This window comes from Schistocerca nitens, chromosome 1 (genome assembly GCF_023898315.1).
Source record: "Schistocerca nitens isolate TAMUIC-IGC-003100 chromosome 1, iqSchNite1.1, whole genome shotgun sequence".
Classification (NCBI taxonomy): domain Eukaryota; kingdom Metazoa; phylum Arthropoda; class Insecta; order Orthoptera; family Acrididae; genus Schistocerca; species Schistocerca nitens.
Window position 1 is genome coordinate 870,085,647 of NC_064614.1, and position 144,179 is coordinate 870,229,825.

Genomic DNA, 144,179 nt, shown 5'->3' on the forward strand with positions numbered 1-144,179 from the left:
AAAGATGTAAACAACCACGCATGAGTAGCACCTATTAGACGGAGAGGGTCCGACAGCTGATGAGTTCCAGTGATTCCACCAGGAAGGAGGTACACGGCCCGTGAGGTCTGTAGTTCAGACGGTCAATACCGCGGTTCGATGGCGTCCGCAATTTTTTTTTAATTTTTTATCCAGGAAAGGCTTTCAAAATGAAGTGTCCAGGCGTCTCGGAGTGAAACAAAGCGATGTTGTTCGGACATGGAGGAGGTACAGAGACAAAGGAACTGTCATTGACATGCCTCGCTCCGGCCGCTGAAGGGCTACTTCTGAAGGGGATGACCGCTACCTACGGTTTATGTCTCGGACGAACCCTGACAGCAACGCCACGATGTTGAACAAAGCGTTTTATGCAGGCACAGGACGTCGTGTTACGACTCAAACTGTGCGCAATAGGCTGCATGATGCGCAACTTCACTCCCGACGTCCATGGCAAGATCCATCTTTGCAACCACGACACCATGAAGCGCGGTACAGATGGGTACAACAACATGCCGAATGGACCGCTCAGGATTCGCATCATGTTCTCTTCACTGATGAGTGTCGCATATGCCTTCAACCAAACAATCGTCGGAGACGATAGGCAACCCGGTCAGGCTGAACGACTTACACACACTTTCCAGCGAGCACAGCGCGGTGGAGGTAGCCTGCTGTTTTGGGGTGGCATTACGTGGGGCCGACGTACGCCACTGGTGGTCGTGGAAGGCGATACGTGAATGCTATCCTACGACCGAGAGTGCAACCATATCGGTAGAATATTGTTCCCCCATCGTGTTCATCTTGTGAATGACTTCCTTCAGGATAACTACGTCGCTTGACTAGAGAGCACAGCATATTCTCCAGACATGAAACCCATCGAACATGCCTAGGATAGAGTGAAAATGGCTGTTTATGGACGACCTGACCCAACAACCACTCCGAAGGATCTACGCCGAATCGCTGTTGAGTAGTGGGACAATCTGATCAACAGTGCCTTGATGAACTTGTGGATAGTATTCCACGACGAATACAGGCATGCGTCAATGGAAGAAGACATGCAGTTGCCGGTGTGTACAGCAATCAGGACAACCACCTCTGAAGGTCTCGCTGTATGGTGGTACAACATGCAATGTGTGGTTTTCACGAGGAATAAAAAGGGATGAAATGATGTATATATTGTTCTCTATTCCAGTTTTCTGTACAGGTTCCGAAACTTTCTGAACCGAGGTGATGCAAAACTTTTTTTGATGTGTGTAGAAGCGAGTATGAAATTGGCATCCAGAGCGTCGTGTTCACTGAACAAATTGCCATCAAATCAACATCTTTCAAGAGGAACCAAAATATGGATATACTAAACTGTAATCAGTGTTACTGTGTGGGGCGGAAATATGGAGAACAGATAAGAATATCGAGAGAAAGTTTTAGTTAGTAAGATTCTGTGCAAGATGTTTAGATCAGCTTGTGAGAGTGGAGAATGGCGAAGAAGAAAGAACAGGGAGGTCAGAAGAAGGTACGCGTATAACGAGCAAGATGTTCTTGCAGAAATCTAGCGGATAGATGAGGTGTCCCATGAGGAATGATCAGTATTCAAGGATAAGAAAGGATCGTTCATACGAAGAAAGAATTTCATGTGTACGTATTTTCTATTTTTAATGGTTTCCTGAATAATACACGCTTTGGGCTAGTGGCGCATCCGTATGTGTCTTACCAACCCAACAAGCTTGACGCGTTATTCGAACCCAACCCACATTGTTGCTTTCAGCCTGTTTGCACAAGATGTCTTTCTGGCATTAAACTGGCCGATGGCCGTGCAGTTCTGGGAACCGAGGCGATGCAAAACCTGTTTTGATGTGTGTTTTTTGTTTCTCGTCACATCTGTTGTTTACTACAACTCTTAGATATCCAAATTCATCTACTACCTCAGACATGTGTTTATCAGTCTTCAGGTTAACCAGCCTATTTGTCTTTTAATTTCTTCCTATCTTCCTCAATTATGTTTTGTTGCCATTGACCTGTAGTCCAATATCCATTGCTTTTTAAATAGCGTCCTTGCCAGTATTTTCAGGTCATCCACATTTTCAGCGATTAATGGTGCATCATCTGCAAAAGGCAAGTGTATTAATTTTTATTTCTGGCCTAATTTCCTCTCCTGCATTGCTTGCTGCATCCAGTGCTTCCTATATTATTACGTTGAACAAGAATGCTTTTATGCCATGTCGTTGCCTGACTCGTGTTTCTACGTCAAAAGCCATAGAATATTCCTTCCGTTTTCACTATCTTTATTGGGCGTCACAGTGTAGCTTTGCTAATAGAACCTTTTTCACTATCTCCCACAACTTTCCTTTTCTATAGCACAGTGGGTTTTCATAGAATCAACGAACAATATTAGGATTACGTTGTTGTATTTCCTGTATTTTGATACGGTTTCTTTCAGTACAAATATCTGATCGGTGATCGGTCGATTCTTCATAAATCTTGTAATATCTTATCTATTACCTCTTTTCGGTATGTTTCTAATGTCTCTGGAGAACCTTTAACGTGTCGTTGTAGGCTGTGCTAGTTAATGGAATACCCCCATAATTTCTGCGCTCTGGTTTGTTGCCCTTTTGGTGGACTGTATCATACTCGCTTCTTTCAACTCTTTCTCCGTTCTAAATGTAATTCAAAATTTTGCGAATTTATTTCATAGCTGCGTCTCTTCCCTTTTTAAATAGTTTAACTGCTATTCCATAAGTCCCTGGAACTTGGTTGTTGCTTAGTATTTTGTTAGAGTCAAAGCCTCTTTCCCTGTCGGTGGTGCAACTGACAGGTCTACGTTCTGATATATTCATTGTTCCTCCATTTATGTACTTCCATCTTCTTGATTTAAATGAACCTCAATATATTATTTAGAAAGATCCATACTTTTATATCGTGACCAGGTGTCTTACCAGTTATCTCCAAGTATTTAATAGAATCCTCTTTTTATACTCCGATACCACAATTGAGGCATTAACGTAACCATTGTTACATTAGTCATGCTACCTCTTCGTCTAAGCGCAGTTCCTTTTTCACCAATAGGTTGAAAACAAATTACTTTTACTGCTATTCTTTTACTGACCATGAAACCTATTTGATTTTGGAAATTTCTGTTTCCCGGTCTACTATAGTATGAAATTTGTATATCTACTTAGTGTCTTCAGAATGAGATTTTCACTCTGCAGCGGAGTGTGCTCTGATATGAAACTTCCTGGCAGATTAAAACCGTGTGCTCGACCGAGACTCGAACTCGGGACCTTTGCCTTTCGCGGGCAAGTGCTCTACCAACTGAGCTACCGAAGCACGACTCACGCCCGGTACTCACAGCTTTTCTTCTGCCAGTACCTCGTCTCCTACCTTCCAAACTTTACAGAAGCTCTCCTGCGAAACATGCAGAACTAGCACTCCTGAAAGAAAGGATATTGCGGAGACATGGCTTAGCCACAGCCTGGGGGATGTTTCCAGAATGAGATTTTCACTTTGCAGCGGAGTGTGCACTGATATGAAACTTCCTGGCAGATTAAAACTGTGTGCCCGACCGAGACTCGAACTCGGAGAGCTTCTGTAAAGTTTGGAAGGTAGGAGACGAGGTACTGGCAGAAGTAAAGCTGTGAGTACCGGGCGTGAGTCGTGCTTCGGTAGCTAAGTTGGTAGAGCACTTGCCCGCGAAAGGCAAAGGTCCCGAGTTCGAGTCTCCGTCGGGCACACAGTTTTAATCTGCCAGGAAGTTACTTAGTGTCTTCATATTCCACGGTGTCTTGTTGCTCGTAGTGCTACTACATCAATTTCATATGAGTTCGTTTCTCCTGCACATTAAGCTCTGTAAAGATGCCTCTCCGACGACTCCCTGACTGAAATCTATACAATCACGAGTCATTCCGCCAAGTCAGGAATGTCTGCTTGAACGGCAGCTAGTTTGGCGACAGATCCGTACCCCCACCCCGGATTGGTCGGCGAAAAATGCGCCAATTTCCACCCCCACAAGGCGCGGCTCCGCTGGAGCAACGGCCGGTGGGCGGTTAGAAGTCGTGAGGAGTCGGTGGCGAGATCCAGACGAAGACGGTTGCAAGCTGGTAAGCATGCGTGCTCTTGCTAGGTTCAAAGCGGATTGAGTCACGAATACATATTAAAGTGTTAGGTGACCTTTATTTTTTGGAGGATTTGCGCCTCATTGCTTTTATTACGTTCTCATTTTGCTGTTTCGTTTGTGGACTTGGCGTCAGAGCCTGGTCGGTTGCAGTATGCAAAACATACGTGCGATTCTCAGTCACCACGTTCGGTATAATTCAACCACCTTCATAGCTACTTCGCCTGCACCAAATGTCTTTCCTTCTCCAATACTCCTTGATACTAGTGATTAGTTCATAACGGCCTTTGCGTGTTAGGTTTTCCCTTCTTTGGCGCCTACGTGTGAACACGTGGCGAATAGTTCTGCACACGATACGTAAATTGACCCAGAAGTAGCATGGCCCGCGTTTCTTGTTATTCATATACGTAAATCAAGGTGTTGTACAATGAGTTTTACGAATTTTATTAGTTTACGGACGGGAGGCCGCTTTAATAATGTGTATCGCCAAGTAGTTCATAGTTTACCTTTTCAGTGTATTTACGTATTAGCTATTTGATCCCGTCTCTTACCTTTCACTAAATTTTTGAGTAAATTCTTTTCTAAATGGTGAGCACCCACCATTCCTTGTCCATTTCGAACGCTAGTATCGTGAGTGACTGCTGAATTTAGGCCATATTGCCGTACGCCCCTCAGTCTTGCATTAACGTCCATAGGTAACTAGGTATGTATACTCAATAACTACTTTTGTGCAAGTGTAATTTCAATTTATAATAAATTGTGGTGCTTTTAATTCGACTTTCAATGAAAAGTGTTAACCCCATTTATAGAGATGTCAAGGAAATGCTAGCATTATAAGGCTCCCTACTGAAAATGCTCCTCTTAAGATGATAAAATTGATTGTAAACCGAATGAGTAGTTTTTGTTTGATCGTGGTGGGTATTTTTTATGCAGTGAGATAGACGATCCTTGAGCCAGGCCCTGATCCTTTCTGATGTGCCGGCACTTCTATATTAAATTCGACCCCAGTCCTCCGTTCTAGACATGGGAAAGTTACACTAATAGGGCAATTGTGAGCAAAATCCACGTTATGTGGTGGAAGGGCAGGCCCTGCCATTCCCAATCCCTTGTAATGGGCCAGGCACCTCTTTTAAAGTTAGGAGGTACTTGAATGAGAAGTAGCTGCTCCGGTCTTGTAAAGTGACATACGGCCGGGAAAGCGGCGTGCTGACCACGTGCCTCTCCATATACGCATCCAGTCACGCCTCTGAGCTGAAGATGACATATCGGCCGGTCGGTACCGCTGGAGCTTCATGGCTTCTTCGGACGGTGTTTGGTTTAGTTTTTAGGGATTACACTCCTAGTGATTCTCCTGCCATCTTTATGTCGGCCTTAGGTACTACACACGTGCCACTGTAACGATGATTCAACGGGCGGACCGTGAATGACGGAAAAAAATAAAGTGTAAATCGATATGGAACACCTCTCGTGGAAATGAAATCCGACTCTGACCTAGTTTTTACAGGGTACTGCATGTTGGAAAACTGTTTACAATCGCACCTGTCTTGTAGTTCGACCTCTGCTTCTAGCAGTATTGGACCAGTACCTTGTGACGGTTCTGGTTTGCCGCAGCGCTGAGGTCGCGGCCGCAGACATGAGTGCCGGCGGGGACTGCGGCGTGGCAGCAGGAGGCCGCTGGCTGATGACGCTGGCGCTGGTGTCTGCGGGCCTGGCGGCCGTCTCGCCGACTCCGCCCCCGCCACCCCCGCGCTGCCGACTGTCCGAGTTCCCGTGTGGAGGCGGCGGCGGCGGCGGCGGCGGCCCCTGCGTCGCGCTCGACAGGTTCTGCGACGGCGCAGACGACTGCGGCGACAAGTCGGACGAGCCGCGCTACTGCTCCCGTGAGTGCCGCCTGGCTGCCCGCCTAACTGTCCCGCCTGCCTCCTACTCTAATGGAGGCCGATTTCAATAACATCTTCCGGCTACAGCAGCCATAAGGGGGAATCCTGACTCTTTCTGTATCTGTAATTACTGACCGGAAACAATGCTTGCAAGGTAGCCACGTCTTAGGTAACGAACAAGAATGAAATAATATTTCATGGGTGAAAAATGTGTGTACACTGAGATGATGATGATGTGTGTGAAATCTTATGGCACCTAACTGCTAAGATCATAAGTCCCTAAGCTTACATACTACTTAACCTGAATTATCCTAAGGACAAACACACACACCCATGCCCGAAGGAGCACTCGAACCTCCACCGGGATCAGCCGCACAATCCACGACTGCAGCGCCCCAGACTGCTCGGCTAGTCCCACTCGGCACACTGAGATGCTTGGAGAATCTTAATGAGATTCATCACGCAGAATCCGAAACATTAAGATGAAACAGATCTTTGTACTGCCGCCAATGGGACACAGTGAATGTACACTGGTACGTAAAACTGCGAAGTTAGAAAATGCGACTCAACTCGGGCCATACAAGGGAAGAACGGCTACAGCACAGAACTGAAAACAACAGAGAAATATGTACTGAGAAAAACACAAAAGACACTTTAATTCAAAGACAAGAATTACAATTATGGAACAGCGATTCATGATGGATATAAGAGAGATATAAGAAAGATTAATGCACCCAGAAAAATTGTTGTATACGACCGTTTTGATGGCCCACTTGTTATAGGGAGGGAAGCGTAGCGTTACGTGCAAATACTGGCTTCCAAACCACTGAGCACGGTACACTCACCCAACCAAGCTATTATGACACTGTACTCCTCCCCTATGTGCGTCTTTCCAGGCATGCATTCGGCCCGAACTTACTTTTCATCCATCCGCATGGAACTGCACATGTACAGGAGGTCTTGGAACAAGAAGATATTCGGCCGTACTTTAAATGCCATCAGGTACGTCTGGGAAGCGTTGCGGAGACTTACTTGAGCACTCCTACATGCACCGTATACGACGCAACCGCTCTCAAAAAATTGTTCAAATGGCTCTGAGCACTATGGGACTTAACATCTGAGGTCATTAGTCCCCTAGACTAAGAACTACTTAAACATAACTAACCTTAGGACATCCCACATATCCATGCCCGAGGCAGGATTCGAAACTGCGACTGCAGCAGCAGCGTGGTTCCGGACTGAAGCGCCTAGAACCGCTCGGCCACAACGGCCGGCAGCCGTTTTCAATCGCGCTTGTGGAGCCATGGAACTCCCTGCTACAAGTACTCTTCACCAACCCAATGGCCAGTATGGGAGCACGCTGCTTATTTCGTCACACATGCTACACTGCCGACCTTAGAAAATGCAACACCAAAAACAACTGGAGATGTCACAACCAAATTGATTTGGGAGGTAACACGTCATGCAAAGATCACATGATTGTAAGTACAGCCTCATGTGGAATGCGGAAGATGATGAAATTACTAATTAGTGTTTCCGCCATTGCTGGCTGTAACCACTAACCACTGCTACACGCCCCGACAATGAATGAAAGAGGCTCTGGATTTGTTGTTGGGGTATAACAGCCATGCTGCTTCCACGTACTGCCAAAGGAGATCTGGTGTAGCAGTGGGTGGTGAATCCCGGGCCAGTCATTCCGTATCATCGAGCAGACGTTTCCGACAGGTGAGAGATCACGAGAATAGGGGTTCCAAGGCACATGTGCAGTTCGACGGGCAACGAAGAAGTTTTGAACACTGCGCTCCCTATATGGTAGAGCATTATCGTGTTGCAGTGTGTCCGTCGGCAAGTTCCGAAGTTATGGGAGGACGACAGGCTCCAACACTTCGGGATGTAACGCTGACAGGTTAGGGTCCCGGCAGTGCTTACTAGGGATATGCGAGAGTGGAATCCAATACCAAACCAAACCATAGTAATGGATGCAGCACGTGTACGGCGATGCATAAGGCAAGACGTCAAGAGTCTCTCACCACGGTATCTCCAGACTCTAATTCGAACATCGCGGTGGTGCAGGCAGAAGCGAGATTTATCGTTAAAAGCAATGTCGCGCTATTCGGTAGTCTCTGTCTGCCGTTCATCGCACTAATAGACACCTTGCGGAATGTCTACTCTGCTGCAAACGACTTCGAGTGGCCCGCGAGGACACTGCTTCGTGCGGAAAAGACTGAATTTGTTGCGATTTGGTTCGTAATGTTGCAGAGCGATCCGTCACTGACACGCACACGGTATGCCTGTCCCCACGTGTAGCGGTCCGTCGTTCTCTCCTGCATCCAGCGATTACAGACGCGCATCACTGTTGCTTGGTTCCGACCGACACGACCACCAATTTCTCTGAGTCATAATGGGAAATCACTATAGTCATAAATGAACTAAAAATATTGGCATCTTAACTAAAACGGCCAAAATTATAAATACATAAAATATAAAATAATAAGAACGAAAATCAACCAATAAAGGGAAACACGAAGTGTTAGAAAAATCATAATCCTTAAATTAAACCAACTACAAAGGCAATCTAGCAACTAAAGTATTTCTTGTTCGGTCGAACCCCGAGGCATTCTCGAAAGACGCTCGCTCGCTTCTACGAGGCATACTAAAGCTGATTACGCAAAATAACCTAAGTTTGCCCAAACGGCCGTCTCTTGCCCTTTACATAGCGCTCGGACTTGGCACTATTGGCGCCCGTGCTCTACGTCTGCGCTGAAATTCTAACAGTGTGCATCTCTCGTCTCCACAAACGCGTGCAGAAAATTTCACCTGAGTTAGATGATTACTTTGTTGCGATTTTGGATGAGCAGCAGTGTCTTAAGAACCATATCCCGCGGTTCGTTATGGGCAGGAGACCATTATCAATCGCGGTAACTTGAGTGACATTGTTATCTTTGAATAAAACTGTCATTTCCATTCGTCTCATTAGGTGTTTCTATCATTTACATTCTGTATCATACTGTACTGTAGTAGTTGTTTCTGTGTATGTTCCACGTTTTATTGCGCTAAGTTATTTGGCAGTGGCACATCATGTAAAAAGTACTTCCGGCCTCAAGTTTTCCACATCGGTGTTCCAGTCCTAGCGTACTGGGTCAATTCGGTCGTCAAGTTCCATCGCACAGCATTAGAAAAATGATGCTGGCTCGGAAAATATTTACAAATCTGACTCGAAAATGGCGCTTGTTCAGTAAAGGAGGACAGCCAGTCACAGAAAATAGTAAATTGATGCATCAGTGTCCTACTGTCATGTGCCTACATACGCGCCTCTCCAGAGTGCTCTGTTCCAAGGCTTCGCTGTCAATACGTTTGAACAAGTGAGAGCAACTGATGTATTTAGTGAATGAAACAGAAAATGGTGCTCAAGAGAAAATAGCAACTGTTCATTCTCTATGCTGTCCGCCCCGATAGCTGAGTGGTCAGAGTGACGGATTGCCGTCCTACGGAACCGGGTTCGATTCCCGGCTAGGTCGGAGATTTTCTCCTTTCAGGGACTGGGTGTTGTCTTCATCATCATTTCATCCGTATCCGGAGCACAGGTCACCCAATGTGGCGTCGAATGTAATGAGACCTGCACCAAGGTGGCCGGACCTGCCCCGCAAGGGGCCTCCCAGCCAATGACGCCAAACGCTCATTTCCATTCCCTATGCTGAGCACAATTCGTAGAAAACATTTGTAGGCAAAGAAAAACGCAGTGCCATAAAGGTGAGAAAGGGGTTGTGTAGCGAATAAAAATTATGATGTTCATCAGCAAGGCTTGATCTCGCTTCAGTCTCGTTGTAAATACTTTTCCGGGCCACTTTTATCTTGCCCTCCGCATATATTAGGAAAAATCATGTCGGAGACACGATGAGATCGCACTGTCATACGCGAACAGTTGGTCAGTCGACGTCATTAATTTAGCTGTACGTATGTAATTCCTATCTTATAGCTTGTCAACTAACTGGAAATGCGTAAGGGTAACGCGTTCCTACGAGTATGTAAAAGATGACGGCTAAGCAGTAAAGGAAATTTGGTAGCTTAATCTTTCCAGCCAAAATCTATGCAAAGTCACTGGTTCTGCACTGAACAAAGGTCCTTCATTATATACACTCTCGCGATGAATACTGATTTTATTGTTGACAGAACAGCACCGTGCATTCATTACTCATCTCACGCACGACGCAGCGGAGAACGTCAAGCTGACTACTACACGAATCCCAGCGAAGGCTAAGCTACCGAAATACAGTGTCAGACAGCAAGACCGACGGGTGTGACACTTATTAGTTGGTAACGAGAGTCTGATTGTATTTCCGACCGATAAAGAAAATGCTACGTTTATTATTACGACTGACAACTATCGTCAGAAAATGTCACATTTATTGGAGCGTAATACATACAGGAAGCTCAGTGGCGATCCAAAAGTCCTTAGAAAACCAGGGAAGCCCTTACAAGATACTAGTATACCTGATGAAGACGTGAAGACATTAATACCCACCCACTGAAACCTTATGGTTTCCCGAAGGCAGATCTGTTCGCTGTAGGTGCTAAAAGGTAATCTAATAACATCTGGCAGGGTTTCTGATTGAGACGAAATGACGTTGCCAGCACCACTTTGTTAATTTGCAGGCGTTTATTTAACTACTCAAGAAGATTATGACAGCCAAGACAACGTTAAGGTTATATTTATACAAAGCTACTGTAGAACACATGCCAGATCTCTTTCGTCAAATGTTTGAGCGTAGCATGAACAAATCTTCCTATAACTTTCACAATGGACATTTGTTTGAATTTTCATAGACAAAAGAACATTGTAAACTAGACGAATGGTGTGTTAAATTGACCAGCCTGAACTTAGTTTTGCAAAACATGATTTATTTACTTGAAAGTTATCAGGGTAATCAATAAAAATTAGTTAGCGGTTTGATGAAAAATTTTTGCCCGAATTCTCGTAGGCAAACGAAGAGTGGGAAATGTACAAATGGACTATCAAAATGACGATTGTGGCGTGTAGCATTGGAAAAATTTATTTAATTACCTGAAAATAATCAGAGCAATTGAGAATAACTTAGTGATTTCAATGGAAACTAAAGTAGTTCACGAACAGCTGAAAGTTGCTAACTAGATAGAGTGTCAAAAAGTTCTTCTCTTCGAGGTACTCTTCACATGAAAAATTATGTAGGTGTGATACTTAATTGTCGAAAAGGCCTCCATCGAATCAAGCACTATGTTTCGAGAACAAAAGGCACTAAGAGGCAAACATGGCAAAAAGTTTAGCTTTTCAAGATGCAGCTAATTCCCGTAAAAAAGTAATACATAGTGAGATATTTGTTTTTTAAAACGGCTTTCTTCGGATTAAGTGCTACATTTAGGACATTTCTAGAAAGCAAACGTTTGGAAGAGAAATGAAGTTTCAAAAAGGTTATCGTTTCACACCTAGCTATTTTGCGCGTAAAACTTTCATTGGTGTAATATGTAACTGTTAAAAGGTTTCATCCGAATCAGTTATTAAATTTAGGATATTTAGCAGCCAGGAGAATGTTGGAAAGCAAATAAGGTGTCAATAAAATCACGTTTTCTGAACAGAACTAGAAAATTTGGAAAGAAGACCAAAGAAGTTGGTCAAATGTAAGTGACCATCATTAAGAAGGTAAATAGATTATATATACACTCCTGGAAATTGAAATAAGAACACCGTGAATTCATTGTCCCAGGAAGGGGAAACTTTATTGACACATTCCTGGGGTCAGATACATCACATGATCACACTGACAGAACCACAGGCACATAGACACAGGCAACAGAGCATGCACAATGTCGGCACTAGTACAGTGTATATCCACCTTTCGCAGCAATGCAGGCTGCTATTCTCCCATGGAGACGATCGTAGAGATGCTGGATGTAGTCCTGTGGAACGGCTTGCCATGCCATTTCCACCTGGCGCCTCAGTTGGACCAGCGTTCGTGCTGGACGTGCAGACCGCGTGAGACGACGCTTCATCCAGTCCCAAACATGCTCAATGGGGGACAGATCCGGAGATCTTGCTGGCCAGGGTAGTTGACTTACACCTTCTAGAGCACGTTGGGTGGCACGGGATACATGCGGACGTGCATTGTCCTGTTGGAACAGCAAGTTCCCTTGCCGGTCTAGGAATGGTAGAACGATGGGTTCGATGACGGTTTGGATGTACCGTGCACTATTCAGTGTCCCCTCGACGATCACCAGTGGTGTACGGCCAGTGTAGGAGATCGCTCCCCACACCATGATGCCGGGTGTTGGCCCTGTGTGCCTCGGTCGTATGCAGTCCTGATTGTGGCGCTCACCTGCACGGCGCCAAACACGCATACGACCATCATTGGCACCAAGGCAGAAGCGACTCTCATCGCTGAAGACGACACGTCTCCATTCGTCCCTCCATTCACGTCTGTCGCGACACCACTGGAGGCGGGCTGCACGATGTTGGGGCGGGAGCGGAAGACGGCCTAACGGTGTGCGGGACTGTAGCCCAGCTTCATGGAGACGGTTGCGAATGGTCCTCGCCTATACCCCAGGAGCAACAGTGTCCCTAATTTGCTGGGAAGTGGCGGTGCGGTCCCCTACGGCACTGCGTAGGATCCTACGGTCTTGGCGTGCATCCGTGCGTCGCTGCGGTCCGGTCCCAGGTCGACGGGCACGTGCACCTTCCGCCGACCACTGGTGACAACATCGATGTACTGTGGAGACCTCACGCCCCACGTGTTGAGCAATTCGGCGGTACGTCCACCCGGCCTCCCGCATGCCCACTATACGCCCTCGCTCAAAGTCCGTCAACTGCACATACGGTTCACGTCCACGCTGTCGCGGCATGCTACCAGTGTTAAAGACTGCGATGGAGCTCCGTATGCCACGGCAAACTGGCTGACACTGACGGCGGCGGTGCACAAATGCTGCGCAGCTAGCGCCATTCGACGGCCAACACCGCGGTTCCTGGTGTGTCCGCTGTGCCGTGCGTGTGATCATTGCTTGTACAGCCCTCTCGCAGTGTCCGGAGCAAGTATGGTGGGTCTGACACACCGGTGTCAATGTGTTCTTTTTTCCATTTCCAGGAGTATATATATATATATATATATATATATATATATATATATATATATATACCATTTTACACAACTTTAACTCATGATCGAAGTTAAGCACATCAAATGAGGTACGTAAAATGTTTGTCTAATTGATTTTATTTCATACGTTCAGATAAATCATTTAACAAAGCAAATGACCGAATTTTTTCGCAGTGTACTTTTATTGGACAAATAGTTCCGTTATAATGTTCTATCACACCTTACCGACAACGTCTTTTACGTCCAACGATGTGTATTATAGAATGGACGACAAAGTGATGATATCTCCACAGTCACCGGCAATAGCAAATTTCTTCAGGGAATAGTTTGAGGTTCGAGCTCTGAACACGATACCGGATTTTTCCTCCATTACATACCAGAAGAATGTTCATAATCAGGTGGACCTGTAAGATAAGGAGTGAGGAGATTCTCCGCTCCGCAGAAACCGCGAAGAAAGGAACATACACAAACCACTGGCAAGACGAAATTGAGGATGACGGCGCATGTGTTAAGACATCAGAGAATAGCTAGAGGGAACTGTACAGGGGAAATCTGCCCGATTCGTCATTCAGTGTCTAGGAAACCATCGCACAACTACTAGTACAAAGAATTTATTAACTTTCCTGTAGAAAACAATTCTAGAGCACAATGGCACACAGAGATATAATTTTTGACGAATACCATCTGCAGTATGAATGTAAATATTTGCGACTGTTCTTCAGGAAAAAGCGTTCCAGCGAGACAGGAAATGTAGTTCATATCTGGTGCCACCACGATAGTTGTGTCAAGATAGAAGGGTCTTAGATAGTATACTAATGCAAGGTCTAACAGAAGTAAATGAAACAATAAGTATTTCAAACCTAGTGACATTGTTTCTGGGGATAGGCCGTGTGCCGTTTTGTAGAATATGTATTGATGGCAGATACTGAAGAGTGGATGTTCACTTCGAAGGAATTTGTACCACACCTCTTGAGGCGATATGTAACTGGCTCTTTTACAGTGTGGTCTTGCGCTTACGAGAGTTGTTAAGATTTTCACAACATGAGAATAAGTTAGTCGAAAAGTGGCTAGGTCTTTAGATTATTGTATTCGGTGTATATTTTCACTTCTGGATCTATATTTGCAGACATGTAGCTGATACCCGGGTGCAAAAACGCTTGGTTAGTAGATAGACCTCCTACAATCTGTGTTCAAGGGTAATGTATACCTTCACATCAGATTTGCACCAATTTAGTAAGCATCTCCTTAAGATAAAGAAGATTAGGACGTGTTAAACTCCAGAGCGACCCTACCGTATGATGGTAACATATCAATTCGGTGAATGCCTATAATAATATGAAGGAAAGAATTATTTCAGAAAAATTTTCCTGTCAACTTCTGAGGTCATGGGAAAGCGTGATCTTGGTTTGTGTAACGCTGCAGTCAAGGTGAGAAGTGGTGTTCTTACACTAGACACCCTCCTCAACGCACGATACCATTAATTGTAGAGCACATGCACAGAGTACATGCGAAGGTAAGTTATTCCCAGAAAGAGACTGGAGCTTTGCAATAGAAACGTAATTTCATCTCATTTGCTTAGACAGCCACGTAAGGCTCATCTAAGTGTACCTTATTAAATGAATTTATTGCTTTGATTATCGCCCAATAGGTGAACCAGAATCGATGGAAACTAGGGACTAGTTACTATCAGGTATTTTTGCTCCATGTTTCGTATGATCTCCTTGAAAGCTTATTTGATTCTTCTGAGACTGATTTACTGCTCCCCTTCGATGACTTCAGTATCTTTCAATTTATTCGTAAGAAAATCAGCAGAACAAGGAAAATGTGGATTTCACTAAAATGGTTCAAATGGCTTTGAGCACTATGGGACTTAACATCTCTGGTCACCAGTCCCCTAGAACTTAGAACTACATAAACCTAACTAACCTAAGGACGTCACACACATCCATGCCCGAGGCAGGATTCGAACCTGCGACCGTAGCAGTCGCACGGTTCCGGACGGAGCGCCTAGAACCGCTAGACCACCGCGGCCGGCGGATTTCACTAATTTAAGGTTTTTGGTAAGGACATTTCGATAATTTAATTTGTTTAAATACGTGAGTTATTCCTCACATTAGAGCACCAGACGCACAATCAACACTCGTCATTCCACGGGAATGCGAGCCAAGCTATCTTGCAAAACATCGTCACGTCAGGATTAATACTCGGACAGCGCATGCCTGTTGCTGAGTCTCTGTAGCAAGCAGACGTCGTGATATCTCAAGAATTTCCATTTATTCCAGCTGTTGCCGTACCCCGTAGATGCGCACATTATTCTTGCTGCCTCAGGTAGGGAGTCTCCGCTTTATCAGGGGAAATATGTATGTCTTTAATACGCAGTTGAAGAGTAAGGGAGAGAGAGAGAGACAGGACAGAGACAGAGAGAGAGATACCGGCAGAATTCGCTGCCGGGACACATATTTACGACTGCGATACAGGACGAGGGAGATAGCAGCGGAAACAAGAAGGCGGTTACGTCTTATCGCGACGTCGGAAGTAATCCTGCGACGGGAGGAACACGTGCCGAGGCGAGCGAGCCCGGACCTGGCAGGTGCATCGATGTATCGACCGCTGCCCTCGAGTCCGCTCTCGATTCAATGCAAATACAAGGGCTCGTGCTGGTCGATCTGCAGACGCAACCGCGCGGCGATCGCAATTATTGAGAGTACGGGGAGGGTAGGTGGAGGGAGGGAGGTGTCGCAGATGGCTGCACCAGCGGCCGTAGAACCGGGCCACTATAAATGTGAACGCGGAGGAAAAAATATGGAAGGGAATAAAATGTAATTCAAATGCCGGTGGAATGTTTCATTTGTAAGCGTATACCGTACTGGAGCTCTCCTTCCCCGAGTCGTACATATCCAGCAGCAGCTGCCAGTATCAGAATATATATTCGCCGGTGACGTGTGTCCTGTATGAAAGCGTCGCCGTTGGAATTCTTTTGGGAAGTAATTCAAATATGTCCGTCACGTTGCGCGAGGTAACATATCATTGAGTTGTTGTCTTAAATTTGGATCTTTATCAAAAAATGGGTGATTATTTACAACGTCTGCCGTCTTCAGTTGCTGAGTCTAACAATATTATTCCGTTACCACTTGTAATCGACCTCAAAGGAGATGAAGCACGTTACATCTGTACTTGATATTTCAGTGTAATAATTACTAGAGGCCGGCCGAAGTGGCCGCGCGGTTCTGGCGCTGCAGTCTGGAGCCGCGAGACCGCTACGGTCGCAGGTTCGAATCCTGCCTCGGGCATGGATGTGTGTGATGTCCTTAGGTTAGTTAGGTTTAACTAGTTCTAAGTTCTAGGGGACTAATGACCTCAGCAGTTGAGTCCCATAGTGCTCAGAGCCATTTTTTTTAATTATTAGATTATGCTACAGACATCACGGTAGTTTGATAGAGTACACCCATTAGAAAAGTCCTCTCCAAAATTTAGCTTTAGATAAATAAAGTAAGTTAAACCGACGTTCACAGATAACACATCTGCTGTTTGATTTTCCTGCGTTTAGTGGCAGAAAATGCGCTATGAATAACAGTTAATGTAAAATGAAGCGAATACGTTTACAGAATATTGGTAACAAACATTGCTGCTACGACCAGACGAATACTTGCGGTACGGAATGAGTGTGTCATGTCTACTCAATAAATATCGCTTCAAGTCTTTTCTGAACGTTGCATAAATGTATTTGTTTTATTTTGAGAACTTTTCAGATTGTAACTTGCGATTCATACTGTATCATATTTAGTGCAACAAGTTACCAAGGGAAGTATAAGGTTTTCAATGTCTAGGCGTGGAATGGCAGAAGTTTGAACGTGGTAGGGAAGACAGAAAGTATGAAAAGGGAGTGAAGTGAAAGAAAAGTAGACAAGGATTTGTAGTTGGATGACTAAAGCGTATCGTCAACAACAGCGGAAAATGGTATAACTGGAGTATAATTGATTATGTATGGAAAGGTGGGGCAGAGGGGGAAGAGTTCAGTGGTTGTTCTCATCAGAATAGACAGCAAACCAACCCTGACAACGATAGTCCAGTTATGCCGACGTCGCAAGCTGAAGATGAAGAGCTAGAGAAGTATGTGAGGAATTTGAACGGATAATTCAATACGTAAAGGGAAATGAAAATTTAGTAGTCATGGCGGACTGGAATGTGGTTACAAGGGAGGGAGTAAAAGAAAGAGTGATATTAGGAAATGGGCTTCGTGCTAGTAATGGGAGACGAGAAGGAATAATTGAGTTCCGCAATAAATGTCAGCTAGTAATAGCGAATACCCTCTTTGAGAATCACAAGAGGAGGAGGTATCGTGGAAAAGGTCGGAGGCTACAGGAAAATTTCTGTTTCATTACATCGTGGTCAAGCAGAGATTCCGAAATTAGATACTGGATTGTAAGGCATACTGAGAAGCAGATATAGATTGAGATCACAGTTTAGTAGTGATGAAGAGTAGGATAAAGTTTAAGATATTAGTCGGGAAGAATCAGTACTCCAAGAAGTGGGATAGGGCGGTACTATGGAATGACGAGACACACTTGAAGTTCTCTGAGGCTACAGTACTGCAATAAGGAACAGCTCAGTAGGCAGTTCAGTTGTCAGGGACTGGAAATCTCTGAAAAGGACAATCACTGCAGTTGGAAAGAAAAACATGGAGTCGTATATTGACGACATAATGACTTGTACGTTGTTACGCGTAAGCCTATTTGGAGCCATCAGCAGCACTCCAAGGTAGGAAATAAAGAGACACAATGCAGAGAGCAGGCAAAAGTGGTAGCGTTACCAGAGATAAACAGTAATACTAGAGTCGTGCAAACTGCGGATGCTCCGCACAGCTGTTCCAGGGGAGACGTTTCACCTCAGAGAATTAGCTGGTAATTCCTTCCACCCCCCGGACGCTCTCGTAAGGCGTCACTGTATAAGGTGGGCACGAAAGGGCACGTGTTAGCGGAAACAGCAAGCCTCTGAGAACTGCAACGTTGGGGGATTTACAAAGGTTAGAGTGCTACTACAGCAGTTTCCACCCATAGAAGGGTGGAGGGCTGGGCCAAGCAATGTAGGTAGCCATAATAGGACTGCCAATGACGCATAGCTTTCAGTGGAACGCTGTTGATACTGAGTAGGAATAGGCGAGGAATCTAAGTGTGGCTGACCAGAGGCACCCTTAGGTACAGAAAGACTCGCCAGATTGGACAAAGCTTGGTAAGTTCCAGTTAATCGGTGGGTCGACTAAAGCAAGGGAGAAACGGTGTGCTGCCTCGGTTCATTAAAAGCCCATGTTTTTCTATTCCGAGGGAGGCTCCAGTCAGATCGCTGGGGCACAGACAACGTATCGCTGTGGCCGGCCTCAGTAAGCTCCGACATGTCTCTCTCATTTGGAGTGCCGCTCTCAAGTTAGTACTTAACGTCCAGATAGTGTCCATTACTTCTGTCAGCATCCCCCCCGTGGCTTCAAACACAGGCTTCTGTTGTGCAGCATTCCTTTTGCTTTTTCTAATGTTCAGCATTAGCCTTCATTGTAGTAGTTAGTCTGATCCAAATGAAAGTGCTAATCATATCCCTCAACTCCTTGAGTCTCCTGCCGTAAGCATCCAGTCGCGTCCTAAAACCCGCGTCATCGTAGATGCCCTGTGACAGTTTTTGCCGCTGATCCAAGTCATCAACCTGCCATCACTGGTAATCTGTCTTTTTGCTTATGCTTCTCACCGCTCAGAAATTGTAGACTGACGTTAAACCCCTGTTTTCACTCTATCCTTTCTCAGGACACGAACAGGTCCAAAGAAAATAACTGCGAAGAAACCGTGGGTGATAAGTGAAATACTTCAGTTGATTGAAGAAAAAAGGAAGTACAAACATGTTCAGGGAATTTAGGAAAATAGAAATATAAATCACTTAGTAACGAAAAAGAAACGGAAGAGCATGTAACCTCGGGCGACATGGAAACATCAAAAATGAAATGCAAAAAGAACTGATTACCATATGAACTGAGACAGCATATACTCTTAGATGAAATTAAAAGCAAAAATGGTTACGAGTTCAATGGATATTTCACTGTAAAGTGCAGAGGAGAGAGCAAATAGATGGAAATAGTACTTCAAATGTCTCTATGAAGATAAACTTATCTGATGACGAGACAAAAGGACACACTTGAGTCGATATAGAAGAGATAGGGGATCCGATATTAGAATTTAAAAGAGCTTTGGAAGACTTAAGATCAAATACTTCAGACGGAATAGATAACATTCTATCAGAATTCATTGGGGGAATTGTCAACAAAGCGACCACTGAATTTGATGTGTAGAATGCATGAATCTGACGATATACCGTCTGACTGTCGGAGAAACATCATCCACACAATTACCAAAGATTACAGTACTTGACAAATGCGAAAATTATACCATATTCTCCTTAATACATTAGGCATCCAACTTTCTGACAAGAATAATATGCAGGATAAAGGAAAAGAAATTTAAGACGTGTTAAATGACGATCAGTTTGGCTAAGGGAAGTTTGAGGCAGCAGAGAGGCAGTTCTGTCGGTGTTGTTGATAATGGAAGCAAGACTAAAGGCCAATCAAAACACATATACAGGAATTGGATTTGTAAGCTATAGCGAAACATGGATAATATTCAATTTGGGCAGGAGCCAGAGGGATCAATAAGCGTGGAAGTCCAGGAACGATGTTCTCGGATTAAAAAGGGTGTAAGACAGGAATGTAGTCTTCTGTCCCTACTGTTCAATCTATATACCGAGAAAGCAATGATGGAAATGAAAGAAACTTTTGAGAGTAGAATTAAAATTAAAATTCAGGGAGAAAGAGTATGAATGCTAAGATTCACTGATGGGACTGCTATCATCAGTGTTGAATGGAATGAAGAGTCTAAAGAATACAGAATATGGGTTGAGGGGAAATCGAAGAAAGACCTCAGAATCAGAAGTAGCACAAATGAGAACAGCTAGAAACTTAATAGCGGGGTTTGATATCACGAAGGAGATGAAGTTGCGGAATTGTGCTACGTATGTAGCAATATAAACCATGATAGACAGAGCAAGGAGGGCATAGAAAGCAGACTAGAACTGGCAAAGAAAGACACTCCTGGCCCAAATAAGTTTACTAATATTTAACATAGGCCTTAATTTGAGAAAAAATTCTGAAAATATGCGTTTGTAGCACAGCATTATATGGTAGTAAAACATGGACTGTGGGAAAACTAGAACAGAAGAGAATTCAAGAGTTGGAGATGAGGTGCTGCAGAAGAATGTTAAAAATTAGGTGGGCGTGTAAAGTATGAATTGAGGAGCTTCTTCGGAGAGCTTGCGAGGGAATGAATGTATGGAAAACTTTGTCAATAACCAGGGATAGGATGATAGGACATCTGTTAAGACATCAGGGAGGATGGTACTACAGGGAGCTGCAGAGGGCAAAAACTGCAAAGGAAGAAAGAGACTGGAATACTTCCAGCGAATAATTGGGGACGTAGGTTGCAAGTGCTACTCTGAGATGAAGAGGTTGGCACAATAACAGAATTCGTGGCCGTCAGCATCAACCCAGTCAGAATACTGATGACAAAAATAAATAAATAAAAAACTAGATCAAACTTAATGAACAGTCTTTGGTTGCTTGTGGATCACAAGTGGTTAAGGTATGAAATGATAATTCCGTTTCCAGGTGCACATTTCACAGAATACTTCCACGTGAATTTTTTGTCTGGTGTGGCCAGACCGATGGATTAGTTCCCCGCTGTACTGGTTATTCTGACAGTCTGACGCATATCGCACTCACGTTTCTACAGGGTGGGGTAAATAAAAGTGGCCCAACAGAGTTCCAGGGTAAAAAGAAACACAGCAGAAGAAAGGAAATACATTAATAACCTGGCTATAACAGATGTTGAAAGTGGAAACCATTCACCTCGGGGTACTTTTATTCCTGGCCAGCAAGTTACTGAAGGGGGATCGAAGCTGGACTGCCGGAATTACATAGTCTGAAATTCTTGAAAACTTGAGACCTCCACACACAAAGGAGTCGTACGATGAGAGGTCAGGTGACCTGGGTGGCCAGCTAGGGCAGCGACATGAGTGACCTCTGTTAACAACTTTATCAGGCGTGATGCCTGTGTAAACGTGCTCTAAGATTCGGCCGGCTGTATGGGCAGTTGCTCCATCGTTTTGGAAGTACTTGTCGGTCTTCTTCTCCTCCGGTAAAGTTGCCACAATAGTTCAGTTGTACCCACTCCTCCGTGAAACTTTTATTTGCCTCATCCTGTATATGAAACGCTCCACAGCATATCACATGCGCGGTTAGGGAAAATCAGGTGCTGTGGAGCCGCAGGTTTTTGGTCGCTGGGAATGTAAGATGCAACAGATCCTCCACTTTTATATAATGGCGTCGCAATTCATACAACAAGGATGAAACACCTCATAGAAGAATGTACTGTAAACATAAAATATTAAATTTAATATCTTTTTTCTACTGCACGTAGATCGCTGCTCTTTGCCTTCCCCTTTACAGTCAAAAACAAACATATACGTCACACGGAAAAATGCCATATACGATATTCATGAGTAGTAGGAATATACGAGGGACGTTCAATAAGCATTGCAACTTATCTTTTTTCTCAGCCTGATTCGGCTGAAAAACTTCAGAATTTGTTGTCAGGCATCGTGGAATATTTTCGTGAAGTTCGGACAGGTGGCGGCGCTGTACGAAGCCTTCAAAATGGCGTCTGTAACGAGGATGTGTTCCAAACAGAGAGCTGTCATTACGTTTCTTTGGGCGGAAAAACCAGAACATCGCTGATATACAAAGGCGCTTGTAGAATGTCTGCAGAGACCTGGCAGTGAACAAAAGCACAGTGAGTCGTTGTTCCAGGCGTCTGTCATCATCGCAACAAGGTCACTAAGAACTGTCCGGTCTCCCGCGTGCCGGCCGGTTGCATACAGCTGTGACTCGTGCAGTATTGGAACGTGCGAACACACTCATTGGAGGTGATCGACGAATCACAGTAAAACACCTCCATGACAAAGTTAGCCCCCAAACAAGTTTATGCGCCCGAGAAGAGCTCATAAAATCATTGGAGGGTTGTTCCTCATCAACCCTTCAGCACGGATCTCGCACCTTCCGATTTGGCTGAATGAGGGATTCACTCCACGGGATGCAGTACGTGGATAATGAGGACGTTATGGATGCAGCAAGACGTTTGCTCCGACGTCGACCAGTTCAGTGACACCATGTGAGCATACAGGTCCTCTCAGGAAGATGGTGTGAGGCTGTCGCACTGAACGGAGACGATGTTGAAAAGTAGGGTTTTTTAGCTGAAAGAGTGGGGAATAATATTGTCTGTCGGAATTCCAAATAGAATCAACCTGCTTTCAGAAAACTATGTGTTGCATTTCTTTTTGAACGCCCCTCCTATACTGAAAAAGGACAATTTAGTAGACAGATTATGGGACGAAAATATAACTAGAATTTATTTATTTTTTGTAGCTACTCTGTAAAATATCTTAACTACTTTTCTGACGCTGACAGCCCAATTACATTACTGCATGCCGCAGATGGGACGACATCATGTTATAATCCACTCTATGTGACAGAAGTTAGTGTAGGCTACACCTACATCTGCATACATACTCTACAAACATGGCGGAAGGTACCTTTTACCATTGCTAGTCATGAACATTCCTGTTCTACTAGCGAATCGAGCGAGGAAAAATACCTTTCAAAGTGGCAGGATTCGAACCTGCGACCGTAGCAGGCGCGCGGTTCCGGACAGAAGCGCCTAGAACCGCTCGGTCACAATGGCCGGCAAAAATTACTGCCGCAAAATCCTCTCATCTTCTATTCACGGCACTGTCATTTAAGACGTACGTAGCTGGTTAACAATACCGTTCTGCAGTTTTCCAGAAATGTCGCTTCTCTAAACTGTCTCAATAGTTTCGCGAAAAGGATGTCTTCTTCTCTGCAGAAATTCCTATTTGAATGCATGGAGCCGGCCGGTGTGGCCGGTCGGTCGCAGGTTCGAATCCTGCCTCGGACATGGATGTGTGTGATGTCCTTAGGTTAGTTAGGTTTAAGTATTTCTAAGTTCTAGGGGACTGATGACCTCAGATGCTAAGTCCCATAGTGCTCAGAGCCGTTTGAACCATCGTTTTTGAATGCATGGTAAATTTCCGTAGTGCTCGCATGTTCATCGAACCTAGCGGTAACCAACCCAGCAGCATGTCTCCTAATTGCTTCGTTGGCTTCATCATTTCTCCTTTTACACACCAGTCAAAATGAGTAAATATACCTTTCTTTCCCTCTACTTTCGTAGTTAAAAGTTCACTGGTAATATCTTTACTGTGAAGCAGGTAAGTTTTGTTTCAGAGTTTGCCAGTGGTCACTGTAAAAACTACGGTTTGCTTTGTAGCTTGGATCACAGTGCGAGGTGCAGGTTGTGGTCGGAGCATACCCCTAGACCCCATAAAACCATATTCTGGTACCCAACAAGCTGAGGTAACACCCGCAAATGAACATGCAAATTAATTTTAAACAAGGATACTGTCATCCTACGGGAAACGTCTTATTTAAACGAATATTAATAGGGGTAGGCCAATTAAGCACGAAAAATGTGAGTACCACACCATTTTCGTAGGTATATTAATTGGAGGAGGATTCTTGTAACTGTAAATGGTAACAAATGGAAACTATAACAAACAGATATATTGACTGTGAACGTCAAAGTTACCCACTAACATCTTAAAAAAAAAACATTAATAATCGAACAAGGGAACACAACTCAGGTGTATAGAGGGGATAAAAAGTTAGTACTTCCCGGGCATGGCCAATGACTGTGTGAGTTCTTAATGAGTTGTAGAGAGTTACGGAAAGATAAGAGTAAACACTATCAAACTGCTAAAACTGTGCACTGAAAGCAACATGCTGGATGCGTGACTTTAAAGTCGCGAACTCAGCACCTGAATAGAGCGAATGAGATTCGTTCCTATATTGCTTCGGCGGCTCCGACCATGTGGCATCTTACCAAATGGGCAGCGCGGAAGAAATCGAGGCTGTCGCGAGTAGCGGCTGCAAGATATGATTTCAGCCTTCATTTTGTTCTTAGTGCTTAAGCACAAACATCTTTCCAACGGCAGAAACGTTCGTTTCATCCATTATCTCTCCTTTCCTAGTCTGAAGTGTTTGTACTCTACAAGAGCCTGAGCAGAAATGTACTTTGTAAAAGCCTGAGACATAGTGTCACCACTGAACTTAAAACAGACAGCTTACAACAACCTGACAAGAAGTGGCTTCTTCAAGAGCCGTCTTAAATTCGGCTGTTTTACTGCCAGATCTGGAACTTTGGGTTAGTGAACACGGAGATTCCGAGTTCTGACACATGAAAAATGCGTAACAGCCTTAAACAATCTCCTACTCCTTTCTGTCTCATTATGTTTCAGCAGATCGCTCAGAGGCGACAGCTACAGCCAGGAGACTGCTCCCACTCCTTGATACGGTTCTGAAATTGACCAATGAAAAACTCTGCACGTGGGCATAATGCAAAAGCACGGGCTCTGCCGAAAAATATAGAATGATCCAACGAGAAGTTGGAGCACCGTAATGAATAGTCACACGACTTCAGAGAAGCTTCACCTGCCTAGAGATCTTTACTTGGCTAAAAGGACTTCTGTGTGAAATTTCATGTTTCCTTCGAGAAAGGGATGCCTATCCCGCAACCCTCCTACGGAATGGGCAGGGGGAATGACAAGCCCATCCTAGCTGCCTGCGGAAGAGGGCTTGCCCAGAGTACAGTAATTTTATATAGGCAAATTTATTTTACTCATCCAACTTGTGAGCCTTCAAACCAAATGAACCTCCACCAAATCAGAAAGTGAAGCGAAAAGAGCCATTGCCTATCCTGCTCCAGCTCTGCAATTGCAGAACAGTGTAGTGAATGACTAGTTGACAAAGAAATTTGCAAGTCATCATCTAAAATACGTTACTCTTTTGAGAGGAAAATGGACACTTTACAAAAGCTATCAAAATAGGCGGTATGCTTAAATTTCTACTTGTGTTGCTAATACTTTGTCTCCTTTGTAATGTGTTTACGCAATGAGAGGCTCTGAAGACAGAAGCACTTCGGAGCTTAACCACGTAATAAGATGGTACACGCCTTTCTAACACAGTTCGGCGTATTTAACAATAGCCACATAAGATTAACAGGTGTATAGAATGTCTAGCAGTCGTCAGACATTATAGCCTCTATGATGGAAACCCCTAGAGAATGTGCTGCACATTCTGTCACTTCGAAGCTGATTTTCGCGAAATGGAATATCACAGTAAGATTCTTGTAAAGGACTATGTATGGAAATACTTTGCTTTTTTACGAATGGAGAGTGGTTGTGTCTCACAAATACTTCTCCCAACAGCACTGGTCAGTTGAGCGCCTGGTGTACCACATGACTTATGCTGGAGGGTTTTATTTTTATTGATCTTTTGCTGTAAAAATAAAGTCCTTCGCAAGTGCAAACAAATACTTTTTTTATATAAATAAACAGCATTCATTTGGGATGCTCTACGGTAATACCGTAGAACATCAACAAATTATTAGTTTTAATTTACAATTAAGAATTTCTTCTTCAAGAATCGACAGAAGAATTAGTTCACATGAAAAATACTTACATCGGAGGATAAACATTCGTTCATAGTTAAATGTACCACATTCAACTTATTTAGATTTATCATTCCTTCTTATGCTAACTGTTTAAGAGAACATTTTCCAACAATTCTTCCGGATCGCAGACCATGTCGTATTAGAGCCACTATTACCCGTGACCTTCATCGGCGCACGTAATATGTGAAACTAGAGAAAAGTGACAAATCGTTAAAATGTAGGACAGCAACGTGCGTTTGATAGCACAAACATGCTATCTCATATCAACAACAGTGCTTCTTTTTGAGACGCTACCTGAAAGAGACAAGCAAAAGCACACCCTCATTTATCCGAAAATACAATTACGACGTGAGAAAACATATTCACCTACTTCCACTAGATTACTTGTAGTAATGGGCCGTGGACGACAAGCAAAGGACTACCGAAGAGGTTAGTGTGCCACACATATTCTCCAATACAGTTACTTACGACGTATACTACACTCTGTTACAAAGTATGTTTTGCAGTACCCCGATGACCTATCTAAATATTCAACTCGCACGATTCTATCTGTTGTCCTGCAGAAGACAAATCAAGCAGTTCCACCGAGAAGAAAACTCTTCCGTTCAGCTCCTTTCAATACACAGGATCTCTCTCGAGGCAAAATTGATTGTTGGGCTCTACGAAGGACGGAAGTGAAATATCAGAGATTTCAAGGTGATCGTAAATATCGATGAAAGTCTAAATTTCACAGATGCTGCCGAGAACTGTGAAATACAGATCAATATATATCTCTGCATAGCGAGTATTAGTTGTAGAGTTGATGTCGATACAGGATTCTGGTTATACCATTACCTGACAAGGTCAAGTATTGATTGCGTATGTATTTGTCTTGGGAAAGCTGCGGGTAAAAGCCGAGAAGACACGTATCGTTATAAAACACTTGGTGCTTGTCTGGAGGGAAATAAAGTCTATTCAATGCTTAGTCGAAACACTGGAAGCGAAAGTTATATTGAAATGTTACTGTTTCATACAACATTAGATACTGTAAGACAGCTGTGATTGGCCTGCACTCTACATAGTGATATCGTCTTAACAAAAGCCTGCTTTCTCTCTTCTTAAAGAATATAGAGAAGATAGAACCTTAACCCTTTTATCAAAAGAATTAACTTGTTCAAAGACCACCACGATTAAGATATCAGATCAGAATGACGTGTCGCCGTATGGGACTAAGTCTTTTACTATCAATACTTAAATGGTTGTGTTTTTTCGAGTGAATATCTCTCCAACCGAAGAAACGCAAGTGTCGCCTACACCAACGTTTCAATGAACGAAGGTGGCTGTAGTTTTGCTCTCTGGAATAACGGCAGTCACGGTGATAAATATTTGGTGCGTAAGGAAGATCTTATCGGTACAGAACGTTCGCTTGTGTTCGCCAAGAAGCTTTTGGAAGACCATATTCTTACCCTCTTAGATTCAAGATCAGCTTAGGCATCCTTTTAGTTTCATATCATTTCTTCATTAGTGGCTTTTCAGAAACTGTATTTTCAGTGTAATCAACCACATGATGCAGAGGTAAGGTATCGAACTCGCGTTAGGGAGAAGCCCAGTAAAGAATCTCAGTGCTGCCCTCCTTATTTGGGTTCAATGTGGTCTGCTTCTAAGCCACAAAAGTTGAAATCCGCGATGGCTCGCCTATACTAAATTATAACCGTAATACATCGTAGATCCCTAGGACAGAATACCGTTACAAAAAATTGGAAGAAAGCGCAGGTCATGACTGTCTACAAAACTACTGTTTAATATCCTTAACATTCATTTGCTGTAGAATCTTGCAACATACAGCGTATATTTTTATTGTAATTGAGGAACTGTAATGAATAACATTACATCAGCATTTACTTCATTTGCAGATTAATAATTATAGCTGTTACGAGCAGCATGTTTTTAGGTTGATTAGTACCTTCAAGTACGAACAGCGTAAGCAAGCCATTAATATTTATTTTCCCCTCGGCAGATCAGGTACTGAAATGGCGAAACATGGTTGCAACACGGACAGTCAATACCGATAGGTGTATTCCACTTCATGGTGAAGTTACGATTGTGCAGGAAACACCAGGCGGTAAAATATGTGAGGTGTTTTATGGGGAACCTGTTAGACACAGAGGAAAAACATCTAACGCACTGAAGTTGGCATACAATACGGTAACAATTATCACCATATCAGTACCTATACTCCTGCTACCTTGTGTAGTGTTGACACCTCTTTCATGAGGTATCTTGAACTCTATGACTCCTGCATTCCAGCCACAAGGATTCTGAAAACATCAGTAATGTGAAACCCCACTTTCACACTACATCCTAAATCAATGGAGCAAGGCAGCCCGATAAACATTAGATTGATTGTCTGCACCATATCTACCCTTCTTATCAAAAGTTCTGTGATATGGGTATCACGTGATATTTGTGACTGGATTGCTGATGTGTTCATAGGTAGGACGTAGGGTGTCACCTTCGATGGCGAGTAATTGACAGATGAAGAAAAAACTTGAAGTGTGCCCTATGGACGTTTGGTAAGACTCTCGACGTTCATGTTGTATATTAATGATCTTACAAATGATATTGATAAAAACTACAGATCTTTTTCGCGTGATGGAGCTTCCTTTAACGAAATACCGTCAAAAAAAAATTCACTAGTATCTTGACAAAAGTGTTGCGAAGACTGATAACTTACTTTAAACGTTCAGAAATGGAAAAGTGTTCACTTCTCAAATCTAAAAGTTGTAGTATCCTATGACTAAAATATCAGTGATATCGTCAACTCACACAAATACGTTGGTGTAGCAGTGTATAGGGATATGAAACTGAACGATCACATATTCTCAATTGTAGCTGAAACATGTGGCAGATCTTGGTTCATAGCTAAAATACAAGCCTGCAAAGAAGATTGCTTAGAAAACACTTCAGAAACTCTTCTTAAAATATTGCTCATGGGGGAATGGTCACAGGTTTATCTGAACCACTACTGGGAGTGTCACGAAGTTGCAGAAGAAAACGAACTGGCGAACGCTTGAAGAGAGACGCAGCATATTCCCAGAAAGCCTTCTACAAAGCTTCAGAAACCAACGATGAACCTAGAAACATACTATAACATCTTACTTATTGTTCCCGTAGGGATCGTGAAAAAAGATTACATTACAGTGCGCACAGAGGTGGTCAAGCAGTCATTCTTCCCTTGCTCCACGAGTGATAAGATGTAACGGGAAGAATTCCTAAACAGGTACAATGGGAACACGAGCACGTCACATTGCTTTGTGAAGTACGTGTGTAGTAGATATACCTTGTTTCACTACGAATAGAGTCATAGAGCTATAAATAGGTCGGTCTAAATGCAAACGAAGGCTTTCCGTTCCCATTCTGACAAAGTAAATACATCCATAAATAAATAAAAAATAATAATTTTAATTCAATGACAAAAAAAGAATAGTGCTGTTGCTGAAAGGCAATACCGTAACAAAGCATGATGTATTTATTCATAATAAACACTTCGTAAAAGCTCTTTAAATCGTCTAAGCACCTGGGAGAACATTCTGCCCAGTTATTGTAATGTTATAAGATTAAATTGTATAAAACAGAAGCGCCTTTTTTATTAACAAAAGCTGGTCACTTTTTAAACGAGACGTCAGAGAACAAAAGCTGCAGTTGACATTGAGAGTACTTTACCAAACAGAAAGGTATTGTTATCTGAAAATCGAGTGAAACACTGGATATAAAGGGAGATCAATGGTCTGCACGTGACATGCAGAACAGATGTTTTCGGAACACAAGTGAAGCAAACAGCGCATCAGGCGGCTTTTGTTAGCATTGAGCTGCTGTCGGTCCTCCAAGCAGAAAGCTGACAATATGACTGAAAGCTGTGAGCATTTTATGGCTTTTTTTTTACACTTCATTGCAAAATAAATACGGAGACCATTACTTGTATAGGCAGCAAGGCGAGTGACGGCGATGGTTAACCATTGTCGGACCTTCTTATTAACAGCTTTTTAGACGATATCACCATAGTGTGAGTAATTGCTAGAAATCCTAGCCGGCGAGGAGCACTATACTTCTCCTATTTCATCGTTCAGTTTACGATTATGGCCAGCTATTTGGAAGTTATAGCAATTTCTAAATACCAAAAATTAAAGTAGCTTGTGATTGTATGACACAAAACACCATCACATCACTTGACGTCTGTAAGTAAGCGGTCGTCCATTGCGGAGCTAATGCGCCTCATAGGACACAATTACCATCTGTATGACATCAAAGTATAAAATCAATACACTGCGGTTAATCTTAAAGTGCACAGTGCCTGTGTGAATATCGTATTCATGATTTTTGCTTCAGCTTAACCGACTTAAATAGTGTACACCCACCAGGGTAGCCGAGCGCGCTAACGCGCTGCTTCCTGGACTCGGGTAGGCTCGCCGGCCCCGGATCGAATTCGCCCGGCGGATTAACGACGAGGGCCTGTGTGCCGGCCAGCCTGGATGTGGTTTTTAGGCGGTTTTCCACATCCCTACAATCACAAAAGGGAAACTTACTGTAATTCATCAAAGAATTTAGAAATGCGAATAGTGATACGAATTACGATTAATGGGCAAACACTGCACACACTCGCGTGTGTATACGAAAGAAAAAGAGATAAATATAGAATGAGAGACACGGACAGAGCCAACAAGATTAAGAGAGAGAGGAAGAGACGAATAAGAGAGAGAGGAGTGGCTGGATGAGGTTGAAAGAAAGAGCGAGGGAGAAAGAAAGAGAGAGAGAATTCGGATTCTTAGTGCAAGTAGACACGGCGTGAGTACATAGCCCCACCGCCTTCAGCGTCTTCTTTTGTCACAGGTAGTAATTAGTATTTCTTTGTAGAACAAAAGAGAGGAATTACACTTTGATTTTAAAGTATTTTTCAGCGACGGCCCGTGAGAGTAAAGTAGTATTTCAACAACACAACACACGTGACAAAGCGGAAGAATCACAAGGAGCATTAGAAGGCTCAATTTACAAGCTAAGTTTAATGACAGGTACTAGCAGTGTAACATAGGTCGTCACTCAAATAATAATTTTTTTATGACATTAGAGGATCAAAACCATTTCGACGAATACAGCGACTGCAATATTGTACTTTTAATTCAGTTTTATATTTTAAAAGATCCAACACCTGTCTGAAGACACCTGATACATTGTATGAACTGGTCAACCAATAATGTAAAATTACTTTATCTGAGGCTGCCCTCGTTTTAAAATTATCTGTTCTCTGGAATTTTCTGCGCACGGGCGCTTTACAGATAGAATCATATACATGGATCCAGCACACTTTCCAATGTCATGAACCTATTTTCCATGAGGTCATCGCCTCACACAATTCGTATTTCATAGACACAGACAAAGAAGTCCTAACACCCATCTACCATTAACTGTCTTCGTGACCTGATCCACACGCCTCCACTGTCATGATTATATCTTCCACTTCACATTCTTCTTTGATTCGTCTGACTGTCCTTCGTTCAGTATTAGTAATTTCCGTCTTACATCTGTACGTTTCTCAATGAGAAAAATACAGTTTAGAACACTAATCGCCTTAAAAGCCCATATTCTCTGATTCATCTGATGTCGATGAACTGACATTTGAGGAGAGTTTCGATGATGATGAAACAGGGTGTACTATGGTGCAGGATAATCCAGGGACAGTAGAAGTCAACGTGCTGGAGGACGACGACGTTCCATGCTGTTATACAGCAATTTTACCTTGCGCCAGGAAACTCAATATCAGTCACACCTGAAGAATCGTTCTTCCAAAAAGGAAAAGAGTGAACCATCGGCAGTATTGTGTAAGACATATCCTAATTGTCGTTTCGGGAATGTACGTAGTCTGACAGAAACTAACCGTGAAAATGCTGTGAACGCTGTATAATGTTATACGTCAATGGGAATTTTTGAGGAACTGCTTACTTTTAAGTTGCTAAATAGCGTTGTGGAAGAAAATGAAAAGTGTGCAGAACAGTGGAACAAAAAGCCGCCGCGTTCTACTTCTGTAGATGAACTGAAATTACTTATTGGTTTCGTAATTTTACTCGGACACCATACATTACCCAACGAGAGACATTATTGATCTGAAGATGACGATCGATGGCGCTCCTTGTAAAAAGTGCGACACCACGTAATCAATACCCTGAATTAAAATCAGTGCCTCATTTTGTAGAAAATAATGAGGAAGTGATCGGCTGTTCAAGGTCAGAAATTTGAAAATCATTTCAAGAACAGGTTAATTTCTGATGAAATTCTCTCGAGCGGCGATTTGATGGTCAGGTACTACGGTCGTCATTCCCCGAAGCAGTTTCTAAAAGGGAAACTCATAAGGTTTGGGGATAAATTTTGGGCTTTGTGTGGTTGCTGATTTTATACTTTTGATCTGTCCTGTGGGAAAGATGTCTCTGGAGATTCTCATCCTTTGGGAAATCGAGTCTTGACAAAAATGGTAGAGTGTTTCGCTGACCCGAAAAGCAGTATCATGTGTTTTTATACCTTTTTTTTAGTTCATATTATATGTCTGTACAACTAAAACACATGAGTTTCCATGCCACAAGTAGAATAAGACAAATCCGGACTCCTGAATGCACTTGCGAAGAAGATAAAATCTTAGCAAAGAAATATCGAGGAAATTATGATACCCATTTTGATACAAAGAAGCATATCACCATGAACATCTTGTTTAGGCTTTGGTCAACAACATGTATGAATTTTACAAAATTCATTACACTGTGCTGTCTGTGAAAATGATATTTATTCCGCTACCGGTCTTAAATCATCTTGCTACGATATTCCATTTATGTTGGCAATTATGGTTTTCAGTAGTAGCGTATGCCAAAGCATGTATGACACGTTGAAGATGGTTTAAGACCGAAACCGGTAACAGAATAAATTTTACTGTCACAGACAGCACAGAGTAGTGCATTTTGTCAAGCCACCGTGATAAAGTGGAATTACAAGACATGTGTTTCATTGGCAACACATTTTCATCTAAGTGAGCCTCTGGTTTCAGTTTCCAGATGGCAAAAGAGCCAAAATGAATAGAAGCTCGTCGAACACCCTTATCTTGTGACTCAGTACAGCAAATATATGGACTTCGTAGACCATCATGATTGGCTTCTGGAGAACAGACGATCGCAGTTCGTGAGAAAAAATGATACTGACAAATTTTCATTAGAATTGTTGACGTGGCTGAGGTACATATATACAACAACGTATTTCAGGAGACGAAAAAATTAAGCATATTCGAAGATGCATTCCCACCTCTTATCTGAAAATCGGGCAGAATGCAAGACGAATTAACAGACCAGCACCAGCCGGCCGCGGTGGTCTAGCGGTTCTAGGCGCTCCGTCCGGAACCGCGCGACTGCTACGGTCGCAGGTTCGAATCCTGCCTCGGTCATGGATGTGTGTGATGTCCTTAGGTTAGTTAGGTTTAAGTAGTTCTAAGTTCTAGGGGACTGATGACCACAGATGTTAAGTCCCATAGTGCTCAGAGCCATTTTTAGACCAGCACCATCGCAGACCTTCAGGAAGAAAGCTCTGGATACCGTTCGGATAGATGGGAGAGGTCTCGTTATTGGAAAACATTTGGTAGTAAGAGTGATGTAACTTCATGTACTCTTAGTTTTCCTAAATTTCATTATCAACCAGACTTCCCAACTAAATGGTTTGATTGTAATTGTGCCACCCAATTAGCTACTAATTTATATGAATATGTTTTCCATCGATCGATAGTTATTAGATTCAATATTTTTAGTAAATGTAATTCATTGACCTTTTAGGTTGTAATCACTAACTTTAGCACATAATCATAATTACAATTGTTCATCAAGTGTGTAAATTATGTGACTCAATTTAGAGGCTAACTAAAGACTGTCATCAATAATTTCTCAAAATTTGAGCACATAGATAAATGTTTCTCAATTTGAAATTTAATGTTTCCTTTTTTAATTATTTTGCTTAAGAATAAAGTGGAACAAAAATGATAAAAGAGGAAATAAAGTTGAAGAAAGATTGTTTTCTTTATAGGACGCCACAGGCAATCAGCATCCTATTTATAGGACACTGATTATTTTTATTTCTGTCAGAGAGAACACATTTAAATTTCAGCTATATATTATTTAGACCTTTTAACCATTTTCTTAAAATTTTTTAAAGAAATTCACACTAAAAAATTTCGGACGCTATGGGTTAAGGCATCACTTATTAACCTCCATGGTACTCGAGGAAACTCTAGAGGGTAAATACGGTAGGGGAAGACAGAAACTGGAACACAAACAAGTGAGGACGTAGGTTGCAAGTAACTCGTTTGAAATGAAGAGGTGGGAGCAGGAGAGGAATTTGCGACGGCCCATATCAACCCAGTCAGGAGAATGATGACTCAAAATAATACATACCGTAGTACAGAGAAGGGGGTCGAGCTTAGAGTGCTACGTTTGGTTGTTTCAGCGTGCAACAGGACGTACTACGGTGACGTGGGCCGCACGTACGAGTTGGAGGTGCGACGTCCGCGGGAAGACCGCCTGCCCTTCCTCTGTCACCTCAACTTCACGGCCGCCGGCGGTGACTATGGGGACATTGTGCAGGTGAGTACAGTGGAATAGCGTCACAGATATACCAGATATACCAGTTGAAAATCAAATACGGCGTTCAGAGAGAATAATATATATATATATATTATTCTCTCTGAACGCCGTATTTGATTTATATATATATATATATATATATATATATATATATATATATATATATATATATATATATATTATTTAAGTGGGCTTATCGAGATAGTCAAAATACTAAGAAATGATGATACAAAATTCCTATATTCCATCCTATATGCAGAAAAATGCAATTCAAACAGAAAGTCTATTCAAAACATAATAATGTGATTAATAAATATGAAAGAAGTCATCTAAAAATAATGAACCCATTCACAGCGAGAGAGAAAGCCCAATTTAAAATGCATAAAGAAAATGTGCCAATAAGACTGATACTTAATGCAGTTAACAACATCGACTATTTCATTTTAGAAAAATTAATTACGCTGCTGCAAACATTAAATTTTTTGCAAAAATGACTCAATCACGAACTGCTACCAGATAGATGAGTCAGTCAGACACATTACTATTGCTTCATTTGAAATTAACGATTTTTAGTCCAACATCCCTGTAGATGAAACCATTGATATGATTCAAAATATTCTCCTCACCCACAAAACATTATCATGCGCTGCAATAGTGGAACTCATTTACTTCTTAATATGAGTATGTATGTGTTTTGAACCGGGGACGGAGAAACGACGGAGAGGCTTCGTCCAGCCATAGCCCTCAGTGGTTCACAACACCACAACAGGCCACAGCTCCTGTGCGGCTCGGCCCCCAGTGGACCCTCCGGGAACGTCTCATACCAGATGAGTCTAACCCCAAATGTTTGCTTGGTAGAATAACTATGGTGTACGAGACCGTGGAAACGGTGTTTGTGTGGCAATCACCGACGCAGTATAACAGAGGCGGAATAAGGGGAGTCAGCCCGCATTCCCCGAGGTAGATGGAATAACGCCTTAAAAACCATCCACAGGCTGGCCGGCATACCGGACCTCGACACTAATACGCCGGGCAGATTCGTACCGGGAACTGGCGCGCCTTTCCACTCAGGAAGCAGTGCGTAAGACTGTGCGGCTAGCCGGGTCTTCGTTATAACAACCCCTAGGGTCAGGTAGCAGGAAATTGAATTTACAGTCTTTTCCACTATACTAAGAACTGTGGTGTCACCGCCAGACGCCACACTTGCTAGGTGGTAGCCTTTAAATCGGCCGCGGTCCGGTAGTATACGTCGGACCCGCGTGTCGCCACTGTCAGTGATTGCAGACCGAGCGCCGCCACACGGCAGGTCTAGAGAGACGTCTTAGCACTCGCCCCAGTTGTACAGCAGACTTTGCCAGAGATGGATCACTGACAAATTACGCTCTCATTTGCCGAGACGATAGTTAGCATAGCCTTCAGCTACGTCATTTGCTACGACCTAGCAAGGCGCCATTACCAGTTTATATTGAGTTTGTAATTATGTATCATGAAGAGCGATGTTCTCCAATTATGGATTAAAGTTAAGTATTCCAAGAGCTTCGTACTTTATTTATGAGACTCAACTCCTTTAATTATTCCAGACCTCACGCCAGTCTGCGTGAGCTTGAACGCGTGCATATCGGCCTCCTCTAGCAACACGGTGTTGGCTCTTCTGCCAACACATCAAGAACGATATTCTTAACTGAAAAAAAAGCATAAAAACATTGTTCTGATGGGTACCGTCCAGCTTATGTTTCATGTATCGCAATGTTATTAATTTCAGCGATATTACATTTCAGTTCATACTATGGCAGGCCTATTTATGCAAATAAACCACGTTCAGTTTCCCATGCCTGCATATCGTTGTAACGTCGTGTTTTTGGGCAGATATGCTATTCGATACTTCCATTTATTTGTGAAATTGGTCTCGTCCATCGTAGGGTGTCTGAGCGTTATTCAAATAAAATTTTGATCTGTATTTTGTTTTACCTCTGAAGCTCATGACTCGCCTCTGCCGACTTACCTACTTGTCCCCTGCAGGCCCTCTCTGTAACTTCCTTCTTCCCTTCGTATATGTCACTTCCAGGAAGGTATCAGCTGTCCTTCTGCCTTCTCCCAGGACGTCCTAAGCGTAAGTTCATGGGATATATGTCGATTTCCTAGACTGTATACGTTTCGCACAATACTTAACTTACTATGGTGTTTTTAAGATGTTTGATGACAGTAATAACAGAAGCTCGAGGAATGAATTAAAAGTTGTGCCGCCGCTGGGACTTGAACCTAGGTGTCTTTGCTTGGAGGTTGTTTTTTAACATTAATTAGCTTGCAAAACACGAATCCATTTTAATACTGGAGAAGTTCACAGTATATTATTTATTGTATTGTGTGAACGAGTTGTTTTGAATTATGTTTGTCGTTTATGATGGCTATTGCTACATCTTCAACATTTGAAAATTCTGTTGTACATTATGCAGATACGACTGAATAATGGCCCTGAGGACCAAAAACGGTTATGATTTTTAAAATAAAGAGATAAGTGCAATTGATGCAGGCATTTTATTCGAAACCGTAATGAATGTTTCATGTGCCACGTGGTAGCTAAGCCTCGGTAAGACAAAGACTTTGTTTACCAAGTACTTCTGAAATCAATGAAAGAGCAAAGAAATTTAGGCGAATGAAGAAAGTATGTACTGAGACCAATTGAAAATCAAATACGACGTTCAGAGAGAATAAGATCAGTCCCAAATTAGTAGAAACTGCAAGTCCTACATTTTTTACTCATACGACTCAATACAGCACAAGAGGCTGTCGCCTCAATTAGGCTCGCCAAGAAAGCATTTGCAGCAAATATTACCTTTCTTTCCGGAGCTCCTCCTCACGCATACAAACCTTGGCAGCAATCTAGGTCTTTGTCAATACAATTCAACGCGCAACTATCGAAGCACGCACAAGAACCGAACTGTCAGGAGCAAGAACAGAATAGGATTCTCTGTTCCTGTTAAAAAGCACAATCCACGCTGCCTACGTAGCCATCTATATTTCTCAATGTTGAGCCACCGCTAGCCCCAGAGACGGCAGTTGAAACAAACCAGCATAGATGAACCAGGAGAGACTATGCATATACTGACTAGTGGGCACAGATATACCAGCAAAGACTGATCGTGAGAAACACATGCGTAAATATTTATAACGAGGAAGTTGTAAAAGGCAACCTTCAATACTTGGTAACTTTTTTTTTGTTAGTTTGTCAGTCTGTCGGCATCAATCTATCTGTTAGTAATGTCTCTTCACCTACACGCATGTAAAAGTAGCTTACACAACACATTTTATACATGTAAGATAAATGATTCTCTCAATGTGTTGTATTGTCAATTGAGCGGCTAGTCATTTGGACCTCTGGAGACGAAACTATGTAGCTCTGAAATATAAACAGCAAAAATGAAGACAGATGACTAGAATATGTGGAACTATTATAATGGAATTATTATTCGCTTATAGCGTGCAACGTATCTCCCTCTGATGACTTCATTACTAATGAAATCTTAATACGTAAACGTAATATTATGCTTCCAAAGACAGAAAGAAGCACAATGTCAACAGAAAAGGGGGAAGTGTTAAGGCATCTAATTTTGACAAAAACTTCAATAACGTAAAAGCAACTTTAGTTTTTAATGTGTTTCTACCCATAGCAATAAAATCTCGCATCTCTAGGTCTACAATAAATTCAATCGTCATATTTCACCTTTTTAATTTTATGCATAATCACAAAGAGTGATAACCATAACTGATTTTGGTCGAATGTGGGCCATCTTCACACTGTATACGTCGTAAGTTCCAACGTTTGAATTATTTTTTCCTATTTATTTATTATTCGCTAATTACTATTCCTTCTTCTATGATATTGTGAGCAGTGGAGTAAAATTAACGGATAAAGAAACACAAAGGTAACTTCGTTGTACTTACATCTCTTTGAAGAACTGCATATCACATCTCAAAACAATATCTTACGTTTCGCTAGTGGAAAATTTCATTAAGTGTATATATTTCACTAATATTGAATTCTATGTGAGGTGTCATTACTTTCGAAGAAGCAGTTCGGTAAATACATCCCAGGTGGGATCAACATTCTCCAGCTACGACCGATATTTGTGTGACGAAAGCAGTATGAAGGAAGTACAGCCCGCATCTCGTGGTCGTGCGGTAGCGTTTTCGCTTCCCACGCTCGGGTTCCCGGGTTCGATTCCCGGCGGGATCAGGGATTTTCTCTGCCTCGTGATGGCTGGGTGTTGTGTGATGTCCTTAGGTTAGTTAGGTTTAAGTAGTTCTAAGTTCTAGGGGACTGATGACCATAGCTGTTAAGTCCCATAGTGCTCAGAGCCATTTTGAAGGAAGTACATTGATAGCCGAATGATTTGAATCACACACAGCAAGCAAAAATAGTGAAACCCTCTACACTAAATAAAAATTTCATGTTTAAATATCACATAGGGGTTATAACGTATCAGCTCTACCACTTTTATGCCGAATAAGGACATAAGCAGGAAATTTTGAACTTGCCAAAGATTGACAAAGAACGGTTACAAAGTCAAAGGTTTGCAAGCTGAAATTCCTGTCAGTAAACCATATACACCAAGAAAACGCATCTTAGATGTAACTATTAGGGCTTTTTGCGTTGATTGTTGTTAGTAAAAAAAATTAAACGGTCGAGGACAGAATGAATAACTAGGAAAATCAAAACCTTGTGTCACACAGAAAATGCGAAGAGGACGACTTTTAAGAAATCAAAATACAGGATGACTGCCAGTGGGATGGACGTTCCTTTAAAAAGTCAACGCAGATTCAATTAATAATACTCCTAGTTAGGGTGTATGCTATCGAACGAACACATCGATAGGTCGTGTGAAGAACGAAAGTGTTTAGGACCTTTGGTAGTGTTTGCCGCGTGGAGCGCGGGCAGAGAGGAGTCTGGCTGGGCTAGTGCAGTGGAGCAGGTGTGTTGTGTGACGCTCCCGCGAGTTGCCGCGCTTTCGGGGTTTGGCAGCATGTAATTGCGCTCCACTTGCTATGATAGTTTCTGACACGGTGTCGCGGACGGGAAGCGTTAGCTGGCGCACATCAAGAGCCCGTTTCGCCTGGTGACCGTGTCGAGAAGGAGGCGCGCCAACATCCAGCTTCTGCAACAGCGACGGCCGACAATGGGTGACTGTCGCCACCTCCTCGATCGACGGCTTCAAACTTTCAATCAACCAACAAGGAAGACTGGAAGCACGTAAAGTTTTAGAACTGTATGGCAGACCTCAGCTTTTAAAACTGTTCAAATCACAAAATTACAGCAACGTAGCATGAACCTTTGTTGCTCATTGTCCCAATTGTATTACCAAGCAGGGTCCCTTCCTTTTCCGGAATGAACCCGAGTGTCGTTGAAATTCAAACGCCAGCATTAAAGCAATATTATTCTATTTCACTGCTTTAATGTCAAAGTTCATTTAAAGTATTCATAGCTGGCTACAGTATTTAGATTACACAAGCACAAATTATGAGTGCGAGTTTTGTTACCATATTTTAGCTTACCTGTGACTACAGATCAGTTTGGTACGTACTAAATTTTACTATTGTTAATTGTTCAGATTCATTTAATCCAAGATCAAAGTTAAATCTCTTATTTCGAAAATGGGGAGATTCAAGTAGCTTTTGAAATGATTGTTGAGGTAGCCCAAGACTAACATTATTTTACTGAATTTCGTAGTGCTTCGGAAACAAAGCTCACTATTAATTTCAGTCACTAAATTAACTTTCAATTTTCCGGTTTTATTAATTCTTTTGCTAAATTAAGTCAGAGTGTAGCGAAATTTATTATTTCTGACAAACTTTCAGTTTTCACACTACACGTGTCAACCTTCAGTTGCCATGCTTCTAGTGCTAATTATATGTGTAACAACCTTTCTAATTATATGTGTAACAACCTTCCTTTTTCAGTTACTATAGTAATTGTCCATAGGACTGGCGACCGTAATTTCCCCCAAATCTCAAATATCTAATTACCGCTAGTTAATTGTTAACGTAAGGGCCGCACATTTCCTTTCTTTATTAACTTTACCCCTTTTCAAAATTAATTTCCACCAGTTTCATTTGCATTTTTCCTTTCATTTAGATGTAACCCTTTCCTCCCTCTTTACCGACAAATTGACTTCGGTGACGATTGCTTTTTCCCAAATTTCCATTAGGTACACGCGGTTTAATTTTTCACTGTTATTAAGGTCGATAAGAGAGGGGGAGGTTACAAGGGGAAGAATGACAATTACGTTGTGCATTACCGAGCTAAAGGCGAGGAGCATAAGTGATTAAGAACATTCAAAAATTATTCTTTATGTGATGTCACATTAGTTTACAGAAGGTTCTGTGGGATGATCAAGAATTAAATGAAAATGTACTAAACGGAGGATGTGAGGAAAGAAGACTGTTGGAAACGTTTACCACAATCTGAAAGTTAAATGACGTGTTGCTGAGTTGCAACTGCTGTGGCTTGGGAACCACCAGTTTTAAGAGTTAAGAAAGACTTTGAGAGGGAAGACAAAGAATGTAGTGTGTACTTCGACATATCGCAATAGCTACGTAACAGCACACAAAGAACAGATATAGTTTAAAAAATCAATGTCAAATTTGCTGAAAGACATAGCTAAACAGGCAGAAAAAAATCTGTGAACGATTCTTCATGAATACTTTGACTTCTTTTCATTACAAAAACTTTGGACCTCTTTGTTCTTTTCTTGAGTTAATATTTCATCTCCACTACACCACACCTAATCAATAATTTGTATTCAAATTCTACTCGCTCTTCTATTTAATTTCCAACGCAATATGAACTATTCTTGGATGCTGCAGACCTTAAGCACTAACCTACGTCTGTAATTTGTAATAATAAATCTTACAGATCTCTTTCGTCACCTGTTCCTGCTAGAAAAGCTCCCTTTCATATTCTGATTTCTATTTCTATTTCAGTCACACCCGGATGACGTCACCTCGTTGTGTAACATCACGTCATTAGCTATAGCTTCTTTATCTGCTGTGCTTCTAAGCAATATTTGATGTTCGAGTTATTCTATACTTCAGATATTTTTAAGATTTTCTTTTTCTAATTTTTGTGTCAATTTGTTATACCACCTCCACATTAGCAATATTTTAGAATATCAAACCACCGTTTGAATATCCAGCTACTCAGGGAAGAGAACTCAGACCTTTTTGCTGGTTAATAATATGTGATTTTACTCACTTAAGGAAGATACTTCTTAAAATCTGTTAGAAGACTGACTAAACATGTTTCTATTTGGGTGATAGTGTGAAAGGTGAAGTATAAAGATCCAAACGTTGTCTGGTATGAAACAGACTTATGTGCTCGAGACGAAAGTGACAGTATCGAAAACATTTTCATATTTGAGTACTGATGAAGTAGAGTTGAAGGAAAATTGGCGTCAGTAGGGTTCGTTTTCCTAATTTTCGCTCTCAGACAGCTTTGTTCTCCCATTTATTGACAATTTTTGCTAAAGGCTGTAACATGTTTTCTTGGGAGCACAAACATTTAACCATCTACAGTTAGTTTTTTCTCAATCCTAGGTCACAAAAGAAACTTGGAGGTCTTAAGTGGAGAGATTCCATCTCCGAATGATATTCCATCCAAGAAATAATCGTGTCTCTGTCAATGGTCGAACGGCATAAAAGCCCTTCAGCTCATAAAAGAGCTCGACTGCCTCCAACGGCGATTTAATCGATTCTCTCAATCTTCCAGCTCAATAAAGAGAATTCCCCTTCGTTAGTCGTCTTTCTAGAAATAGTCTGCGCAGCCTTCCATTTTCTATTCAGCCCTGTCCTATTCATACCGAAATGAGTTTTCTCAGGCACCTGGCGTTCCTCATGATGCTCCCATTTTTCTTTACAGGAGCGAATGGCACCTGCCACTGAAGTATGGCTTACGTTGTTATACTCATCATACTGGCTGTCACCAGGACCATTAGTGCAGCTCAATTAATTTCCGTTACTAAGACATTTTTGAGAGAAACTTTTACAGAATAAAGGAATTAAATTACTAGTCTTTTGGTTTTAGACAGTTACTTGATCAAGAATGACTCTTTTTAACCTGGTAGGAAGCGGGCACTCTTATTTGTAACTTTACTTTAATGATGATCTCGGTTCTGATCTATCAAAACACAAGAAATTTTTGTTGACTGAAGTACCCTGTTCAAAAGGTTTTGTACGAGTAATGTAGAAACATATGTTGCTTCACCCAGTCTCCCCAAAAACATTCTCACAACTGCGTTTTCGTGAAGATACTAATCTAATTACCGTGCAACTAACATATCATACTAGAAGAAACAATTTACCCGTCCGGCATGTGGTTTAAGTGGATAGTCTTTCTTCATATAAGAATGCATTTCTACTGTACACTTATGGTAATTTCTTCTCTTGTGGTAAACGTTTCCAATGTCTGTTGCATGTGATACCTGGGAACTAGAAAACACATTTCGTTTTTCATTGACTGTCAAATATTTTTAGCCCTGAATAGATTTACGAAACTGTCATCAATTTTAGTCCTAATTAATTATGAATACTTGTAAATTTCAAATGTAGGAGCACAAGATAAAATTAAATCTAAACCTAAATTTATTTGAATAAATCGTGACTAACAGAAACACGTCAATTGGTCACAGATGAGAGTGTGATGAAAAGTAATCCCTCCTATTTTTCTATCTGAAAACTCTTAAAACTTTTTCAATAAAACAAATTTTATTAACATTAATAGCTTTTATTCTTCATGACTAAATATTCCCTGTCCTCTGCCACTAGAGAGCTTCAAGTTGTAGGGTTTCACATGGCGCTGTTTAACGTAACTACGCAGGTGCGTGAGAAACACCGTGTCCTGATCGAGTTTCAAGCTCGAAGATTTCATCCACACACAGAGAACCTCTCCTTCAGCACGACAATGCCACCACAAGCAATCGCTGCAATATCTACAGCCATCTGACGCCTTGGAGACACAGTAATTGATGGTAAAATGACTTGGACCAATCTTATTTTTATCTTTTCCCATAAGTTAAAGAACACCTTCGATGACATCGTTTTGAGAGTGATCAAGCGGTACAAGTATAGGTAAGCTAATGGCGCCATTAACGAAATCAAATCTTCAACAATGACGGTATCAACGAACTGGTCTCTCGGTAGGAGAAACGCGTTCGTTGAGAGATAAGTATAAAGATGTAGAATATTAATAATGCCTGTTTTTTAAGAGTTTTCACACAAAAAATGCGGAGGCATTACTTTTCAGTGCAACCCTTGTAGATTTATGATATGACATCTAATTCGATTCATTAATTGTTCTAAGGCAGGAGAAGTACAATAAATAGAAATATGATCTATGGACAGCGTAAGGAAAAGGCTTTGAAACACAGCTACTGAGATCAGCTGAGGATAGCGCGTGACAGAAGTACGTGAGTTTATCTGTACAGCCCAGTAACACGGCCAGCTGCAGCAGACTATTAGAGGCCTCCGTGCATTCGCACTCCGCCAAAAGAAAGTGATGTTTTCCTTTGTTATTAACTCTCTATATATCCCACTAGTACTAAGGAAGTATGGAAGTTTCTTCCTCATGCCTTAACAGATTTCCTAACATCCTGCTACTTCTTCTTGTCAGTGTTTTCCACACATTTCTTTCCTCGCCGATTGGCCGGAGAACCTCCCCATTTCCTACCTTACAGGGACACCTAATTTTCAAAATTCTTCTGTAGTGCCATGTCTCAAATGCTTCGATTCTCTTCTTTTCCGGTTTTCCCACAGTCAATATTTCGTTACCATATTCTCAGAAATTTTTTCCTCAAATTAAGACCTACGTTTGATACTAGTAGACTTCTCTTGCCCAGGAATGCCCTTTTGGCATTGCTAGTCTGCTGCTGATGTCCTCGTTGCTCCATGCGTTGACAGTTATTTTGCTGCCTAGGTATCAGAATTCATTAACTTCACGCCTTTCGTGACCACAAATCCTGACCTTATGTTTCTCGTCACTCTCATTTGTGCTAGTTATCATTACCTCCGACTTTCCTTATTTTACTCTCAAACGATATTCTGTACTCATTAGACTGTTCATTCCATTTAGCAGGTACTGTAAGTCTTCCTCACTTTCACTGCGGATAACAGTATTACTAGTGAATCTGATCACTGATATCCTTTCACCAGAATTTCAAATCCACTGTTGAAGTTTCCTTTTATTTCCTTCGCTGCTCCTTCGATGTTTGCGTTGAACAGTAGGGTCGAAAGACGACATCCCTGTCTTACTCCTTTTTAATCCGAGCACTTCGTTCTTGACCGACACCTCGACGTACCTCTTGGCTCCTTTACATATTGTATATTTTCCTATAAGTTACCCTTGTTTTTCTCAGAATTTCGAACATCTTAAATCATTTGACGCTGACGAATACTTTTTCAGGTCGAAAAACCCTATGAAAATGTTTTGATTTTTCTTCAGTCTCTCTTCCATTATCAATCGCAATCTCAAAATTGTCCCTCTGGTTCCCTTATCTTTCCTAAAGAAAAACTAATCGTCATCTTACACATCATCAATTTTCTTTTCCGTTCTTCTGTATATTATTCTTGTCAGCGATTACTGTGCATGTGCTGTCAACCTTGTCGGCTCTTGTTATCTTCGGAATTGTGTTGATGTTTTTCCTAAAGTCAGATGGTATATCGCTAGACACATCAACGTGAATAATCGTTTGTTGCCATTTACTCCAGTGATTTAAGAAATTCTGATGGAATATTATCTATCCCTTCTACGTAATTCATCTTAAGTCTTCCAAAGCTCTTTTAAATTCCAGTCTCTCCCCCCCCCCCCCATCTGGTCTATTTCGATTCCTGTTTCTTCTACTCTTACGTCATCAGGCAAATCTTCCCTCTCATAGAGGCCTTCGATGTGTTCTTTCTGCCTCTCCGCTGTCTGTCTTCTGCGTTTAACATGAGACTTACTATTGCATTTTTAAGGTACCACCCTTACTTTTAATTTCAACGAAGATTCTTTTGACTTTTCGGTCTTTCCGACAGTCATTTCCTTTTCGATTTCTTCATATTTTCGAGCACACGTTTCGCCTTAGCTTCCCTGCACTTCCTATATACTTTATTCTTAAGTCATTTACTTCTATGTTCCTGGATTTCCTAGAACATTTCTGTGTTTCCTTCTTTGATCGATCAACAGAAGCATTTCTTCTGTAACCCATGGTTTCTCAGCAGTTACCTTCTTTGTACCAGTTTTTCTTTGCAGTTTCTGTGATTGCGCTTTTTAGAGACGTCTCAAGTGGACCGCCTACTAAGCTATTCCTTATCGCAGTAGCTACAACCTCAGAGAACTTTAAGCATATCTTTTGATTGTTTAGTACTTCCGTATCCCACTTCATTGCGCACTGGCTTTTCCTGGCTAGTCTCTTAACCTTCAGCCTACTCTACATCAATACTAAATTGTGATCTAAGTCTATATCTTCCCCTGGATACGCCTTACATTCCAGTATCTGATTTCGGAAACGCTGTCTGACCATGATTTAATGTAACTGATATCTTCCCGTACCTCCTGGACTTTCCCAGGTATAGCACCTCCTCTTGTGACTCTTGAGCAGAGTATTTGCTGTTAGTAGCTGAAATCTACTGAAAAATACACTCAGTCTTTCTACTTTCTCGTTTCTGCTACGAAGACCGTATTCTCCAGTAACCCTTTCTTCTTCTCTTACACCTACAACCGCATTCCTATCCCCCATTACTATTAGAGTTCGCTTAATACGTGACTAAGCTTCTTCACATAATTTCAGCAGATAATTTATGTAATCGCTTCCTCCCTCTAACTTGCCCAACTAATGTAGCCTTTGATGACAAAAATACTAACGAGACTCTGACTACAACCCTTCTTATTTCTTGTTTGTATTAGGTGAAGTAAATGTGATGCCTGAAACGGTATTAAAATGCAAGAAATAGATCTGGCAGCAAAACTAATTTTTGACAACACGGCATTAAGTGACTTCTTCCGATGGTCATGAATTTTGTTAACCATCTTCCAACGACATACAAAAATTTGCGACTGAATTCAGTCGTGTACACGAGCACTGAAGCAATTACTATCTCGCGTACACACAATTTAGGTATGACTAGTACATGTAAGTTGCTCAAAGAGACTACCAAGTCAAGCGCTCATTTTTTTTTTTTTTATACTTACGCTATAAAGACTTCTATTTCTGTAATAAAATAAGAACAGAACTTTTCTATTGCTTTACTGCATTCTAAGGAAATTCAGAGTACAGTGTTTACGTGTATACCCAAAACAGCATTTGCTTAGAAAGGTGAATATTGACAAACGTTTTTGTAGAACTGTAACTTTGTTTTCAGAAATTTCCACATGGCGTAAAATCTAAAGTTACTTTAAAAGTTATTGAATACAAACAGCAGTTGTTAACCTTTCAGTCTGTTTTGTAAGGTAGAAGAGCATAGTGTTTTACCCATTCTTCCCTGTGTTTTTGGGAAAGTTCTGAATTAACTACTATGCATCTACGAATTTTAGAAGAAACAAAATTATCCAACCAGTGTGTAATATAATTAGAGTTGTTGTTGTTTTTGTGGTCTTCAGTCCTGAGACTGGTTTGATGCAGCTCTCCACGCACCTGTGCAAGCTCCTTCATCTCCCAGTACCTACTGCAACCTACATCCTTCTGAATCTGCTTAGTGTATTCATCTCTTGGTCTCCCTCTGCGATTTTTATCCTCCACACTGCCCTCCAATGCTAAATTTGTGATCCCTTGATGCCTCAGAACATGTCCTACCAACCGATCCCTTCTTCTAGTCAAGTTGTGCCACAAACTTCTCTTCTCCCCAATCCTATTCAATACCTCCTCATTAGTTACGTGATCTACCCACCTTATCTTCAGCATTCTTCTGTAATACCACATTTCGAAAGCTTCTATACTCTTCTTGTCCCAACTATTTATTGTCCATGTTTCACTTCCATACATGGCTACACTCCATACAAACACTTTCAGAACGACTTCCTGACACTTATACTCGATGATAACAAATTTCTCTTCTTTGGAAACGCTTTCCTTGGCTTTGCCAGTCTACATTTTATATCATCTCTACTTCGACCATCATCAGTTATTTTCTTCCCCAAATAGCAAAACTCCTTTACTACTTTAAGTGTCTCATTTCCTAGACTAATTCCCTCAGCATCACCCGACATAATTCGACTACATTCCATTTTCCTCGTTTTGCTTTTGTTGATGTTCATCTTACATCCTCCCTTCAAGACACTGTCAATTCCGTTCAACTGCTCTTCCAAGTCCTTTGCTGTCTCTGACAGAATTACAATGTCATCGGCGAACCTCAAAGTTTTTATTTATTCTCCCTGGATTTTAATACCTACTCCAAATTTCTCTTTTGTTTCCTTCACTGCTTGCTCAATATAAAGATTGAATAATATCGGGGAGAGGCTACAACCCTGTCTCACTGCCTTCCCAACCACTGCTTCCCTTTCATGAGCCTCGACTCTTATAACTGCCATCTGGTTTCTGTACAAATTGTAAATAGCCTTTCGCTCCCTGTATTTTACCCCTGCCACCTTCAGAATTTGAAAGAGAGTATTCCAGTCAACATTGTCAAAAGCTTTCTCTAAGTCTACAAATGCTAGAAACGTAGATTCGCCTTTCCTTAATCTTCCTTCTAAGATAAGTCGTAAGGTCATTATTGCCTCACGTGTTCCAACATTTCTACGGAATCCAAACTGATCTTCCCAGAGGTCGGCTTCTATCAGTTTTTCCATTCGTCTGTAAATAATTCGCGTTAATATTTTGCAGCTGTGACTTATTAAACTGATAGTTTGGTAATTTTCACATCTGTCAACACCTGCTTTCCTTGGGATTGGAAGTATTGGATTCTTCTTGAAGTCTGAGGGTATTTCGCCTGTCTCGTACATTTTGCTCACCAGATGGTAGAGTTTTGTCAGGACTGACTCGCCCAAGGCCGTCAGTAGTTGTAATGGAATGTTGTCTACTCCCGGGGCCTTGTTTCGACTCAGGTCTTTCAGTGCTCTGTCAAACTCTTCACGCAGTATCGTATCTCCCATTTCATCTTCATCTACATTCTCTTCCATTTCCATAATATTGTCCTCAAGTACATTGCTCTTGTATAGACCCTCTATATACTCCTTCCACCTTTCTGCTTTCCCCTCTTTGCTTAGAACTTGGTTTCCATCTGAGCTCTTGATATTCATACAAGTGGCTCTCTTTTCTCCAAAGGTCTCTTTAATTTTCCTGTAGGCTGTATCTATCTTACCCCTAGTGAGATAAGCCTCTACATCCTTACATTTGTCCTCTAGCCATGCCTGCTTAGCCATTTTGCACTTCCTGTCGATATCATTTTTGAGACGTTTGTATTTCTTTTTGCCTGCTTCATTTACTGCATTTTTATATTTTCTCCTTTCATCAATTAAATTCAATATTTCTTCTGTTACCCAAGGATTTCTACTAGCCCCCGTCTTTTTACCTACTTGATCCTCTTCTGCCTTCACTACTTCATCCCTCAGAGCTACCCATTCGTCTTCTACTGTATTTATTTCCCCCATTCCTGTCAGTTGTTCCCTTACGCTCTTCCTGAAACTCTGTACAACCTCTGGTTTAGTCAGTTTATCCAGGTCCCATCTCCTTAAATTCCCACCTTTTTGTGATTTCTTCAGTTTTAATCTACAGTTCATAACCGATAGATTGTGGTCAGAGTCCACATCTGCCCCTGGAAATATCCTACAATTTAAAACCTGGTTCCTAAATCTCTGTCTTACCATTATATAATCTATCTGATACCTTTTAGTATCTCCAGAGTTCTTCCATGTATACAGCCTTCTTTCATGATTCTTGAACCAAGTGTTAGCTATGATTAAGTTATGCTCTGTGCAAAATTCTACCAGACTGCTTCCTCATTCATTTCTTAGCCCCAATCCATATTCACCTACTATGTTTCCTTCTCTCCCTTTTCCTACTGTCGAATTCCAGTCACTATGGACGATAAATAGTTTGGACAAGAAGACAATAGAAGCTTTCGAAATGTGGTGCTACAGAAGAATGCTGAAGATTAGATGGGTAGATCACATAACTAATGATGAAGTATTGAATAGAATTGGGGAGAAGAGAAATTTGTGGCACAACTTGACAAGAAGAAGGGACCGGTTGGTAGGACAAGCTCTGAGGCATCAAGGGATCACAAATTCAGCATTGGAGGACAGCGTGGAGAGTAAAAATCGTAGAGGGAGACCAAGAGATGAATACACTAAGCAGATTCAGATGGATGTAGGTTGCAGTAAGTACTGGGAGATGAAGAAGCATGCACAGGATAGGGTAGTATGGAGTGCTGCATCAAACCAGTCTCAGGACTGAAGACCACAACAACAACAACAATCACTATTAAATTTTCGTCTCCCTTCACTACATGAATAATTTCTTTTATCTCATCATACATTTCTTCAATTTCTTCGTCATCTGCAGAGCTAGTTGGCATATAAACTTGCACTACTGTAGTAGACATGGGCTTCGTGTCTATCTTGACCACTATAATACGTTCACTATGCTGTTTGTAGTAGCTTACCCGTACTTCTATCTTTTTATTCATTATTAAACCTACTCCTGCATTACCCCTATTTGATTTTGTATTTATAACCCTGTATTCACCTGACCAGAAGTCTTGTTCCTCCTGCCACCGAACTTCACTAATTCCGACTATATCTAACTTTAACCTATCCATTTCCCTTTTTAAATTTTCTAACCTACCTGTCCGATTAAGGGATCTGACATTCCACGCTCCAATCCGTAGAATGCCAGTTTTCTTTCTCCTGATAACGACGTTCTCCTGAGTAGTCCCCGCCCGGAGATCCGAATGGGGGACTATTTTACCTCCGGAATATTTTACCCAAGAGGACGCCATCATCATTTAACCATACAGTAAAGCTGCATGCCCTCGGGAAAAATTACGGCTGTAGTTTCCCCTTGCTTTCAGCCATTCGCAGTACCACAACAGCAAGGCCGTTTTGGTTAGTGTTACAAGGCCAGATCAGTCAATCATCCAGACTGTTGCCCCTGCAACTACTGAAAAGGCTGCTGCCCCTCTTCAGGAACCACAAGTTTGTCTGGCCTCTCAACAGATACCCCTCCGTTGTGGTTGCCCCTACGGTACGGCTATCTGTATCGTTGAGGCACGCAAGCCTCCCCACCAACGGCAAGGTCCATGGTTCATGGGTGGGGGGTGGGGGGGGGAAACAGGGAGTATTCCTTCATATAAAAATGCATTCTATTGTATATCTCTAGTGATTTCATTTCTGTTGGTAATGGTTTCTGATGTTTATAGCTTGTGATACTTAGAAACTAGAACAAACATTTGATTTCCCGTTCACTGGCGAATATCCCCCCTCCCCTCACCTGTCTGGGTTTGCGAAAGCGTCATCAATTCTAGGCCAGTCAGCTATGAGATTTTGTAACCTGCAAACGTAAGGGCGGAAGATAACGCTAAATTTCTTTTAATTAATCCATACTTCCTGAAACATGTTACTTGCCCGAATATGAGGGCGAGCTGAAAAGTAATTCCTCCTCATTTTTAAATTTGAAATATCCTAAAGCTTTTCAAATGAAACTTCAATATTCTACATGTTTATTCTTCATGCCCACAAAATTGCAGCCACTAGAGGGCTCGGAATTGTAGCGCATAACAAGTCAGAATGTAACCTAGTTATGTCAGTGCGGCAGAAAGAGTGTGCTCTAACCGAGTTTCGAAGCGGAAGAGTTCAGCCCCACGGAACTCCCTCTACTTCAGCATGACAATGCCAGACCTCAAGCGAGCACCGCAACATCTGCGGCGATCCGATGCCTAGGGTTGAATGTCATCGATCATCCTCCATCCTCCATCCGACTTGGCCCTATCTGGTTTCCACCTATTTCCAAAACTTAATGAACACCTTTAGAGGACTTCAGTTTGATAGTGATGAAGAGGAGCAAGCGTAGATGTGGCTCCGTCAACAGTGACAAATGTTCAACAGTGGAGGTACTGACGGGCTGGTCTCTCAGTGAGAGAAATTTGTTAGTCACCAGGGTGACTATGTTGACAAATAGATATGTAGGCATGAAGAATAAAGATGTAGAATGATAATAACGTCTGTTTCATTAAAAAAAACTTTAAGAGTTTTCAAATAAAAAATGGCATTACTTTACAGCACGCCCTCGTACGTGTGAGAACTAACACATTAACTGACAAGAAACTGAACAGGTTGAACATTTTAGTTAGCCGGAACTGCTGTGTTCATATAATTTTCTTAATTAATAGTTCTAAGCGAAATTATGTGCCATAAATAGAAATATAAGTTATATAGTACGTGAAGATAAAGCAGAAACTGTGTATAACCTTTTAGTTTCAACCTAAAGATACGAATATGAGGCATGGGTGACTGCATGACTAGAGGAACAAACATTGGATAATCCTCGAGAATAGTGAGTAGACGTCGTTTAATTGATTTTAATTCATCCATGCATAATAGTTATTCAAAACTAGACGTAATCGTCTCAATGGGAATTCCGCGATCCTTCATTAATAAAATATGGCGTTTCAGTCTTCGATCGCTATACTTTATTTTCAATTACCGGTTTCGGGCTAGCTGCCCATCTTCAGATCATACATTGTAGTTACAGAGTAACTTGTCCGTACAGAACACTCGGTTCGCTGTCATAAGTCAATGACAGCGAACCGAGTGTTCTGTACGGACAAGTTACTCTGTAACTACAATATATGATCTGAAGATGGGCAGCTAGCCCGAAACGGGTAATTGAAAATAAAGTATAGCGATCGAAGACTGAAACGCCATATTTTACAATAGTTATTGTAGTTTCAGAAATCAGAATACGTATTGTTGCGTAAGTTTCCTTTAACTCCGTTTACTGACATTTTAGATGCTTTAAGAGAGAAGTAAATTATTTTTTTTGCACGAAAATTGCATATTAATATATTTTTAATTCCGAATATCTGTTTAATTTAAATTACGATGAAATTGTATTGTAAAATGTATTGTTAATTGTGCAGATACAGCTAGTTTTGTTTTTTGTTTTTTCTCAAGTGCTGTTTGTGCATATTCCTTTCAGACCACGCAGTTCTTCTCGAAATTTTTCAGTATCCTAAGAAATGGTAACTCATTTGTAGTATTTTCGTGTTTACTTCGATTACAAATATAGTATAAAATCAAGTGTATTTTAAAACAGACGATCGTCTCAAAGTACTTATATAATAAGGTGCTTTGGGATGAGGGTGACAACCTTTGAAAGACTATAGGCCGTATACAGAGGAGCAATGTTAAGGGATGTGTTCTTTTAAGGTGCGTGAAATGTGGGCAAGCGAGGAGCAGGAATTGGAAAGGTGTCACTGCATAAAAATTTGACAAGCCATCCAGAAAAGACATCATTTAATAACTCTAAGAAATTATTTTTCTTTTGCATTTAAACACATGGAACTTAACATTTTCAAAGGAATGTAAGGAAACGGGGAAAAGATTTATTCGAGAAACTTTCAGCGAGGTTTCACAGCGTTATATTACGTAAAGCTTCTTTCTCAAAAAAATCGAATAACAGCCAAAGAGATTTCACTTAACACGTATTTCAAAGAAGAATTCATCAAAAAACACTACACATTTATCAACACGTCAACTTACAGCTGCATCCCCAGAAAATTACATCAAGCAATGGACACTTATAAAGTAATACGAAATATATTATTCAGAGAGATATTAGCTGAAATCTTTAAATTGGATCCGAATAACTCAAGCTAGTTCTATAAGAGAATGTAGAAAATATAAACAATTACGCCTAAAATGCTTCAAATAAAACAAGAAGTGGTAAATTATTACAAAAATAAATCACACAAGGTGATCAGAAGAAATGTTTCATGAATTGCAGACCTGGCTCACATCCAACAGACAGGAATTACTATGACAAAAACAGACAGCAACATTTAGAAGTGCAAGTCAGCCAAACAGAAATCGGTGAACCATTTGATTAAAATCGGGTTTAGCTCAAACGGAACACAAATAATATAAAGGACTTTCTGGCACAGTGGATATGTCCGAATTACAATTAACGCTACCTACACACGCCAATCAAGTCCAACCATCGCCGGTGCCGACTGCTCTGTGACCACACTTTCCACATGAATCCTATAGCATGAAACATCAGATCGATATCCACGGCCGTCTTCCACCAAATCAGAGCGACTTTCTTCTTGGACATTTCATTTGGTATAGTGGACAATAAAATACATACACTCTAAATGATATTGAATAACACCCACGAGGTTTCTTCTGAAACAACAAGCTGTAAAATTAGTACACAGAAAATGCTTGTAGTGTCCGTGTCCACACAACAGGCAGCAGTTGTCCTTGGACGGTATACCTGCAGTTATTGGCGCAAAACGAGTGAGAGCGACCTAACTCGCATCACCGTTAGCTAGACAGGGTAGAGAGCAACACGGCCGCTGGCTGGATGCAAAGGAGGCGGTTCCTTCATTACACAGGCAAAGAGATTACCAGTTTCACCTAAAAAAACAGCCAAAGTTGCAAGACTCAGTTTTGTTGTTCAACTGATGTCTAGTTTTGGGTTACCTGAACCCACTTTCAAATAACTGAAAATGGGTTCAGGTGCCCCGAAACTTCTTAACACAACCTGCTGTCTCGTTATTAATCCAGCATTCTGGCAATCCACAAAGAGATTACATCACGCTTTCGGTTTCATGTCGAAGCCTGGCACGGATTGACAAGCTTAAAGCATCCTTATTAATCACTCAACTTCAAGCACAGTAGCAGGCTGTTCACAAGTTGCCAGGTAGTTAGTATCCCTTTAGCAATTTCACATGTGAGAATCCAGATAAAGTAAAAAATAAGAATTATTTAAACTTGGTAACATGATCACGTTTTACACTGCAGTGGTAGGCAATGGAAGACATGTTCGTCGTGTTTTTGAGCATCAGCTTCCTGACACTAGATGCATCCTTCGTTGGGCCAAACACATGGAGGGTGCGAGATACAGGCTGTAGGGCGAGGAAGAACAGTCCAATGATGATTTGTGAGCTCCTCTCGGATATGAAGATTTGTGTGAGGCCTTGCGTTGTCAGTTTCCACTATTTACTGAGGGTATATTAATAGACTTCAGGGTCGATCGTTGCAACATGCAGGAGGACATCAAACAGAATAACCCCTTCAGAGTCCCAGAGGACAGTCGGCATGACTCTGCCCGCTGAGAATGCAGCTTCGAACGTTTTCTTCGAAGGTGTGGTGGTGTGGTTCGCCACTGCATCGGTTGCCCCTATAATTCCGGTTTGAAGTGATGAACCCAAACTGATGGACTAGTGTGTCAGCACTACCAACGGAGACATAAAACTGAGCGGTGACCGAGTGAGATGGCGCAGTGGCTAACACACTGGACTCACATTCGGGAGGATGAAGTTTCAAACCCGCGTCCAGCCATCCAGATTTAGGTTCTTCTGCCATTCCCCTAGATTGCTCGAAGCAAATGCCGGGATGGTTTCCTTGAAATGGCATGACCGACTTCTTCCCATCCTAGACACAAATAATGCTTACGCCCCGCCTCCAATGACCTCCATGTCGGCGAGACGTTAATCCCAATCACCCTTTCTTCCTTCTTTGAGCAATGAGGAATCCGATTGTGATCCTTCGGTTACCTCAAATGGGAGTGCCCCCATGTTCCAACACCGCAGCAGTCACAGCTGTATGTGGCCGTCGGGCAAGCGGAAAATGGGACAGGTTTGCGGGATCATGTTGCGATGATGACAAACGACTCACCCAACGACTCACCGTGCTTTTCTTCACTACCAGGTCTCCCTAGACATTATGCAAGCGTCTATGAATATCCACGGTGTTTCGGTATTCCGCCAAAAGAAACTCAAAGACTGTCTCTACTTAGAAAGCAGCTCTGTTGTGTCCGCTCCCGGTAGCTGAGTGGTCAGCTCAATAGAATATCAATTCTAAGGACCCGGGTTCGATTCCAAGCTGGGTCGGAGATTTTCTCCGCTCAGGCACTGGGTTTTGTGTTGTCCTAATCATCATATCATCCCCATCGACGCGCAAGTAGCCGAAGTGGCAAAAAATCGAAAGACTTGCACCCGGCGGACGATCTACCCGACGGGACACCCTAGTCACACGACGTTTACATTTATTTACCTCAGTTGTGCTTCCCATTTTCAATCGTACGTGTAGCGCCGCCACTATCGGAACTTCACGAAACTGCGGGGTGCTGAAGCGGAAGTATTCCACGACGTACCACAACAAATTTAGTATTTTTTAAACCTAAACTGACCGAGAAAAAATGTGTTGCATTACTTATTGAATGCCTCTGTTACTTCCTCAATCACTTTATATATGTGTAGTTCCTACGTAATATATTCATCGTTTTCATTATGCTGCAATGTATAACCCTCTTCCATTCTCAGTTATCCTACTTTTGTGCTCTCCTTTCTCTTGAGGTGTAAATTTCTTATTGTGTATCACCAAGTTTTTATGATTAATGTTGATACTATCAAAGGTTTTTTGGTGTTTTAAGCTTTATGTTCTTAAAGGTTCTTACAAAAGTAAAGTTCAATGAGTTACACTACAGGGGGGAGGGGGGGGGGGGGCGGACCAATAGAGATAGGTGGAAGCCAGCTTCAGTGATGGAAAAAATCCCAGTAAAATGACCGGCTCTCCTTTACGCCAGAAGGTGGCGTATTCATTAATAAGGCCTGACTCTGCAGCAGTCGTACTGCACCAGGCAGATATCTTCCTCTTCTGTAAATCCTCGTGTGCGAGAGTTGAAGAAATTATAGTTTTCTGCATACACTCTATGTGTGAAGTAGCCAGTATTGGTATTGTATCGGAGTTGCGTGCGTTTCAGCTGACGTTCGACACGTTCACGGTGGGCAAGTTCGTGTCGTTCACGAGCGACGGCTGCCCGGACGGCCACATGAGCATCCGGGAGGCGGGCCGGCCCTCCACGGGAGGACAGTGGTGCGGCAGCGCTTGGGGCTACACCGTATACTACAGCGAGACGCCCTCCATCAACCTCACTCTGCTGCTCTACAAGCTGTCCGAGCAGGTCAGTGTCTGCAATAACCTTCAGTCTTAAGCTAAGGAAATATCGATACACAAACCCTCCAGCCAAAATTTTAAACGAAATTAACTGTTAAGAGCTTATATTAAACGAGGAAGGTCAAGTAATTCATTTTTAATTCGCGTAGTGCTCTTAAAGCTAAGTGACGTTTAAAGTCTGCAATGCAAGAACCCATAGTGATGTGGCCGAATATCAGAGCACCACCGGCAGGACAAAGCATACAAGGCAGGCTACAAATATCCTGGGAAGAACAGTACTTTGCACAATTGCCGTCTTTCAGAGACTCTCTGCTACGAAATATGAAAGTGATTTTGAACCTTCAAGGCGACTCCTCCATCTGACAACTATAGCAGCGTGCAACTGTTGCTGTCATGGTCTTCAGTCTATTCTGACAGAGCTCTCCAGGCTAGTACATCGTTTGCAAGCCTCTTCATCTCCGAATAACTACCTGCAACCCACATCCTTCTTATCCTGCTTTCTGTATCTGTACCTTCGTTTACAGTTTCTACCCGTACACTTCCCTCCATTTTCAGATAGATCATTCCTTTGCCCCCAGTTGGATGTAAGTGTCCTACCAAGTTCCTTTGGTCAAATCGTCCCATAAACTTCTTCTTTTCCCGGTTTGATCCATTGCCTCCTCATTCGTTATTCGATCTACTAATATTGATCATTCTTCTGTAGCAGCACATTTCAAAAGCTTCTATTTTCATCTAGTATGTTCTTTTTATGGTCCATTTTCCACTTTCGTATAAGACTTCCTTCTCAAAAGACTTCCCGGCATTTCAACTTATACTAATTTTTAACCAATTCATCTTTCTCAGATATGCTTTTGCTGCTGTAGCCATTCTGCATTTTGTAACCTCTCTGCTTCAGCCATCATTAGTTAATTGGTCGTCCAAACATAAAAACTCATCTATGTCTTGTAGTGTAGCATTTTCTAATTCCCTCAGCATCGGGTGCTTCAATCTGACCGCATTCAATTACCTTTGTCTTAGTTATGTCGGTGTTCATCTTTAATTATTGTTGGATCTATTGGATTACTTACATTACTGTTTCTATTCACTGCATTAATGGAAAGGTTGGTTCAGTTGCAACGCCACTTGATAGCAGAGCTGCTCTAGAGTTGATTCTACCCTACCAGCGTCCAGCTTTGTGGTGTTTCCGAATTTCGCTTTTATTGTGCTTCTCTATAATCACTGAAAATTCGTCTCGTCATGGAATAACATTCTAATAACCGTCGTACATAAGGTGACACCGCATTTTTCGGCAGCTGTCCGTCGACCTCACCCTCGAGCACTAGTGACCATCTGATGGAGGGTGATACAAAACGGTCATGGTATTTTCGGAAACACATTTAATAGGAACGAAAGTCATGAACCACTCATTACACCCACGAACTTCATCGTAAGGGTAGCAAGTAAAGAGTATTTTCACCAACTCCTGTGACACACTTGTAGTCGATGTGAGGAGGCTTAACTGATGAACTGTTGCATAGCAACGTATGTCTGGAGAAGGTGCGATTCCCTTTTAGAAGCAAAACAAAATCGAACCGGTATTGTTCGTTTGCCTCATTATAGAAATTTCTTATGTAGTCAATTGCTACTTGTGCCGATCATCCTTGTCCTCCCAAAAACTGTAAATTCAGAGTAAGTTCTGAATGATTTGATCAAAAACATCTGTTGTCGGTTGTACGACTTACAGCAAACCTTTAACCACGTGTTACTGTGAGTGTACGGGAAACTCATAAGAATATTACACGACTACAGAAGGAAGATGACAACGGCCTTGCCGCAGTGGTTACATTGGTTCCCGTGAGAACACCGAAGTTAAGCGCTGTCGGGCGTGGTCGGCACTTGGATGGGTGACCATCCAGGCCGCGATGCGCTGTTACCATATTTCGGGGTGCACTCAGCCTCGTGATGCCAATTGAGGAGCTATTCAACCGAACAGTAGCGGCTTCGGTCAAGAATACCATCATATCGGGGAGAGCGGTGTGCTGACCCCACGCCCCTCCTATCGGCATCCTCCATGGAGGATGACACGACGGTCGGATGGTCCCGGCAGGCCACTCGTGGCCTGAAGACGGAGTGCTTTTTTTCACAGAAGGAAGTTTCCAATACCTTCATCAGTACTTTTTCCAGAAAAGTCGTGTACCTCTCACAGTAGACGACTTATAATGACGTATGGTCCAATAAAATGTGGTCTTCGGTTCTACAGCTACACTCTCAGGTACAGCAAAGTTATATCCATAACGCCCCATCAAACGTCAGAGGATGTAGAGGAAAGACCGTGATATAATGATATTACTATTTAGGACTCAGACTTAGTCTAGTTAATATATCCGCATGGAGTGTGTGCTCGAATGCATGACCAGAGAGTTATTACGTTGGTCTGACTGTAAATACTACTGGATTTATGAGGCCCCATTTGTGGGTAAAGTAACCAAAATACATTAGTTTACAAACAATGCAGAGGGGGAAAGTATTAATTTCTGATTTGGTATTTGATTCATATACTGTGAAGCGGGGAAAATGTACGCGGTGTTGTTTCAGAATTGGGATACAACAGCTTCAAATTGTAGTTTTTCCTGGATTCAGCAATGAGAGGCTTTGTTGTCTTTTGTGGTTGGCTGCACATTCAGACTGAATTTTTAACATTGTATTCGTCTTTTGACGCCATTCCGACGATAATAAAATGTGAAAGCTATAAGTACATTTGTCTTCAAGGACCCATTGAGAGACAAAGTGAAGGTAAGTGAAGATATTTTTCACACTGTGTTTGAATGTTCTGTGATAGATAAGTAAAGAGGAAGCACCACCTGCCAGATCGTTGTTCCGAATGAGTGCCAGAAGCACAGAACACATAATTCAGTTTAACCATTCTGTTCTCTAAGTCTCTCATTGCGTATACTTTTCCTCCACGATGAATCAAAAACTAAATTTGTATGACATCATTTCGTTTGAAGACGCCAAACCTGACAGGTCTTCGAGAACCTGGGATTTGTTTGGGAATGCCAAGACAATATCTTCGTTGCTCGGTTTCTAATGAAAACAGCAGAACTGACAGGTCTTCGACAACAGGTGATTTGTTTTGGATTCCTAAGACATAATCTTTATGGCTGCATTTCTATTAACAACGTCAGACCTGACCTGTGTTTGAGAAAAGAAGACTTGTTTCGGAGTCCAGGACGGGAAAATAGTCACGTCGCAAAAATCTGTAACGTTTCATTCTGTACTTATTTCTAGTACATCGAGAACTGTTCTTGATGACCAGGTTGGGTAGCCGTGCGGTGTAGGGCGCCTTGCCACGGCTTGCGCGGTTCCCCCCGTCTGAGGTTCGAGTCCTCCCTTGCGCACGGGTGTGTGTGTTGTCCTTAGCGTAAGTTAGTTTAAGTTCGATTAAGTTGTGTGTAAGCCTAGGGACCGATGACGTCAGAAGTTTGGACCCATAGCTCTCACCACAAATTTCCAATTGTTCTTGATATTAAATCATTAAATCTGAGGTCGTGGAAGACGTTCAACACTAGAGCTATAAAACTACAGTGGCTTACAGCGCAATATCGTAACTAAGCACAGACTACGGTAGTTTTCCAAGTAGCTTTGGTGACTTAAAGTCATAAGTGCATTACCTGTAGGTTAAGTGTGTTGCATACCTGTCGGGCATTACCTCATACCGAACGCTTTCTTCACGTATGCAGTCAGCGCCTTACTAGATTCCCCTAAAAACCGAAAGTGTGAACCACTCTAGCAACTGAGTGGTGTTGTATGAAGAACCGGTTAACATGCGGAATATTTTGTCCCGCGATGTTACCGTTCTACTTACATTTAAGCAGTATTTATAAAATAATTTAAACTGTCAATATTTAATCAAAGTTTCATTCGGAAACTGTTGATTTGTAACGCGAAACAGAGGAACTGTGCTGTGAAAATGAAGAATTGAATACAGGTTTATAATACAGCAGTAGAAAACGTAAAATGAAAGAAAACGCGAAACAAAAATATATCAAACATCGCTCCAGTACATCGTCGAATTTAAGTGAAATATATTTCTATTATTAATAAACAACTTCCGTATTTATAAATAATAATAGGAAATTCTTTACCTATGACCATAATGAAAATCATTCTATCGGGTACTAATCTCTATATCTCAGCATGAAAATTAAACTTTCATCAAAATTTGTCTGCTGACACAAAAGCTCAGAAGTTACGCGATCAACTAATTTTTACTACTTATAAAATGCGATTTTTATTCTCTATGGGTATAAAATACACAATGGACTGACGCTGAGTGATGTATTGATCTAATTATGTGCAAAATAACCAACCAAACAAACAAAAAACCGAAGACAAGTCGTCGGCTTCCAGTTTCTCTGTTACACATTCATGTATCTTTCTTTTCCTAACTATGCTATCAATACTACCGGTAATGCTACCACTTAAAAAAATAAACTCTTCCCGCAGAGGCCACGAAGGCCCAAAGGTACCCACCGGCCGCCGTGCCATCATCAGCCCACAGGCGTCACTGGATGCGGATATGTAGGGACATGTTATCAGCACACCGCTCTCCCGGCCGTATGTCAAGTTTCCGAGACCGGAGCCGCTACTTCTCAGTCAAGTAGCTCCTCAGTTTGCCTCACAAGGGCTGAGTGCACCCCGCTTGCCAACAGCGCTTGGCAGACCGGATAGTCACCCATCCAAGTGCTAGCCCAGCTTGACAGCGCTTGACGGGAACCGGTGTTGCCACTGCGGCAAGGCCGTTGGCTATCCTACTACTTACTACGTCATTTACGTAGTGCATCAAAATACTGAACCACAGGTTTTGCAGAGCGCAGATCCATTAAATACTCGTAGAAACAGGACTTTATGAACTCGCCCAAAAAGTTATTTTAACTTAGTTGGTCTTGAGTCATAAAACAGCAAAAGCCTTATTGCCCTGAGTGAGACGCGTTCTTTATTTTTCGCAGGGAATCGGCTACAACTTCAACTTTAAGTTGTCGTACAAGGTGCTGCGCGAAGAGGAAGCGCGGGTGCGTTACGGCAACCTGTCGGCAGCTTCCAACAGCAGCAGCAGCAGTAGCGGCGGCAGCAGTGGCAGCGGTAACGCGGGCGTGCCGGCGTGGCGCGGCGACCTGGTGCCCGGCTCGTACTGCGACCGCGTGCTGGAGCGCTGCGACGCGCGCGCCTGCCGCGTGCAGTCGCCCAACTACCCGGGCGTGTACCCGCGCAACGCCACGTGCTACTACCGCGTGGAGCAGCGGCCCGTGCCCAGCGGCCGGCACGCGCTCATCGCCGTGAGCCAGCGCCACTCGCACAAGGTGCACATCAAGGACCAGGTCGCCGAGTACGACCGCACGCAGCGCGTGCTCAGGTACGCTCGCTGCCGTTTCAGAAACCGCACTACCGTTTGTGCAGAATTGTCATCTATAGTTTTACATCGCCACCCACCGTACGATGGTGCCGTAGCTTACCAGACTCACCCTCACTCCTCCTGCAACACAGCTCTCCTTTTCCGTTCACGGATGGTCCAATGGAAGAGTTGCTATCATCGTCATTCCACATACACTCCAGCTCAACAAATTTTGTGACTGTGGATACACGACACAAATAAGTTGCAGTTACTAGCATTACTTCGAATGTTGGCTGTCGGTATTTTTAGACTAGTCTTTCCTCCATACACAGTGCTTTTCTTGCAGCATCTCCCACTGCAGTTCGTTGATTTACAAACAGTGTGGCGTGCTACATTAAAAATAGTTTTTGAGATGATTCATCGTATCTTATGCTACAGGCTTCATATACACGTTTAAGAAAAAATTCCACAGTAGGCGATCGGCATGGGTCCCTCATCCCAGTTCAAGAGAAAAGTGTGTCTACCAAAATCTAGTCTTGCCAATAGATTTAATACAAATCCGATTTAAAATACGGGGCTCTAGTATGCAGGGTGACCGACAACAGAAGCATGAACTCCACGGTGTGCCAGAGCTGACCCATTAGCTCAGTGAGACGAGGCAATCCCGTGAAGGACGGAAACGAAGACTTGATGGTGGAGTCGCTTTTGTGCGAATTTTTTTTTTTTTCAATAGAAGCATTCGACTGTTTCCAATTTACGCCTACACAATGCGGTATCTTTTGTATTTCTTTCTGTTACTGCTGCCTTTATTTAGCCATTAAGACATTACACTAACTTCTTACGGACGTGAACGACAACTTTGTTTCGTCAATGATACAAAAAAAAGGCAACAGAAAATAACAGTGTATACAGTAACATTGTCTGTATCCCATGGGGTACAAAAAACACAATAGGTAGGCTACATTAGATTGCACTTAATGCTATGCATAATAATGCCATTCTGTACATTTAACTTCCACGTTTACCTTTACAGAGCCTGAACGTAAACGCACGAGGAATATTCACTTCATAGAATATGTTCAAAGCGACCATCGTGCGTCTGTAAGCGCGTCGCCACTCGCTGCACCTTACTTTGCTCGACCGTACGCAACACTCCTACATCCACCATTGCTCAAGCAGCATGCACGCGAGCTATTATATCATGTGCGTCTATGGGTAGAATTCTATAAACTTCTCACTTTAAGTGTCCACGCAAATTAAAGTCTACCAGATTAAATTCCGTGGAAAGTGGAGGCAAGATCATTCGACCTCCATGACCGCTCCATTTCCATGGAAACGCTTCATCTAAATAGTTACGCACATTGATTCCGATGCGTGGCGGTGCACTATCACGCTGAAACCATAGCTGCCACCGAGCAACAAGTGCAATGTTTCCTAATGCGGCAGGCAAAATATTGCAAAAACACATAAGACGCAAGCGCTCATTCAACTTGCACGCAATAGGTTGTGTTCCGATCAATAACGGCTCTTGTGCACGTAAAAACACCTTCACATTGAAGGTACATTCGTCAGTTCATATCACATTATTTATAATCTCTTAGTTATCTTCCACCTGGTACAAAAGCCTGCGCTCTTCAGGGTCATACCTTCGGGAGTAAACGACGGTTTATACGCTCCACAGTGTTGTCGTGTAAGTCGGTACGTTTCCAGCCTCGTCTAACGTAACGAATAATTTCAGGCCCATTACCAGAACCGATCCACCGTTCCACAATTTCACTTATGCTGCAGAGACGGCGACCTTGAGCCAGACGTTTGTTCCTATTACTTCGGCGGTCGATATTTCTGTTGGATAACATTTTTGGACATGGATTTCTTTCGCAAATTTAGTTCTACAAGGAATCCTCCACAGCAGCTCCGAGTTTTTTTGATAATGTATTATTGGGCCCTATACCTCAGTTGTAGACGAGCACGAAATCCCTGAAAATATCAAATTCAGCTGTAAACAGTACGTCCGAGGTTTCAGACAACATGGTCGACCTACAGGGTCTCTTCATATCGGCCCAGGAGAAATGAAAAGGTGGCTGACAGCCGCTGTGAAGCATTCGCCACATCTTGTGAACGAGTGTTTCAGTCTTAGCGAAGTGGTCAGCGGCAAGGAATGACACTCCCGATACACACTTTCTTCTATAACTATCCTGAGTCGTTAACGTCTACCACGGTGTACATTACAGGGTGTGGGAGCAGTGCAACGTGGTGCAGGACTACCTGACGATTTACGACGGCTCCTCGACGACGGACCCGGTGCTGGTGCGGCTGTGCGGCGGCGACGCGGTGCCCGACATCGTCAGCAGCGGGCCCAACATGCTGCTGGAGTTCCACACCTCGCCCTACGACAACCCCTTCCACCCCGTGCCGCTCAGCTACCTGCCTGGCTTCGAACTGCAAGTTGAGGCAAGTCCTGCCAGGTTTCATTGCTATTAGCTGTGGCTGTCGGTACACAACTAATGAGGAAAAAGTTGTTGTTGCTGTGGTCTTCAGTCCTGAGACTGGTTTGATGCAGCTCTCCATGCTACTCTATCCTGTGCAAGCTTCTTCATCTCTCAGCACCTGCTGCAACCTACATCCTTCTGAATCTGCTTAGTGTATTCATCTCTTGGTCTCCCCATACGATTTTTACCCTCCACGCTGCCCTCCAATACTAAATTGGTGATCCCTTGATGCCTCAGAATATGTCCTACCAACCGATCCCTTCTTCTGGTCAAGTTGTGCCACAAACTCCTCTTCTCCCCAGTTCTATTCAATACTTCATAATTAGTTATGTGATCTATCCAACTAATCTTCAGCATTCTTCTGTAGCACCACATTTCGGAATCTTCTATTCTCTTCTTGTCCATACTAGTTATCGTCCATGTTTCACTTCCATACATGGCTACACTCCATACAAATACTTTCACAAACGACTTCCTGACACTTAAATCTATACTCGATGTTAACAAATTTCTCTTCTTCAGAAACGCTTTCCTTGCCATTGCCAGTCTACATTTTATATCCTCTCTACTTCGACCATCATCAGTTATTTTGCTCCCCAAATAGCAAAACTCCTTTACTACTTTAAGTGTCTCATTTCCTAATCTGATACCCTCAACATCACCCGACTTAATTTGACTACATTCCATTACCCTCGTTTTGCTTTTGTTGATGTTCATCTTATATCTTAGTATGTCTTTTATAATTTGAGAAAACTCATGGATAACGCCCTAGAAAATAGCCGACATTTTGACAGTTGAGCACCCCCTCATTTTCTAGGCACAACAAATCCATCCTTGTTTTTGAGACGGCCTAAGTTGTCTGCGGTGGTTCGTTCTTATCATTCTTAATACACCCTTTTTTTCTTTCCTGAGTTGTCTTACCCGCGCACCAAAGGTTTAAATTACAATGCATAGCGAACTCTATTTTCTTTAGTGCCTATAAGAATACGGAGCATTCAGTATCCCGAGGAACCTCAAGCTTCACATCACTTTTATTGCTCAACTACCTGAAGAAGGTTATTTGTCTCTGATGAGAAAAAGCACCAAGCGAATGCAGTAACAGTTGCCATACTTGGTACCATGGCTACTCAGCCCTTGTCACAGTGTGCCATTGAAGGGTGCTTTGGGCAATATTGGCGGCAGTATTTATTGCCATTCGTGCTGCCGTTTGATAACTTCGGGGTAAGTTTTTGTGTCATTGTCGATCCAGTTGCTGCTGACTGGCCCAGTTCCAATCACCAAAACCTAACAGCGAGATACTAATAGGGGCTATCAGACTTCCCAGCTCTCTGCGACTGGCCACATCTCACTGCCTGCTGTCTGCTGTGATAACTTTAGAAATTCGCCCCGTCGTAAGTGAAGCTATTACCAACGGAATCAGCTGGAAGACGATAGTCATTTTTTCGAACGGCAACGTGTTAACAGGACCATTCTCCTGTCATGATTTACAAGATCAATGAAAGGAAGATTATCAACAGGAGAACTGTTTCAACTCATCTTTCTGAACTCGTAAGTCTTGCTGGTGCTTTTACTGGTTGATAAAAGTCCGATACAGTTTTCTAATTTAGGGAACATGCGAAAATTCGTATACGTATATGTTCATACTCTGTTACGTTACACAAACTGAAAACATGGTTTATTGTAATTGACGTTCATGTAACAAACTGTTCACAAATATCAAGAAAGTTCGAAGTAATTCGTATTTCAACTACAAGCTGCTTTCAGGGAATAATGTTTTATTTGGGACTAGTTTTGTAGGAAGTCCCATTTTCAAGCCGAATAAAAATTACGTTGTAACGAAAACACCGTGGTAGGAGAGCTTAACAACTCAAATTTCAGATCCAAGTTAACAGCTGTTTCATGATTATGGGTTGGAGTGACCTAAAGAAGGGTTCGTTTCCCACGCATTTTTGCTGAATTACATAAACATATCGACTCCCGAACAGTGTTCACATATACGTAGTACCATGATGTTTTAATTTCAATGTGTTTTTTATGTCTGTTTGAAATCGAACTTCCAACCAAAACTAATGGTCAATAAAGCATTGTTCACTAAGAGCAGTACGAACTCATTCAAGTTTATTAGAGCTGAGGATCACGTTTTACAAGAAAGAGGAGAGTGTTCTTTTCTAAGTAACGTTGGCAGCATTTGAAAACGCCTTGGTGGCTTGTGGTTTCTTATAAGCAGGCAACGCACCTAGTGTTGATCAAAGAACAAAACCTCTACGAAAAATTAGAATGGGAAAACATTCCAATCTTTTCCCTGCAAATAGTTGGAAAGAGATGATTGCTAAGTCTGTATTCCCATCCACCACTGTAATACCACTGACGATTAGCCACATGGAAAGCGCGTTCTCATAACTTGGCAACTGCTAGTTAGTAGCTAAGTTCAAAAATGAATGGTTAGAGGTTGACGTGCTTTCGGTGCCGTGGATACTAGATGTGGAACACTAACTTTACAGATAAGGGCGAAGCGTGAGTAGGGTCAACATTTGCACAATGAGGAAAACACATTTTGCATGGCAATTGTCTGGTTTTTACTTCTTCTTTTTTCATGTCACGACGAAGATCTGAGCTAAAAGTTTAAAAGGACTTAGCCTGAAATGCTACTGATTCATTTGATTTCAATTTGATGTAAACCTCCACATACATTAGCTCTAATGCACCCAGCGTATCACACATGTTTGCGATAAAGGTATGTCCAGGAACTGGAAACCTATGGAATCAATTCAATGAGAACAACATTATTTGGAAACAAATAGTTTACGTTAGCAAAGAAAGAAATGCTTTACTTTCATTAATGAAGAAATTTGTATTTTCAATTGCCTCTGTGTTATATGTCTAGTATCTGACGTATGTGCAACCGTCATGTGCAGTTCCTCATTTCGCGACTGATCGGATCTTACTTTCCGAATAGCTCTCATGTATTGTCAATCCTCTAAACATAGTATATGAGAGTAACTACACCTACCATGCATTCGGCACTTTCCACAGTAAAAGATGTATAAAAAAACAATTTACGCAATATTCTTCTTTGTAAACTTCGTCTCGGTGTATTCTTTCTTTGTCTTCACAATATGAAAAGCAAAGGCGAAGCCAGGTTCGGTTGCTAAACGTTGTTCCTTTGCAAACTTTAACGTTAGTCTGATGCTCAATATTTTCATTCAGCGGCGTCAGCTGTCTTCTTGAAGCGTAGGTCATGAGGACAGCCTTCACTGGAAACACAGTGCACTGTGGTTAACGTCGTAATGGCATTTCAGATCATTTTGACACCAGACATGCTGGTATACACCTTCTCTCCACAAAAGGAAATTCCTCTTTCCAAACTTTATTACACTATTCTCTTCTTTACACATATTTGATTCTTAGAGAACATGTAACTACACTGCTGGCCACCGTAAATGCAACACCCTGAAGGAAGCATCCGAATCAAGTGAAATTTACACCATGGGTTTGCAGCGATGAGATATGCAACTGATTAGAATTTCAGCGCAGACGCACATCACGCGCGCCTGTGGCGCCACCTCATAGCGCCATTTAAGGCTTGGCGATTTCGACGAGTGTACGTTCGGCACGTGTGTTTACCTCGTGGTTGTTTCACAAGACGATCAGTTATGCCTCGTAGACAACAGCGAACATCGTTTGATCAAGTATCCGAGTTCGACAGAGGAAGGATAGTGGCTTACCGAGATTGTGGATTATCATACAGAGAAATCGCTAGTCGTGTTGGACGAAACCAAACAACTGTAATGCGGATATGTGACCGTTGGATGCAGGAGGGTACGACGGACCGACGTGGTCGATCGCATTCACCTCGGTGCACCACTGCACGTGCTGATAGGCAAATTGTGCGCATGGCAGTGACGGATCGCTCAGTGACATCCCGAACCATAGCACAGCACATTGCGTCTGTAACGCATCATCCAGTGTCTGCGCGTACCATTTGACGCCGTTTACAGCAGAGTGGTCTGTCCGCAAGACGTCCATTGCTTCGTCTACCATTGACGCAGAACCACAGACGTCTCCGTCGCCAATGGTGTGATGACAGACGGATGTGGACGGCGGAATGGAATGACGTTGTCTTTACTGACGAGGCACGCTTCTGTCTGCAGCACCACGATGGTCGGATTCGAGTGTGGAGACACCGTGGAGAGAGGATGCTGGACAGCTGCATTATGCGCCGCCACACTGGTCTTGCACCGGGTATTATGGAATGGGGCGGTATTGGATATTACTCTCGCACGCCTCTAGTACGCATTGCCGGTACTTTAAATAGCCGGCGCTACATATCCGAGGTGCTGGAACAAGTTGTCCTTCCTTACCTTCAGGGCTCGGCCACAGCCATATTTCAACAGGATAATGCGCGACCTCACGCGGCACGCATTGTCCAAAGGTTCTTCGTCAATAACCAGATTGAATTGCTTCCCAGGCCGGCTCGCTCTCCGGATCTCTCGCCGATAGAAAACATGTGGTCCATGGTTGCTCAACGAGTGACCCAGATTACATCCCCAGCTGCCACACCAGATGATCTTTGGCAACGTGTGGAAGCTGCTTGGGCTGCTGTACCCCAGGAACACATCCAACGTCTCTTTGATTCAATGCCGAGACGTGTGGCAGCGGTGATCTCCAACAATGGCGGCTACTCTGGCTACTGATTCTGGCAGGAACCACATGTCACAGACATCTGTAAACGTAATCATTTGATACTTGGTCAACGTGTTATCTACAAAATAAATTTTGTTGTGCTACCTCTTGTCTTTCTTGGTGTTGCATTTACGGTGGCCAGCAGTGTATTAGGAAACCAGTAACAGTAATTTTAACTACACGAATCTTGGGACAGAACTGTCTGAGTGGATTTTCTGCCATTTGACTGTACAGAATCTTTATGATATTGCACAATTATGACTTCAGCCTTTCGCAATTTTCAAGAACCACAATGTTAAGCACCATCATACTTTTGTAAACGAAGTAATCGCCGAAATATGTGTTCTATTTCTGTCAAACCCTTTACAAGTATGTCTTCATTTATATGCAGTTAAACCTTCATTATATAATTAAGTTAAATATAATTCGACGATGAATTCGTTTAACAGAAGTCTGATCATGCTTAACACTTTGGTATTTGATAATGGTCGAAGGCCAGAATCGTGATTGTACAATAGAAAAAAACAATCTATACAGTCAAATGGCGGACTTCAATGTATACAATAACAACTTTCTTAAACAGTGTTACAAAGCGAAGAACAACTAACACATTAGAGTCGAGTGTTGGCCTTCAGCCGCGACGTTATTTCTGAATGCTGAAATCAGTTTTTGTGCCCACTGTAGACTGTCAGTAAGACAGATAAACTTTTCTATATTATTTATTACAGTATGGGACAGCTGTGGGTTTTGGCTATTTTCAAATGAAATTGTGACGGCAAAATGTGTTTTGTTGAACTCCTGAGAGCCAAGGGAGATAATAAAAAAGGTTTCAGTATTCAGCAAACAGAAAAAAAGAACCTTCACATTGCTCGCTACGAAACTGACTGAATGAATACCTACTGTCAAGACTACAACAAAGTTACAACAGCACTGCCAAATCCACAAGAGCCGCCTTTTACAATGGCAAGTGCCGAATGCATGGAATGTGTGATTATTCTCATATACTACGTTGAGAGGATTGACCGCATATGAGGGCTATTCGGAAAGTAAGATCCGATGTGTCCCGAAATGGAAACCGCAGAGAGAACCAAAAATGTTTTATTTACAACAGTTAGCTACACCTTCCAACTATTTCTCTACACATCGCCGCTCCAACTGGGGAATTTGTCGTTGCATTGTACCAACTTTTCAATATCCTCGTAATAGAAGGCAGCCGCCTGTATTTTCTGTCAGTTCTCTAAACTGACTGCAGCAAGTTATCTGTGCCAACGGTTCATGTAAGCAGAGGAGAAAATCGGGTAGAGCCAAGTCAGGGCTGTATGGTGGATGATCAAACACTTCGCATCGAAAACGCTCCAGGAACGTCCTCATTGCTCCTGCAACGTGCGGCCGAGACCTGTAATGAAGAAGAATATGCATGCAATATCAAAATGTTGTACATGGCTGCATATATATATATATACCACTCTCATTCTTTGATTTCAATTCTGAGGAAGGCACTCCTAGCAGTGTCGAAACCGACCGCTGGTCGTGCGCCGTTAAAAATAGTGACCGAGGGCTAATTTTCTTTCAGTTGCATGCAATATACTTTGTAGGAACTGCATGAAATCAAGCGAAGTCTCTGCCGGCAATGATACTTGGTAAGAGAGCCTATGTTGTACGTATCTGTAAGTGTTCACTGTGCGCTCAGAACTGAAAAGAGTGACGTGAAGGGATCGGCTGGTGTACTACAGACAATGTCCAACACAATTATGCAAAGCTTCAGCGGATGTTCATTGTAGTTCCTATTTCGCGACCGCTCGGATCTCACTTTTCGGATAGCCCTCGTACATGCATAGGAGATCGCTGAATTTTGACCTGTTCCGCAGGTGGTGTTTGTGGACGCTCGGTCGCACAGTTACGTGCGCGACCGCAGGCACTGCGAGTTCCTGCTGACGAGCTTCGACGCGCCGTGGGGCGAGGTGGAGAGCCCGCAGCACTCGCTGCCGCCCAACACGACGTGCCGCTACCACTTCCAGGGCCGGCGCCACGAGACGGTGTGGCTGTCGTTCCTCAAGTTCCACCGCGCCGACTGGGACACGGGGGCGGCGGTGGCGGGCTGCGTGCGCCTGTGGGACGGCCGGCTCGACCCGGTGACCAACAGCAGCGGCGGAGGCGGCGCGGGGGCGGTGCAGCTGTTGGGCGAGTTCTGCAAGGAGGAGGCGCCGCGCCTCTGCGACCACAGCCTGCTCAGCAACAGCACGCGCCACACGCGGCCCTGCGCGCTGCCCGAGAGCTACGTGTCGTCGGGCCCGGAGCTGACGCTCGACACGTTCCAGGCGAGCGCGCTCTTCCCGCTGTCGTTCCTGCTGCGCTACGAGTTCGTCGACACGTCGCTGGAGGGCGCGCCCGCCGCCGGCGCCGAAGCCGGCCCCTGCGACCGCGTCTTCCGCTCGTCGCCGCTGTCGCCGCGCGCCGGCCGCTTCCAGTCGCCGCGCAGCGTCTTCCTGTACGGCCGCGGCGGCGCGCACAACCTCAGCTGCGTGCTGCGCTTCGAGGCGGCGCCGGGCGAGCGCGTGCGCCTCACGCTGGCGCGCGCCAGGTTCGGCGGCCGGCCGTGCCAGACGCGCCGCGACGCCGACACCGAGCGCTGGTCGTGCGCCGTCCCGCCCAAACTGCCGCTCAAGAAATTTCCCAGGAGGAAGCGCGTCGGCGTAGCGGAGCTCTCCCTGTCGGAGTACCCATGGACGGGCGTAAAGATACAGAGGGACTGCTTTTGCTCTCCAGTGCTCGAACCGGTCGTGATCGACACACTGACCGCGTCCACCGTAGAGGTCAACTTCACCGTAACGTTCATGAACATCACCCAGGACTTCAAAGACTTCTTCTTCGACGGAGAGTACGAATTCATCTCCAGCTCCGACGCCAGCACACCTGCCTGCGGACAGTCCAAGGAAAACGTCGTACTTCGCGGCTCCAGTGGCGAAATACTCTTGGGTGGCGCGGCTGTGAAACCTCCCACCACTTCCGAACTTCCTAAGCTGAAGGTGGAGGAGGGTGTCCAGAGCGACTCGAACGACGTCCTGCCATCGCGGTGCATACACCTTCCGTGGCTCATCCAACCGGAGGACGCGCTCAATAACTACTTGTACGTAAAGATCGCAGGCTGGGAGATCACTGGCGACAGGCGCGACTGTCCGACGCCGAACCGCATACTGGTGCACTCTGGAGACGGTCACCGGCCCTCGGTAGTGGTGTGCCCCGCCAGTGCTGGCGCTGCCGCAGACAACGAGGTGTCCGGAGGGGGCGTTGTGGACGTGTTTTCGGACGGCTGGGACCACCGCAGTCCAGTGCAGCCGGCAGATATCCTTCCTGCGCTGCGGTCGCCACACGCGCGCAGTCTGGTGGTCGAGTTCCTGGAGAGGCGGCCCGGCACCAGCTACGCCGTCACGTGGATGGAGGTGTCACGCCGACCTCTGCTCTCGGCATCCAGCTATCTGCTCACTGCCTCCTCAGCAGCGCCTTCGGAATGCCTATATCGGTAATATACCACAAACTACCCCATGGAAAACTTAAGGTGGAATAATGACAATGTTATAAAACAATGTACACATATAAACACATTCACTCAAACATCTGCTAAATCCAGCCAGAAACAGCATCCGTGTGTGTATGAGTTGTGTTTGAGTGAGTGTGTGTGGTGTGTTTGTGTGTGTGTGTTTGGCTCAAATGGCTCTGAGCACTATGGGACTCAACTGCTGAGGTCATTAGTCCCCTAGAACATAGAACTAGTTAAACCTAACTAACCTAATGACATCACAAACATCCATGCCCGAGGCAGGATTCGAACCTGCGACCGTAGCGGTCTTGCGGTTCCAGACTGCAGCGCCTTTAACCGCACGGCCACTTCGGCCGGCTGTGTGTGTTTGTTTTGTCTAATTCGGAAGAACGTCTTTTGGCCGAAACTTATTTGTTTAGCAGTATTTCTGTTGTGCCTGCCTGCGACTCAACATTTCCACTATACGGAGACTGATGATGATCAGCTCCAATACTCCAAGGAACGTAGGGGACGATGCAGGAGACCCGCACATCCGACTAGTCAACGTCCTAGCGCAGGTGGCTTGCCTTCGCCTTCCTCCGACCGTAATGGGGATAAATGATGATGATGAAGACGACACAACAACACCGAGTCATCTCTAGGCTCGGAAAATCCCCGACCCCGCCGGGAATCGAACCAGGGACCACGTGCGAGGGAAGCGAGTGCGATGTCCTTTTCATATTACTGTCACGAACTATTCTATATATTCTTTATTCTAATTCGGTCACAGTTCCGTGTCATTATCCTGGTGATGGCTTAGAACAACCAAGTTCATTTTCAAGCCAGGCCTATTAAAGCTAAAATACGAAACATTTATAACAACACAGAAATAAACAAGGAAAACATAAAAACACAGTTCTTAAAATTTCAATAGTTGCCCACTGAACTGGAACATACGTACCTGCACTGACAGTGCTTGGTTATGCGACAGTCGATTGACACATACATGACACATAGTCACATGTAATGTCGGGCCAGTTTGACAATGTAGATGTATTCATGAAGAATGCTGAACTAGATGAAGTATTGGCGCCAGAGTCATTTCCGTAGTAAAACAGCTGATGTCGCTAGTGTCTCGTTTAGCACCCATGCGCGCGCTTACAGCCAAAGGTGAATCGCATCTCAAATCCAAACTGTCCACGTGCATGTTTATACAGCACAAGCCTTGCATGAAAAATAACGTATGGCAATGTTTGCTCCATTATCAAAAGTTACATACTCAAAATGTGTAAAAATCAGTACTGCCACACGCGTATTAACGAATCTATACTAACACAATTCTAATGACAGCTTTCAATGACATTTACTTGTCACTAACATTTAATTCGTTAAATTTCGAGTACTGCTGCGTAGTGTAGGAGCATTACCAGATAAGATTAACAGAGTACATCGAGATTGTTCACAGAAGGGAACCACGTTTTCTGTTATCGAGAAATAGAGGAGAGAGAGTAACGGATGTGATACACGGTTTAGGGTGGACATAATTTTATAAAAGACTTTTTCATTGCGGCGGAGTGTTCTCACGAAATTTCTGTCACCTGCTTTCTCCTCCGAATTCGTTGGCGTCGACCTACATAGGGAGAAACGATCATCGTAATAAAATAAGGAAATATCAGAGCTCACTATTCGAATGTAATAACAGAGAATTTGTGTGAAGATGGTTCGATGACTCCAGTGCCAGGCACCTAAGTGTGATTTCCAGAGTAGCGATGTAGATGTAGATGTAGAAAAGAAGTTTGACATACGTGTCCCTCATGAAAAAGTAACAGAGGTCTAATGAAATAATTATCCTGTGTGTAATAACGACAGATACTTAATAGGTCAGAGCATATGTTCATAAGTCGACCTGTGTCCAAGTTCTTCGACATACAGTTAACAGAGGACATGCTCAAATCATCTTGAGTACCGAGTAAGACATAACAGATGCACTGTCGTAAACATTGTCGTAAACCGTACGCTAAAAGCACCAATGAGCTACGTCGTCAAATGATAAAGTACATTCAACTTGTACTCACGTTGCCCTAATCTGCCTACTTAGGGCTGTATGACATGTAAATTAACCGGTAACATAGTCCACGAAAAATAAATATAAAAATCAGTCATAAAATATTGAAATGAAACTATATATCGTGGCAGAGAAATTTGCCATAATCCGCCGAATTGGTCACTCGACATAAACAAGAGGTGTGCGGAAAGTGCCTCCGCAACGTTGTGTATAACTGTCAGAACCATAATCCACAGGTCTAGGGTTCAGTCTTTGGTTTGCCTTAGCACTTTCTCTATCATATATTGTCATTTTCACTTCTGGCAATGAAACATTGGATAAGTAAAGTGCAAAAGATGGAAAGCGAGAACATACTACTTTCAGTAGGACCAGTGGTGTGCTGCGTCATGCTTTTTACTGAGAGATGGATGGAGAATACTTCGTGGGATTTCCAATGTACTAACAGTCTCTGTCCTACATTTCACACTACAGTTGTTCCTTACTTTGGTAACTGTCAACACTGGGGTGAGCACCACATTGGTCAACTCATCTGCTTCTGACTCGTCACACAAAAAATGGTATGCTTGGAAAGTTCTTGGGGTCGCTTCTAAAAGTGATACTTACCGTGTTAGCCTTATGCAATCCATAATGACACCATAGTGGCTAAGTTCCCCAACCACACACGCACCAACACGAACATCAACTGTAAATATTCTAACCCCACCATGGAGCTCACAATAGAGACGCAGCAGAGTGATACTGCTGGCAGGAACATTATGTTACACTGTTACTTGCTACTGCACATCACCCCACAACCTGCGTCCTGGCATGCACAGCCCTATAATCACAGCCATGTAATACAAGCAATGTAGAGTGAAAGCCACTTATGAGGATGAGTAGAACTTTACTTTCATCCAGACACTACGTTTTCTGAAAGAAAACAAAATTTTCTGAAGCTATTTGTTAGAACAGCTACAGAAAACGCTGAGGAGAATCTACTGGTGTTCACCACAGCGACTCAAAAATATATGGTTTGAAAGACACAGGGTCTTTCAATGAGACAAAATCCCACCACCTGTCGGTTGAGCAAGTGTTTTTGTCAGGTAGAAATATCGTCCCACGTTATTACAGCTGGAAATTGACGGAAGCAAGATTAATGATCAAACAACTCCCGTAACATACGTTTTGTACTGAACCAGATGGTGAACATTATCAAAGATCGCCTTGACATTTGCACTGGGAATCCCGAATCTTCTCCACAATGGTCTTTTGGGATTACCAAGTTCATTATGTCTCTACAAAATGGGTGCTAAGTTCCTTGATAGTAACCTGGTAAGTTAAAATTTCCTGCTTCTCAAGCCCATCCTTACCGTTACTGATGAAAGATCGCTGCCACTGCAATCTGCGTTCTAGGCATTTTGACAATTATGCCGTATGGTCGTCATTTAAACATCAGACACATCAGATGCATATTTTTCATCGATAATACGTTCTGAACGTTCGAAAATCTCTTCACATATTTAACTTTTACCGTTACAGGGGATGAAACTAGTATGTTACTTTGAAGAGGTAACCAGTGCATTCGGGAAGTACTGACTATCGAATACTAAAGCCATTTTCTGCACGTATTACGCAATGGTCTTTCTAAATGTGTCATCAAGCCGTCCTCTAAAGACTCGTGTTGGGTGATCTTCGTACAACTTTTCCAGGAAAAAATAAAGTCACGGTTCGAGTAATGCTTTCATGAGCGTTGATAACAGCTGTTAGTCACTATAGCATAGACAGTATGAAGTAGTGGAGGTAGAAGACGTCAGTATCCGACTCTCACTATCAGCCAGATCTGTGGATATCGTTGGAGACAGAAGTATCTGTTCCAGACGGTTCTACAGATGTTTGATGACGCTGAAATCCGAGAACTTGACGAGTCAGAGTGGATATGGGACTGCTCCACATTCTGCTGATGCTATACAGGGGTAGTTACATGACTAGAGTAGGAGAATTTTATCATTATGCAACCACGAATGATTTAGTATTTATTTACACCTGGGGGAATTGAAGCAAAATCGTCTTTCATTTGATACAGTCTTTCTGACGAAATAACAAGTCGTGAAAGGAAACATTTCTGTGTAATTAAAACAGGTATAGAACACTACACCTCCTCCAGTTTAGTCATTCCCCACATGCAGACCTGCTGGAAAGACTGCTGAGGTGTAAGAGTAATTTACAGAGAGATATGAGATTCGTTTGACGATACAGCGCTATTCCGGGTCCTCACGATAAGTTGTTACTGTCTCTTCGCCCACTGTAAGCCAGTACGTTTCTTACCAGCAATACAGAGGCCTATTCTTTGTGTAATTCACATATTGACGACATAAAATTCCTTCTGGACTGCTATTTTCCACAAAAGTTAATATGCCCCTGCTAATAAGAGTAGGTTCTGACGTTAAATGAATGTTAGTAAACCTGAAGATAATTTGTAAAATAGGAACCAGATACGAAAGCTTAACTACACAAAATAACTGATAAAAGGAATATACGTAAAAATAACGATACGGAAACGGGCGGATAATTTCATGCCATTTTATCTAGTGGCCGGGAGTGTCTGTTACGTTACATTAGAGTCTTATTACATACAATTTTAGGCTACATTGCAAAGCAGTTTTTATCTGAAACTATCGATTTAGATTACGCTATCTTATCAAAAGCCATACACCACGCTGCCATTGTAGATAACGTAGCTGCACGGAATATGCTACTCCACCGCCGTCCCTAACTCAACCTTCAATTCGCACCTCAGCCCATCTTGATTTTCGCCTACGCCTTCTTATTCCAAAATCACTGCGATATTTGAATAGCACCCCAGCTTTGTACGTGATGGGGAACTCCTGCGTGCACCCCTCGTGGTGTAAGTGATCTATTGAGCTGATGTATGGTGTAATAACATTTTCCTAGATACAAACTGAGTCTCAGCCTTTTATTTGACAAGGATAGAAGGTGAAGTAACGAATTAAAATTAGCGTTTCCAGGAAGACAGATTACCTACGCCTGAGGTATAGGCAGTATTTCCCCATTACATAGAAAGTTGAGGTGTTATTCCAATATCAAATAGCCTTGGCAGTATTAGGGATTTAAGAAAGGGAAATTCAAGATGGGCTGCAGTGTAAATAGAAGTTTGTGTTTGGGACGGCACTGGACTGGGTTAATCCACGCAGTTGTGTTAGCCATATCGCTATGGTCATTTAGTGGATAATATAGGTGCGTAGTTGTCAGGAAACCTGTATTCAAATCCGGGCATTGCTACAAAATTTAATTCATTCTTGTAGCCTTTATCCATATTGAACGTAAAGCTGAGATTTAACGTATCTCCCGGAAAAAAGTAATTACACGAGACCAACTCCGCAACACATTTGACTGTCCGGGCACTTCTTATCAGACAGTGTGTATCTACTGACCGCAATCGAACATAGATTTAAAAGCAGAGTGGTGAGTTCACGTAATTTTATGACAATGTTACTCTAGGTAAGAAAGACCGGTTTTCATCATGATTCTTCAGAGACGAAAGCCAGTAAACCATTCCATATTCAGACAATGCGATCATGACTTTTGTCTCGCATTAAAAAGCGTTTAAAGCCGCTGTAGTGCTACGTTCGGCTGTCGGCAGGTGTCCGGAGCTGAACGCGTGCATCAGCGCGGCGCTGTGGTGCGACGGCGCGCGCCACTGCCCGTCCGGCTTCGACGAGGACGACACCAACTGCGCGTACCAGGCGGCGGTGCCGGTGCTGTACGCGGCCATCGGCGGCGCGGCGCTGGCGGCGCTCGTGCTGCTCGTCACGGCGACGCTGCTGGTGCGCGTGTGGAGGCGGCGGCGCGCGCGCTCCCACAAGCCGCCCCCGCAGCTCGTCTCCGCCGCCGGCCGCCGCCCCAACGGCAGGCACTTCCACACCGACCCGCTCTTCCTCGACGCCAAGGACGCCGGCCTCTGCTGAGTTATCCCCGTCTCCCGACCCGTGACGTAACACCGAGTGCCAAACTCCGTGTAAACGAGAAACCTGTTGAAATACGGTACCTTTCTCAAAACGCTGATAACGTACATTGGTCTTAACGCGGAGACCGTCAAAGCCGGTGGTCTAGTGTGATGGTGTCACGCATAATGCCACGCTCTTTGCAAGCCAAGTGTTCTCTGTGTGTGTGTGTGTGTGAGTTTGTAAACGAATGTATTTTCGTTAGTGCTGCAGACAGTCTTTACCCGGGTGACATTTTACTCGATGAGGCACTGGCAAACTCAGAAGACGTTTGTTGAAACTGGGAACAACCACGGAATCTTTACCTAACGTAGGGTGACTTTTCGACGTGTATGGAAAATCGAATGAAGTACCAATAAACCGAAGAGATACGTACCTTCATTCCGCCCAAACCAATATTTACACAGCTCTTTCCGCTATTCTACTGCTCACAACCAATATATTGCAAAGTCGTAAAAACTAGAAATTCATATGTAAAATCAATAAAGAAATACGATGGCTTTTCCGAAAGTAAGTTTCGGTCAGTCGCGAAATGAAAACCATAGCGATATCAAAATTTCTTTTATCCGCAACAGTTAGCCACATCTTCCAGCTACCTTTATCAATTGTAGCCGCTCCGACTTAGTCATTTGTCGTGGCATTACACAAACTTCCCAGTACCGTGGTCACAGAAAGAAATCGCCTTTGTCGTGGTGCTATAGAAACTTTCCAGTACCCTCGTCACAGAAACGAGCCGCCTATGCTTTCCGTCAATTTTCTACGCTGATCTGCCTTTCGTTGTTGTGCCAAAATGTTGTCATCGTACCCAGCGGTTCATGTGAGCAGAGATGAACAACCGAGAGAGCTAATTAAGGGCAGTATTGAGGGTAATCAAACACTTCCCATAGAAAATGCTACAGGAACGTCTTTATTGTCCCTGCAGAATGCTGCAGAAAATTGCATGAAGGAAGAAACGCATGAGATTTATCTTATGTTGGCTACATATCTTCAGGCAAAATCTCTAACCAGACCCATATACATGACGGGAGGCACTGTTGTTTTACGAATTTATACGAGATCACTTTGCGCTCTGAACTGAAAACAGAGACGTGAAGCTATCCACAGCCACACTAAAGACACTGCCCAACACATCTGTGCAAAGCTCCATCGGATTTTGACAGTGCTTTCCATTTCGCACCTAATCGGACCTTACTTTCCGAATACGCCTCGAATTTTTATTTACTTCCACTATCCATCACAGTTGTGATAATAATTTCTTTGTGGCTACTAGTGTCCATCCATTATATCCATTTCTTAAGAACCGTAGCATGCAAAATATTTTGTGGTGTTAACAAAGGTAAAAATTACAATATACTTCCACAGTTGTACATAAAAGTTGAACGTCACATCAAGCATTACAAATTTTCTTCTATCCGTGCAATACATGCTTTTGCATACTTTAACTAGATTTTCATTACACGTCGCTAGATATCATTACATGAAGGCAAAATGACAGATGACAGACGCTTCTTTTGGGCACGTTGTATTTGGAGCTGCGTTGATGTTATTAAAAAACATGAGCTATCATAATTATGTTCTTGAAAACATGTAAATGGTTGTAAGTAATTGTAGAAACTGTAATGAAGGTTTGTTCTGTTAAATGTAGTCTGTTGCCACTGACCAAACGTCAGAGGACAGTGGTAGCCTCTAGGCTAGCCATTAGGACAATGCAATGTTTCATTTTGCTGCATTCAGTTGCCAAGAAACCGCATTATATACTCGCATGAAGTTTCAAATTTTGTATTCATGTAATGATTTCTGATGAAGAATAATGAACATTTGCTTACTCACATGTGCATTGATGGACTGATGACTACACTTACATCTAAGGTATGAACAAACACGTGTTGAAAAAATTTTGTGATGCTATACGTAACGTTCAACTTATGTGTACAACTATGGAAATACACTGTTATTTTTACGTTTTCAACATCATAAAATATTTATCACGGTCTAGTTTGAAAATTGACGTGATGGTTCAATACTAGTCGCTGCAAGGAAATTACTATTATCACAAGTATGATAGATACTGGAAGAAAATAAAAGTACTTAATATCAAGACAGTAGTCCTGTCCTCCATCAGTATGTTGGGACTTCATACAGAAATAGTTCATGCAGTTGCGTCGTCTAAGCACATCACATTGGTAGCAAATTTCAGTATTGAACCAAGCGATACAATGTCATAAATTTGGATTCACTATAACTTCTCTCCATTGCCTGGCTGACCAAGGTGGTGAACGTTGCTAAGCAAAGGTTTCATACTTCGTGGTGAACACAAACCGGGAACTCTCACACAAGTTACTTGTTCCTCCAAATGGCTGCCTTATGTATCACAGGCGGGTTCCAGATGTCTTTCTCGCAAATAAAAATTATGTTAATTTTTTAGTATGCCGTTAACGAAATAAAAAAAATTAACAGTAACATTCGTCATTTGACTGTCTGTCATTTCTGCAGTTGAGATTTCCCTACACATTGTAAGGTCACCCTGTAAAGAAGAACTTTTTCAACTACCAAAACTTCCAATACGTGCAGCAGCTTGGTTGGCACAACTGCACTCTGCGTGAAGGCATTGATAAGCACTTTCGCTACTGAAAGTTGTGAGAATCTCTGTCCACAAAATCAGTCATGACGCTGATATTTAAGCTGTAAAACTGGACCAATTTCTTGGAGTCAGTGTGAAGCATGAAGGAAGATAGACAGTGTATTTTTTGTCTCAGTTCGTTCTCTCTGAAAAGATGATACAAGCAACAATATAAACAGGCAAGATATGTATCGACAGAGAAACCTGATCTACCGGAGGCCTATAATGTTGTTTCAGAGATTCTCTAACCATGGTGACATTAATGCGAGCCCGAACTCCTTCGACATATAGTAATATTGTAAAATAAAAACATCAAAACAGGAATGGGTGTAACTAAGATTATAATATTGTCCAGCCCTTCCACAATTTGAATACCTTTCTGAAAGCAACTACACGCTGACATTCCCTGATTGTCACAAGTTCGTGTACTATCCGTTCTCCTCTACAACTGATTATCACAGCTATTTGCAAGTTCATATAGTGACTCTTACATATAGAGACTGAACCATCAGCCAGTATATAAACAGCTTTAAACAGTCGCTGTGCTTCCTTTGTGTGCGTCCCGCCTTTCCATTGAAACTGTTACGAAACGAGTCTGGATACGAAGTGTTTGGTGATAAGCAAGCACCGACTGATATGTGCTAGACCAACAAATCAGGTTCTGCATCGATTGTGAACATGGCTTCTCCAGCCATACAAAACCACTGTGATGATTCTAGGCTGATCTGTGACGTCTGAACGCTTCGTTGTCGGTATACGTGTATGGCTAATCGATATTGTTACGCTGTGGAGAAACGACTGACAGCATTCCTAACAGCTAAGAATACAACGACTTTGCCTTCTTCTTTCTGTGTAGACTGATGATCTGTGCCAATCCTGAATAGATAAAAAACTGTTTCAATAATTTACTATTGTTTAATGTGTAATTGAAGTTTATAAAAAGAAAGAATAAATAGCTTGAAAAATGTGTCTTGAATTTCATACTTTACCTTGTAAAAGAAAAAGTAAATCTAACATGAATCACATTCAGTATCTGTAAAAAGCCAAATGTTTCATAACTGCAAACGGGTTCTCATTTTTATTCACCTTTTTGGGAAAAAAAAAAAACAGAATTCCTTCTCCAAGGAGCTATAATCAAACACACTTCAAAATATCAGGTCGTGTTTCTTCTTATAAGTTTGGTATTCGCTGACACTTCCGTTTTAACCCTATACTTTATTGGTACACTATGTGATCAAAGTATCCGGACACCTGGCTGAAAATGACTCAAAAGTTCGTGACCCCCTCCATCGCTAAAACTGGAATTCAGTATTATGTTGGCCCACCCTTAGCCTTGATGATAGCATCCCCTCTCGCAGGCATATGTTTAATCACGTGCTGGAAGCTTTCTTGAGGAATGGCTGCCCATTCTTCACGGAGTGCTGCATTAAGGAGATGTATCGATGTATCGATGTAGGTCGGTGAGGCCTGGCACGAAGTCGCGTTCCAAAACATCCCAAAGGTGTTCTGTAGGACTGAGGTAAGGACCCTGTGCAGGCTAGTCCATTACAGGGATGCTATTGTCGAGTAACCAACATACGCCGTACACTAGGATCAGTTGCTCCATCGTGTTGAAAGATGCAATCGCCATCCCCGTATTGCTCTTCATCTCTGAGAAGCAAGAAGGTGCTTAAAACATGAATGTAGGCCTGTGCTCTGATAGCGCCACGCAAAACAACAAGGGGTGCACGCCCTCTCCATGAAAAACACGACCACACCAAAACACCACCGCCTCCGAATTTTACTGTTGGCACTACACACTCTGATAGATGACGTTCACCGGGCATTCGCCACATCCACAGCCTGCCATCTGATCACTATATTTCGTAACGTGATTCGTCACTCCACGCAACGTTCTTCCACTGTTCAATCGCCCAATGTTTACGTTCGTTACCAAGTGAGGCGTCGTTTGGCATTTACCAGCGTGATGTGTGGCTTATCAGCAGCAGCTCCACCATGAAATCCAAGTTTTCTCACCTCCCGCCTGTTATGCTATTCGAAGTGGATCCTGATGGAGTTTGGAATTCCCGTGTAATGGTCTGGATAGATGTCTGCCTATTACACATTACGACCGTCTTCAGCTGTCTGTGATCTCTGTCAGTCAACAGACGAGGTCGACCTGTACGCTTTTGCGCGGTACGTGTCCATTCACGTTTCTACTTCACTATCACGTCTGAAAGAGCGCATGTTCAAATGTATGTGAAATCTCATGGGACGTAACTGCTATGGTCATCAGTCCCTAAGCTTACACACTACTTAACCTAAATTATACTAAGGACAAACGCACACACCAATGCCCGAGGGAGGACTCGAACCTCCGCCGGGACCAGCCGCACAGTCCATGACTGAAACAGTGGACCTAGGGATGTTTAGGAGTCTGGGAATCTCACGTACAGACGTATGACACAAGTGACACCCAATCACCTGACCACGATCGAAGTCCGTGAGTTCCGCGGAGCGCCCCATTCTACTCCCCCCTCATGATGTCTAATGACTACTGAGGTCGCTAATATGGAGTACCTGGCAGTAGGTGGCAGCACAATGCACTTAATATGAGAAACGTATGTTTTAGGGGGAGCCCGGATACTTTATATCATAGTGTATTTCTTCGTACGAGGGTTGGAGCTTAAATAGTGGCAACTATTTATTCACAACCGATACAAAAGAGTTGTATGCTTGCACCTGTTACTATCCTTCAAAGTAGCCACCAGCGTTGTGCTGAACCCGTTGTAGCGATTTGGAGGGCGTAGTATACCGTTAGCAGAGCCTGTTCTGTTGGTGGTGCTAATGGAGCGGCCTACTACTTGTCGAATCTCTGGAACAGTTCCGAAGCGAATGCCATCAAGCGAAAACTGAAACGCCAGTCCAACGAATGGCGTCATTACGGGTCGCGGCGAAGGTCGAAAGTGCGTCAGAGCCCCAGTATGGTGAAAATTATGGTGATTCTCGTGTACGACTGTGATGGCGTTAACCTAACGCACTACGTTCTTCCACGGCAGACCGTCAATGCACAGTATTTCTGTTCGTTTTTGGAGCGTCATCTGCTACCAGCTTTGCGAAAGAAGCGGTGACACTTTATGTGCAACTCACCCATCATTTTGCACAACAATGCACGGGCACATACAGCGCAAGCTGTGGCTGCTCTGTTCGGTTGATAGGACTGGGAACTACTAGTACCATCCACCATACTCCCCGGACTTAAGACCTTGAGACTTTGATTTGATTCCAAAGATGAAGGTACGACTTGGTGGCATTCGCTTCAGAAATGTTCCAGAGATTCGACAGGCAGTAGACCGCTCCATTCGCGCCATCAACATAACAGGCTCTACTTACGGTATACTACGCCTTCCACATCGCTGGCAACGGATTCTACACAACGCTGGTGACTACTTTGAAGGACAGTAACAGGTGCAAACATGCAACTCTTTTGTATATGTTGTGAACAAGTAGTTGCCACTATTTACGTCCCGACCCTCGTACCATTCTAGACTTCCATTCTTGGGCTCTTAGTCAACAACGGTTGTGAAGCCATAGTGCACCTGTATGACGGTATCATTACGGACACTGTGGCGCACCAGTTGCTCAAAAGTGTGATTCATTTAACTTAGGGACACAGTTTGTTTCGGAAAGTCTCGATCCTATTTCATGTTCTATAAATAGGAAAAACACAAGGTTCACTGTTTCAGGTGGTTCAAATTGCTCTGAGCACTATGGGACTTAACATCTGAGGTCATCAGTCCCCTAGAACTTACAACTACTTAAACCTAACTAACCTAAGGACATCACACACATCCATCCCCGAGGCAGGATTCGAACCTACGACCGTAGCGGTCGCGCGGTTCTAGACTGTAGCGCCTAGAACCGCTCGGCCACGTCGGCCGGCAACAGTGTAACAACCATGGGGTAGTTGAATGTGCTTGTAGCAGAAGAGGAAGAAGAAAGAGTTACAAGAGAAAATGGAGTTGGTATTACAAATGAGAGAGGAAAAAGTCTGAATCATTCTGTAATAAAATTCGGGTAGTAATTTCGAATATTCTGTTCAAGACCCGGAGACACGGGAAAGTTGCCGGTGGATCCCATCTCGATCAGACAGACATTCTAAAATCAGATATTGGATTGCAAGTCGTACCCAGGTGCAAATATAAATTCAGATGGTAGTTTTGTAATGATGGAAAGTCAGAAAAAATCAGTGTTGAAAGAAGTAGAATACTGAAATACTGAAGAGGATGTGGACGCTATGATAAGCAATAGTAGAGTGGGAAGTCGGGTGAAGAGGAGTGTACACCTCTAAAAATACCAGTCATAGATTTTGGACATACGAACAGAAGTACACGGAAGGTGCTTGCGGAATACCTTGGGTTACGAAGAGACAGGCATGCAACAATATAATCTCATAATAATGAAGTAAATGGATAATTCAAGACATCCAGGACGATATGGATGCATATGGAGAAATCAAAAAAGGAAAGAACGTCGGGGTGACTGACTCAGCTAATAGAAAAATTAAAATAACATTGCGTGAAACTTGAAGCTAGTGATTAAACGTTAAGAGCGTGATTTGAATTCCGCTTCTATATACAGAGGAGATATCGAATAGGTGGAAGGAGAATACTGAAGCACTTTGTGAGGGGTAGCCCTTGACTGGTGGCGTGAGAGAAGAAAAAACTTTGGTCGATATGGAGGGGATAGGTGATCCAATATCAGTCATAAAGTAAAAGAGCTCTAGAAGCCTTGGGATCAAATTAGGCGGAGGGGACAGATAACACTAAATCAGAATTTCTTAAACCATTGCGAGAAGTGGGAACTAAACGACTATTCAAGTGAGTGTGTACTACTCACGTTAATATGTAGAATGTATAATGTACCATCTAACGTTCCGAAGAGCGTCATCCACACAGTTCCGAAGGTATAAGAGGCAAGTAAGTGCGAGAACTATCACAAAATCATCTTAACAGCTCATGCATCCGAGCTTCTGACTAGAGAAATATACAGAAGAATGGGAAAAAAAGTTAATGATCCGTTAGATGACGGCAGTTTGGGTTTATAAAAGGTAAAGGCACCAGAGATTCTTTATAAAGAAAAAAGACTGAAGGGAAATCAAGGCATGCTCTTTAAGGCTTGTCGACCTATAAGAAAAGAAAGGGAATGGCAAATGGTGCGAGTGTTCGAAGTTCTGAGAAAAATACGGCCTAGCCATTGAGGAAAGGCAATCATACTATTTCTAGTGCTATTGGTACCTGTTGATTCTTGAGAAATGTGAACAAGAACCAACAGGGAAGAATAAGATTGGAAGTTCAAGAACAAAGGGGTCGAATTAAAAAGACTGTAAGACACGGATGCAGTCTCTCACCCCGACTGCCTAATTTATAAATAAACAAGTAACGATGAAAATAAAAGAAAGACTCAAGAGTGAGATTAAAATTCAGGGTGAAACTATATTGGGTGAAACTATATCAATGCTAAAATTCGCTCATGACATTGCTATCCTCAGTGAAAGCGAAGAATAAGTACAGGACCTGCTGAACCTAATGAGCCGTCTAATGAGTGCAGAATATGAATTGAGAATAAACCGGAAAAACACAAATGTTACGAGTAGCAGCAGGAATGAGAATAGTGAGAAACTCAACACCAAAACTGCTGATCACAAAGACGACGAAGCAAGGGAATTCTGCTACCTTTGAAGCAAAATAATTTACGACCGACGATGCAGGGAGGACATGAGAAGCAGATTAGCACAGACATTCCTGGATATTATTGGCCAAAAAATGTCTACTAGTATCAAACATAGATCTTAATTTGGAACAGAAGTTTCAGAGAATGTACATTTGGGGTGCAGCTTTGTATGGCAGTGAATCATGGACAGTGGGAAACCCGAAAACAGAAGAAAATCGAAGCGTCTGAAGTGTGATGCTTCAGAAGAATTTTGAAAATGAAGTTGGATGATAAACTGTGGTAACTACCGCGGAATATCCTTGCTCTCTGTAACTGGTAAAATTTTTGCCACAATAATTTTCAATCGCCTTCAGACACTTTTAGAGACTGTGCTTCTTGAGCCTCAGTGCGGGTTTCGCTCATCAAGAGGCACGACTGGCATGTTTTTATGTTCACGACAACCGCAGGAGAAGTGCAGAGAACAACAAAAGCCTTTACTATTTGTTTTTACGGCCTAGAGAAAACCTTTGATACAGTTCCCAGAGAAGCCACGTGGACGGTCTTAAAATGTTTCGGCTGCCCTGATTAAAGCTCTCCATGATGACATGACTCGACAGCTCACCTGCCAGAATGAAACGTCTAATGAATTCCCAATAACGAGTGGGCTCAAACACGGATGAGTTCTTGCGCCAACATTATTTGCCTTGTACCTGACAGGTATGCTTTATGAGACATCTGTAAACAACGCTGAGTAGAACTAAAGTACAGGTTCGATGGAGGATTATTCAAGCAACCTCGACTCCACTCAAAAAAGTCCACAAGCACCACTCGTGTAACAGAGCTGTAGTGTGGTGACGACAATGCCTCTCCAGCTCATTCGCCTGCAGAGATGCAGCAGTCTGTTAATAGTTTCAGCAAGGCACACAAACGATTTGGTCTTTCTATCAATATTCAAAAGACAAAGGTGCTCACACAGTCAGCTCCTGGCTCTTTCCTTCCCGATTCCAGCATATCCATTTATGCTACACCCTTGGAACATGTGGACCATTTGCTCTATCTAGAAAGCATATTGTCATCTAATTGCTCATCTGAAAAAGACGTTAAGAACAGAATACGTGCTGCCCATGTAGCATTTGGTTGTGTAAGAGAACGTGTCTTCCTGAATAAAGACTTAACACTATACACCAAACTGAGGTGTATAAAGTTGTTGTCATATCAATAGGCACTTATCGGTGCCAATCCTGACGATTGTAATCCTAAACGTCGAGGGAATTACAAACAACAAACATGACATCTTATCGTAACTCTGCCAGACTCATAAATGTGATTTGTTACGCATACAAGAAGCCCACAGAGCCGCAGAAGCATAAAAACACAAGGAATGTGACTAGCTGTGGAAGCACCACATCCTAAACACTGTAGTGCCATATTCGTTAGAGCTGAGATGACGGTGACGTCTGTCGGAAAATCTACAGCCAATGATATCGAATAGCAGCCGAAATTTGGAAACTTTACAGTATCATCCGTGTATAAATCTCCAGGAAAAAAATTGCTTTCACCTCGCCAAAAAACTTCACAAACCAAAACACCAAATTCATTGTAAGAGGTATTAAATGCCACAGGACTGTTTGGGGATATAGTGAAACAGGCGAGAACAGACACCTGTTGGAGGAAAGGATAGAAACAGGAAACCTCAGTATGCTCCATGATCGAAAACTTCCCGCCTCCTTCGCAAGTAAAATATGGAAACGTGGATATAACCCCGACAACTGCATTACCAGCTCAAACATAAAAGACTGCTGTACTAAACTAGTATACCAACCTATACCTCGAACACAGCATAGACCCGTAGGGATACAAGTGTATAGAGCAGTCAGGATCACTAGAGTACCGTTTCGCTGAAGATTTAATTTGAAAAGGCCAGTTTTTAAAGTTTCGCAGAGGAACTGGATAAAGGCATAGTAAACCTCGATCGAACCCCAGAGAACTTCCAATGGCTCTGAGCACTATGGGACTTAACATCTATGGTCATCAATCCCCTAGAACTTAGAACTACTTAAACCTAACTAACCTAAGGACAGCACACAACACCCAGCCATCACGAGGCAGAGAAAATCGAGAACTTCCAGGCATTTGTGTGAATGCTACAGAGAATCTCCAGACATCATATACTCCGAGGCTGCCGACTGCAGTATATCCCAGGTCTCTCACATGACTCCAGGCATTTCCTAGCCGAGTATGAGGAATTATACCAAAAGCACCCCTTTAATCAAGAAACAACAGCGTGTGGTACGACTTTGATGGAAATGCTAAGTAAAGCTCGGCAAAATAGATGGATGGAGACCCTGGAGAGGACAGATACGACATATAGCAGCAAAATAGCCTGGAAACATATTAAAAACATGACGGAGACCCAAATGGTTCCAAACAGTCTGCTGCGGTAACACCTAATCAAGTGACTCATCAACTGCTCCTGTAAGGAAAGACTGATACAAAACAACAGAAAGTAAAAATTCACAATACCTTAGAATCAGACACTAATAGGTTTTTAACACGCTTTACACTGAAGCAATTCAACAAGTGTCTCAGCAATATGAAAAGCGGCAAAGCAGCTGGGGTGGATGACATGTGCACGGCACTGATCAAATGCTTTGGGCCGGGCACAAAGAACTGGATCCTGAGACTATTCAGTCAATGTCGCAAAACATGTAAGATCCCCAAGATTTGGAGGAAGGTAAGGATAGTGGCACTCTTGAAACCAGGGAGGGCACCTGATTCACCAAAGAACTATGGCCCAACATCTCTCCTGAGTCATCTTTACAAACTGTATGAGAGACTTATTCCAAATCCTATGACAGACTCTATTGAGACCACACTTATTCCTCAACAACAAGCTGGTTTTACGCCTGAAAAGTCAAGTACTAGTCAAATTTTGTTCTTAACAGAACACATATAGGAAGGAGACGAAAATAAAATGATAACAGGACTAACCCTGGTCGACCTTAGCTCTGCATATAGTACAATTAACCACAGGCCGCTGCTCCAGAAGCTCTATAATGATCAAGAGACTATCAATTTGTTAGGATTATCGAGTTCCTATTACAAAATAGACAGTTTTATGTTGTCCTCAATGGGAAAAAGAAGAGATGGAGAAACCAGAAAAATGGTCTCGCCCAAAAAATAGTTTTGGCGCCCTCCCTAGTTAATCGGTACACCAACGACCAACCGATGCTCAAGCGTACAAAATTTTTCTGTATGCGGATGATCTGGCAATTACAGCAGAGGGGAGGACCTTTGGGGATGTAGAACAGAAGATGGAAAAAGCTATTAGAGAAATCACAGAGTATTATAAAAACAACTTTCTTAAGTCAAAGTCGTCCAAAACACAAGTATCACAGAGTATTATAAAAACAACTTTCTTAAGCCAAACCCGTCCAAAACACAAGTCAGCGCCTTCCACCTTCGATCCTGGCAAGCTAACCGTAACCTTAACGTCTCTTGGCATAATACTACAATGAAGCATAGCGACAAAACAACTTACCTGGGCTTGATGCTCGACAGATTTCTGACATACAGGTACCATTGCGAAAAGACGCGACAAAAGGTAACAGCCAGAAATAATATTCCTTGGAAACCAGCTAACAGCAAATTGAGTGCTAAACATTCCATATTAAGAACCACCGCACAAGTCTTATCTTCTCAACAGCCGAATATGCCAGCCGAATATGCCAGCCGAATATGTCAGCCCAGTATGGTCCAGATCAACCCATGCAAAGAAGATCGACATAGGTCTTAATGAAATGTCGGTTAACAACAGGATGTATGAAACCTGCTTTCCTACGCAAACTATATAGAACTGCCGGGTTTGCGAATCCAAACTCTCAGATAATGTCACATGAATTCACAGAGGGGCTCAGACAAACTATTGATGATCGGCGTCACCTTTTTGGCAGTGAGTGTAATGTAGGGCGATTGGAATCCCTGGAAAGGTTCTTAGCCACGATAACAGAAGAACCACCAGCTGATTACCCACCTGCATTGGAAGTGCCCAGCGGATTCAGCACAAACTGGAAGACACGGAGAATACTGAACTGACAAAGGACAGGGGTGGCCCCTGTGAAGACAAATATGATCAGGTGGGGCCTCGGAACAACGGAGTAAGTGTAACTTGGCGCTGTGCAGAATATGGAGCATTCCCTCGCACGCCCAAGCTGCCCTTACAGGTGCAACCACGACGATTTATGGCTGGACGAGAAAGAAACCTTGGACGTGGCCCCATACTGGACTTAAAGATTGTGACCTGGTTTCCGGACACGAAAAAGTAAGTAAATTAATTAAGATGTCATCCCAACGCTTTTCAATGACTGCGAAACCTGGACATTATACCGTCGCGGCCTGGAGAAACTACATCTATTCAACCAACAGAAGGTAAGACACATCAAGAACATGAAATAGGATGACGTTATATCAAATATCACCGTTCTTGAGGAAGCGGAAATTAGTAGGATAGAAGCTCTCATTATTAGCACCAAGTAAGGTGGGTTGGGCATGTTCAGCGGATGAGAGAGGACATACATCCACGTCAAGTGAAGTGAGCACAAGTAAAAGATCGCGAGGTGAATCTCTTAATGGCTATAGGGATCATTACAGGAAAAATATAAAAACCTTGAACTTTGATCCGAGTAACTGGTCCACCAGAGCAGAAGAACGCAGTCGCTGGCACTCAACTACCTCAAATGCTCTTCAGAACTTTTAGCGGGAACATCGAAGACTGGAGAATGACAAACGCCAGAGACGAACCCCTCCTGGCCCAGCCACGTCGTCCACCTTCCATTATGTGTAACTTCTGTGGTTGCATGTTCCATGCTAGGATCGGACTACTAAGCCATCAAAGATATTTCCACGCCTGAACCGTGACACAGGAAATCTCAGGAGAGAAAAGAAAACTCGGATACGAGTATCAGCCGATGACGACGACGACGAGAAAATGAAGACCAAGGTTAGCTTTTTTATTACCCCAGTGGACAAAACGTTACGTAATATGATATTGTTGATAGCTGCAACTATTCTTCTTCAGTTGTTAGGTGATCAACAAAAGTAACGCGTGAATGGGATGCGCTATGCGCACAAAGAAAATTTATTGACAAAAACGTGGTTCTATTCTGCGAAAATATTTATGCTGTAATATTGAGAATGATACCGTAAACTGCAGCGAAGTCCAAAAAAGGGTTCAAATTGCTCTGAGCACTATGGGACTTAACATCTGAGGTCATCATTCCCCCAGACTTAGAACTACTTAAACCTAACTAACCTAAGGACATCACACACATCCATACCCGAGGCAGGATTCGAACCTGTGACCGTAGCGGTCGCAAAATTCCAGACTGAAGCGCCTAGAACCGTTCGGCCACACTGGCCGGCCAGCAAAGTACAGAGTGAAGTCCTGTTGAGAATACAGATTCTCTCGGATTTCCCACCTGAACATCCCAGAGGTTTAAAGCACCACTTCCGGCACTGGGAGATGCGACTGATCGCATCAACCCGGTGGATTAACGTGTGTTGCAGTGTCGTCGAAAGGGGATGTGGTTTTTAGGTGGTTTTCCATGTTGCAGTATGTGAATACCAGACGTTAGGAAACTTTCGCTCACTTTCACACGGATTACACTATGCGCAGTTAGCTGGAGTACACATATTCCATAAGCAGGATTACGGGGTGGCGCCAGGAATGGCATGCAGCCACCTGCAACAGCTGATCCTGCCAAATCCGTTAAATGACATGCCGACTCTACGCCGGTGCGGGACAAAGGCACAAGATGATGAATTTCGAACTGTTTTATGCAGCAGACAAGTGTTTGAACTACATTTTCAGTCATTCGACAAAAGGTTATTCCCAATATTCACAGCAAACTGGAGAAGTAGCCAATGTCCCCTTATTCGCCTGAATAATGTTCTAGAGTGTGTGATAATCAGGTGGTGAGTAGGCAAAGTCAACGATTTAATGACAAATTTAGAGTTGTGGTACACACTGACCTGCAGCGTTGCTCACTGTTTACGTTCTTTCCATATTTAAAGCACTTTGCCACATTTAACTTATTTTTACATATTTAACGAACCTATCGTCATAAAAACTGAAACTGCCAAGCAAATTTGGGAAACCTATATTACATTATGGACAAGTCTCTTGTACTTAATTAAATTAAAACGTGGATTCAGTCTTATTATAACGCGCTCAGTGCTATGAATGAATACTTAATGAAGAAAAAAAGATAATCTTATAATTAGTCATTTGAAGACAACTATGGGATGGCCATAAGAAGAAAGTTAGTGAGAGTAATTGTCTTTCAAGTAATCGTGCAAATGATACTTTCATTCAGTTACAATGTACCAAGATCGACTCGTCATGAGCTGTGTGCACTCCATTGCTGAGTCTATATCACATACAGATTTGCGACTACCAGAAGCGTTGAAGAATCTATAACGACCGTTATGTATTGAACTTTCAAATCTGAAGATAGTCTAATTCGACTGAAACGGGTTGTAACAGATAATAAAGCTTAATGTAATCTGTTTTGTTCATTGAATAATAAAAGAGATAACTGACTTCTGCGTCTAAATGCCGCGTTTCCATTAAATATATCAGTTTTTGAATTCGATATACTCCTTCAGGGAACAATTCCTAACAACGTGTTAATTAGAAGCTCAATTGTGTTTTCATATCAGTTTACTGATTGTATGTCTTTCCCATTCGACCTGTGACTACATCGGAAATGAGTTTCGTTTCGTTTTTGGTCGTGCTGTTGACAACTCGTCTGTCGTAATTTGGACTAACAATTAGGTATATTAAGTCATGTGTGCAACTATAGCACTTGAGAATGACCTGTAACGCCGAAATTGGCCAATAAAATAAAACAAATACGTGTTAGCAATAGCCAGGTTTTAACAATTAAAATGTCCTTCTCAGAATAAACGGCTGTGGTAACGCACATGAAGAAAACGATTCCCGATGCTGTTCATTTTACTCGATACTAATCTGTAACACCACACGTTTAACACTGTAGTACAGAAGAACTCATCTGTCATGAATATAACGCTGATTAATGTTGCGACCAATCACCACCACCAGGGCATGGCCCAACATGGCAAAATAGGATTTTCGCATCGTACGAAAAGCTGACTGATAAATAAGGAATTCACTTTGACATTCCGACACGAAATGCTCCTATTAGCGAAGGTGGATAGAAACGTCAGGTGTGTTGTCCTAGTGTAAGTACAACAACCCATAACCAGGTCACTATTTGAAACATCATTACATTTTAAATCTCTGCCGTACAGAGAGTCTAGTATGGAAGCAACGTCTTTCACAGGCAAATGCTCTTTTGAAAGAGCTAGCCAGGCAAGACTGACGATCCGCACTCACAGCTCTAGTTTTGCAAGTGCATCCTCCCTACATTTTAACTGACATTAGTAGTTATGCCTGCGAAAGGCGAGGGTTCAGAGTCCCCATCCATCGGTCAGTTTTAATCTGCCAGAAAGTTTCAAATCAGGTTACAATGTACTGCAGAGAGGAAGTTCATTCTGGCAACTTAGAGTTTACATTGAAAATGTAATTTATCTCCGTGTATGAACGACATCAAAGCCACTAACATTTTTTGTTGTTAGTAAGGTAAGCCATCCTAGGAAATGTCGACTCTTTGAAGACTATTATAAAGCCGTTTCCAGCAAGATACAAACCTCGCTAGCCATAGGCATCGATTGACGGTTCTAATGTGAGTCACCCGATTACAGCCTATTCGTGGCGCTGTGCTTCGGCGTCGTCGTTTTTCAGCCATCGCCACGCACGCATTTGGGTCCTAAAACGTAATGGAACGCACGCACCCGTTCGCTTGCAGCTATTGATTTGCATGCAGTCGTACGCTGCAAACAGGCCCCGACAATCACCAGTGATTAAGCGGTGACACGCCCGGAAAACGCGTACGGTAATTTACGATCCAATAAATTTTGCACGCGGTCCTGCCAAGTTTGTGAATGCGTCGGCGTGCGAGATTAGTGAACTTATCACGGGGTGAAAACAAGAGTGGTTTTACCTTTTCATGGTGGGGAGCCAACGATAGCTCTCAGCTAAAATGTGTGACAGGCTTTACGCCCTCACTCGGTACAGGAAGCCAGCGTGTTATTTTCAACTTCAGTAGGTCAGGTGTCTCTTTGATGACTTCTTACGGGAAATAAATAGCTAAAATATAAACCAGTAACAATTTATTTGACTATATTTCGGGTTTACAAGATAATAAGAGCGGTTTTGATTGTGCTAGCAGTCATCTTCATATCACATGATATCGTTACAGAGTGTAACTCGTTACATGTTGTACAATCAGGTCGTTAGAACTCAGTATATTTACAACAAGTGTCGATACTTTATTAGCTCAATATGGTTCCTAGCTCAATCAAAACCAGTCATATCACTTCACAAACTTTCGATCTAAACAAATTAAGGTTATATCGAAAATTAAAATCGTTTTTTGCCAATCTGTCCAAACTTACCACTTGAATAATAATTCTGATTATCTGTACTTGTTACTATTGTCTTATTTAGAGTCCCTATTTCCAGATGCAAAGTAAATGATCACTTTTCCATTCGTTCTTGTGTTATGCATACTGCATGTGTCAAAAGAAACAGTTTACACAAATCGCGCTTTGCATGGATTAGAGAATAATTTTTGTAAAAATTAAGAACTATTTTCGTTTCAGTATTTAATAACTAATTACGATACGTAGACGAAGACCTCGCGGGTTAGAGCAGATGTTGGCAGCCAAGACTCGCTTTCGGGAGGACGACGCCTCAAACCCGCGTCCAGCCATCCTGATTGAGGTTTTGCGTAATTAAGACAAATGCCGGGACGGTTCCTCGACAGGGCACGGCCGCTTTCCTTTTGCAACCTTCCGTAATCCGAGCTTGTGCTCCGTCTCTAATTCCCTCTATGTCGATGGGTCGTTAAACACTAATCTACTCCTCCTCATCCTCTTCGGAGACTGAGATGACAAGAGTCATGGGATACATTTTAATAACGTGTCGGACTTTCTTTTGGCCAGCGTTATACAGCAGCTCGACGTGGCACGGACTCAAGAAGTTGTTGGAAGTCCCCTGCAAAATTATCGAGCGTTCTGCCTCTGTAGCCGTCCACAATTGCGAAAGTGTTGCCGGTGCATGAATTTGTGCACGAACCGACCTCACGATTATCTCCCTAAAATGTTCAATGTGATTCATTTTGGGCGATCTCGATAGAAAAATCATTCGCTCGAATTATCCAGAATGTTATTCAAACGCGGCTCCCCACGTCGACGGTTCGAGTCCTCCATCGGGCACTGTTTTCTGTGTCGTCCTTAGCATAAGTCTGTTTTAAGTTAGATTAGGTAGTGTGTATGTTTAGGGACCGATGACCTCAGCAGTTTGGTGCCATGGGATTTCCAGTTGTTCTTCAAAGCAATCGCCAACATCTGTGGCCCGGTGACAAGGCGCGTTGCCACCAGCAAAAATTCCATCGTTGTTTTGGAAGATGACGTCCATGAATGGCTGAAAATGATCTCCGAGAAGACGAATATAATCATCTCCTGTCAATGGTCGGTTCACTTGGACCAGAAGACTCAGTCCACACCGTTAAGGAGATACCACCAGCTTGTTCAGTGCCTTGTTGACAACCTAGGTCCATGGATTTGGGGAGGCTGCACCACACTCGAACCGTACCATAAGTTCTTACCAAATGAAATCGGGACTCATCTCATCATCCCACGATTTTCCAGTTTTCTATGGGCCAACCAATATGGTCACGAGCCCGAGAGAGCCGCCGCCGGCTATGTCGTGCTGTTTGCAAGGTACTCGCGTCGGTTGTCTGGTGCCATAGCACATTAATTCTGCCGCGCTGTCCTAATGGACTCGTTCGTCGTACATCCCACATTGATTTCTGCGTTTATTTCACGCGGCTTTGCTTGTCTGTTAGCACTGACAATTCTATGCCAACGCTGCTGCTCTCGGTCGTTAAGTGAAGCCCGTGGGCCACTGCTTGCCAGTAGTGAGATGCCTGGTATTTTGTATTCTCGGCACGCTCTTCACACTGTGGATCTCAGGATGTTGAATGCCCTAACGGTTTCCGAAATGGCATGTCCCATACGTCTAGCTCCACCAACCACTCGGCGTTCAAAGTTTGATAATTTATTTCGTGCAGTGATAATCCCGTCGGAAACCTTTCCAAATGAATCACCTGAGTATAAATGATAGCTCTGCCAAAGCATTGCCCATTTATACCTTGTGTAGGCGATACTACCGCTATCTGCATGTGTGCACATTGCTTTGCTATGACTTCTCCCACTGCAGTGTACAACGCCACAGTACTAGATACACTTTTGTCCTAACCGTTGGCTCCATTCTTCGCAAGGCTTTGATATGTCAGTAATATAGTCTCTGAAACTTCCTGGCAGATTAAAACTGTGTGCCCGAGCGAGACTCGAACTCGGAACCTTTGCCTTTCGCGGGCAAGTGCTCTACCAACTGAGCTACCGAAGCACGACTCACGCCCGGTACTCACAGCTTTACTTCTGCCAGTATCTCGTCTCCTACTGGCTGTGGCTAAGCCATGTCTCCGCTATATCCTTTCTTTCAGGAGTGCTAGTTCTGCAAGGTTCGCAGGAGAGCTTCTGTAAAGTTTGGAAGGTAGGAGACGAGATACTGGCAGAAGTAAAGCTATGAGTACCGGGCGTGAGTCGTGCTTCGGTAGCTCAGTTGGTAGAGCACATGCCCGCGAAAGGCAAAGGTCCCGAGTTCGAGTCTCGGTCGGGCACACAGTTTTAATCTGCCAGGAAGTTTCATATCAGCGCACACTCCACTGCAGAGTGAAAATCTCATTATGGAAATATAGTCTCTGTTTCCTCTCGGGTTCTTACAGAATCTTTCAATAAGGACAGACTTTGTAACAGCAATAGTACTGGTGAATCTGATTTCTTCCCGTGCGCTCCATTAGTTTGTAGTTCCACTCGTGTGAAGTAGAGCACTGACGTGTACATTATAGTAGGGCATATTTGTGTGGAGAAGTAACGGTGATGATTGGCTTGCGTCTCATCTCATTGATGATAGCCACACAGTTGTTGAAATCTATGTTTGTAATAAACAGATTATTAGTGTCTGATTGCTTCACATTTTCTCAACTTTAAATAAACATTGTCGCTAAGCATATCGTGCCCATATACAATCGAAACTGATTTGTTTTACGTTCGTGCGATTCTGCTCTATGGAGATGAATTACGTTACATAATGTTTAATTTACATCTCGTGAGCGATTCTAAGTGCACTGTTCAGATACAATAACATTACGTAAGGTTGTCAGACTACATCAATGACTGTAATTGCAGTAATAACGAATTAAGAATGACTAGGTGCGGGAAAATATACAGAGATAAAACTAATAGTAACTGTAACAAGAAAACACCACTGCTTTAAATCCAGACAGCGTTGTTAACGGGGAAATGAAATTTTAAATCTGGTAGGTACTTGTTCCCAATACAATAATTCAAGCATTAACGTCACATACGGCATTGCTTTGCTCATATGGCTGTTGAAAGCAGTTGTGATCCGGATGTTTAATTCGCATGTCCAAATTGTAACGAAATATCATCATATAGCTCTATAATCCGCCAAGGAAATTTCACATAAAGGTGGCGATGTTGACAAGTTTAACATTTCAGTGGTTAAAATATGAGCAGCCAGAGTGAATGTCGATGTACCCCTCTTGAAAATGATTCAAGTTAAGGACGTTCAAAAATGGTATCTCATACGAAAACGTGAAGATAAGAACAGTTTCATGATCGATGGTTGTCGGACAATGGCATCTAATAAGTAGATATTTATAAATAAAGGTGGAAATTTATCTGAAGAATCAATTACGAGAAGGCTTTGTGCAAGATGTCTGTTGCGTAAGTTCTGTGTTCAACAAAACCAAATGCTAAAATCATATTACCAAATTTAATGGGACTGCTTTATAAGCAACGTAAGATAGTTCGTGTACTACTGTATTACTGCGATTTTGAAGTAGGTTGATAACTTCACGTCAGGAACCAAACAGTAGTGACAGTGACAAATTCACCGATAACTTAATGTATGACAAATCCATTGCTAGAAGTACTTGATATAAAACCATTTGGTGCAAGCTAATGGCACTGCACTAGGTTGGGATCAGAGAGCTATGGTGAGTGGTTCCAGCATTCAAATTGCGTGGTTCATACAACATGTCGATTGGAACACCATGACAGGCGAATATTACACAACTCATGTAGTCCAAATGGATGTGAAAATGCATGCGAAGAGAACGTGAGAGCAGAAGATATAAAAATCGTATTTCATTAAGCCATCTGTCACCGCACTGTCAATGAGAAAATTGATTTATAGTTGTCTCCTTATCCACAATAGTCCCCAAAAGTGTAACTTTCGCTTCTTCATCAATTCCCAAATGTAAAGTAATTTCTAGCTGTACAACATCTAGATTGCATTTGGGAGGTATGGCGTATTTAGATTCAAATTTTACAACCATTCCACATCCCACTTTTGGAATGGAATCCACTTACTCAGAATTCGTTGAATAAAGTTCAGACTACATTATTACAGACTGGGGGCACATCAATTTCATTGCGTACTCTTATTCTTTCTAACAGACAAAAGGCATAGCGGTGGATATATAATATAACAAGGGAATGAAAGATAAGTTTAGTAATGAATTTGACATTTAAGATGAAAAGATTTCATTGGTCAGATTCCCTCATGTTATTGCTATCCTCAGCGAAAGTGAAGAGGAACTACAGGATCTGCCGAATGGAGCGAACAGACTAATGAGTGCAGAACATGGAAGAATAAATCTAAGAAATAGGAAAGAAATGAGAAGCAGTAGAAATGAGAAATGCAAAACTCTTAAACATCAGAATTGGTGATCACGAAGTAGATGAAGTTAAGGAATTCTGGTACATAGGCAGCAAAATAACCGATGACGGACGGAGCAAGGAGGACATAAAAAGCAGACTAGCAATGGCAAAAAGGGTATTCCTCGCCCAGAGAAGTCTACTAGTATCAAACATAGGCCTTAATTTGAGGAAGAAATTTCTAAGAATGTACGTTTGTAACACAGCATTGTTTGGTAGTGAAACATATACTGAGGGAAAACCGGATCGGAGGAGAATTGAAGTGTTTGAGATGTGGTGTTAGAGAAGAATGTTGAAAGTTAGGTGCACTTATAAAGTGAGAAATGAGGAGCGTGTCCACAGAATCGATGATGGAAGTATTATATGGAAAACTTTGACAGGAATAAGGGGCAGGACGGTAGGACATTTGTTAAGACGTCACAGAATAACTTCCATGGTACTACAGGGATGTGTAGAGGAAGGTCACGGATCACGGATCTCAACATTGCTTCAGTTGTGGACGTAAACAAGAAACCCCGAGATCTCTGGCGCTGCGGAGTGGCTCACACGTCGGTGCGGAAGGGTGCGAACAAACAGGCGGAGTGCGTGGACAGGTTTTTCTGGCGCTGTTGGCCGCGTGATTGATGAGGACACTTCGGTCCATCGAGCGGCTGGTGACGGTAGGCGCCGCTGTGTCAACACGGCCTGCCTCGACTGCTGCGGACCGGTTCACGCTGCGCTGGGACAACACCGACTCAAAAGGAAGGCCTCCGCGCTTGTTCGTGACGTCACGTCAGCTAGGCACGGCGAACGCCAGGTCTGTTGCAGGCATACTCATAATGGTGGTGTCTCCCTCTCTGACACAGGAAAATGTGAAACTATTGGCGGTAGTTGACCAACACACATTGTTCTGAGAGATTTCTGCAATCAATTAATTATGCAATTCATTACACTTCTTAACAAACAGTATACTCCTGAACTTAAATTTCCACCTGTTTTAAGGAGAGACATACAAAAACAATTTCATGGTCCAGCAGCAACAGAATTCGTGCTTCTTTACCTTATTTGTAAATCTGAGGAAGTTACGTTTGCAGTGGGTTGCTTTTATAAGAAACTGTGAACATATTGGTGCTCTTCTTTAGGTATCTTGGTTGACTTTCGGGTGAGGAGCACTGAATGATAATGAAATATCTTGCGATTCTACACGTTGGAGGAGTGGGTGGGGGACAGAAGAAGAGGCAAAAGAGAGATAATTGTTTTATCAAATAAAATTTTTTTATCTTATAAAGTTTCTCCTTTCAGTTACAAGAGGAGAATATTTATCTTTTCTAATGTGCATAATTAAAAAGGTTTAAGCTCAGTAGTATTTTCGATGTATGAAGCTATTTTGTTTCCTGTTTAGAATCCCTTTCTTTGAAAACGACTGTAATCTAATGACTGGCAACAGTTGGACATTTACACATGTAAATTAGTTCACATTTCCAGTGACGATGTCAAACGAAAATAAATAAATAAATAAAAGAAATGAGTTCATTGTAAGGGGGTTGGGGTAAGTTTCGATAACAAAATGGATCAAGTAAATATAGTTTCCTGAATGTAAAATTTCCGAAGCTTGCAATGGGGCAAAGCACCTTCTCATATTGATCTACGTTTGTTTCGACAGGATTCAGTAATACAGAACAATGATCTTCATTTGTAGTTTTACGATAGTAAGAAAATCTTTCATCTAAATAAAAGTCCAGAATCGAAAACAATGCCAAACAGTTTGCCCAAAAATAAGAGATTTATAGTGATAAGCGTTTCTGCCTACAACAGACCTGGCGTTCGCGGTGCCTAGCTGACGTGACGTCACCAACAAGCCCCGAGGCCTTCCTTTGAGTCGGTGTTGGCTGGGACAGCCTGCTGGCACGACCAGCTGCGACGCCAGCCACGGGGGCCTGCGCTCCAAACGACCACCTACACCGACTACAGCAGAGTTTATTAATCAAGTAATTAATTAATTTGAATCATTTGTATTCCGAATGTTCCGAGGCGGCCCGCCACGAATTCAACTCTTTTGCGCCAATCATTCCCTATCAAAGCTACACTTCCACCCTGCGTACCCTTTAGTTTATTGGATATGCACCAATCTCTGCCTGTCCTACAGATCCATCCTCTACAGCTCCATATTCATTGAAATGTTAATACCGGTCTTATTGCAATCATCCTTCTTCTGGTTAGTTTCTCTTCCTGAAAGTGTCTTAGTCTTTGCTGCCGGATAATAAAAGAAACTCTATTCGAAATTTCGGCGATCCAACTTGTCGCCATCATCAGGAGAATACTGCTTCTGCTGAGAACTGACGCCAGGCTGCAAAACGACGTCTTATATAGGCCACCGTACAGTACACGGCACATGCGCCGCCCATGACGGTTGCTGCCCTCCAAGACTGGGAGGTGGCGCCGCCCTGAATAGAACACTGGCGGCAACGATATATCGCACTCAGAGCCGCACGTAAGAACGTTCAGTTTTGAAGCGGGATAGCACAGCATTCCAAGTCCTGCTAAGAGGAAACCCAGTTTTACTTAATTAAATTATCTGCCAACCTAAATTCAATCGCTTCTTTATAGACACTTCCAAAAACCGGAAGTGTTGGCAACTAGCACAGTTTCCTTAAATCTCATACCGTGTCCCTCGTTTAAGCGGTGTTATTCTAATGCAAAATCTTCTGGCTGTTGTAGCTTCGTATGACGGTGATGTTCCTCCCATCTGTCATGAACTGTGCGAATCGAACGGCCGATGTAAGCCTTCCCACACTGACACGGAATATTGTATACACTGGGTTTCCTAAGCTCCAAATCATGTTTCACAGAACCGAGTAGTGTCCTAATATTACAAGGTAGGCGAAATACATTCTTAAGATTAACATTCCTTAAAATTCTTTCAGTCTTAAACGGTATTCCTCCAGCATAGGGACAAAAGGCCACTGGTCTATGTTCCTCTTCATGCACCTCCAGTTATGGTCCAAACTCCATAGCACGACGAATCAGCACCTGAGGGTATCAATTTTCCTTAAAAACAGCCATGAAATGCGTATGTTCTTGTTGTAAGCTGTCCGAGTCGGAAATGGTCTGAATACTAAAGTCCTAAGAACGCCTCTACGTTGGTGTGAAGAATGATAACTCTTAGAATGCCGATACTGATCTGTGTGCGTCGCCTTTCGGTGAACACTTTGTCCCAAAGTACCATCAGGTTTTTTATAAACCATAGTGCCCAAAAATGGCAGCATCCCATCACTTTCAACCTCCATGCTAAATTGAGTGCGGGGATGAAGACAGTTGAAGTGGTCCAAAAACGAATTAAGAGCATCACGTCCATGTGGCCAGATGAAAAAGATTGCAAGCAACGTGCTTCTGGAGATATGTGTATGATACCTTTCTCGTCTGGCCACATGGACGTAATACATTTAATAGATTTTTGGACAGCTTCAGCCGTCTTCATCCGCGTGTTAAATTTAGCATTGATGTTGAAAGTGATGGGGTTTAAAAAACCATATGGTACTTTGGGAAACATTGTTCACCGACAGCCGACGCACACAGAGCGGCATCTGCATTCTAAGAGTTGTCATCCACCACATCAAGGCAGTGGCATCCTTAGTACTTTGGTACGCAGAGTTTATGCCATTTCCGACGCAACCAGCTCAACCCAAGACCTTGCTCATTTGATGACTGTTTATAGAGAAAATGCATACTCTGAGCAGCAGATTCATCGGGCTATGGAGTTTGAACCATTACAGAAGGTGCATGAAGAGGAACATAGATCAGTGGCCTTTCTTCCTTATGCTGTAGGCATGTCGTTTATGACTGAAAGAATTTTAAGGAATTTTAACATTAAAAGTGTGTTCTGTCCACCTTATAAGATTACCTTACTACTCGACGCTGTGAAAGATGATTTTGGCTTAGGAAACCCTGTGTATACAAAATTCCGTGTCAGTGTGGGAAGGCTTACATCGACTGTTCGATTCGCACAGTTCATGACTGATGTGTGGAACATCGCCGTCATACGGGACTACACTAGCCGGAAATATCGGCAGTAGCAGAACACTGCTTAAATGAGGGATGCGGCATGCAATTCAACGAAACTGTGATAGCTGCCAATACTTTCGGTTTTTGGAACATTGTCTATAAAGAGGCCATTGAAATTAGATTTGTAGATAATATAATTAACAGAGAAAATGGGTTTGCTCTTAGGAGGACATGGAATCGTGTACTATTCCGCATCAAAACAGAACATTCTTCGCGACGATATATCATTGCCGCCAGAGTTCTATTAAGGGTGGCTCCACCTCCCAGTCTTGGAGAACAGCAACCGTGGTGGGCGGCACATGCGCAGTGCACTGTACGGTGGCCTATATAAGACGTCGTTTTGCTGCCTTGCGTCAGTTCTCAGCGGGATTCGTCACCAGAAGCAGCGGTCTCCTAAGGCTGGCTACCACTTGGATCGCCGAAATATCGAATCGAGTTGATTTTAGATTGTGGCAGCAAATTCGAAGATTTTCAAGACCTATTGCACCGGTAGAACCTACGAAGTCCGTTTCTCTTCCTGTTTTCCGACACTCTATGATTCGCTTAAATAAAATACAGTGCTACAAACATATATTTACCGAAATTTATTCCACAAACTAGATGTATGTTTGTTTTCGTTTCATCATAAATCACCTATTCTCCTGTGCTAGTCTACTTCTTCCTCTTCGCCTTGTGTTGCTTGCAAGGTAGCAGAAATTCTGCACTTCGTCTATTTAGTAGTCACCAATTTCGATGTTAACTTTGTCATTAATCTAATTTCTGGTACTTCAGCCTTAGTCTGTAAATAGTGTGCACTCATTAGATAATTCATTCCATTCAACAAATCAAGCAATTCTTCCTAACTTTCAAGAGTAGGGTAATGTCATCAGCGAATCTCACCGTTGACATTCTTTCACCTTGATTTTTAATTACACTCTTGGAGCATTCCTAGTACTTCTGCCATTGTTCATACAATGTGTAGATTGAAAGATAGCCCCCGTCTCCAACACATTTTAATCCGGTCGTTTCGTTCTTCGTCTTCCAATTCTATTGTTCTCTCTCTGCAGTCGTACATATTAGAAGTGGGCTGATAGGGGCGCAGGGGCACTTTTGATAGCACATTGATATGTAAATTAATTAAATTGATCCATTAAGTTCCACCCAACGTTCCCACACGTGGTTGACGTAATTTGTTTTATAAAGACAGTACCTCGGTTTCCGCCAGTCCCCCCTATCCGCTCCCACTCCCCCACCTGCCCGACTGGAGGGAATTTCGAGTTTTGATAGGAATTTCAAAGTTTCGCGGGAATTACAAATTTTGTGGGAAATTCAAACAATGTTGCGGATTTCAAAATGACTGGAATTTCTTTGTCCTATGGCTTTTATCATGTCTCACACCTCTACCCCCTTCCTCGGGAATTGTGGGAATTTAAAAATAGTGGTGCCATTTTCAGGACTCGAACACGGTACTTCTGGCGGAAACCTAAATTACACGCCCCGACTAATAGAAACTCTCCAGATGCGGAAAATGAAGGTTAGGTTAGTGTACTTTATTTACAAAGAGATTATAATTAAAGTTAAACTTTCAACCGCTGTAGGATTAACACCACTGGTCAGAATAACGTCAAATTGCATGGGAACATTATCGTGAATTGGGGGGGGGGGGGGGGGGGAGGGACGCATGGCAGAAGAAAAATAAACAGTATAAAATGTAGCAATAGATGGCGATGTAAGCATCATAATTTAATAGTGGTTGACTACAAACGACAAATCAATGTGACAACAATCCCTGAGGTTTACCTTTGACGTTAAACGAACTGTACTACCCTGTGTGCATGGGTGTACAGGAGTGGTACTGTTAGTTACATAAGCCTATCCACCACGGCAAGGTCTGTCACATCGGATGGGACAAATCGGTTTCTAATTGTCCTGAGACAAAAAATCGCATAAAAAGCCGGAATCACATCGGGTTTTAATTGTCCTGAGGTCAAAAACCGCATAAAAGCATCATTCACATCGGTTTTTAATTGTCGGGAGGCCAAAAACCGAATACAAAGAATCAATCAAATTCAAATCGGATTATTAATTTCCATATCACTGGCGCAAAATGTGTTGAGTATGCTGTCCACCGTTTGCTGTAAATCGAGCAACAGCATGTTCCACAACTGATCGAAGTTTTTCCGGGATCACGCAGGATATGTTGGGCAATGCGTGCCTTCAATGCAACTAAGTTTGCAATCGGAACATTGAACACAACATCTTTCAGATAGCCCCCACATACAAAAGTCACACGTATTAAGATCAGGTGATTGGGACGTCCAGGCTGTAGGGAAGTGGCGGCTGATAATGGTGCTTCAGCAGCTGCTTAACTGGATTTGCAATGAGTAGATGTACGTCAAATAAAAATGATCCCATCCACACATCACGCTGTTGGAGAGCTGGAATGACGCGGTTGCGAAAAAGACACTCATAGCGCTTACCAATGACGTACTGGTGCCAGGAACGGAAGCACCTGTCTCTTCGAAAAAATATGACCCTGTGATAAATGAATCCGAAAAACCCGCCACACACAGTTATCTTTTCAGGATGAAGTGGTACTGGTTGATTTGCTTGTGGATTTTCCGTTGCCCATATTCGACAGATCTGTGTATTGACATATCCTGTCAGATGGAAGTGGGATTCGTCTGTCCACAAAATCTTCCATGGCCAATCAACTGTCCATTTCCATGCGAGCAAGAAATTCTAAAGCAAAGGTCTCTCTTGCTGGCGGATCAACAGGAAGCAACTAGTACAAATGGGTAATTTTGAATGGATAGGAAAAAAGGATGTTTCGAAGGATTTTACACACCGCGCTCACGAATATGTCCAATATTCGGACAATTCTCCGTGCACTACACATTTGCACACCACCATTCGTCTCCTCCGGCATTGCTGTGGCCAGTGGTTCCACTGCCGTCAGATCAATGGGTTTCCTCTCCCTCTACCAGGTTGCACACCAACTATTTTTCGAACTTCGGAATCATTTTCTCCAGACCCACTGCAGTCATCGGACCAACGCCTTTTTTTCAAACCCTTCAGTGTCCGGAACTTCTGCAGAGCGACGAGTGCACAGTCATCATTCTTGTAATACAGCTTTACAAGCAGAGCGCGATACTGCATTGATATAGTCATGCCGAACGCCGCAGACGCGAAAGGAGGAAAAGCCGTGTACAAGGCGTATTTATACAAAATTCAGTGGGTCGTGTGCATCACAGGTATTTTCATTTACGTAATCTGACACATACAGTGCCATCTATTGATCAATTTTCACACTATTTTTTTTTCGTTCAGCCATACGTTTTCCACCTTCTCCGATAATATTCCTTTGTAATTTGACTTCATTCTGACCAGTAGTGTTATTTCTACAGCGTTTTAGAAGATTAACATTAATTACAATCAGCGTGTATTTTGGGTGGGAAACTGAAGTAAACACTGGTCCTAATTACGTAATTAATCGTATAGATCGATCCTAATTACGCATCTGTATGCACAGGACTTCATAACGAGCGCCTAAAATCGCAATACAGCTCAAAAATTGACGATGTCAGACAACTGGTGTTATCCTGGTGGAAACAAATTCACAATACCACTCGAAACTAGTGGCAGACACACTCATACTGTATAGCGGTTGATCCCTTCACCTACAAGCTCCCTGGAAGAAAGCTGGAGTGGAAGGTACTGTCTTTATTTTCGACAGAATTGTGTTCAACTGGTGATATTCTTTTGTTGGGCAGAGAGGAGTTGAATGAGTGTTCTACCTGCAAGCATGCAGCTGAGGAACGTGCCTACTGCTGTTTGATGTCAGAGTTCTCTACTGATGCCTAATGCTGCACTGCTCGACAATTACCCTGCAATGCGGGTGATCGAAGTTCAGAAATGCCCAGTACATGCTACCACAAATGGCGGAAATTACACATCGAAATTGTTGTGAAATAAACCTCCATTCGTAACAAAACGGGCCATAATGCAACACATGTACAGGAGACTGGGAAAAACCATCGTCCCAAAAGAATGCACCAGGAGATAGGGGAGGCAGTTCCACATGTTTTCTTCCTGATGCGCGGACAACGAACTAACCAACTTAGAGCTAGTCGTATTGTCCGCACAAACAAAGTTGACATTCGGCGCAGTGGCTGATGGGAGCGACTGTAAATGGAAATGCCTTCACGGTCGCTGCCATCAGCCACCGCGCGTGTAGTACCTCCCCCTTCCTCCCAGGTCCGTCTGTCTCTTCACTGTTGTTAGGGATACCGACCTGTTCTATGTTGTCGCTGATGGACCACAAACAGATCCACATGGTGGCAGTGATATACTGTCCCCAGTCTGCAGAACTCAGTCGTAGACGGACACCTCCTGCTATCTGTCAAACGTAGTCCTATTACTTGGAAAGATTGCCCTCACACCCCAACCGGGCAACAACAATGGCATTCCGGAGATCTCTCCAGATCGCTTTTTCAAATGTCTGCTGCTACCACTTCTGCATTTAGGCACGCAATCCACCGCAGCAGATAGGCGGATGTCCAGGTGGTTGGTTAGTGCTAAGGATGTCGACACACACCATAGACCGTAACACAGGTGGGTCACAGAACATAGCGTGATAAATGACAGATACCACAATGCGAGCTGTTTGTCTAAAACTGCAGCTGTGCTTCACTGTCCACCACGCTGCCAGCACCCATATCCGCAAGCACCCGCCGTTCTATGAGGTAAAACACTTCACTGTAAAAGATGTATTTAATTTCAACACACTTCGTATAAGTGAGCATCTATTAAAAGATCGCAATCCCGATTACAGTGAAACAATCCACGGAAATAGGCGCAGTCCATTTCTCTTAGGTATAGTTTTTCATATTCGGCTGCAGGAGACAATTTTTATCTCTTTCTGCTTGTACCTCCAGTTATTTTTCGTCATACAAAGACATGAGAAGAAAAACTGCAGCACTGCCACCGATTACTCATGACCACACTGCATAGGTATGTGCTTTATAGTGACACACCTCCTATACAAGCCCATCCTGTATAAAATCGAAAAATTCTCCACTATTTTGCTATGCTGAATGACCTTGTTATTTCTAAACTGTCATTGCAGTAAAGAAAAAGCGAGAATTTAAACTCTGAGACACATTGCATGATAAAGTCGCTTTCGCTCAAATCAGTGTCTGTAAATAAATTGTCATGCGTGTGAATATTACAAACATTTCAGACACATGAAACAACGTTACAGAATATAGCTTTTCACGCCATTTGTTCATATGTTGGAAATTACACAATCATTTTACGTTTCGCAACAACAGGCTGTAATTCAAGATGTTGTTGCTTCATACACAACTGCAGGTCACATTTTCGCAGTGTGATGCTATATCACACTGGAATTTACGAGATATGGAAGAACATATCGTTCGAGCATGCCTTGTAATAGAACCTCCTAATGTCACCTAGTAGAGAACCATATAGGGTTACATCGGAAACAAATAACTTATGCATGGTAACACCTGACGTTTTAGCTCCATAACTCGCGTCTAGCGATCTGTGTGTAAATTTCAGTCACCCAGCAAACCATCCTTCATAATAGCGGTTGATTCTTGCGTTGTAATTTCTTAAGCAATTTGGTCATAGCAGAATAGCCTGTTTCAAGCAATCCACTCACATGTCGGGAAAAATACTATCCTTTCTATGTTCCACAACGACCTTTAAAACAAGTGGTGCCTACTTTCTTTATGATTAGAGGTCGTGAAGAAAGGAATAATGCAGGACTTGCAATAATACATATTTTTAAACAAAAAATCGTTACGATACTAATAAAGATAATCATGATTCCATGAGAATCGATAAAGACGGATTCTGTTAGTTTTATGAACGTAATCGATTTAGTTTGAGAGCATTCCATGTGTTCGAGTCACAGATTGTCATGCTCGAGTGAATTACACTCATTTAAGAGGTATGCATCTATATAGATTAGCATCTACATAGTTATTTACACATTTGTAATATCCAGAGTAGGTAAGAAACTATGAACTATATGCATCCAAACTTTAACCAGTCATACCACTCCTTGTAATTCGATCTCCTTTAAGATTTTATCACATGTCTCTCCTGATACATCAAAAAACAAATACTATCTGCATGTTGACATCTTGCATATTACATACAAATGTATTGCTCCACTGGAGTACGTGCCCAGTTATTGAGTCCCGTGCACAGATCTTTGTAAAGTTTTGTCCCCTGTACTGGAGGAAGCCCATATCCCACAGACTGTCAGTCACAAGAGTGGGTTCCTGTGTTATTCTTTACTAAGCAGGTTAATACATTGTTTTCCAGCTGTAATGCATCCAAGCAGTGTATGACTATAGTTTTGTACCCTGCCATAGATTTAGTTTCTTTATCACGACTTCAAGGTCTATAACAGGTGCTAAACTGACATTAACACCTTTAGATCCATAGGCTCTCACTGAAAGCTGGACAACACATGGTGTACACTGTGCTGCTCCCGCAACACACATAATGGTAGAAATAAAACACTGGGGCAATATTTCTTATTGACAAATATGTTGAAGGCATCGCAACATAGGGAAATTATAAGAGTTAGCGGCATTGTGGAGCATTTCCATACAGCTGTCCAAAGGTGATATACCTATACTGTTAAACTCATCTTCTACAGTGACAGGCTAGCAGATGTGTGAATGTGGTGTTTCAAAGTGCATTGTTTCCTCAGTTTGCAGTCCTGTACCTGATCACTGGTCCAGTGTTGGCCATCTCCGGAAGTTGTTGCTCACCAAAAGCTCAGGGTAGTAGAAATAAATGACGTACTGTTCTCTTACTGGTGAAACAAAATGGAGGGCATCCCAGTATATGGAAATATGGCAAATCTGTTGCATTGAAGAACGCCTCCAGACAAGTGTCCGAAGGTTTTTTATTTATATTTAATTTTAATAATTATTTTTTATAATTTTTATTATTTTTATACGATTTAATATTATTTATATTTAATCCTGTGTTCCACAGTGACAGGTAGCAGATGTCCAGTGTTCTGTAAAGTCTCTCTCCATCGGAAACAAGTGGTGTAAGTCAATCATTCTGTGGTAATCAACAGCATACCTGTGGATAAAAGGGATGGGAAAGACACAGTTGATATGAGAAGTTGTATTGTATTAAGCGCTTCAGTTGATAGAGCAATCAATTTTAGCAGTTTTACCATTTGATTCGTAATTTCAGTGCCAGGCAATGAATCAGCAGAATGCTTCCCTATTTCTGTATCATCACTAAATCACCCCTCCACACTCTACAAGTACCATACACTAGACTGCGAAATCAGATAGATGACTGTGCAGGGCGACCATTAGGTCATATACACCAAAGTATACAAGACAGCATCCTATACCAATGCAGTTAAGTTATCTACATTTTTCTAGCACATCGCTCATAGTGCAGAATTTACGATTACGTTTGACTGTCTTTTCCTATGTGGATGGGAAGCACAGAGTATTCTATTTTTCATAAGGTCAAGTCAGAGATTGACAAATCCCCCCACACAGTCCTTCACCAACTTTTCCCGCAAAACAGTCGCCTATTTGATCTGTAGCTGACCGGAAGGAGGAGGGTACTATACGTGCTACACTAAACCTCTTGTGAATGAACAGAGTGAGGAGTGAGCTGTGTCCGTAATTGGTATTAGGCGTAGACTGCTTCACATAAATCTTATTCATGGCACCCATCCAAGTACACAAGATCTCTCCAGAAGCATGCATGTTAATGTTAGCATGTCTCGTTGGTGTGTTGTAGACATGATGGTGCTGTGATGATACAACAGACAGTTCAGAGGTAACGAGTGGTTTATACATGAAGGAACTATGGACGGATTGTGATTGAAATATTTTATGTAAATCAACTGTGCTATCAATTCTGGAGTATTATTCCATGTAACTGCACAAGAGAAATGGTCGTTGTTTATAAACACACAGTTCAATGGCTACATAGTTCTGCACCTAGAAACCTTATACTATTAAAGCCATATCGTTTCCAAAGTATTAACTGTGCAGAATCCAAGCTCTTAATACTCTAATACAGGTCATATATGAGGTTCATCCAAATGAAACCTGGTCAGTGGTAACTGCAGGCATGGTGACGACAACTGTTGGTAGAGAGACTGACATGTGTGCACCATTTGATGTTGCTTAGCAACAGTGTAGTTACACGCCGAAGAGAAGGTGGTCACACAAGTTATCGTCCACTACCGAACATACAGGCTAGTAAGCAAGAACAAAGAGCAGTGATTAGATTTTTGGCGGTGGAGGGAGTTGGTCGCCGTGAAATCCATCGACGGATGAAAGCTGTGCACGGTGAGTATAGTTGAATCGTTCAAGTGTTGAAGAATGGCCCAAACGATTGACTGATATCCGCGAGACACTGAAAGACGATGCTCCTCCTGGACAGGCCAATCGTGTCATCACACCGTAAGTGGTTCGGGAAGTGAATGCTTTAGTCTTGGACAACCGCAGAATCACCGTGGACGAGATCCATAAATTCATAACGGATTTCGAAGGGCAAACAAGTCCAGACCTGTATCCGACAGCAGCCTACAAGCTTTTTCAAGGAACGAAACGTCCGTCTAGTGTCGCAATGGGATACATGTACCAACAGTTTTGGCGATTATTTTTGAGTATGTGCACTGTGTATAACTACACTTTAGAATTAATAAAATTGTTACCGTTACTTTACACCAGTGACCAGGTTTCATTTGAATGCCTCTTAGACGTCCAACATCTGACATACAACCACCCTGCTGTTTTCTAGACTAATCACTACGGTGACGAACTTTAAGACGACAGAACTACTTCCTGCTACAGTATTCTGGTGTCCTAGAAAGTGTCCGAGCTGTTACTCACTACGAAGGCATCATCAGTCTATATCAACCGCTCGAGCTGCATTTAAAGCTGCTAAAATGAAATCAGGGGCTATTGGTCTCTCTCTCAGGAAATGGGCGCATTTTGTACGTTTCTTTAAGTAGGAGAATTGCCTATCGTCAATCGCATTTACCATGTCAGTCGTGCTTATTAGTAGTAGTAGTAACGGTTCTGACTGATGCAGCTATGCCTCACTAGGGCACAGAGCAAGTAAACAGCGACATGAACATTTTCGATAGGTGATGCGTTGACTTACCACCCACGCCCTGCTGCTTGAAAATGGAAATGAAGAAACAGCGACCCCTTATGATGGTGTAAGCACCATGATCAGTAGCCAGAGGAGATGCAACAGTCTTACGTCTGTTGACAATGACATCACCACTATTCTGGTAGCATTCCTCTTGCTCACAGAAGTCTTACTGCTGTTTACACTGCCATCACCATGATTCAAGTTGCATTCCTGTTGCTCACAGAAGCCCAGATATGATGTTAGGTAGTTTTGCTCATGTGTAGGATAATATGGCAATTTCATCGTAACACCACATCTCAAGAGAACACACTCCTCACGCAATTATGGCTTATATTTGTGGAACCAGTCCAGTCTTCTACATAACATGCTATGGAATAGTTTAAGTCTGAAACACACAGTGATTCTCCTTTGTAACACTTGTGGAACAATATTGCTTGTGAGAACCAACAGTAATCTGGTAATACCTATATTCGACTGCACGTGTCAGAACACAGTCCTGAAGTGGGATACATATCTTTCACCTGATTTCATATAGCGCTCCTGTGTAGTACATACAGGGTGTTTCAAAAATGACCGGTATATTTGAAACGGCAATAAAAACTAAACGAGCAGCGATAGAAATACACCGTTTGTTGCAATATGCTTGGGACAACAGTACATTTTTAGGCAGACAAACTTTCGAAATTACAGTAGTTACAATTTTCAACAACAGATGGCGCTGCGGTCTGGGAAACTCTATAGTACGATATTTTCCACATATCCACCATGCGTAGCAATAATATGGCGTAGTCTCTGAATGAAATTACCCGAAACCTTTGACAACGTGTCTGGCGGAATGGCATCACATGCAGATGAGATGTACTGCTTCAGCTGTTCAATTGTTTCTGGATTCTGGCGGTACACCTGGTCTTTCAAGTGTCCCCACAGAAAGAAGTCGCAGGGGTTCATGTCTGGCGAATAGGGAGGCCAATCCACGCCGCCTCCTGTATGTTTCGGATAGCCCAAAGCAATCACACGATCATCGAAATATTCATTCAGGAAATTAAAGACGTCGGCCGTGCGATGTGGCCGGGCACCATCTTGCATAAACCACGAGGTGTTCGCAGTGTCGTCTAAGGCAGTTTGTACCGCTACAAATTCACGAACAATGTCCAGATAGCGTGATGCAGTAATCGTTTCGGATCTGAAAAATGGGCCAATGATTCCTTTGGAAGAAATGGCGGCCCAGACCAGTACTTTTTGAGGATGCAGGGACGATGGGACTGCAACATGGGGCTTTTCGGTTCCCCATATGCGCCAGTTCTGTTTATTGACGAAGCCGTCCAGGTAAAAATAAGCTTCGTCAGTAAACCAAATGCTGCCCACATGCATATCGCCGTCATCAATCCTGTGCACTATATCGTTAGCGAATGTCTCTCGTGCAGCAATGGTAGCGGCGCTGAGGGGTTGCCGCGTTTGAATTTTGTATGGATAGAGGTGTAAACTCTGGCGCATGAGACGATACGTGGACGTTGGCGTCATTTGGACCGCAGCTGCAACACGGCGAACGGAAACTCGAGGCCGCTGTTGGATCACCTGCTGCACTAGCTGCGCGTTGCCCTCTATGGTTGCCGTACGCGGTCGCCCTACCTTTCCAGCACGTTCATCCGTCACGTTCCCAGTCCGTTGAAATTTTTCAAACAGATCCTTTATTGTATCGCTTTTCGGTCCTTTGGTTACATTAAACCTCCGTTGAAAACTTCGTCTTGTTGCAACAACACTGTGTTCTAGGCGGTGGAATCCCAACACCAGAAAAATCCTCTGTTCTAAGGAATAAACCATGTTGTCTAAAGCACACTTGCACGTTGTGAACAGCACACGCTTACAGCAGAAAGACGACGTACAGAATGGCGCACCCACAGACTGCGTTGTCTTCTATATCTTTCACATCACTTGCAGCGCCATCTGTTGTAGAAAATTGTAACTACTGTAATTTCGAAAGTTTGTCCGCCTGAAATTGTACTGTTGTCCCAAGCATATTGCAACAAACGGTGTATTTCTATCGCTGCTCGTTTAGTTTTTATTGCCGTTTCAAATATACCGGTCATTTTTGAAACACCCTGTATATAGGCTTTGTTGAGTTATGTGTTACGAAAACCCGTATAGTTTACGGGGAGAGGGGGAGGGTTAAAACTGAATGAAGACAGCACAATTTTGAAACTTTTATTGCTGTCCGGTACCCCCAAACCACCTCAAGTCCCCGTATTTCATGGTACTTTTTCTCTAGTTTTATGTATTCTCAGTCAGTTTACGTAATTTTGTAAGTTTTTTGCGATTTTACAAATTTATTCGTATTTCACTAAATTTTAATTGCTTCCCATCAATTCTGCGTAATAATATTAGGTTTTCCTCTATTTTCACCGATTATATGTCAGTTTTATATTTTTGTCCATTTTTGTGTGTATGTATATGGTCATATTGCTGCAATATCCATGCATTGTTTGTTTTTATACGATGATAATTACGTGTCTTATGCATCAGCCTACTAACATATCCTTAAGAATTCCCCTCATCCTGAAGATCTACGAGTACATGCATGCATTTTGGATAGGACCATCATGAAATGTATAGTAACAGTCGCTCTGTACCTACATGAGGCTCAAGGAGTGTTGCAGACTGGAAACTCGAAGTCTCTAAACAATTGCATGTACCATTACGACACATCACAGAACTTGTCTACACTCTCATGTGCCGATGCATTTGATGGAAACTCCAAGTCTGGCGCTGTCCTACACGTTCATTTTCACTTCCAATCTACCACGTAGCGATCTGCAACAATTATTTGACATTAACGCAGAGTTTATTTCTGCGCCTGCTCTGATGCTTTTCCTGTAAGTATGTGACCTTATTGCTTACCTGATGAGCTTACCTACTTCTTTTTTAAACCTACCAACTCTGATACCTTTCCATAGCTCCGTCAGGACATATACAAACAGTAGATTTTGGGTATTTTTTATCCTAGTAATAAGTTATTCGTTAGTTGACAGTGTGTCGCCGAACTTAACATCCTGGACTGTAAGAGTTTTCGTTCTCCCTACCTGCAGAGTGTATCTCCCTAGGGAGCAAAAATTATAGATGAGCAGTTAGAAAGTTATGCATTCAAGCGACAACCGTCTGCCGCTGATAGCTCTACACACACACATATACAATCTGTGTATGCTTATTACCAATCACGAACTCTCGATTTCAACAACTTGTACGTTATTTTAGATAGTGCTACAGCCCTGCAAGTAGCGAAAATTTATTTGCAAAATGCTTCTGTAGGGGATGTAAGCACATTTAAATTCCTCTTTCTAAAGAGCATAATATATTTGATGCAAGTTATATTACCAATATTTCTTAACAGTATTGTCTAAGTTCTCCAGTAATAACAACAGGCCGGCCTGAATAGCCGAGCGGTTCTAGGCGCTACAGTCTGGAATTGCGCGACCGCTACGGTCGCAGGTTCGAATCCTGCCTCGGGCATGGATGTGTGTAATGTCCTTAGGTTAGTTAGGTTTAAGTAGTTCTAAGTTCTAGGGGACTGATGACCTCAGAAGTTAAGTCCCATAGTGCTCAGAGCCATTTGAAACATTTGAACCAATAAGAACAAACTAAGACTTCCTATCGCGTCTATCACACCTCATTTTATACTCTCAAAGATCTATGATGACAGCACATGCTGTCGTAGTGCCACCATTTTGTGTGCTAGATGTTCATTTAATGGATGGAGGCCGTCCTTCATGAGTACAAGGTAGAGTTGCAAATGGTCAGATGGTACAGTACAGCACTGTATTTGAATGCACCCAGCCAGTCACAACCATATTGTCATCGCGATTGTGTTTTTAAATAGATGCTCGCTTATAGGATGTGCGATGATGTTAAACACAACTGATACAGTGAAGTGATTTCTTTCACACAACGGCGGGAACTTGCAGGGTTGCGTGCAGGCAGCATGGTGGACAGTGCAGCACAGCTGCAGTTTTAGACGAAAAGCTCGCAGTCAGGATAGCTGTCATTTATCTCATTTTAATCTGGGGCCCAGCAGCATCGTGGTCTATGTGTATGTCGGCATCGTTAGCATTGACTGACCTGCTAGGCAGGTTGCCTACCTGCAGGCAGAAACAGCCGCAGCAGATGTTTGGAAAAGCGATCCTGAGAGATTTCCAGAATTTCGTTTTTGTTCCAGGGGGGCTATCTTTCTAAGGAACACATTTAACAGATTGCAAGAGGCATCTGTTCACTGACTGGAGACAGTACATCACTGACACCAGATGGATCATTTTGCGGATCACCAGTGACAAAGTAGCACAGGTCTGTATCCCTACTTACAGTGACGAGAGAGACAGATGAGGGGAGGTAGAGGAAGGTAAGACTGGCTCCAGTTTGATTAGTTTGTGACCGCACATCGAGGAGAACATGTGTGCAACTGCTGCCCCCCTCTCATGTTGCAATCTCTTGGGATGCAGTTTTTTCCCAATCCCCAGTACATGTGTTGAATTATGACCTATTGTTTATGAGCGCTGATTTCTTTTCACGACAATTTCGATTTGTAATTAGAACATGAAACAATTTAAATCAGTTGTGGTAGTGTGTACTGGACATTCCCGAATCCGATTTCCTGGGCTGCAGGATGATTATTGAGCAATGCTGAAGGAGGCATCTTAGAAAACTCTGCCATAAAACAGCAATAGAAACATCCCTCAGCTATACACTTAAGGGTAGTACCCTTATTAAACTCTTCTCGGTCCACATGTTGTTAGTTCAACACAACTCCTGCCGAAAATTCAGATGGCACTTCCCACTCGAGCCTTTTCCCCCGAGCTTATAGGTGAAGGAATCAAACTATGTAGAGCTTGAGTATGTCTGCCATTAGTTTCGAATGGTATTGTCAAACATTTTAGCTATGATTAAATTATGCTCTGTGCAAAATACTACCAGGCGGCTTCCTCTTTCATTTCTTAGCCCCAATCCATATTCACCTACTATGTTTGCTTTTCTCCCTTTTCCTACTCTTGAATTCCAGTCACCCACGACTATTAAATTTTCGTCTCCCTTCACTACCTGAATAATTTCTTTTATCTCATCATACATTTCATCAATTTCTTCGTCATCTGCAGAGCTAGTTGGCATATAAACTTGTACTACTGTGGTAGGCGTGGGCTTCGTGTCTATCTTGGCCACAACAATGCGTTCACTGTGCTGTTTGTAGTAACTTACACTTACTCCTATTTTTTTATCCATAATCAAACCTACTCCTGAATTACCAATATTTGATTTTGTATTTATAACCCTGTATTCACCTGACCAAAAGTCTTGTTCCTCCTGCCACCGAACTTCACTGATTCCCACTATATCTAACTTTAACCTATCCATTTCCCTTTTTAAATTTTCTAACCTACCTTCCCGATTGAGGGATCTGACATTCCATGTTCCGACCCATAGAACGCCAGTTTTCTTTCTCCTGATAACGACGTCCTCTTGAGTAGTCCCCGCCCGGAGATGCGAATGGGGGACTATTTTACCTCCGGAATATTTTACCCAAGAGGACGCCATCATCATTTAATCATACAGTTAAGCTGCACACCCTCGGGAAACATTACGGCTATAGTTTCCCCTTGCTTTCAGCCGTTCGCAGTACCAGAACAGCAAAGCCCTTTTGGTTAGTGTTACAAGGCCAGATCAGTCAATCATCCAGACTGTTGCCCCTGCAACTGCTGAAAAGGCTGCTGCCCCCCTCCAGGAACCACACGTTTGTCTGGCCTCTTAACAGATACCCCTCCGTTGTGGTTGCACCTACGGTACGGCTATCTGAATCGTTGAGGCACGCAAGCATCCCAACCAACGGAAAGGTCCATGGTTCACGGGGAGTAGATAATTTAATTAACAGAGAGAATGGGTTTGCTCTTAGGAGGAAATGGAATCCTGTACTATCCCGCCATTTTCCTTGACTTCCGGAAGGCGTCCGATACAGTTCCGCACTGTCACCTGATAAACAAAGTAAGAGCCTATGGAATATCAGACCAGCCGTGTGGCTGGCTTGAAGAGTTTTTAGCAAACAGAACACAGTATGTTGTTCTCAACGGAGAGACGTCTACAGACGTTAGAGTAACCTCTGGCGTGCCACAGAGGAGTGTTATGGGACCATTGCTTTTCGCAATATGTATAAATGACCTAGTAGATAGTGACGGAAGTTCCATGCGGCTTTTCGTGGATGATGCTGTAGTATACAGTGAAGTTGCAGCATTAGAAAATTGCAGCGGAATGCAGGAAGATCTGCAACGGTTAGGCACTTTTTCAGGGAGTGGTAACTGGCCCTTAACATAGAGGAATATAATGTATTGCGAATACATAGAAAGAAGGATCCTTTATTGTGTGATTATATGATAGCGGAACAAACACTGGTAGCAGTTACTTCTGTAAAACATCTGGGAGTATGCGTACGGAACGATTTGAAGTGGAATGATCTTATAAAATTAATTGTTGGTAAGGCGAGTGCCAGGTTGAGATTCATTGGTTGAGTCCTTAGAAAATGTAGTCCATCAACAAAGGAGGTGGCTTACAAGACACTTGTTCGACCAATACTTGAGTATTGCTCATCAGTGTGGGATCTGTACCAGGTCGGGTTGACTGAGGAGATAGTAAAATCTAAAGAAGAGTGGCGCGTTTCGTCACAGGGTTATTTGGAAACCGTGATAGCGTTACGGAGATGTTTAGGAAACTCAAGTGGCAGACTCTGCAAGAGAGGCGCTCTGCATCGTGGTGTAACTCGCTGTCAATGTATCGAGAGGGTGCGTTTCTGAATAAGGTATCGAATATATTGCTTCCCCCTACTTATACCTCCCGAGGAGATCTCGAAAGTAAAATTAGAGAGATTCGAGCGTCCACGCAGGCTTTCCGGTAGTCATTCTTCCCACGAACCATACGCGACTGTAACAGGAAAGGGAGGTGATGACAATGGCTCGTAAAGTGCCCTCCACCACACACCATTGGGTGGCTTCAGGATTATAGATGTAGATTTAGATGTAGATCAGAACAGAACGGGCCTCTCGGAGATATATCGTTGCCACCAGTGTGCCATTAAGGGTGGCAACCGTGATGGGGTCTGCATGCGCCCTGCACCGTGCGTCGTTTTGAAGCCTGGCGTCAGTTCTCAGCGTGATTCACAGCTGAAGCAGCTTTCTCCTGAGGCTGGCTACCAGCTGGACCTCCTAAATATCGAATCGAGTTTATTTTAGGATTCGGCAGCAAACATGAAGAGATTTTCAAGGCTTATGACACCGGTAGAGCCTACGAAGTCAGTTTCTCTTCCTGTTTTCCCACAATCCAAGATTCGCTTGAATAAAATACAGTGCTACAAACATACATTTACCGAAGTTTATTCCACAAACTAGATGGATGTTTCTTTTCGTTTCATCATAAATCACCTATTCTCCTGTGCTAGTCTACTTCTCCTTCTTTGCTTCGCCTTGTGTTGCTTGCAAGGTATTAGAAAGCCTTAGCTTCGTCTATTTAGTAGTCACCAATTTTGATGTTAACTTTTTCATTAATCTCATTTCTGATACTTCCGCCTTACTCAGTAATTAATGTGTGCTCATTAGACAATTCATTCAATGCAACAAGTCATGCAATTCTTCTTCACTTTCAAGAGTTGGGTAATGTCATCAGTGACTCTCACATTTAGTATTCTTCCAACTTGTATTTTAATTACACTCTTGGAGCATTCCTAGTACTTCTGCCATTGTTCATACAATGTGTAGATTGGAAGATAGCCGCCATCTCCAACACATTTCAATCCCGTCGTTCCGTTCTTCCTCTTCCAATCCTATTGTTCTCTCTGTGCACTCGTACATATTAGAAGTGGGCTGATAGGTGCGCAGGGGCACTTTTGATAGCACATTGATATGCAAATCAATTAAATTGATCCATTAAGTTCCACCATCCGTTCCCACTAGTGGATGACGTCATGTGTTTTATAAAGCCAACACCTGGGTTGCCGCCACTCCCTCTCGCCACTCCCACTCCCCCACCTGTCCGACTGGCGGGAATTTCGAATTTTGATAGGAATTTCAAAGTTTGGCGGAAATTACAAATTTTGTGGGAAATTCAAAGAATGTTGCGGATTTACAAATGGCTGGAATTTCTTTGTCCTATGGCTCTGATCATGTCTCACACCTCCACCCCCTTCCCCGGGAATTGCGGGAATTTCAAAGTGCCGTTTCCAGGACTCGAACACGCTCATTCTGGCGGAAAGCCCAAGTACACGCCCCGAGAAAAAGAAACTCTCCAGGTGCGGTAAAGGAGGGTTAGCTTAGTGTACTTTATTTACAGAGCGATTATAATTAAAGTTAAACTTTCAAACCGCTGTAGGAATAACACCACTGGTCAGAATAACGTCAAATTGCATAGTAATATTATCGGAGAAAGGGATTGGAGGGGGGGGGGGGAGGCATGGCAGAAGAAACATAAATAGTTACAAAATGCAGCAATAGATGGCGATGTAAGTGTCATAATTTGATAGTGGTCGACTACAAATGACAAATCAATGTGACAACAATCCCTGATTTTTAGGTTTGACATTAAACGAACTGTACTACCCTGTGTGCATGGGTGTACAGGAGTGCTACTGTTAGTTACATAAGCCTATCCACCACGGCAAGGTCTGTCACATCGGATGGCACAAATCGGTTTTTAATTGTCCTGAGGCTAAAAACCGCATAAAAGCATCATTCACATCGGTTTTTAATTTCCGGGAGGCCAAAACCTGCATACAAAGAAACAATAAAATTCAAATCGGATTATTAATTTTGGTATGACTGGCGCAAAACGTGTCGACTATGCTGTCCACCGTTTGCTGTAAATCGACAAACAGCATGTTCCACAACTGATCGAAGTTTTTCCGGGATCACGCAGGATATGTTGGGCAGTGCGTGCCTTCAATGCAGCTAAGTTTGCAATCGGAACATTGAACACAACTTATATCAGATAGCCCCCACATTCAGAAGTCACACGTATTAAGATCAGGTGATTGGGACGTCCAGGCTGTAGGAAAATGGCGCCTGATAAATATAGCATTTCCGAAATGGTGCTTCAGCAGCTGCTTAACTGGATGTGCAATGTGCGGTGGTGTGCCATCTTACATAAAAATGACCCCAGGGACACATCTACGCTGTTGGAGAGCAGGAATGACGTGGTTGCGAAAAAGACACTCATAGCGCTTACCAAAGACCTACAGGTACCAGGACCGGAAGCACCTGTCTCTTCGAAAAAATACGACCCTGTGATAAATGAATCCGAAAAACACGCACCACACAGTTATCTTTTCAGGATGAAGTGGTGCTGGTTGATTTGCGTGAGGATTTTCCGTTGCCCGTATTCGACAGCTCTGTGTATTGACATATCCTGTCTGATGGAAGTGAGCTTCGTCTGTCCACAAAATCTTCCCCGGCCAATCAACTGTCCACTTCCATGAGAGCAAGAAATTCTAAAGCAAAGGACTCTCTTGCTGGCAGATCAACAGGAAGCAACTAGTGCACGTAGGTAATTTTGAATGGATAGGAAAAAAGGATGTTTCGAAGGATTTTACACACCGCGCTCACGAATATGTCCAATATTCGGACAATTCTCCGTGCACTACACATTTGCACACCACCATTCGTCTCCTCCGGCATTGCTGTGGCCACTGGCTCCACTGCCGTCAGATCAATGGGTTTCCTCTCCCTCTACCAGGTTGCACACCAACTATTTTTCGAACTTCCGAATCATTTTCTCCAGAGTCACGGCAGTCATCGGACCAACGCCTTTTTTTAATCACTTCAGTGTCTGGAACTTCTGGAGAGCGACGAGTGCACAGTGATCATTCTTGTAATACAGCTTTACAAGCAGAGCGCGATATTGCATTGAAACAGTCTTGCCGAACGCCGTTGACGCGAAAGGAGGAAAAGCCGTGTACACGGCGTATTTCAAAAAATGGCTCTGAGCACTATGGGACTCAACTGCTGTGGTCATCAGTCCCCTAGAACTTAGAACTACCTAAACCTAACTAACCTAAGGACAGCACACACATCCATGCCCGAGGCAGGATTCGAACCTGCGACCGTAGCACGGCGTATTTGTACCAACTTCAATGGGTCGTGTGTATCACAGGTATTTTCATTTACTTATTCTGACACATACAGTGCCATCTATTGATCAATTTTCACACTATTTTTCTACCTTCTGCCATACGTTTTCCCCCTTCTCTGATAACATTACTTTGTAATTTCACGTCATTCTGACCGGCAGTTTTATTTCTACTGCGTTTTGGAAGTTTAACTTTAATTATAATCAGCCTGTATTTTGGTTGGAAAACTGACGTAAACACTGGTCCTAATTACGTAATTAATCGTATAGATCGATCCTAATTACACGTCTATATGCACAGCACTTCATAACGAGCGCCTAAAATCGCAATACAGCTCAAAAGTTGACTAGGTCATACAACTGGTGTTATCCGGCTGTAAAAAAGTTTCACAAAACCACTCGAAACTTGTGGCGGACACACTCAAGACTCTATAAAGGATGATCCCTTCACCTATAAGCTCACTGGAAAAAAGCTGGAGTGGAAGGTACGGTCTTTATTTTTGACAGAATTGTGTTCAATTGATGAGATTCTGTTGTTGGGCATAGAGGAGCCACCTGTAAGCATACAGCTCAGGTATGTGTCTGTTGCTGTTTGATGTGAGAGTTCGCTACTGCTGCATCTCGCTGTACTGCTCGACAATCACCCTGCAACCCGGGTGATCTGAATTCAGGAATGCCTAGTATATGCTACCACAACTGATGGAAATTGCTTCATTGTTCTAATTACACATCGATATTGTTGTGAAATAAACCAGCACTCTTAAAAAACGGGTCATAATGCAACCCATGTACTGGGGACTGGGAAAAACTTTCGTCCTAAAACAATGCACAAGTAGATAGGGGCGGCAGTGCACATGTTTTCTCCCTGATGTGCGGTCACAGACTAACCAACTTAGAGAAAGTCTTACCCCCACCCCTCCCGCTTCCTCCCCTGGTCCGTCCGTCTCCTCACTATTGGTAGGGATACAGATCTGTTCTATGTTGTCGCTGATGGATCACAAAGAGATCCACCTGGTGGCATTGATATACTGTCTCCGGTCTGCAGAACTTAGTTACTGACGGACACCCCCTGCTATCTGTTAAACCCATTCCTATTACTTGGAAAGATTGCCCCCCACCCCAACCCTAAAACAGCATTGGCATTCCGGAGATCTCTCCAGATCACTTTTTCAAATGTCCGCTGCCATCACTTCTCCATTCATGCACGCAATCCACCGCAGCAGGTAGGCGGATGTCCAGGTGGTTGGTCAGTGCTAAGGATGTCGATATACACAATAGACCGTAACGCGGGTGGGTCACAGAACAAACTGTGATAAATGACAGCTACCCCAACTGCGAGCTGTTTGTCTAAAACTGCAGCTGTGCTTCACTATCCACCACGCTGCCAGCACCCACATCCACGAGCACTCGCCGTTCTATGAGGCAAAACACTTCACTGAAAAAGTTCTGCTTAATTTCAACACATTTTTTATAAGTGAGCATCTATTAAAAGATTGCAATCGCGATGACAGTGAAACAAACCACTGAAATAGGCGCAGTCATTTTCTCTTAAGTATATGAGCAAAATCGGTATAGTTTTTCATGTTCGGCTGCAGGAGACAATTTTTATTCTTTCGGTTCCTACCTCCAGTTATTTTTCGACATACAAAGACATGAGAAGAAAACTGCAGCACTGTCACTAATTACACATGACCACATTGCATAGATAGGTGCTTTATAGTGACACACCTCCTATACAAGCCCATCCTGCATAAAATCGAAAAGTTCTCCACTATTTTGTATGCAGAATGACCTTGTCATTTGCAAACTGTCAGTGGAGTAAAGAAAAAGCTAGAATTTTAACTCTGAGTCACATTGCATAATAAGGTCTCTGGCGCTCAAATCAGTGTCTGTAAATAAATAGTCATGCATGTGAGTATTATAAACATTTCTGACACATGAAACAACATTACAGAATACAGCCTTTCAAGCCATTTGTTCAGATGTTGGAAAAAACACAATCATTTTACGTTTGGCAACAACAGGATGTAATTCAAGAACATGTTGTTGCTTCATACACAATTGAAGGTCACATTTTGGCAGTGTGATGGTGTTTACGAGATATCGAAAAACATATCGTTTGAGCATATCTTGTAACAGAACCTCCTAATGTCACCTTGTAGAGAAACCTACAGGATTACATCGGAAACGAATAACTTATGCATGCTACTGCCTGGCTTTTTAGCTCCATAACTAGCCTCTAGCGGCCGGTGTGTAAATTTGAGTCACACAGCAAGTCATTCTTCATAATAGCGGTAGATGCTTGCGTTGTACTTTCTTAAGCAATTTGGTTATAGCAGAACAGCCTGTTTCAAGCAATCTACTCACATGTCGGGAAAAATACTATCGTTTCTATGTTCCACAACGATCTACAAATCAAGTGGTGCCTACTTTCTTTACGATTAGAGGTTTTGAAGTAAGAAATAACGCAGGACTTGCTATAACACATATTTTTAAACACAAAATCGTTACGATAATAATATAAAGACAGTCATGACTCCATGAGAATAGACAGAAACGAATTTTGTTAGTTTTACGAGCAAAATCGTTGTAGTTTGATAGCATTCCATGTGTCCGAATCACAAAACTGTCATGCACGAGTGAATTACACTCATTTCAGAGGTATGCATCTATACAGATCAGCATCTACATAGTTATTTACATATTTGTAACATCCAGAGTAGGTAAGAAACTATGAACTATGTGCATCCAAACTTTAACCAGTCATACAACTCCTTGTAATTGGATCTCCTTTAAGATTTTACCACATCTCTCTCTCTCTCTCTCTCCTGATACATCAAAAAACAAATATCATCTGCATGTTGACATCGAACATATTACATGTACATGTATTGCTGCACTGCAGCAGGTGCCCAGTGATTGAAGTCCCGTGCACAGATCTGCGTAAAGTTTTGTCACCTGTACTGGAGGTAGCCCATATCCCACCGACTGTCAGTCACAAGAGTGGGTTCCTATGTTGTTCTTTATTAAGCAGTTTAATACATTGCTTTTCTGCTGTAATGCATCCAAGCAGTGTATGAATATAGTTTTGTACACTGCCATGAATTTAGTTTTTTTTATCATGACTTCAGGGTCTATATCAGGTGCTAAACTGACATTAACACGTTTAGATTCATTGGCTCTCACTGAAAGTTGGACAACGCATAGTGTACACTATGCTGCTCCCACAACACACAGAATGGTAGAAATAAAACACAGAGGCAATGTTTCTTATTGACAAATGTTTCGAAGGCATCGCAACATAGGGAAACTGGAAGAGTTTGCGGCATTGCGGAGCATTTCCAGACAGCTGTCCAAACGTGATATACCTATAGAGTTAAACTCATCTTCCACAGTGACAGTGTAGCAGATGTGTCAATGTGGTGTTTCAAAAGTGCATTGTTTCCTCAGTTTGCAGTCATGTATCTGATCACTGTTCCATTGTTGACCATCGCCGAAAGTTGTTGCTCACCACATGCTCAGGGTAGTATAAATAAATGAGGTACTGTTCTCTTACTGGTGAATCAAAATGGAGGGCATCACAGCATGTGAAAATATGACAATTCTGTAGCGTTGAAGAACGGCTCCAGACTACTGTCTGAAGGTTTTTATTTATATTTAATTTTAATAATTTTTTATGATTTTATTATTTTTTACACTTTAATTTTATTTATATTTAATCCTGTGTTCCACAGTGACTGGTAGCAGATGTCCAGTGTTCTGCCAAGTCTCTCCATCTCAAACAAGTGGTGTATGTCAATCATTATGTGGTAATCAACAGCACACATGTGGATGAAAGGGATGGGAAAGACGCTGTTGTGTTGTATTAAGAGCTTCAGTTGACAGAGAAATCTGTTTTTGCAGTTTTACCAGTTGATACATAATTTCAATGCCAGGCAATGAAACAGCAGAATGCTTCCATATTTCTGTATCATCACTAAATCACCCCTCCACACTCTGCAAGTACCATACACTACACTGCCAAATCAAATGGATGACAGCAACAACATTCCCATGACCAGTTCGAAGGAGAACGAAGATTTGTGCATGAAGGCGATTCACTTCGATGTTTGTGGACTACAGTTAGATAGAAAAGTGGGAATACCTCGTAGCGAACATTATCATCCTGCGGGGACGTTGCATACTGCCACCCATAACACATGCAGCTTGAAGTATCTATTACTGTCAGACATACCTGTCTCATTTGATAATTTAAGCGGGTATGAAGCTCACTTTCTTGTTGAAAACATAGCTAATTTCGGTATGGAGAAAGATCAGGTCAATAAGCTGCCTGAGTGTGTTAAGAAACATATTTCATTTTCCATACGAATGACGCCAAGATTATACTCCATTTCCTTGACTCAGTACGTTTTATGCAGGCATGACTCCAGAAACTTGTTAAAACTCTTCCTAAGAAGGATATGGAGTAACCTGACCTACATTCCCCTGTGACATGCTTCAGCGTATAATTAGGAAAAGGGTTTTTCCATACAATTATCTGGATAGTATAGAAATCTCAACGAAACCAGGCTACCCAATGTAACTGCATTCTCCAGGAACCTTGTAGGTAACGGTATATCAGATGCAGAGTATGAGCATGCTGTGAATGTCTGGTGGGAATTCAGTGTCCCTACTTTTGGAGACACAGATATGAGCTTTCTTAAGATTGTATTCGAGAAATTACGGAGACTGTGCATGACCACATACTCCTTCTATTCCACCTCCTATTACACAGCATTTTGGTTGTCTTCAGACGCTACGCTCAACAAATTGAAGTCAAGCATCGAACTAATTTTCTTTGAGCGAGACATCCATGAAGTGGAATTTGTGAATGTGGCCACAGGCATGACAAGGCAAAAAACCCACTTGAGAGTGAGAGGTATACTGAGTCCCTTGACTCGAGCTACATCATGCACTTGGATGTCAATAATGTATACGGGCACACCATGCCACAATCACTGTCGACCGGCGAGTTTTGATGGGTGCCTGAGAAGAATACAAGGAATTAGGTCAAAAAATTGAGGGCATGGGTGCTGACTCTGATGTGCGGCATGCAGTGGAGGTAGAACTCACAAACCGAAATACCTTGCATGACATGCTTATCGATTTGCTGCTGTGTCGGGAGCAACTAGTTCCCTGAGGAGGCTCTATCACAGAACCGGTAACAACACTGGAGGGTAAGCAGATATACATTACGCTCTACCGTAACCATCAGCAGTGACTCAGACTGAGGATGACGCTGCTTAGAATCATCTGCCCTATCTCCTTCACGAAATCCCCCTAGCTGAAGAAGTATACTGATATGAATAAGAAACATAGAGCTTCTGTGACATGTGACTTTCATAAAAAACTTTTCATTAATGAATAATTTAATTTTGCTAACACTGTGGAATTTTTGGTAGAATCGGATGGCATTGGCTTTGGGGCATAAGAAAACGCATTGCCTGACTAGATTTTAAATGGCTCACAACTCACAAATGAGGGTTTTGTTGCTGTTGAAATGGAAGATGTGCTTGCTAGACCTGTCCAAATTCCACATGCCCCAATTCTATTATTAGTTAGCGAAAACTCATTCCGCAAATCCTAGGTTACTTTATATGGATACAGACAACTCCATCTACTGGGTGAAAAACTGCAGTCCGTATGAAGTACTAAGGTGCCACAGTGAAGAGCTCGATACCTCATACACGGCCAATTATTCTTATGGTATTGTTGCACAGAACAAGAAGTTCATTGGTCTAACGAAAGGTGAGATGAATGGATCACTGATTGTGGAGGTTGTAGGTCTGAGAGCAAAAATGTAGATTTATCCCTCACTGGAAATGCCACCCAGAAGTCGGCTAAGGGTGTGCATCATGCAGCAGCGAGAACCCTGTCTGTTGAAGTTTATTCGCAGTGCCTTTACAGCATGTACGTGACACTCCATCACAACTGCAGCATATGGTGCAGCGAACTGGTGTTTGACAGGAAAGACTCAAGGTGTACACACTGGTGCTATCAGAAGTTGGCCTATTGCCACATGATAAAGGAGTCATTTGTGATAACAGAATTGAAACTTTCCTACATTCACATTATTCACTTGTTGAGATAGACAGGTTTGGGGCTTTGAATTCTAGAGTGAGAGAACTTGAGACTTGGTGTAAATGTTGCGGAACGGTATTACCCTCTATCATAGTGTAACCAGCTGTATGTGTGTATTTAATTTTTTTTTATTTACTTATGCACACCATGTGTATGAATAATGTGTACCGTGTACACTTGTAAAAATGTGCTTTGTAAAGAAATATCTGCACACCAAGTTTTTCAATGAGAACTGTACCTATAAAAGGGGACTGATGACCATAGATGTTAAGTCCCAGAGTGCTCAGAGCCATTTTTTGTACCCATAAAATATGTCGACATAAAAGAAAAGAATGTGTTGGAAATATATATTCACCTTGTGTGTATGTAAACAGAATAGCCACTAGCTGTTCAGTTCTGTTTAGTTTTAATGTGTAGACGTATGTATATACAGGGTGGTCCATTCATAGTGACCAGCCCAAATGTCTCATGAAATAAGCATCAAACGAAAAAACTACAATGAACGAAATTCGTCTAGCTTGAAGGGGGAAACCAGATGGCGCTATGGTTTGCCCACTAGATAGCGCTGCCATAGGTCAAACGGATATCAACTGCATTTTTTAAAAATAGGAACCCCCATTTTTATCACATGTTCTTGTAGTACGTAAAGAAATATCAATGTTTTAGTTGGACTACTTTTTTCACTTTTTGATAGATGGCGCTGTAATAGTCACAAACGTGGTACTACGTAACATTCCGCCAGTGCGGACCGTATTTGCTTCGTGATACATTACCCGTGTTGAAATGGACCAGTTACCAATTGCGTAAAAGGACGATATCGTGTTGATGTGTGGCTACTGTGATCAAAACGCGCAACGGGCGTGTGCTATGTATGCTGCTCAGTATCATGGACGACATCATCCAAGTGTCCGGACCTATCGCCAGATAGTTACGTTATTTACGGAAACAGGAAGTGTTCATCCACATGTGAAACGTCAACCACGACCTACAACAAATGATGATGTCCAAGTGGGTGTTTTAGCTGCTGTCGTGGATAATCCGCACATCAGTAGCAGACAAATTGCGCGAGAATCGGGAATCTCAAAAACGTCGGTGTTGAGAATGCTACATCAACATCGATTGCACCCGTATCATATTTCTGTGTACCAGGAATTGCATGGCGATGACTTTGAACGTCGTGTACAGTTCTGCCACTGCGCACAAGAGACATCACGGGGCGATGACAGATTTTTTGCACGCGTTCTGTTTAGCGACGAAGCGTGATTCACCAACAGTGGTGACGTAAACCGGCGTGATATGCACTATTGGGCTATGGAAAATCCACGATGGCTGCGACAAGTGGAACATCAGTGACCTTTGCGGCTTGGTTGATGTATGGTATGGCATTATGGGAGGAAGGATAATTGGCTCCCATTTTATCCATGGCAATCTAAATGGTGCAATGTATGCTGATTTCCTACGTAATGTTCTACCGATGTTACTACAAGATGTTTCACTGCGTGACAGAATGGCGATGTACTTCCAATATGGTGGATGTCCGGCACATAGCTCGCGTGCAATTGAAGCTGTATTGAATTGCATATTTCATGACAGGTGGTTGGTCGTCGAAGCACCATACCATGGCCTGCACGTTCACTGGATCTGACGTCTCTGGATTTCTTTCTGTGGGGAATGTTGAAGGATATTTGCTATTGTGATCCACCGACAACGCCTGACAACATGCACCAGCACATCGTCAATGCATGTGTGAACATTACGCAAGGCGAACTACTCGCTGTTGAGAGTAATGTCGTTACACATATTGCCAAATGCATTGAGGTTGACGGGCATCATTCTGAGCATTTATTGCATTAATGTGGTATTTATAGGTAATCACACTGTAACGGCATGCGTTCTCAGAAGTGATAAGTTCACAAGGGTACCTGTATCGCATTGGAACAACCGAAATAAAAAGTTCAAACGTACCTACGTTCTGTATTTCAATTGAAAATACCTATATGTTACCAACTGTTCGTCTAAAATTGTGGGCCATATGTTTGTGACTATTACAGCGCCATCTATCACAAAGCGGAAAAAGTGGTCCAACTAAAACATTCATATTTCTTTACGTACTACACGAATATGTAATTAAAAATGGTGGTTCATATATAAAAAGTCGCAGTTGGTATCCGTTTGACCTATGACAGCGTCACCTAGTGGGCAAACCATAGCGCCATCTGGTTTCCCCCTTCATGCTAGACAAGTTTCGTTCTTTGTAGTTTTTTCGTTTGACGCTTATTTCGTGAGATATTTGGCCCGGTTACGAACAATGGACCACCCTGTACACATATTTCACAGTTCATAAAAATTGTTGTGTAGCAACCAAGTAACTGCTACTATTCAGGACTGTGGAATTGTTCGGTATTAGTTTTTAGCGCAGATTTATGTATCTGAAAATTGTAAATATTTCAACGAGTGGATTTTTTTGTTATTGTGTATAGAACTATCTCTGCATTGAAGTTCACAACCAAGTACCAAACTGTACCTCAAAAACCAAATCGTATCTGAAAGAAATGTATGAACGAAAATGTTCATTACCGTATGTCTTTGTTGCTATTATTTACAAAAAACCTATCTCAATTTCAAATATATAATGTGCTAGTTTTGAACATGAAGGTTCAGTTGATTGTTAAATATATTATAATATATGTAACAGTTGCATGGGATTATGCCTAATGTGCAGCACAAATTGGGTTACAGAAGCAAGAGGCCTGTGGTCATGTCTGCTTCCAAAGAAATATAGTAAACATGTCTCAAGTTTTACCACCATACTTGAACAAAACCAAAGATGTAGTAACTGAGCAAAATGGATGCTATACAGGGGGGAGCATGGTGACAAATAATCACACACAGATTGTGGGATAGAAATTCATTTTTTCCATCCAATTTAAAACTAATATGACGGTTTCATACGTAGACACAACACTATTTTCACACATCTTCTCTTGAGTATATGGAGAGCAGAACACCCATAGAATTGTAGGTCTTGAAAAGCAGTAAACTTGAAGACTCGACACAACCTAGTGTCTTCTCCTCACCTTTGGCGTAGCTGTTAGTATCCATGTACTCGAATAATCGAAGCGACGAAACCATATCTTTATAGGGTTTACCAGGACTATCATAGTGTACTCCATGTTAAAATGTGTTACTACTTTACACTTCTCTGTGGTTTAGCACACTTCAAATCCTTGAATGATTATGGTGATTAAATGCTTTCTGAGAACGTTTCTATTATACAGGCATTTTTGCTTTTGCTATGAGTGCAACGTTTTTAAATATTAACTGTCTATGCTCATCATCATAGAAACCATGAGCATCTGCAGTGATGTTCACACCTAGAGAGCCACCGCGAAATGCTCTAGGTATACCTCATGACCTGTTCATTTAGGTGGCTTGTTGCATAATACCAGTGAGTGGGCAGTAGTTAATCACACAGTCATATAAATGTAGATCTTAAGCTGCAGTTTGTTCGTGAAATCTGCTGAAGATTCAAATTGGTCAAGATATAATTACCTCGCTTTGCTTTGTGCAGTCTATTACTATGATTTTCGCCATCTACTTGAATTCCTGTGGGCTGAAAAGAAATCCATCCTCTTCATAATATGAAGTACGGAACCCAGACTTATATACAGGGTGTCCCAGCTATCTTGTCCACCCAAAATATCTCTGGAACAATAACAGCTATTGGAAAATGACTTTCACCGCTATCAATGTAGGGCTGGGGCCCATGAAACTACATATTTGGAAACATTCTAAAACGAAAGCATATGTGTTTTTTAACACAAATGTATGTTTTTTAACTGGACCTCCTATATTGTTTCTTCAGCAATCCATAGCAAGACAAAGCACATACACAATGGCGTTGAATGCATCGCAATATTCCCATTACATCCCGAGATATTGAGACGCGAAGTTGACGCTTGAAACACCCGACATGCGCTGCTAGCGCACGTCCTGAGGCTCAGGCGTGAACCCCATGCTGCCCGTAATCGCGATGTGATTGACATGTGTAATCACACCTCCCTACTTATCAAGAGGTCCGAAACGAATAATACGGTCTGCTGCCATCAACTCTCATAAGCACATAATGGTTTCCCTCTTGCACGTTTTACGTATCTACGTACACATCGGTGTACACCCGTCAGGTTGTCTTATTTATCCTGCACACCCAAAATAAGGTTTATCTAATGCGTTATATGACCCATTGTCCCTGTCGCGCAGGGCCTGGCTCTACCTAGTCAAGTGTCCAACGTAGTTCCCACTACTGCCACAGTTAACACTTCGCCTTGTTTATGATTTGCGACCCATGCAAACTTCTGTACTCCACCACCCTCCGAGCATCCCATTTGTTGTTGCTTTGGCGTGCAGTACACCGCTTGCCAGTGTAGTCGTGCATCAGAGTAATCTAGTGACGGCACGGAGGTAGTACACATTGTGAATAAACGTTGTGTTGTGGAACTTATACTGTACAGTATAATGTACACACATGAAGATAGGGTAGAAATGCTGCTGATCTAAGGAGAATGTACGTTGACGGGACATACGTTATGAGATTGCTTGTTTGTTGATAGTACTGTTAGCGAACATTATGGTTATTAAGTTAATATGCCTGTTTTCAACCTTACTCTACATACCTGTACTGTACCCTGTTGTAGGTGGACGAAATGCTGTTCAGGCAGAACGACTGTACAGAAGACGATTCCCTGACAAGCCATCGCCTTCGCGCCGGATGTTTGGTCGTCTCACATCTCGTCTACGTGAAACGGGAAGCTTAAATCCAAGACCTCGACATCGTCCTAGAATACGCACAGACGAACGTGCTGAAGTTGCTGTGCTCGCTACCATAGCTGTGAATCCTCAAATCAACACACGTCAAATTGAACGTGAAGTTGGTGTGTCGAAATCAAGTGCACAGCGTATTCTTAAACGTCATAAATTTCATCCTTACCATGTTCATTTACACCAGGATCTTCATGGAAATGACTTCCGCAATAGGGTAACATTTTGTCGGTGGGCTCAGCAAAAACTTCTAACTAATCCAAATTTTTTTGCAGATGTTCTCTTTACCGACGAGGCATCATTCTCCAACAAAGGAATTGTCAATATGAGGAATATACATTATTGGTCCGCAGACAATCCAAAATGGCTCCGTCAGGTAGAGCATCAGCGTCCGTGGAAAGTTAAAGTTTGGTCTGGGATTATTGGAGATACCATTATCGGACCTTTCTTTATAAATGGCATCCAAAATGGCAGACAATGCTCCAGATTTATACGACACAATCTTCCTGTTCTCTTGGACACCGTACCTCTGAACCAGAGAATGGTAATGTGGTATCAGCATGACGGATGCCCTGCACATAACGCCTTACGAGCACGACGACTTATGAACCGTAAGTTCCCTGGTAGGTGGACTGGACGAGGTGGCCCATTTAGGTGGCCTGCCCGATCTCCGGACCTTACACCGCTGGATTATTTTCTTTGGGGAGCAGTGAAGGATGCTGTTTACCAACATGAACCTACAACACCAGAGGACATGAAGCAACGCATTATTGATGCTTGTACAGCCATCAAAGAGGAAACAGTAGCACGAAGTAGGGCATCCTTCATCCGCAGAATGACGCTATGTATGCAAGCCAATGGGCATCACTTTGAGCATGAAATGTGAATGCTATGTTTAGTATGTAGTGCTGGTATCACAGTGGAAGTTTCTACAAAGGGCCATTTTACCGAGTGATGTTAAGAAACATTTGTTTGCAACAATTGGTCATTTAACGCATTAGATAAACATAACATTGATACTTATGTGATAATAAAACTAATTGGTTAAACATGTTTACATTCATCTTCTATGTCCTACCTGAACTTCCCAAATCAAAACATTTTTACCTAAACAACGGTAAAACTTTAAGTCCACTTGCTCGTTTCACTAAAACCATCAACATGAATTTTACTATTACGAGTGAATGATTAACTGTCACTTGCGCTAGATCTACAGTAAAGTAAAGTTTTAACTTTGAGCGGCATTACCTTTTTAGTAACGGATTAACGATAAGCGAAGTTAACTTTGTGACTAACGTTGCGGTACACACATACGTTACAGAAAAAAATGGTTCAAATGGCTCTGAGCACTATGGGACTCAACTGCTGAGGTCATTAGTCCCCTAGAACTAAGAACTAGTTAAACCTAACTAACCTAAGGACATCACACACATCCATGCCCGAGGCAGGATTCGAACCTGCGACCGTAGCGGTCTCGCGGTTCCAGACTGCAGCGCCTTTAACCGCACGGCCACTTCGGCCGGCATACATTACAGAACCGCATCTCCCCTAGCCTATGGGATAAATACCTGCTGGAATGTACGACGTTAATACAGGATGGCAGCAGACCGTATTATTCGTTTCGGACTTCTTGATAAGTATGGAAGTGTGATTACGCATGTCAATCACATCGCGACTACGGGCAGCATGGGGTTCACGCCTGAGCCTCAGGACGTGCGCTAGCAGCGCATGTCGGGTGTTCCCAGCGTCAGCTTCGCGTCTTAATATCTCGGGATGTAATGGGAATATTGCGATGCATTCAACGCCATTGTGTATGTGCTTTGTCTTGCTATGGATTGCTGAAGAAACAATATAGGAGGTCCAGTTAAAAAACATACGTTTGTGTTAAAAAACACATATGCTTTCGTTTTAGAATGTTTCCAAATATGTGCATACATGGGCCCCAGCCCTACATTGATAGAGGTGAAAGTCGTTTTCCAATAGCTGTTATTGTTCCAGAGATATTTTGGGTGGACAAGATAGCTGGGACACCATGTATTTTCATTCCATTGTAGGTGTAAATTATCATACAGGTAGAATTCATAGTTCAGGTAGATTCTGGTATTAATTAACCTGCAGCTGTCAAATTTGGTGGACTTGTTTGCTACATTCATTCTTCTGTTGGTCAAAAACGCAAGTATGATGAAACTGGTTGTCTGTAATTGAGTATAGCCGGCCGCGGTGGTCTCGCGGTTCGAGGCGCGCAGACCGGAGCCGTGCGACTGCTACGGTCGCAGGTTCGAATCCTGCCTCGGGCATGGATGTGTGTGATGTGCTTAGGTTAGTTAGGTTTAAGTAGTTCTAAGTTCTAGGGAACTGATGACCACAGCAGTTGAGTCCCATAGTGCTCAGAGCTAATTGAGTATAGGTATAAACTGCACACGTTTGTCTGCTTTAAGTCGGCAGCACTGGGTACTCGAAAACCTCCCATGAACAGAAAGATAACGGTAGTAATGCACCATCACTGAGAACTTTCATACGCTTCAAATTCTGCTAATCTGATGCAGTGATGCTTGGCGTTTTCCATATTATCTTACTGATGGTGACCTCTTCTTGTCTTGAGCTCCTTGAATGTATGAGCAGTTATGTGTAGCACTCCACACCAGAATTAGGTTCTGTTTAATATTCAGAACAACTCCCCACTTGTCTTCAAAGCAACCTATAATCTTTTTTACAGGCAGTAAATCTCTTGCACTCTTCCACTGTTTTATTCTCTGGCCCATACATGAAACAGCAATCATTTGCTAAATCATTCAAAACCGAGGGAGAAACAGAGACATCAGAGACATACATTTTAAGATTCTATGCTATGCCTACACTGCTTCTCGACCTCGTCAAGTACATATCATATCACATGAAACAGGAGCAGTACAGCATTACTTGTTGGGTTCGACGCCACTGTAACAGTACCATCCCTTTTCGTAAATGATCCATCAAGATATACGAAATTCTTATGGGAGAGTTGAAGCATCTTTGTGTTGGATCACAATCCACATTCTCTCATTTCTGTTATATGTGGTTGCTGGGTAAGGCTTATGCAAAAAGTATTCCTGGTGTATAATATGCTTATCATATTCTTCCAGGCTAGTTGTAATGAATGACATCATTGAACGTTTTAGATCTACTGAAACTCATAAGTTTTCAGGTGGTATTACCTTGATGTTCGTCCGCAGCTCGTGGTCGTGCGGTAGCGTTCTCGCTTCCCACGCCCGGGTTCCCGGGTTCGATTCCCGGCGGGGTCAGGGATTTTCTCTGCCTCGTGATGACTGGGTGTTGTGTGGTGTCCTTAGGTTAGTTAGGTTTAAGTAGTTCTAAGTTCTAGGGGACTGATGGCCATAGATGTTAAGTCCCATAGTGCTCAGAGCAATTTTGCTCAGAGCCATTTGAACCATTTGAACCTTGATATTCGGTTGTGAAGTGCTGCTTTGTATGTTGCGCATGTTGGTCTCATACTTCATAAACATCCTGTCTTCGTCGACAATATGCAGAATCTGGGAAGTTGGGGGTTGCTGCGAGCCCTCACTGGTTTAAGGTTGCCACCATCGCCTCTGGTGTATAACGTTAAAGGTCGCCGCAGCCCCTTCTACTTCTCACAAGTTTCTGCACGTCCGCAGTCACTGGTGTTTCTGCTTCAGATGTAGCCATGCAATGATTTCTTCGCCACGAAAGTCGATGAGTTGGTTATCATGGTCTACGTTACATATCTCCAAAGGATCCAATGCCTACAGTGTTACTGGGAGGTTAATACCATTGGTAGAGGTCTCAAACAACTTAGAAATTGTTCCACCTGAAGGGAAGAACTCTCAAATAGTGTAAACAAATCTATTGTTGAGATAGAAGTTTACTGCAAAGTTACATTTGACACGGATCTTACTGATAGGAAATATATCCACAGATTGGTCAGATCTGTAAAATCTATTACGGTCCTTCTTCGAAAACCTATTCTTTTGTGAAACCCAGTAGCTATTCTGTTGATCATTGCTGGTTAAAGGCAATCGCAGTATTTGGTACTTCTATTTCAGATCTAAGTGTACTTTCTCACGCTAACTGCTTTGGCTTTATCAGCTAAAATTCCATATGTAACGTGACATCCTGGGAGATCTATGTGGTTTACTTATGCAATGTCGTGTTCCAAACACACCTCATCAAGCAGGTTAATCCCCGTGTGTCCACAAGTCAAACGTTTTTGAAGCTGTGTATGAGGTCTGCAATAATTATATCCCAGAATGCGCAATTCGATGGGAAGTTTGTCGAGAATACCACAGCCTCCTGTAATGGATATCCTATCATGCATGGTACGCTGCTGTGATGGTGTGCTGGCTGTGCTCTGTGCACCCCATTATACAGCAAAGTGTCAACATCAAGCCAGCTGTTTTGTGTTGCAGAAAAACCAAGGATATTAACTAGTGTTCTGTTCTCTCGATGTCTTATGACGTACTCTGTGAGAAACATATGTCCAGAGCACTTCTGCATTTCCCCTGTGTAAATCATCCTAAAATTTCAGTGCCACTGCTATCCTTTAAGATGTAAGTTATAGAATTTGAACTCTGCACTCTTCCAAACTTGATATGTTTGAGAGCCATGTCCTCTCAAATTCCGTCTTGTATTTTGAGTTACACATCAAATCAGCGAAAGTAGTCCTTTGCTTACATGGCTCCAGCATTGTCATGCAATAATATACCGTATCTGTGAGACCATTATCATGAACATCACTTGATCTCATTTTCATTCTGTTACGCTTGGTTCGATTATACTTTCCAGCTATTTCTGAGAGGATATCTGTCCATTTTTATGAACCACAAAGATTAAAACGCATCCTCATTTTACCTTTTGCCGGCCGGTGTGGCCGAGCGGTTCTAGGCGCTTCAGCCCGGAGCCGCGCGACCGCTACGGTCGCAGGTTCGAATCCTGCTTCGGGCATGGATGTGTGTGATGTCCTTAGGTTAGTTAGGTATAAGTAGTTCTAAATTCTAGGGGACTAATGACCTCAGATGTTAAGTCCCATAGTGCTCAGAGCCATTTTTTTTACCTTTTATTGTTCTGTTCAGATGTTCGACGGTACTCGCGTTCAGTTGGGTGAGTGTTGAGCAGTGGTTTACTCCATACCACTAGATCACTGTCTTGAAATACCTGTCCACCATGAACGATTTGGAGGTTGTTCTAGCATCAGTTTGTCCTTATCTGCAACAAATAACTAGGCACCTTAGTGACATCCCTCCCCATTTTTATTTTAACAGGTAATGCCCAGCAAATTTGGCGTATGTATCATTAACGATTAAAATATATTTGAATCCATTATTTACCTGTGAATATTCCCAAATATGTACCACATCAGCTTGCCATAGATCATCCAAACAATTAACTATAACATTCCTACAAGAGTACGTTTAGCTTATTGATTTCTGCAGTTCTCAAACTACTGTCTCCTTACTTATTCGACGATACCTCTCTCTCTCTCAGTTCAGAGATTATTGTAAAAACCGCATTCGATTGAGTAGTACTACCAGCAGCAGTTCTTTCCATTTGCAGTCACAGTTTATCTAGTAGCTCACTGGCGTCGACTGCTGACACTTTGATGCTGGATGTCAATACCATCACCAATGATATATTGGGCATCTAAAATAAGTTTTGTCATAGTTCAGCTTTTCGCAACACGTCCGTTTCCCACCTGCGTGTGTACACCAGTAAAAAATCTGTATTTCACCATACAACCCCAGATCTTTGGGTGAATAATTTACTGTTTTTGTGGGAATTAGGTTGAATTTAAACAGACCAATTGTTCTTTGAAGTTCGCTATCACCTTCTCTTTTAAGCTTATAGGTTGCATACCCAACGTGTATTGTTGTTTACCACTGAAACCGAATATTTCGTCTATTCTAGCATCACTGTGATAGTTAATGAAACCAGCAGTGCTGTCGTCATTTTGTAATTTCGTAGAGAGATTCACCAACTTATTTAAAGGTTCCTCTCAGTGTCTGCTCTGGATCCAGTTCTATAAGCCCTAATGTTAATTCACGTATATTCGTATTCGTTCCATCAGTTCTTACAGTTATGTCATGTACATTCACGTAAATTCCATTTAACCTTACAGCTAAGTCGTCTAGTTTCTTTCACAGAATGATCCATGTCCTTGTGCCTAGTTCCTTAACCGCAGCATCTAATTCGTTGATCCGTTTCATAGGGGTCTGTGCATACATCTCTAGGTCAATTTTATGTTCTAGAGGCTAATATTTTCCATCTATTTATAGACGTATTGTCTGTCTTTGCACCCCTACATTCTGAGGCTGAGTACCTGACATACATGCGAACTTGCCCAGGGTGTGATGTTAACTAAATACTCAAGACTTTTTTCGTAACTATGTGTGTGATTCCAGCAATCTTCACAGTCGCTCTTAAATGTGTCTTAAATTCAGACTGTCTTGCTTGAAAGTTGTAATCAGATTTTAATTATCCTGCACTGCTGTTTTGGTATTCTGGAATATGTTTCACTCAAATGAAATATATCAATACCCGCATGACGACTAAAACAGAATTGTCGTAGAATTTGAGCCTGGAATTCCAGAGCAACATCTTCAAATTTGAATCCGGTATTTGGCTTTACTTTTTCTGGCAGAGGGATTTGACTGCTTTGCAGTAACTCGTATTTAGGCTGAAACAGCATTTTCGAAAATACACATACGCGCTGAAAGCGGACTACATCTGTGTGTGTTGGTAGTGACATGAGAACATTTGTCTTGCCACAGATCGATGGACTCACAGTTATCGCTAATATATTATGGGGTAGGAATATCCCATTCTTCTTCTTCTTCTCGTGATATTCTTTTGCATCATCACAGGACCAATCACTTCCAACAATGTCCTGATCTTCCACACACCCTGCATGAGACTGATTACAACGGATTTTGTTGTGTAATGGGCTTTTACTGTAAATACATGTGTTCAGCTTAGTTGCAGGATATATACAGGGTTTTTCTGTAAGAGTGTGCAATAATTTAACAGGACATAGAGGATGCTCCACAGAACTAATTGAGGTAGCGAACCGGGAATCGGAGTAACCAGCTTAAGGGGGTAATAGGAACGAAATTATAGTACTGTGTACTATTTTATTTACATTAGGTACAGTTAATGGTAAGTACCATCATTGACGTGATGAATGTACAGTTTGTACTGTAACTTACAGAATGTGCTGGAATTGATGGCCATCAGCCTCACTCCATGCATGACATAGGCGAACACGATTCTGATGCACCCTGACAAATATCTGTGGTGTATTTCAAATAACATCACAGGCAGCTACAGTTCTGGCAACTAATTCCATCTCTGTATCCACTGGGGTCTCATGCACTAGTGACTTTAGATAACCCCATAGGAAATAAGCAAAGGTACTCAGGTCCTCGCAGGCCATGGGATAGGACCTCCCCTTCCAATCTAGTGAACAGGGCATACTTCCTAGTAATCATCCTTGTCTTCCTCGCTTCTTGCAACAAATAAAGAATGTACATGTAAATAAACAGCACAGTACTTGTAAACTTGTACTTATTTTAGTTGCAAATACACTGTAAAACAGTAATGTTAGACGAAACGGTAGACAAGTTTACATCCATATCTCCTAAGCTGGCTTCTCCGACCGCAGTTTCCCTAAAGCAAACTGTTCAGTGGAGCATTCTCTAAGTCCTGTTACATTTTCGCATGCTCTTACGAAACGCTCTGTATATACCTGAAAAGTTTATTCTATGACTGAGTTTAAGAGTGACTGAAAACTTTGACTGTGGTGATGAGGTGATTCAGATAGCTTGGTGTTCCTGCAGTATTCTAGACATTGCACTGAAAACACTGGTAACAGTAACATTATTATGAGAGGTACGAACAAAATAAAATACAGTTTGCCACAATATGCATAATTTTATTCAACAGCCATCTATAGACTGTATTACATAAAAAATCACCTCGTTCTTTCTTCATTTTCACAACTGTACAGAATTTAGCAGATAAAGCTCCCTTATGCACATAGAATGTAGCGCGTTCTTCTCTCGAAGTTATGAATATTCCTTTAGCTTCTTCTTGTAGTATGATTTTGATGTACTGTTCTAAATCGTTTGCATACACATTATGTGTACAGAGACAGATGACAATGTCTTTAAAATGTTTGAGCACACAGCAGCCCACACATCAGTGTTTCCAACACCAGCGATAGGAGAGTTCCTATCCCATGGCCTGAGAGGACATGAATCCCTTTGATTATTTCCTATGGCAATATGTTTGTAATTGCAGAGTGTTGCATATAAATGGATCGTCCATCCCATCTCAACATGAGTGCCACCCCATCGCTCAATGATATGATAGACAGCATTAAGCTAGCACAATAAGTGTCATGGGGTTGACCATATGTTCAATACTCAGAGGTCATCTATTCACTGATGTAGAGCTCTGCAAGACACAGTTCATCACAGTCCACAACCTATAAACTGGCTATTTATACTTCTCAATAAAATTTTTATCTGTAATGCAACACACCAATCCAAGTCCATCAGCGGATCTATACTAATATTCAAGCGCTTTGAGCCTATAGTTGTTAAATTATACATTAAAGAGAAAATCAGCAGAACATTGCGAGGAATGGGCAGCTACTCATCCACCACATCAGCACACTATCCTTGCGGTAACTTCGGAATATTCTGGAATTGTGCTTGTATCAGGGACCAGTACTGACCTACACTGTGGCGTGTAAGACAGCCAGCGCAGTTGTTTCAGAGTAAGGGACCGGTGGAGCGTCTTCATCAATGAGTCGGATAGATAATACCAGCTCACTGTCCTGCTCCAACACGCTGGTCAGGTGCGCTACGGGATTCCACGATGCTGTTGCCACTGCTGTTCCTGAAGGCCTGAGGTTGCAGCTTGTTCCAACAAGGCAGTGGTGGCTGCTGCTGGCGTGGGTAAGCCAGCTGTCACCGAACAACGAAGAAGAATGATCAATAAGAATCCCCATCAAAGACTTGGAGCTGAATAAAGACGTGGAGCTGAAACACAAATACTTACATAGGTGGATGGGGGTCTCGACTGTTGTTGGCACTTCACTGACTGCAACTGAAAGTTTACCATCTTATATCATTTTGATATTGCCAGATGTAGCACTCCTGCGGTCCTGTTGGCTCACACCAATCTTCAAGTGACGGACGGGGATTACTGTTTTCCTATTGGTTCCTGAGGGAAGTGGTGTGGGTGAAAAGAACTTGTTTCTAACACAGTCTGTGACAGTTTTGTAAACTAAATTAGTCAAGGCCATGGTGAACACCTCTGGTTCATTTGGACTGGGGTAAAGGAATCAGATGAAGTTGTCACCTGCACTATGGATTCACTGGCCATTTCGCAAAACATGAGCAGCTCCAGCACAGGACATAGTCTCTATGAGCTACACCAGCATTATTTTCTAAGAAGTATTCACCCTGCGCACATCTATTACCGCCGTCTTCCAGTCCTCTTGTAAGAGGCGGTAGATGCATTCCCCAACCGTTTGTTTACAGATAATACACTTATGAAACTCCTCTCTCAACGACTTATAAGTGAGATCCTTCCTGTCCGGCAGCTCAACACAGACTGAGGAACACTGCTGGGGGAGCTGGAAATCAATTGGAACATTACTGTCATCTGGTGGCAGTGCATGGTTGTTAATACTAAGTAGTGGTCTGACCTCTGTGGCATGCAGATGAACATGCTCAGCCCTCTGATCGATTCCCTGTGACACCCAGCCAGCTAGCATAGGCGTGGACGACTCAAAAAGACAGCTAATCTGTCGCACTTCATTCATTCCTTGATCTTTACAGTTATTGTGTGATGGGAAGTGAGTTTGGGTTGCAGACAGGGGGTCTACCCAAGTGAGAGCTCTG

At 42.6% G+C, this 144,179-nt stretch overlaps 1 protein-coding gene across 1 annotated transcript; it reads left to right on the forward strand.

Annotated features, from left to right (window-relative positions):
• Window positions 1–5,753: 5,753 nt before the first annotated feature.
• On the forward strand, window positions 5,754–78,668 carry LOC126210138 (uncharacterized). The gene is made up of 8 exons (XM_049939324.1): window positions 5,754–5,837; window positions 5,931–6,000; window positions 34,298–34,434; window positions 56,385–56,585; window positions 61,567–61,970; window positions 64,181–64,400; window positions 70,990–72,641; window positions 78,344–78,668. Exons 1-8 carry the CDS (start codon window positions 5,754–5,756, stop codon window positions 78,666–78,668), a joined length of 3,093 nt encoding a protein of 1,030 aa, XP_049795281.1.
• The last annotated feature ends 65,511 nt before the right edge of the window (window positions 78,669–144,179 follow it).

Excerpts from the sequence above, each read along its gene's own strand:
- LOC126210138 (XM_049939324.1), top strand. The coding sequence starts at position 5,754 with ATGAGTGCCGGCGGGGACTGCGGCGTGGCAGCAGGAGGCCGCTGGCTG. Across the intron at positions 5,838-5,930 it reads TGTCTGCGGGCCTGGCGGCC|GCGCTCGACAGGTTCTGCGA; the intron begins GTCTCGCCGACT and ends GGCCCCTGCGTC. Across the intron at positions 56,586-61,566 it reads TCTACAAGCTGTCCGAGCAG|GGAATCGGCTACAACTTCAA; the intron begins GTCAGTGTCTGC and ends TATTTTTCGCAG.